Source organism: Chrysemys picta, chromosome 1 (genome assembly GCF_011386835.1).
Source record: "Chrysemys picta bellii isolate R12L10 chromosome 1, ASM1138683v2, whole genome shotgun sequence".
NCBI lineage: Eukaryota > Metazoa > Chordata > Testudines > Emydidae > Chrysemys > Chrysemys picta.
Window position 1 is genome coordinate 203,093,141 of NC_088791.1, and position 144,179 is coordinate 203,237,319.

At 41.9% G+C, this 144,179-nt stretch overlaps 3 protein-coding genes across 11 annotated transcripts; 2 read left to right on the forward strand and 1 right to left on the reverse strand.

Annotated features, from left to right (window-relative positions):
* The first annotated feature begins 12,614 nt into the window (after positions 1–12,614).
* Positions 12,615–70,582, forward strand: MED14 (mediator complex subunit 14). Of its 5 annotated transcripts, none has more exons than XM_005301753.4 (31): positions 12,615–12,937; positions 14,999–15,025; positions 19,698–19,803; positions 21,186–21,359; positions 22,313–22,442; positions 24,181–24,309; positions 24,683–24,790; positions 25,690–25,822; positions 26,453–26,603; positions 28,805–28,916; positions 29,788–29,913; positions 30,591–30,669; positions 32,451–32,610; positions 33,246–33,440; positions 37,964–38,098; positions 39,277–39,353; positions 46,347–46,507; positions 46,595–46,741; positions 46,843–46,934; positions 47,908–48,060; positions 52,331–52,600; positions 55,638–55,781; positions 56,431–56,542; positions 57,323–57,454; positions 59,397–59,579; positions 61,027–61,262; positions 62,695–62,874; positions 63,116–63,223; positions 63,718–63,843; positions 64,863–65,052; positions 69,968–70,582. In XM_005301753.4, the coding sequence occupies exons 1-31, from the start codon at positions 12,762–12,764 to the stop codon at positions 70,039–70,041; spliced, it is 4,326 nt and encodes a 1,441-aa protein (XP_005301810.2). In that variant the 5' UTR covers positions 12,615–12,761; the 3' UTR covers positions 70,042–70,582. The 5 variants fall into 5 exon arrangements, with proteins under 5 accessions (XP_005301810.2, XP_065434931.1, XP_065434939.1 ...); XM_065578859.1 differs by having other exon boundaries at positions 56,446–56,542; XM_065578867.1 differs by lacking the exon at positions 63,718–63,843.
* Positions 70,583–77,378: 6,796 nt separating this feature from the next.
* On the forward strand, positions 77,379–98,007 carry C1HXorf38 (chromosome 1 CXorf38 homolog). 5 transcript variants are annotated; one of them, XM_042859179.2, is made up of 8 exons: positions 77,382–77,656; positions 83,596–83,730; positions 86,373–86,495; positions 86,627–86,776; positions 90,919–91,101; positions 95,606–95,777; positions 96,272–96,356; positions 97,664–98,007. In XM_042859179.2, the coding sequence occupies exons 1-7, from the start codon at positions 77,441–77,443 to the stop codon at positions 96,319–96,321; spliced, it is 1,029 nt and encodes a 342-aa protein (XP_042715113.2). In that variant the 5' UTR covers positions 77,382–77,440; the 3' UTR covers positions 96,322–96,356; positions 97,664–98,007. The 5 variants fall into 5 exon arrangements, with proteins under 5 accessions (XP_042715114.2, XP_005301808.2, XP_042715113.2 ...); XM_065578907.1 differs by having other exon boundaries at positions 77,383–77,656; positions 96,272–98,007; XM_005301752.5 differs by having other exon boundaries at positions 77,608–78,035; positions 96,272–98,007.
* A 15,122-nt stretch (positions 98,008–113,129) lies between these two features.
* Positions 113,130–127,261, reverse strand: ATP6AP2 (ATPase H+ transporting accessory protein 2). The gene is made up of 9 exons (XM_008170891.4): positions 126,991–127,261; positions 125,002–125,132; positions 122,929–123,057; positions 120,481–120,576; positions 120,146–120,283; positions 119,780–119,833; positions 116,129–116,278; positions 114,951–115,067; positions 113,130–114,217 (listed from the first exon to the last, which is right to left on the reverse strand). The coding sequence occupies exons 1-9, from the start codon at positions 127,040–127,042 to the stop codon at positions 114,032–114,034; spliced, it is 1,053 nt and encodes a 350-aa protein (XP_008169113.2). The 5' UTR covers positions 127,043–127,261; the 3' UTR covers positions 113,130–114,031.
* Between the last annotated feature and the right edge of the window lie 16,918 nt (positions 127,262–144,179).

Genomic DNA, 144,179 nt, shown 5'->3' on the forward strand with positions numbered 1-144,179 from the left:
TCTTAAATGAAACCATCTTTTTCCAGAGTCCCTCCATACGTCTTCCTGCAGCAAAATGCTGTGTTAACTGAAACTGTGAGAAATCTATTTATGCCAAGCCTGTGCACCTTCAGGCTCTCTATATTACTGTTGCCACATAACCCAAGGTCTTCACTCCTGCATATCTTTATACAAAAATACTGTAGGTCAAGAGATGTGCAAAATAATATTAGCTGTTCATACATTTATCCCACACTGGAGACATATTTCCACTGTGATTGTATAAGTGCTATGTGTGTATACAGTGCCTAGCACAATGGGGTCCCAGTCTTGATTCAGGCCTATAGGTATTTCCATAATACAAATAATAATAAGTTGGGCGCTTCTCTGACAGACAAGTTTTGTCTGGGGGAAAAAATGAAGGCACAGTTCAGGATGATGTCTCAGCCCTTATTTAGAATCTCATTACTTGTCTTGGGTTTTGTTTCAATCTTAATTGTTTTATTACTATAGTCTGGGCCTGATTCTGATATTACACAGGTGTAGATCCACAGTAACTGAATTATCTAGATTTATGCTGGTGTAATAGACCAAAATCAAGGCCCTCTGTGTTTAAGTTCCCGTTGTTTTGTTTTTAATTTCTATCTCAGTGGTATCAGCCTCTTCAGCCTGAGGGCCAAACACATTATTTCAAAAGTCTCAAGGAACTGAAATCAATACTTTGTGGCAGATTCTCTTCCCTGTTCTGCTTCCTCGGAGCAAAAACAACCTACAATCCCTTGTTGGAGATTCCCTCAGAGTACTCGGGTCCAGAGTGCAGAGATAGCGTGTCTTATTCCTATGCCTCCTGGCCTGCAGTCCCTGACTGGTGCCAGAGGAGTGTTGAGATGGGGAGCGGCATGTCAGACACAGGGAGTGGGAGTGGCTATTCCCAGCTGGTGTATGATCCCTGCCAGCAGCGCAAGTTAGAGCAGATCCCTCTAACTTGTGGCAGGGCTGGGGGCAGAGAACTAAGGAGCCATAGCTGGCTGCTGGTTCTCAGCTTCTCTTATTTCCCCCCGGGTAGCCAGGTGTCCAGTTTTCGACCAAAAGGTGAGGGAGGCGGGGGGTCATCACCTGTGGCCAGCCCCTACTCATTCAGGGCCGCCTCCTACCTGTGTTGGGCAGCTGCAGCTCCCAGTCCTGGCTCTGCAGGCGAGTCCCTCCCAACCTGGGCAGGGGGGAGGGAAGAGCAGCAAGCAACAGGGGGAGGGTGGAAGTGGACTGAATGGGGGTGGGGCTATGGGGAAGAGGCAGGGCAGGGGAGGTTCCAGCACTCCTGCTGGAATATCTGGTTTTTAAATATTACAAAGTTGGCAACCCTACCCTCCTATAGGCCATCCTGGGGGAGCTGTGTGGGGGAGGGACCCTATCAATTGACAGGTGTTCCCCTAGGCTCAGGCAGAGCCAGTGAAATTCCTATCCTGATTCCCTTCCCATTTTTTTCACTTGTTATCCCCTGGAATTAGTTGATCCCTTTATTTTTTTTCTGGTCCTTCCACTCTGTAGAGGGGGCTGCCCTTTTGGTTGAACAGATGGATCCCATTTGGAGATCCATCATAAACATGGGGACCAAATAGGTCTGCTCTTCCTGTATCTCTCACAGCTTGGCAGGGAAACAAGCAATGGACAGTGGTTCTCAACCTATTTACTAGTGTGGGTCGCATATGCTGCTCTCTGTGTGTCATGTAGGCTGCATCCACACTATATATACTATATGCATCCACCATACAGTATCTGTATGGCCCTGAGGATGTCACATGGGCTGCAGCTGTGTGCTGATTGGGCCACAGATTGAGAACCACTGATCCAGAGCTGCTGTTTCCTCCTTCCCCTGTGATGCAGCACTTGGCCCCTGGGGGAGCTGCTGAGCAGCTGCAGCAGGGAAGGGAAAACAGCTGGTCAGAGCAGTCCTTGCTCAGGCAGAATTGCTCTTGGGGCTGGGAGGGAAGCAGTCGGAAGTAACTGGGGAGATTATGTTCCCTTCCTCCTCTCTGTAGTGATAGAGCTTATTCAAATATTTCATTTTAAAAATCATCAGTGCAGTTTAGGGACCACACTTTAAATTCATTATCAAATACAAATGACCAATTATTAATCTCAACATTGGCAATATTGCTAAATTTAAAATTGATTCAGTGGCACAAATGACTGAATTTTAAAAAGAGTTTTAACAGATGAGTCTAACTCCCAGCTGAAGCAGCCCAAGAAAGTGTTCAGTAACCCAGGAAGCCAGATAATTTGTCTGGTTCAATTCAAAGTCTTTATTAGCTATGAAGGCCAGGTGTGTGTTTGTCATTATTGGGCCACTGTAAGTAGCTTTCTAGACTAAACCACAGCCATTAAGATGGACCCCATAAAATGCATAGAGGAAGCTGAAATAGTGTTTGGCAAAAAATCCCTGCTTAAAGGAGAGCCAATACAGATCCTACACCAAGACGAGGCCATGCATTACGAACTAGCACAGTGGTTTTCGACCTTTTTTCATTTGCAGACCCCTAATAAATTTCTAATGGAGGTGCAGATCCCTTTAGAAATCTTAGACATAGTCTGCAAACCTCCACAGCTCCACAGACCACAGGTTGAAAATCACTGTTCTATGGTAACGACAACCTTTTGTGGACCCTTTAGACATAGTCTGCACACCTCAGGTTGAAAACCACTGCACTAGTACAGCACGCAGGAGGGCAGGGATCCCAAGGTGAAGAAAGAAACGGATAGGATGGAGTTGGCTGGTGTATTACTGAATCACTGAAGTGGTGTGCTTCTATGGTGCCTATTGTGAAAGAAAAATGACATGCCTGGGTTGAGGCTGAATGAAAAGAAGAGAAAAACATATTGCTCCCTGTGTGGAAGATATATGCTCCCAGAGAGCGGCGGTACAACATTCTCCTCACAGTTGTGGTGCTTACAGATCATTCAGTGCTTAAGGAGTTTGCCAAAGTTCTGCTTTGTTCTGTGTCTGGTTTCAACTGGCTGTGCATAACTACAAGAGTTTCACAGTGCCCCACCAAGACTCTCTGATCTGGAAGCTCAGCTGTAAAGACACAGTCCCCTATTCTACATCTTCCCTTTTAAGCCAAACTTTAATAACAGTAATACTTAAAACCCAACATTAATATAACACACAATTACAAATACTTTTAACCAACATAATAACCGAATGTACTTACAACGTTCGATTACTTTTTAAGGTTCCCTACACAGTGGCATAGGGCTCCCCTGGTACTTCCACCCTACTGCTATCAGGAGGCAGCAAGCCCACTTGTTCTGGTTGTTCCATGGTCTGGGGCTCCACTGCCTCAACCTGCTGTGGTTTGTGCTTGTTGGAGACCCTCTTGGTGAAAATGGCAGAGTCATTGCCACTTATCTCCCTCCTTTCTGGGACTTGTAAAAGGTGTCATCTCTTTCTCCAGTTTTTGGGGTGACAATCTCGCATCACCGCAGGGCAATCACTGCTGTTTGTGACCAGTGTTTCCCATCACACAGTTGCACAGCATCATTTTCATGAAATGGTGGGAGCTCCTGGGATCCCAAACTATATAATTTTTGCCTTATCCATCTGCAAATCCCCCGTGACTGACATTAATTTCTAACAGTGCAGGCATTCTCGTTTTTGAGTTTTCTATGGAACAAACTAGTAGCAAGTGACAACACAGGCTTCCTTGCTGGCATTCTGTAATTTAACAGTGCTAAGCACTTTATTATTTTCACACCATTTTTCACCAACTCATTGGATCGGGGAAAACGGGAACTAGCGGCTATATGTCTAAACCCATACTTCACTGCAAACTGATTAAACTCATGCCCACTAAACTGTGACCCATTGTCAGATAATTGATATACTGGACTCTTAAAGAGGATCGCACAAGGGGGTTGCACTTATTTAATTTGGTTTTTAAACCAGTTTTGTTAAATTCATACAACTTTTGTGTGTAGGCAAAGCCTACAGGCTAATTATAAATAAAAATGGGAAGTAGAGCTGAGTCATCCATTACAAAAAAGATATGGGCTGGAGTACTGCTGAATTGCATGATGATTTCTAAAAATACCAGATTGAAGTGAATTAAGTATGAGTGAGTTCATAGGTGTTATACTGCATTCTGAAGGCTGCTTAAAATTAGCTGTGAATGCTCTTTTGCTTGTCCTAAATATGCTAAAAAAGATACCATTTTTTGCACGTGTTTCAGTCTTGCTTTGAGCAGCTACACCTGTAGAACTAAACTGAAAGTCTAGCACCATATGCAGTAGAGTGAGGGAGATAGCTTTTCTATTGCTGTTTTTCAATCATGCGTTCAAGCCCGAAGGAAGAAGACTCCTAAGAGATGTATGAAGAGGAAGCTCAATCATTTTCCCATATGATATATACAGTATATGTTACAACATTGTAGTACCAATGTTTTATTTATTTTTGAGGAGACATTTGCACTATAAAACTTTATTTTTAGATGTGCACGATTTTCTGTAACACAATTCCCCACACACAATAATTGCCCTTTGGACTAAAAATTATCCTTGTTCTCAGCCTAAAGGAAAATGTTAAAATTTAGTGAAATTCCATGAATGGTTTTTTGCACTATCCAATTGTGAAACAGCTACATCAAATCCTAATCAGTTAGGGTTTCTTTACAGCCAGACAGACTAGGAACATATTTCTTTTAAATGAAAGCTTAAATTCCACAGAATGTGGTGGGCCAACAACTGGCCACATTCAGCCTAAAGGCTGCAGTTTTTGCCAAACAGAATAAGAAAATAAAACCACCAGTGGGCCAGATTCTAACTGCTCTTTCATGAGTGTGCCATGGGTGGAGAAGAAGGACCAGGAACAGGGCCGGCTCCAGGCGCCAGCAAAACAAGCAGGTGCTTGGGGCGGCACATTTCTAGGGGCGGCATTCTGGCGCCGGCCATCATAGGCACCGACTCCAGGGCATGGGGAAAAAGTGCCCCTGCCGCCCCAGCTCGCCTCCACCCGCTCCCCTGAGCGCCCCACTGTCGCTCCGCTTCTCCCCCCTCCCTCCCAGGCTTGCCGCATGCTAAACAGCTGTTTCGCGCAGCAAGGCTGGGAGGGAGGAGAAGCCACGTGGGGGAACGCTCGGGGGAGGCGGCGGTGGTGGAGTGGAGGTGAGCTGGAGCGGGGAGCGGTTCCTCTACCCCCCCGTTACTTCCTGCGCCCCCCACCCTAGCTCACCTCTGCTCCGCCTGCTCCCCTGAATGCGCCGCTGCTCTGCTTCTCCCCCCTCCCTCGCCTGAGAGGGAGGGGGGAGAAGTGGAGCGGCAGCACGCCCGGGGGAGCAGGTGGAGCAGAGGTGAGCTACAGTGGGAGGTCGCGGGGGCCCCCGCAGGAAGCAATGGGGGGGGGAATGCGGCATACCCGGGGGAGAAGGTGGGGCTGGGGATTTTGGGGAAGGGGTGGAGTTGGGGTGGAGCCAGGGGCAGGAGGCCATGAAAAAAAGGGGGGGCAGCCAAAAATTTTTTTGCTTGGGGCGGCAAAAATCCTAGAGCCGGCCCTGACCAGGAAGCACTCCCTCTGCCTCCTGCACAAGGGGCAGAGAATCTTGGTGCAAGGAGAAAGGTCTTAGTGCCTCCAGTAGAACTAGAGCAGTGGTTCTCAACCAGAGGTAAGTGTACCCCTGGGGGTACTCAGAGGTCTTCCAGGCGATACATCAACTATTCTAGATACTTGCCTAGTTTTACAACAGGGTACATGAAAGCACTAGTGAAGTCAGTACTAACTAAAATTTCATAAAGACAATGACTTGTTTATGCTCTATATACCATACACTGAAATGTAAGTACAATATTTGTATTCCAATTGATTTATTTTATAATTATATCAAAATGAGAAAGTAAGCAATTTTTCAGCAATAGTGTGCTGTGACACTTTTGTATTTTTGTATTCTGATTGTGTAAGCAAGTAGTTTTTAAATGAGGTGAAACTTGGGGGCACGGAAGACAAATCAGACTCCTGAAAGGGGTACAGTAGCCTGGGATGGTTGAGAGCCACTGAACTAGACAGCCTAAAAGAGAGGTGATGCCATGATCTCATTTTGCCTCAGCTGCTGTTTCAAGGCTGGCTGGGTGGAGTTGCTCTTTCTCTGTGCTTGCCTTTCCCTAGTGAACCTGGTGGCATTCTGCTTGCCTCTCTTCTCCATATGCAAAGTGCTACCAGATACTGCCACTTGTGCACTGCCCCTCATCTCCAATATATCTGCAGTGGCTACTAATACCAGTCTTCCCCTTTACTGTAGCTCTTCTTTTTTTACCAGGCCTGTCATTAATGAGTCCAAGGAGCTTACCAACAAACTTTCACCTAAGTTTTCAGCCATTCAGTTAAACATGAAGCCATATGTTAGATATCTGAGACCTACCCTACTCTAGAATCACTTGTTGTATGTTGTTTATAACCTACTTTTACATGAAGGCATGGTGTAGGTAATTTACACCTACCTGTCATGAATGTTGTTTGAGATTGTGAATTTACCCCTTCAAAAATTTTGCCAGTCCTGGAAATTGTCCAAGAAAGGTACTCTCAGAGAGTAGCTCGAATTGGAAACTCAGACAATTACCTGAGTAACGTTGGTGTGGGCTGAGAATGGTGATTCAGGCTTAATTCTGAATGTCCTTGCTTTTGACTGGTGTAGGCCACAGTCTTTATTTATTTTAGGGCTGTCAATTAATCACAGTTAACTCATGCGATTAACTCAAAAAAATTAATCGGTTTTAATCGCACTGTTAAACAGTAGAATACCAATTGAAATTTATTAAATATTTTATTTTATTTTTATTAAATATTTTGGATGTTTTTCTACATTTCTCTTTGTTGTGAAAGTGCAATTCACAAATGTAGATTTTTGTTTGTTTGTTACATACCTGCATTCAAAACCAAAACAATGTAAAACTTCAGCGCCTATAAGTCCACTCAGTCCTATTTCTTGTTCAGCCAATCGCTAAGACAAACAAGTTTGTTTGCATTTACAGAGATAATGCTGCCCTCTTCTTATTTACAATGTCACCAGAAAGTGAGAACAGGCATTTGCATGGCACTTTTGTAGCCGGCGTTGTAAGGTATTTACTTGCCAGATATGCTAAACATTTGTATGCCTCTTCATACTTCAGCCACCATTCCAGAGGACATGCTTCCATGCTGATGACGCTCGTTAAAAAAATAATGTTAATTAAATTTGTGAATGAACTCCTTGGGAGAGAGAATTGTATATCTCCCGCTCTGTTTTACCTGCATTCTACCATATATTTCATGTTATAGCAGTCTCGGATGATGACCCAGCACATGTTGTTCATTTTAAGGACACTTTCGCTGCAGATGTGACAAAACACAAAGAAGGTACCAATGTGAGATTTCTAAAGTGCTTTCCAAAATCTGAGAGGGATGAGGTGTGGAGCATGCTTTCAGAAGTCTTAAAAGAGCAACACTCTGATGCAGAAACTACAGAACCTGAACCACCAAAAAAGAAAATCAACCTTCTGCTGGTGGCATCTGACTCAGATAATGAAAATGAGCATGCATTGGTCCGCATTGCTTTAGATAGTTATCGAGCAGAACCCATCATCAGTGTGGACGCATGTCTACTGGAATGGTGGTTGAAACATGAAGGGACATATGAATCTTTAGTGCATCTGGCACGTAAATATCTTGCGATGCCAGCTACAACAGTGCCATCAGAACACCTGTTCTCACTTTCATTATCTCCTGCAAATGTAAACAAACTTGTTTGTCTGAGTGATTGGCGGAACAAGAAGTAGGACTGAGTGGACTTGCAGGCTCTAAAATTGTAAATTATTTTATTTTTGGATTCAGGTTTTTTGTACATAATTCTACATTTGTAAGTTCAACTTTCATGATAAAGAGATCGCATTACAGTATTTGTATTAGGTGAATTGAAAAATACCATTTCTTTTGTTTTTTTTACAGTGCAAATACTTGTAATAAAAATAAATATAAAGTGAGCACTGTACACTTTGTATTCTGTGTTGTAATTTAAATCAATATATTTGAAAATGTAGAAAACATCCAAAAATATTTAAATAAATGGTATTATATTATTAACAGTGCAATTAATCACAATAATTTTTTTTAATCGCTTGACAGCCCTAATTTATTTCAATATATTTGTGGATTTACAAAGGGTATTCAATTAAGAGTGGGAACCAGAATTTAGTTGTCTTAGAAGAGTGGGCCTCACTGCGAGCTTGCACAGTGGATGTATTAACCAGCAGCAGTTAACTATGATCAAGCAGTCTGTTTGTAACTTAACCAAGATCTCTGGACAGAACACTTCACAGCGGCAATCCTTCTCCCACTGGGCATGACTAATCAGGCCTACTTTCCCTAACATTTTCTCCATCTTCTGAGGACCTTCTATAGATAGTCATTTCTCCATAAATACTTTCATGTTGAAATATTTGCTCACATTGTATTTTCTTTCTGTATTTTTTTTCCAAATTCTGTGAATAAGAATACTAAGCAGTAGACAGGGAGAACCATGGCTTTACTGATAATATTGTCAGCTTCTTCAGGCAATAACTGAACGGTGCAATTCATTTCTTTACTGCCATGAGCTAGATCAAGGGTTTCTTTTTCTTTGTTAGCCTTTCCAAGATGTGGGGTCAAGAAACGATATAACTGTTTTGCCCCTATTTCAGAATTACTTGTAAAACTGCACATTGCCTTGCTTCACCAGTGAAAAATACAGTGTGTGGTTGGGGCAGTAAATTTAGTTATAATTAACTGGATTACAATAATGATGACAACCACTCTTTTGAGGATAGAAAGGACTATTAGTAACTCTAGTTCCTGTCTCCTACAGACAGACTGATTTAGAATTTACAGTGGATATCTACTTTGTTAGTAAAGTTCAGAGCAATGTGAATATAGTCAGAATCTAAAACTATCCAATTTGCAGTATTTCAAAAGAAGAGACTTTTGTATATTCACAGATAAAATAAAAGACTCTATTTTCTGACTTGGAGAATGTTTCTTTCTTAAGTTGTTCAAGACATATAATTAGAACTGTAATGTACTTTATTAAACTGTACAAGCGATTCTCTGTCACAGTAACACACTGTTTTACAAGGCATCAGTGATTACCACAAAATTTTCAACCTGTTACTGTAAATTCTTCTACAATTTAAAAATGTAAAAACCAAATGTTTTCCAGAGCTGATCATATGAACAAAATATAAAGAAAATGAAACCACTGTTAAAAAAAAGACATTTAAAAAAATAAACGTGGACTTTTAATAAACACAAAAAGTAGTACATATATGCAATAGACAACTAATACTCTCCCTGTTGTATAAAGAATGCTCTTCTGTAGGTATAAAAGTCCTGCATAATTGACAAACCAATGGTCTGTGGTACAGAACACTGAATTTTCAAAGGATAAAGTAATCATTAATAAAAACAAATGCTACAATAAACTAGTAATTTGTTCCATTATATTACTTTGTGATTACAATAGCATCAATAATTTTCAGTTGAACTGCATCATATCCATGTAGATGAAAGTTTGATACTGATAAGATTGTTACAATGGAAAAACCTAAACATTTTGACATTGATATTTGTATAATGCACATTGATGTATGTTAGTTTATAAGTACTGTGTGTTTTAGTTTTATTGAATAAAAGTTTGAAGCTTCATAAACTAGTCCACTTTACTTAGCATTACAGTAACGGATCTTGTATGTGAAAGATGAACTATACAAACATTTCCTGCCTTACTTCTTCTTAAAAGCATGAGATTTATATAAAATGTATTATTTATATAAAACTTTTATTACATATATAATTTATATAGGCGCTCAGATATTACAATGCTAAACACTATAGCAAGCCTGTAAATAAAACAAATGATCAATCAACAAAACCTCTGAAATATATATTTTTGTGTTATTTACATATGACTATTAGACGAGCTCTTCAGTATCAAGTGAAGAAAGTATTTGTGTCATTAAACAGTGCTGTGTGACAGCAGAGATTGACATTATATTTGTTGTACTTGGGAACCAAATGACCAAGCTCTAAAATATACTGTGACAGGATAGTTAGAAAGCACCCATATAAAGAGTGCAGTCCATCTTCCTGGCTCAGATAAAACATATAAAAGATGGCTCCAGGGGAGGACAAATATTTAACCTCCTCAAGAAAAAGAAATTTATCAAGTTGCCTTCCCCTTTGATTCTAAAACCTTGTCAGTCTGCAGTTAAATAGAAATACTTTTGATTCACCAACGTCTAAGTTCCCTATTATGAATATCTGAGTGCCAATCTAAATATCTACAGTATGCTTTATTAGCTGTACTTTTATTTAGCACTCTTCATCTGTAGCTCTCAAAGTGCTACCTACAGAAAGGAGGCCAAGTATCATCATCCCCATTTTACATGTGGGGAAACTGAGGCACAGAAATGAAGTGACTTGTTGGAGATCACAAAGCAGGTTAGTGGGAGAGATGGAAACAGAACCCAGACACTTTGATGCATCCGAAGAAGTGAGGTTTTTACCCACGAAAGCTTATGCCCAAATAAATCTGTTAGTCTTTAAGGTGCCACCGGACTCCTTGTTGTTTTTGTAGATACAGACTAACACGGCTACCCCCTGATACTTGATGCCTAATGTAGTTCCCTATCCACTGAAACATACTTTCTTCTCATTATTAATATAGATGAATTTGTAGAAAACTTTAATAGGCAGAAGACTGGGAACTGCTAAGTGAATGCATGCAAATAAAAGTACAGGAGAAATTTGTTAATTTGAATTTAACTAGCCTGGAAACCCCCCTACTTTCCCCAGTGATCCACTCCCAGCTTCTCAGCAAAGATTTAATAGGAGAGTGTTATAACAGTCAAATTACAAAACACGTCATTTACAAAGTACATTTATGTAGTATTATTCTTACTTACTTACTAAGTTGCAAAATTCAGTAATTCACTATCAGTGTCCCAGTTAGTATAATTTAGTGAGGTCTATTGTATGAAAGAATATAATTTAGATAATGTTTCAGTCTCACATCTTCAATGTATAGCATATCCTGCATTAATACAACATGCATTGTACATGGAATTAGATTGCAGTACACTTTGAAATAAGATAAATATCACAGCTCTATGTCTTATCTTATTTATCTTATCTTCACACTGAGCAGAATTTTTTATTGAACTCTCCACAGTGACACCCAGGTCTTTTTTTCTCAGTGACTGTAGTTAATTTAGATGCCAAACATATGTATGAGTTCATATAATTTCTTCTGCTGTGTATTAGCTTGAATTTGTCAACACAGAATCTTATCTGCCATTTTGCTGCCCATTAACCTACCTTTGATAGGAACTTTAGAAATACTTTAGAAGGTTTTCTCTAGTGTTCACTATCCTAAATAATTTTGTGTCATCTGCAAATATTTCACATTTTTCAGATCATTAAACATATGTTAACTAAATCATCCTGGTTCTAGGATGTAGTCTTAGCTACTCAGATTCTTTAAGTTTAATAGGCTGTGAGGAATTGTGTCAAAGGCACTTTGGGAAAGTCCAAATAAAATTGTCAGCTGGTTCTCCATCTGTTATTCTGTTGATGTACCCAAAGAATTCTATCACATTAGAGAGGCACAATCCTAAAATTAAAAATAATTACCCATCCATGTTCTGGTTTTCCAAAAAATTAATAGTACATTTTGAAAATGAAATCAGTTACTCACTGATTCCTTATTTTCACTAGTTTGCTTCAACACTTGAGGCAGATATTTCCTTTTTTTTTTTTTTTGCCGATCGCTTCTGTCGGTGTGCCGCCTTTGGCTATAATTAAATCCAAATAAGAAATGACTAGGACCGACTCTGGTTAGATTGTGAGATGTAAGGACAGGGCACCATCCTGCGCAACAGTCCACCTTTTCCACATTATCAGTATTAAAAAAACAACAACCGTACATGTGGGTGTCCAACTTGTGACACCTCTCCGGGGTGTGATTTGCAGAAGGTGGAAGCTCGGCGCTGTCTGAAAATCAGGCCCCTTTAAAGTGTCCCATGTTGGGCACCCAACCTGATTATGCACTTTGCAAAAGTCAGGCCCTACGAAGTGCACGGACCCTGCCATTGAGGGTGCAGTTCCACGTGATGCCCCTGATGCGAGCTCACCGGTGACAGCAGCGACAGCTGCCCGCCGCCTCCCGGCCACTTGCCCCGCACGCTCCTAGCAGCGGCGGGTCGAGCTCCCTGCCGCGCGCTGCCCCAGCGCTAGGGCCATTCCCGGGCTGCGTTCCGCCGCCCCGCCCCCTCTCACTAGAGCAGCCCCGCCCCTGCGCCTCGCTCTCCAGACGCGTCCCCAGCCGGGCTCGCGCCTGCCCCAGTATCTGTCCGCACTCAACGATCTCTCGCTGCCGCTTGCTTGGACCCTTGCGCTTTAGCCCCGCCCCCCGCGCTGCCTTGAGGCAGCCGCCGCGCAGCCCTGCGCCCGCGGGGTTGCCGACGGGGCTTGCCGGAAGGGTTCTCTTTCCGGTCCGCCGCAGCGGTTCTCTTCCGGTTCGGTATCCCCCATCATGGCGGCGGCCCCTGCGCCGAGCGGGCTCTGAGCTCCGCGGAGGCTCCTGGCGCCGCCTTCTCTCCCCGTCCCCTGCTGCCGGAGCTCGGCGGCTCGCGCCGGGTAGCGGGGAGCCGCCGCGGGGTCCCTGCGGCTGGTCGGGTCCCGGGGGGAGCCGGGGCCTCGCGCGCTTCCTGCCCGGGCTGCCGCCCCCATGGCGCCGGTACAGCTGGAGAGTAACCAGCTGGTCCCGGCCGGCGGCGGCTCGGCCCCGGCCCCCCCGGCCCCGGGCACCGCCACGGCGGCGGCCAGCCCCGGCTACCGGCTCAGCACCCTCATCGACTTCCTGCTGCACCGGACCTACGCGGAGCTGACGGTGCTGGCGGACCTGTGAGTGCCGCGCTCGGCGCCCCGTTCCCTGCCCCTGGGGAGGGTGCCCAGAGCTGCCCCTGCCCGAAGCCTGCATCCCGGGGGAGCTAGACCTTGTGCGGCTTTGTACCTGTTCCCGGTTCATCCCATCCCCTGCTAAATTGTGGGGCTCCGTCAAATGGCCTAAAAGATGGAGAACAGAGAAAAAGCTTGAACGTAGTTTTTGTTCGGAAAGCATTTACATTTGTCTCTAAATTAATTTTAATGACATTGGAACTTGCAAGTTTTTAAATTAATTACATTAGTAATATGTTACACTATGAGAGATTCTTAAAGTTCTGACGTCTCACACTGAAGTGCTTTAAAATAAAAAAATAGCTTGGATAATGAGAATAAGCTAGTCCATCTTTGTCCTGTTTGCTCTTCTTATTGGTTGCTGCAATGCTTGATGTGAAAACAAACAAGGAGTGAACTTAAATCTGAACAAATTGTTTAATTTAGCATCTAAACTACCTCTCATCGCTTAAATTATTCTGATTAACTTCACAGGGTAGTGTAGGGGGTATAGGGAAAGGAGTAATTTATTGGGCCAATGGGAAAGTACCCGTAGGTCTGTGCAGAACAAGAACTACTGAATCTGATCATGTAAATTGTATTTCCATGGACTAGCTTACTCTTATGACGTGCCCAGCCACTTTAGAATTTCAGCAGGTTTTAGAGATGCACATTTGTGGGTGCACTGATATTTTATAAATCCTATCTACAGGTGATCTGTAAAGAAAACAATCTTGGTTCAGTGTCTAGTGTGTGTTAATTTGAAGTTTAGGGTTTTCACAGTAAAATGCACTGAATGTAAGTGCTACTGACTTCTTGCATTCTCACATTCAGTTAGCTCTATGTATTATCAAAATATTTGCGTTAGGCACACTGTGTACTATAATATGTTACCAAACATTGCAACTTCATGTAATTAATACAAAATAAAACTGTCAGGGTTAACAGTGCTTGAAGAATATGTTGGACAATTGATCCACTATTGAATTATAGACTGTCCAGGATCTCAACCAAATGTGAATGTCCTAGTTTTTCAATGCATGCCACATGTTCTGTGCATTTGGCTAGCAGAGGGGCTCCTTATTTCTATAAAATATCCTTATTTTTGCATGATGATCTCCCTTGCTTAGAATTAACTGTCCAACAGAAAGTACTGATGTGTCCAGATCTGTGACCAAAAATATAGCTTCCAAGTATAGAACAAACAACACTTTCTGCCCGTGAAGTTTACAATCTAAGCATGACAAGACACAACAGACTATTATAAATAGATGGGGGGAGTTCAACAGAGAGAAATTAGTCAGCATGATAGACAGTGGTCTGTGCACACTAGTGGCTTAACTATTGCAAAGCTTTTTCTAGGCATCATGACAAAAAAGAGTTTCGAGGAGGAATTTGGAGGCGGATAATGAGATAGCTTTGTGGATATTTATGGGCAGCGCTTCCCAATCCATCTCCTCCCAATCCATCTTCTATCATTTGGGCCAAAAGTTGTACTTGTCTACTAAGTCTACATGAAATGAGCTAGTTGGTCTTTGTCCTGTTTTCTGGAGGGTTATCAATGAGGTACAGTGATTGGGGGCCTTATAAGTACTTATGGATATCCATATTGGCTAGCTCAGCAGAGAGGCTAAAGTCTTCCATCTTTCAAGATAATTCTTCTAATTCCAGTTTTAGGCACGATGGTAGGGCATAATGGTTTATCTAATGCTGATGCTGTCTATTTTGCACCTGTTGTATGTATAAATAGACAACTCTTATTTCTAGAGCTAGTAAACCAGCACCTTTTTTGAACAGTAAAACTTGTCAAATTTAGTTTCATGAATACGGAGAACTACTACACAACTTCTTGAAACACACTTTCCAAAGTGTGTGATGTATTCATGTTGGAGTAGTGCTAACTCTTAAATGTAATCATTACATAATGATACGATCTCCTCACTGGATGCAAATGAATGTATAGCTAAATATCTAAATGATTGAAATGTAATAATATAACATTAAATAATGCTTTTATGTTTTTAATAGACTACCAAGAAAGACTGACATGGAAAGGTGAGTCACAACAAGAGTGGGCTATTAATGCATGCTTAAATTTAACATTTAACATTGAGGTGAGTGTGGGATCATTGAAATAAAATATTTTTTCTTAATTCAAGACCTGCCTGAATAAAAGAACCTTTAAAAATTATTTCTTTATTGGATTGTCCTTGTGTTACTGTACAGAAGTAATATTTTTGTGACAGCAATAGCAATGTTAATTTGAAACTGCCTAGGATTGTTGGATTCTGTTGCTAATGTGCTTCTGAACAGTTCTTTCCCCAGCAAGAAGTGCAGTTCATCTTAGGGCATTTCCCTTTTGTGTGGGAAGTGGTAGGACATTAAAACTTGGAGGATGGGAGTGCCTGACCTGATATTTAATCTAGTTGGAAAGAGAATAAGAACCTAAACAAATACAGATGTGTTGAGAAGGAATTTCTACCAATACAAGACTAGTAGCTGAAAAATGTACATAGAATAAAACTTCTTATTTGCCCCTCCTATATAATAGGAGATCCACATTTCCCTTAGACAACAGTGAAGAAAGCTTTGATTTTTTGACTTGGGAACCTGTTTTCTAGACTTCAGAAATATATCCCTCTTTTTACTGAGCTCGAAGTACTTAATGTGCTTATTTTGGAGGTTTGAGTAGCTTCTATAGAACCTGCTAGAAAATGTAATGTTGGCTTCTGTGCTATCTGTGTTACTCTTTCTTATTGATCTAGTTTAGTTTAAAGATATAGGCAGATCACACAATCCCAATAATTCTAATGACAATTATACATAAAATGCTATGTATCAAGTCAAGCATGTACTTTGCATAATATGGCATAGATTGCAATTGTCCAAAATTATTTTTTAACAGGGTTTAATCCAGTGGTGAGCAAACTTTTTGGCCTGAGGGCCGCATATGGGTATGGAAATTGTATGGCGGACCTTGAATGCCCAGTGGGGGAGGGGGACTCTATGGGGTGTACCATGGGGGGGCTCTATAAGGGATGTTACCGAGGTGGAGAGAGGGGGGACTCATGGGGTGTGGTGCGGCGGGGGGGGCCTCTACGGGGCAGTACCTGGAACTCCTAGGGGCTCTGCCGGCAGTGACACCAAGGTGGCTGTACCCAGCACCGCCACGGGTGGAGGCACCCTAGCTAAGATGGGTGCAGCCCCTGGGCGTTTTGGAGGTTCTTGAGGGCGAGGCTGTAGGAGGCGAGGAGGGGATTGGGCATGCTGCTGCGTAGGGGCGGGGTTCTGATCCCAGAAACAGCGTGGTGAAGTCATGCCTGCGCAGTGTGGTTCTGTGTGCCAGAAGATGGTACTCATCAAGGGAATTGTGAGTGGGGGGCTGGGGAGCGCTGGGTGGAGTGGGGAAAGCCCCTACCCCTTCTCCCCGGCAGGAGCTCAAGGGCTGGATCTAAATGTCTGACAGGCCAAAAGTGGCCCACAGGCCAGAGTTTGCCCACCCCTGGTTTAATCTTTTTCACTACCAGATCCTGGTTTGGGGGAATCAAAAATTGGGATGTTTTCTTGAGACTTCTTTTCTCCTCTTCTCTTGAAGAGATGCTGCATGCCCAATATTCCCTCCTCCTCTCATTTTTAATGTTCCATGTTTCTTACAATTGTTACTCCATTTGCTACAGGCAGTGGCATTCAACCTGTATCTTTAGTCCCTGTGGCTGTTCAGTGGGGGTGGAGTGGCATACATGGTGGTTGTGGCATTTGTGAGTTTAATGGGAACTTGCTTTGTGAGGCTCACGCGGTCAAGCTGGTCAATGGACTGAATCAGCTTGGATCTCTTTCACTAGGTGGGAGAAGGGTAGGAGAAAGGAAAGACAATGTTGAATGGTTACATAGAGGCACAAGCAATCTGTGGTGTCTGAAATAGAATTGTGATATTTGGATCAGTATGTTGTAAGCTACAGTGTGATATTAGGATGTGTTGTTGTCTGACGCCATTTGGTGAAATGGTTCTCTAGCTCTTTAAGGTTGCCTACAATTGCTGTAAGGGATGTTGCTTAATTAATCAACTTACTTTGTTGCTCCTGCATATGAGTTACCATAGCAGCAGTAATGATGCAGAGAAATTTAATAGCATCAGACTCCTGAACCACCTCTTAAAGCTTGCAGGATGCTGTCTTGGTGACAGGCAGCATACGCCCATCGGTGATGGAGGTGTGATACCTAGAAGTTTTAAACTTAACATGGATTTTAATTAGAGCTTAAGTCCCTTACTAGGGTATTCTTCTTGAGGACCTCTCGATAAGCAAAGTGTGTAGGAAATTATGGATCCTGTTATTTGAGGATCTTTTTGAAAGATATGCAATTTTATTATATACAAAGTACACCACTAATATTAGATTCTAACTGCTCCGCATAGATAAGAGTAAATTACTTTCAGTATTACATGCAATAATACAAAATAGCAGTTGGACAGGAAACTACCTTGATAATATGGTGCAGTGGTACTGAGAACTCATTTGTAACGTGGGGAGGGGGGAAACGATGGGTTTGGCTTTTGATAACAGGTAACTTGTGCATTCTCACTGTTCATAATTCCTGTTTCCTTCCTTGCTTGCTAGTGACATATAAAGTAGTGTATATTTTCGATCTAAGTGGATTAATGACTGTTATATCATACATATTTTTAAATGGAACTTGCATTACATCAACTCTGAAGGGTCCTGCTTTCCAATGTAAACAAATAGGAGTTGAATTCTCATTTCTGCTTTACATCAGCCAAGAGCTCCTGCTGGGAAGTATTAAAAGAAAACTCTTGTTCAGATACTTTGAATAGCTATATAAACTTTCAGTTTTCCAAAATAATCTCTCAGTATTTTTAGTCAGTGAATGAGGTGTTGTGTCTCAACAACAGTAGATGTCATTTTAATTTGCAATAAGGGCCCTGTCTACACAGGAGGATTGAAAGAATCTACTTTTTTTAATTAAAAAGCAAACTTATGAAGTTGTTTTAAGGTAAGGTTTTAGTAATTAAAAATAAATATTAAGTTACAGTAATAGCTCTGAAACATTGATTGACTTTTCCTCCTAATGGCAAGACCGTTATTTACTCCTACTTCACTCTTAATCTACTTTCTGGACATTTTTTTTATACTTGCTGAATATCCATTAATACAGAGGAGCAGGCTTTTTAGTGATCTCTTGTGTAGTAATCAGAAAATCTGTTATACTCTTATTTATATTTACGTGTTTTATACAGGCTTTACACTAGCTTTTTGAAGTGCCATCTTTATCAAACAATATGTCTTTTAATACAACCAAATGCAAGCTCATACATCAAAGAACAAAGAGTGTAGGTCACATTTATATGATGGGGGACGATATCCTGGAATGCAGGGCTCTATAAAAGGCTTAAGAATAGTGATGGATAACCAGTTGAATTTGAGCTCACTGTTCAATGCTCTAGCTAATGGGATCTGTGATAAACTGGGGACTATCTACTACTACTAGTAGTAATAGTAGCAGGAGGGTGGTATTACTTATGCATAGGACGTTAGTGAGACCATTATTAGAATATGATGTCCTGTTCTGGTGCTAATGCTTCAAAGAGTATGTCGGAGAAGGTTCAGAAAAGAGCTACAAAAAGGATTTGCAGTCTGGAAAATAACACTATAATGTGATTTAAGGGGCTCAACCTTCTCTAGCATAGACTAAATTGATTATGAGGTGTCTAGATCATGGCTAGAAAAACCTACATGAGCCAGAGATTTCTGATAATAGAAGGCTCTTTAATCTACTAGGAAGGTACAATGAGAACCTGTGGTTGGAAACTGAAGCTAGAAAATTTCAGATTAAGAACAAGATGAACATTTTAAAATGTAACTGTTAGAACAACTTGCCTACGGATGTGGTGGTTTCTCCATCACTTGAAGTCTTACAAGACAGAATATATTTCTAAAACATATGCTTTAGTACCAACAGAATTTTTTGGCTTGATGCAGAAATTACTGGATGAGGTTCTGTGTCCTGTGTTTTGCAGGAGGCCAGACTAGGTTATCATAGTGGTCCCTTCTGACCTTAATTTACGTATCTTTATTGACTACAAATAATAATTTTTTTTGTAAATTGCTTAATGTAGCTTAAACCTTGTTCTTGCAGCAGCATTTACAGCAAAAAATTGTGTAAATTCAAAGTAACTCCTTGGAAGTCAATAGGTTCTGACCAAATTATTAGAGATCAGAAGCTTCCCATACTGTAGATGGTGTCTCAGAGACTGGAATGAAAGTGTGAATTGAGATCCAAGCATGACTTTGTCTTTCTTATCTGGTATAGACAGGCTTCTGCTGTGGTGAAGAGTACACATGGGGCTGTGGATATAGGCTGTGGCATTCAACCAGTAGCAAATAGAGTAATTGTTAAAAATGGTGGGGGGAGGAGGGAGGAAGACTGGATATGTAACACTTCTGCAAGTAAAAAGGAAAAAAAACAAGTGTCTCAGGAAGACATCCTGAATTTTCACTTCTTCAGCACCATGCCCTAATGTATGAAAAGATTAAAGCATGTTGGGGGAAAAAAATTGTACAACTGAAATTGATGCTACATTATGCAAAGTATTAACTTTACTTGATGCATGGCATTTTCTATGTAATTGCTTTTAGCAAACTGCACTGCAACTGAACTGCATCTTTGTGAGATGTTTCAGTACTGACTTACTCTTTTTATTTTTTAACAGAAAAATAGAAATAGTGCAATTTGCAAGCCGCACACGTCAACTGTTTGTTCGATTATTAGCCTTAGTAAAATGGGCTAACAATGCTGGGAAAGTGGAAAAATGTGCGGTAAGTTAGCAACTTAACTTGGTGTAAAATGACCTAATACTTGTCGGTGGGCTTTTTAGTACCCTCTGAATAGATTCTAAAATGCTCACATTAAAAAAGCCAGATTCCATATGCTGATGTACATGAAATTATACATTATTAAATTATATGCTCTTCTCATTCTGTTCAGTAATTGTAAGTTATAATTTGTATAGTAGTAATGCATCACTTCATCTCTTTTTAAGAGACAGTTAAACTGTTGCAGTAAACCCCAAAAACTCATGAATAGGGAAAGCAAAAGGCATGACTGCATATCGTCTTCAATATTATTTTATCAGGAGTGAGAACATTTGGAGGTTAGGAGATGGGGGGAGTGGAGGGCAGGGGCATTGATCTCAGCATTAGTTCTTATTGTTACACTTGCTTGCATTATATAGGCACTGTGAGATAGTCAAGTCCTGCTCTTGGATAAATAAGTTCAAAGACCAGGATGTTGCAAAAAGTCAGTTTATTGGCAGAATATAAGTAAGGATGGTGGTAATCCAGTAACAGTCCGCAAATGAACTGCCACAAATATACCAGAGTATATAGGAGTGGAAACCTCTGCTGTGGAGTACGAACTGAAACCAAATGATTCTCCTTAACATTCCATCCAAAATACTAGACACACAAGGTGGATGAGAGATTTTTTTATGGGACCAATAAGTACATTTCCCAGACCTGAAGAAGAGCTCTGTGTAAGCTCAAAAGCTTGTCTCTCTCACCAATGGAAGTTGGTTCAAGAAAAGATATTACCTCACCCACCTTGTCTCTAAAATATCCTGGGACTGTACAGCAACACTGCCTCCAAAATACTCTTATTCTCATAATTCTGGTGATGGATATCCCGCAGATGAAGCATTTGTGAAATTACTTAAAAAAATAAATAAAAAAACCCAAGGTCTCATTCACATTTTCCACATGCTTGTGAAGAGAAGTAAAGAGAGCTGCCACCCACTAATGGAAGCTCTGTTCTCAGGGAATTTTAAACTGTGCAAAGGCAGGGAGCTAGGACTGTTCCTACTAAGCTCCCTGAACTTGTCTTCCTTCCCCAGGAGTTTCTTAAATTCAGACTTGAACCTCCCTGTAATAGAAGTGAAATGAGGTACTTACTTTTTATTAAAAAGTGGGAATCTGGTATTTTTATCTGTAAATGGTTTGGTGATGGGAGAAATAAAATGTATAAATGTCCTTGAGTAAGTATTTATTTAAGAAACTACCAAAATATTCCTTCCACCTCACCCCAAAGATAGGCTTTCTTGAATTGTATGGGATGGAGGGGGAGAGAAGGGAGAAATATTACTTAGAGATACTTTGGGGAAGGGATTGACTTCAGCAGTCAATTTTTTTTTTCTCTTTTATAGATGATATCAAGTTTTCTAGATCAACAAGCTATCCTATTTGTGGACACTGCTGATCGTCTAGCATCACTAGCTAGAGATGCTTTGGTTCATGCTCGCCTGCCCAGTTTTGCTATCCCATATGCTATTGATGTGTTGACAACTGGGTCATATCCACGTCTCCCAACATGTATAAGGGTAAATGTCTTTACAGTATAGCTGAAAAAGATCCCTCCTAAAATATCTTATCAGGTAACAAACACAAATTAGTGAAACTAACAGTGTCAAACATCTTTCTCCTCCTGTAATTACTGAAGATCAAGTACATATTTCTCTTTAAAGTGCATGCTAATACAGAACCAATTACAAAATGTGCAAAATTCTAACTTGTTTATATTTAGAATATTTCTTATCAGCAAGTTAACTTTTCCCTATCATGGTTGCTAGACTACATCTGCTCTAGGGCCAACATAATAACACACCTTTTTCCTTTTTTATTAATCATTTATTGGTATTTGTACACACTAAACTAAAACCCCAGAAAAATATACAACTAACCTAAAATGTGATTGAAATCGCTGCTCACACTGTCTCTGGTTGTAGCTATGATCTTCTTAATACATGCTATTATAGTATCGCTCCAGAATTAAACAGCTGCCTTTTTTTGTATCTAGAGATCCATGGAAACACCTTCAGCTATCTTTAATACTGCTTTGTAATTTCCTTGTTTAGCTTGTATTCTGGTTAAGCAAGCTTTTCCAAAGTCATGTAAGATCGTCGAACTCTAGATTATTTTTCTTATAAATATAAAAATCTGGCTATCAACCTTAATTTTTGTAGCAATATCATTTAAGAGTACTAAGGCAACTTGATGTACAAGGTCTGGAATAGTCTGAAGTGAGCCGAGTTTAGTGATTTCTTCCTAAATATAAGGTGGTCTGTCTAGAGCACAATCCAGTTCACTGGAAGGCAAATTCAAGAGACTATAGAATGCATGTTTTAAAACTGCCTACTTAAATATAAATACTGCATCCTCTTCTACTTTCAGACTTCCAGTGTTAGTCTTCTGTATCATTTATGAAAGTTAATTTATTTAGTAATGGTTTTCTTCAGTCTGAGAGATATAGACATGTTGATACTTACTTTAACAGGATAAAATAATTCCTCCTGACCCAATAACAAAAAATGAAAAGCAAACCACACTTCATCAGCTAAACCAGATTCTTCGACATCGACTAGTGACTACAGATCTTCCTCCACAGTTGGCGAATCTTACAGTTGGTAAGGACCTGAAGTTAGTTTTAAAGACTCAATTGTTTCAGGCTATTTAAAATAGTGATTTTAGACTTTTAACTAAAACATGACTGGGAAAAAGTTTCTAAGAGTCTAAAAAGATTGAACCCTGCCCCTATGTGACATTAGTGTACATACTTCCCACAGCCTGAAAGAACTGGGAGTTGTATAATCCTATTTAAACCCACCGTAAAATTTCCAAAAAACCTTACTCTGACAACAGAAGAAAAGGTTGCTCTTCTGTTCTGACTGTAGCATTGGTCTTCATGAGCCATTGTTTCTTATATTTCTGCACACAGTTTCGACTGCTCAGGGGACTACTCCTACTCCGTGTCCTCCCTACTGATGTTTGGCAGACAAGATGGCCTCTCCTTTCTGTTTCTCCCCACCCTCATTTCCTGTGGCTCATCTTCCCATTGGTGTTAGCTAATAACCCGATTTTTAGAAACTAGGGTTTTGCGTATAAAATTGTCCATTAGTGCATGTAATGGTAAATATGAAGTCATTGAAACTTCAATAGTGGATCCATTTTTCTCTAGGCAGGGTCACTGACTTTGGGCTTTTAATCTTTGAATTTTCTGGATTTGTCAGTTATTCTGTCTAAATGTGTAGTATTGGGTAAAAATGTCAAAAGTACTTAAGTGTCTCTGTTACTTTTGAAAATTTTACCCATTGTGGTCTTTGTAAAAGAATGGTAATTTTTATATAATCATATGGCATACTTAGTCACATAATTGCAGTGGCCCTTGAGTGGAAGGATTGTCCAGTGGCTATGGTGCTAACCTGAGATGTGGGTTCAATTCCCTGTTCCCTCATGGGCTTACTTTGGACCTTGGACAAGTCAGTCTTCTGTGCCTCGTTTCCCTATCTAAAGGAGAGATAATACTGCTCACAAGGCTGTTCTTGGGATAAATATCTAAGATAGTAGATGGCCTAAATAGCCTTGCTTGTGTCTGTATCAGAATCTCTCACACCTGAGGATGGAACTATGAAAGGTCAAACTTGGTATAGGTAGCCTTCATCAAGGTGCCTTGTTCACAAATTTGTAAATGCTTGAACTGTCACTTGGGTGCACGCACAAGGCACTTTGAACACTTGTGTGCATCAAAGAATAAAAAGATGAGGCTAGACATTTCAGGCTTGGTATACAGTGAAAGGTTATATTGGCATAGCTATGTCAGTCAGGGTGTGAAAAAACCACACCACTGACTCACATAGCTGTGTCTGCACTGGTCGGAACAACTATGTTATTCAGGGAAGTGGTATTCCTGCACTGAAAAACTTCTTCTGTCAATGTAGGCTGCATCTACAGTAGAGGGCTGTGCTGGTATAGTCTCTTTAAATGCAGATGCACTCTTAGTAATTGGTGAAGTAGGTTCATTAGCCTTTCATCCCTGGAAAGGTTAAACTACCAGTTAAATATGTTTTCATGTGATTCAGTGTCTGCAAGCTGCTCAGGAGATAATCTATACTGAACTGGCAGATGTGTTAGAAGTCCTGACTGAAGTAATACTGTTTAAGGAAATTTACATGGGATGTTCCCACACTGTGCTGGCTGGTATTTCCTCTTTCACAAACATTAATAGTTGACTAACATTTTGTAGAAATGCATGTAGCAGACTAGGGATCATAGAAGATTAATTTTGTTTTATATTGCAAGCCCTCTTGCACTCTAAAGCCTGTTTAGCATGCTGAGCATAAAAAAAAAGTTCATGATTTCTCCTAGCTAATGGCCGTGTGAAATTTCGAGTTGAGGGAGAGTTTGAAGCTACCTTGACAGTGATGGGAGATGACCCTGACGTTCCATGGCGCCTCCTCAAACTGGAAATTCTGGTTGAGGACAAAGAGACTGGAGGTAACATCAGAAGTCTTTTATTTTTATATTCTTAATATTGATCTGGGGTTCTGCTCTCAAAATGGTAATGTTTTATTAATCAGCATTAAAACTAATTGTACAGCCTATATTTGCACGCCACCAACTTGATATGGATAAATCATACCTAATGTCCTGTTTTTCACCACCTTGCTCTGTGTACTTTGTACCTTTAGGGGTACAGTCTCAATGGCATTTCTCCAAATATACTGAGAGATCTGTTACTTTTTAGTAGAACCCAAGTTGCTAAATACTTTTTAATACCTTTTGGTAGCTATTCAGTGTGGTAGTCTTTTTCTTAAAATGATTTGATGTCTAGATCTCTAATGTGAACTATTTTTTTAATTCATGGAAGATGGTCGAGCTTTGGTTCATAGCATGCAGATCAGCTTCATTCATCAGTTGGTCCAGTCTCGACTCTTTGCTGATGAGAAACCGCTTCAGGACATGTACAGCTGCCTACGTATCCTTCCAAAGATTGCTTTTTAATAGAATGACATAATAGCCTCACACTCTAGTGGTTAGCGCTTAAAAGAGAAAATAAATGCTGTTAAGCTCAAGGATAATGCCCATTAGCGTAGTGGAAATGGTCTTTGAAGTTATTTTCATGGTCCAGCAGGAAAGATTCTTTGCAAGAAGCAGTATCCGATACTTACCTGGATTGCATCATTCACTTGATTGTTCAAGTCACCTGGAAGCAAACCGGATGAGTAGCTTTTTGTACTAAACTGTTTACCCCTACAACACTTGGGTAGCTGCATGTGGCAAATGATATAGAATAACATGCTGACTTTCAAGGTGCAGTAGCCAACAATCTTTATTGACTAATAGAATGGCAGTATTTGTAGACTTTTGTTGCACCTGTGGGCAGTCAAGTGGAAAATAATTTATGCACAAGTCATTAAATTGACTTTGTGCACACAAGCGATCAATTAATATTTGGGTAATGTGAAATGCTTTTCAATGAAACAAGTGATTCTATGCAAAAATAAAAACATTCTTAAGATAAGCTTGTAGTGTAACAGAATGTGGTTTTTTTTTTCTACCAACTTCATTATGAACTGCATTTCTTGTAATATTTTCCTTTCACCAAAAGGCAGTCTGATTTCAAATATCTGAAGCAGTTAGAAAAGAGTACCCTAGAAGTTTAAGACAGGATGCTGTGCAAGAAGTTAGATAAAGACAGCTTTGAAAAATACTTGACACTGTACAAAATAAACTACCACCAAGTATTTACCTGTTTTGGGGAAGCAATGGGTATGTATAAAGGACCATAGAAAAGATTTATGATGTTCTGTTGTCTTACTGTGAATCGGTATAGCATACAGAGGCTGTTTGTATTTGCTTAACTCCATTCCTTAGACTCTTTCTGCTTATCGCTTCAACTAGAAGTTTTGCATTCACAAACACTAATGCTGATTCGGGAACGTTGGGGTGACCTTGTGCAAGTGGAACGATACCATGCAGGGAAGTGTCTCTCACTCTCTGTTTGGAAGTAAGTTAAATAATTTCCAAGGACTTATTTATGCTGACAGACATGCAAGAAGACTCTTAAATGTTGGTGTATTTGTAATTAATAAACTTAGGCCAGAATTTTCAAACCTGAATTTTGAAAGCTAGGTCTCCTCAACTACCATATTTAATCACCTAAATATGTGGTCTGAATTTCAGAAATGTTGAGCACCTTCACATCATGTTGACTTAGGTGGGGATGGTGGGTGGTGAGTACCTCAGAAAATTGAACCATGTTTATTTAGGTGCCATATATTAGCTAGCATAACTATTGATGCTGTTTTGATTCATATATCTAATATGCTTTGAGCTGACATTTTATTTGATATCCTGCAAATAGTGAGCCTCGTAAACTAATTATGTGCTCCAGTTTAAATATTTCATTTTGTCACTGTATTTTTCTAATCACTTTTAATGTAGCACAACTGGCTTAATGTTTTCTGTGCGGTGCTTTCACAATCAGATATTGACTACTGAAGAAACGTCTTCCTACTCACTATGATTACACTAGCTGTAATATCACCACATGGTTTGGAGTGCTTCAGCAAGAATAACTTTTGGACTATTGTTTTAAAATATAAAGTTATTTAATACTTCATTTTTTTATTTTAAGCCAACAGGTGGTTGGGAGAAAAACCGGGACTGCATCTCTTCACAAGGTCACGATTAAAATTGATGAGAGTGATGTCTCAAAACCCTTACAAATTTCCCATGAACCTCCCCTGCCAGCTTGTGACTCCAAATTAATGGAAAGAGCCATGAAGGTAAGGCTCTCCAGCTGCAGCAGGCATTTAGTTTTTTAAATCAAGCATTTATAATTATATTGAGTTGATACATAGTCTCACTACCAGATTCTATTTGAAGAGTTCAGACTCTAGTTCAGCATCAAATTCTGTTGTTTTAGGTTAGGTGCCATTTCTTTTGTGACCTCCACAAATTGCTGATCTAGAGGATATTTCAAAGATAACTATAAAATTTCAGAATGCCTCACTTACTTCATCACAAAGGGGTAGTGGGAAACTATGGCAAAGAGTTTAAAAAGTATCTAGTGATTTTGGGTGGCCAGCTTGAGACATCTTGAAAGGCCTAATTTTCAGGAGTTCCCACATACTCGCCGTCTGAAAATAGGCCTCTTCAGAGTGTCTGAAGTTGGCCACCCAAAACTACTAGTCATGTTTGAAAACCTTGGCCTATAGGTATAAGTATTATACTAAAAGATTAATATATATTCAATTTGTAGAAATGTAAAACTTAATTCTGCACGGTAACTGTAGATAATCTCACTGGTCTGTTTTATTGACTTTTTAATCTACTAATGCCCCAATCTTAAACTAAGAAAATAAGTGGGGATAGTCAGTGTGATCTGAAATAAAGAACTATAACCTCCATTCCTATTTGGGTGCAATTTTTATTTGGTAACTTCCATTGACATGATACTAGTTAAGTTTGGCAAAACAAACCTCTGTTGCCCTGAATTTTTAAATAATTAAGTCTCTTGTAATTTCCTTGTCAAGTCAGATTGTGACATGCTGATACCAGTATTTACCATAAAAAGTAAGCAATAGAAATAGTTAACTAAGGTTAGTGTTATGATTCTCCATCATGAACTTTCTTATAGTGGGAAATCTTTACAGCACAAAACAAACCTTAACTCTGCCCCTCTAGTAACACTAGAAGTAACACTAGCCCCTGATCTTCCATTCTTTGTTCTCTTCATACCTAAGACTTGATCCTGTCAACCCTTTCATTGTAAGGATGAAGGACTCTGCACCCCCCAGCGTTTTAAGAAGCTTGGACAATAGTACAGTAGTTGGCTGATAGCCACTGATATAGTAACGGTACCATGACCTTCCTCCCACTTTCCGGCTTACTTCATAACGGATGTAAGGAGTTTACAGTGAAATTATACAGGCCCCAAGTCAGAAAAGCACATGCTTAACTTTCAACATGTGTGTAAGTCCCACTGACGTCCGTGGAACTCAAACATGTGTTTGAGCACCCTTCCTAAAGCAGGACTGCAGTTTGTAGAGGTATGTGTGGAGCCATTCTCAGTGTATGACTTATCACACGTTGGCTCACTTCATCTCACTGTTATAACTCGGTGATCTGAGCCTAGAGAACTTGTATGCATAGTTGCACACTCCCTCTGTATTTACTGTTAATTGCATAATAATCACATTGGGTAGATTGACAGTAGGACATCATAGTAATAAGGGCCTAAACAAAAATAAATAAATAAAAATAGATGACTATGGAGTCTTAATGGAGAACGATGACTTGAAGTAAGCTGTTTGTCTAAGCAAGCTATTGTACAATATTTGTTGTGGTTTTTGTATGGTTATAGAAGAAACTGGAGTCATCCAATATGTGATTATGAGGAAGGAGTTCCACTGCTATTGGTCACTGAGTTGAAACCCTTTGTTATGGATGGGTAAGATTTGTTTCTGAGAGCTTGTCTTACATGCTATAGTATTAGCAAAAGTGTGAATTTAAACTACTATGGTTATATTGATGTAACCCTGAGTGTGGACACTTTTATTCTCGTATAAAGAGGGCATTTTTCAGGTTAGCTTCTGTCTCTTTGGAAATGGTTTAAGCTAAGCCAAAAAAAAGCCACTCTTACACCGAAATAAAGTGTTTCCACATGGGCAGTTATACCAGTATAACTTGTGAATCTTTTCTCTGCAGACAAGCCGTAAGTTCTTCTAGTTGTCTCTCCCCCAATTATCCTTCCAGTGTTAAGTTGCTGCACTAGGGGCAGAGCTAAGGTTATTTTGATGTTGTCCAGACATTTCAATTGTGGGTACAAATTTATGGTATATTAAGGTTCACTGAGAATTGTACAGTGAACCAATCTAAAATGTTCACTTATAAAGTTAGGAAGTCTTATTCAAATGTATTGCATGTTCCTCTCATAGTACCTTGATTTTATTTTAAACTGGCTCTTGTAATTTTGTTTCTACAGATTGACCACTTATCAATAGAAAAACTCTTAATAGACAGCGTGCATGCGAGATCTCATCAGAAACTTCAGGAGCTGAAAGCCATCCTTAAGAGCTACAATGTTAATGACAATTGTATGTGTGTTTGTTATGACTTTTACATTTAATCTTATTTCTTTTATTGTGCATGTAAATGGTTTTGTCATCTTTGTCCCCCTCATTTCTGAGTTCCTTGTTTCTCTGTGCTTCTTGCAGCTTAATGACAAGTTTTAAAAAAGTAAAATGTATTCACAAGCTGCAAGATATGGTTTCAAGTCATCATACATTGATAACTGCTTCGGAAAGTATACGTACTTAATGTGTTCCCAGCAGATAATATCTAATTTTACATATAGTACAGAAGCTAAAGTTTGTAGTGCATTATGTTTTGGTTGGGGGGGCTGAAGTCTTCTGAAACTTGTTATAGTCAAAAAGAAATACAAGTCCTTTCACTGACTTCAGTAGCCTTTGGATTGAGCACTTAGGCCTGATCCAACTCCTATTGAAACTGATAGTAGTTGGATAGGGTCTTCAGTGTTCTTGGTGCTTCCTGTTATTAGTAGGTGTTAGGGATTTGACCATTCTCCCTTAACTATAAATTGCTTTTCTGGCTGCTATTCCAACATTAACCTTGTTTCAACATAGGGGCCTTTATCTTGTAATGCCTTACTTGCATGAGAAATGTGGTAATGTGCAAATAGTCCTGCTGAATTTGATGGGACTGCTTACAAGTGAGGATTACTGATGTGCATATGGATTGGCAGGATTAGGACCCTAGTTTTGGTTCACTGTGATGGGCCATTGTTTAATTTCGGTATGCATCCGAAGAAGTGGGCTGTAGTCCACGAAAGCTTATGCTCTAATAAATTTGTTAGTCTCTAAGGTGCCACAAGTACTCCTGTTCTTTTTGTTTAATTAAGTGGATCAGAATGTCATGTGCAATGTAGTAATTTTATTTTTTATTTAGCATTCATTGAGACGGCTCTTCCAACTCTTGTTGTTCCAATTTTGGAGCCATGTGGTCGATCAGAATGTCTTCACATTTTTGTAGATCTTCATTCTGGAATGTTCCAACTAATGCTTTATGGAATCGGTAAGTAGGTGAAATAGGCCATACTTAATACTTTATAAAGGCTCTAATCTTGATTCCTTTATGTGAGTGATTCCACTGACTCCATGGAACTGTGTAGATGAATAAGGCTTACATGAGTGAATGTTGCAGTCTTGGTCTAAAATTAGTTATATACATTTACAAATCCTTAATGTGACTGGATTTGCAATTAATTTAAGATATTCTGAATACTTTATTGTAGAAGGATTAACACTAAATAGATAGGCTTTGTTTAAATAGCATGTTTTGTATGATTCATCATGATTGGGTGGTGCTTTTATTGGATGGAGTGATTTAATGCACCTTTTATTTAGAGCTCTATGTAAACACCTGGTGTGATCAGACAGGTTTTAAGATTCTGCTCCTGTATGTGTGTATTCAGCACAGTATGCCTAACAGGTTCGGTGACTTAAGTTTCAGATTGTATGAGAAAAGAGAAAATAGATTAGTTTTTCTGAACAGTATAACAATTTTTTTGTGCTGGGGTAGTATTTCAAAAGAGTTACTGCTCACTTTTAAGTATATATACAAAAGTGTGGGTATGTGTATCAAATTAGACAGAAATACAAGAAGTTGCTTCTTACTCAAAGATCCGAATTTCACTATTTACAAAGTAGATGTTAGACTTTTTGCTTACTTAAATAATTACATTTTTATAGACCAGTTGACACTGGATGACATAGAGAAGTCGGTCAATGATGACATGAAACGCATTATCCCTTGGCTTCAACAGCTCAAGTAAGTGATCTTGGAATTATTCATTTGACTTACATATTATGAATTATAACATACAAGAATAAGTTCCTTAGCATTGTGGGAGACATATCCTTTCCCTATCCTAAGTAAGTTAGGGTGCTGGCTATCTCCTCTTTCCTCTGCTGGAGTAGACTCCATAGCCCTTTCCTAGCCTGCCTTTATCCCACTCTATATGAAAATCTCTCCCCATGTGTGTTTGCACAGGGAGCTCCTTTGTAAGTGGCCTTCGCAACACCATGTGCGTGAAATCTTGTCCCAACTGAAGTCCATGCCAACTCCTGTTGACTTCATTAGGGTCAAAATTTCACCGTGCATGCACACATGCACAGCTTCCCCAAACCCTATTTCCCTCCTCCCACGTTCTTACACAGTTGAATGTTACTAGTTCTGTTGCAAAAAAACCCTCCCCTTTGTAGCAGCAGAGGAAGGAACAGGAATTGCCCATTGTCAGCATAATGCATTCCACTTCTTATCCAGTTATTTTAGCACTTCAGTTTTGATCAGTTTATACCATTAAGGTATGTTCTAACTTATAGATTTAGATGTCCTCTGAAGCCCTAAGATTGAGGCACCTAATAATTTTAAGCAAATAATATATTAACTCAATAAAATATACGCCGTTATGTCCCTATTGCCTCCCAAACCTGACTGTAATACAAATACAATTTAAAGCCATGTGAAAACAAAATCCCGTCTTCTGTCATCCTGACGCCCCCCGCCCTGCAGCTCCCCAAACTCCCAGCATACTTTTGTAAGAGTCATACTCTATTGGCATCCTGGGAAATTATCAACATTCCTGTGTTATAAATTGTGGTCTGTAACTGAAGGCCAAAATAGCGTTGCAAACCTTGAGGCAGCTATTCTCTATTCTAGAACAGCCATTAGGACATGGCAGGCTTGCTTTTGGGCATTATTGTCCTGACTTGCAGAGGTTCCAAGCACCCAAAACTCCAGCTGGAGACCACAGAAACTGGATGCTCAGTACATCTGAAAATCAAACTATATATCTCTGGCTCATTCTCAGACCTAGCTGTCACTTGTAGTCTTGCCTGTGTGATGAGAATCCAGTTGTAAATATCTCAAATATTCTGACTCCGATTCAGCTTTATATTAGGATAAATGTGCTGTAATATCTTCTATATAGGTCATCCCTTCTTCATCCCTGAAATTTCAGGTTCATATAGTTATGCTAGAAAATAGCAGAAACCCAGAAAGTAACAGAATAGTGCAGTGTCAGTGTCTTTTTCAAAAACTGTGACATGGCTTGCCAGAACACTGAAGTAAGAAGAATTTTTCTCCAGTAAATTTTTTTAATGGGTCACGGTAAAGTTGGAAGGGGCCACATTGTGAACTCACTAAAACCTGCAAGGTTTTCTAAGGTATTCTCTAATTCTGTAATCCTGCAGAAATATTTCCAGCAACGTCTTTTAAAATCTCACTGAATAGAGTTCTTAAATGAAAGAACACATCCCTGTAGTCTCTGAAATCCAAGTGTTGCAACAGTAAGAATCTAAAAGTGAAATAGACTATAAATAAATGAAATTGAATTATCATTACCCAAGCTGATGGAGACAAAATATAAACATAAATGGTGACAAGTAAATCTAATTTTTAAAATTCTAGGGTCTAGGGTAATTAACTTTACATCAACTTCACTCTGTATATAACTTTTAATTTGATAGTGACCCTGTATGACTTATTGTTTTGTAGCATTTTAATACATAAAAACTCAAAGCACTAATGTTTTTCTTTTTTAATGCAAGGTTTTGGCTTGGACAGCAGCGATGCAAACAGTCTATAAAACATCTGCCTACAGTAACCAGTGAAACATTGCAGCTAGCTAATTATGCTAGCCATCCTGTTGGCAACCTTTCCAAGCACAAACTGTTTATCAAACTCACTCGCCTTCCACAGTACTACATTGTAAGTAATTTGAAAACACTTTTCTGAACTTTGGTGCTTGGAGACAAAAGCATAACAAGCACTTTATTAAAAAAAAAAAAAAAAAAAAAAAAAGTAAATACAGCATGATAGACTGGCTACCAGTGATGATTGCTTTAAACGTCTAGTCCCCATTTCTCTAGCTCCCAGGGTCTGTCTATTAATATGGTTTGTATGAACATAATCTGTTTTTGTTACTCCATGAGCCTTCTAGCTTTCTTTTTATTTCCTAGCAGGCTGGTCTCCCTTCTCTTCCTGAGTTCTTTTCCCTACTATAATACAGTGTTTTTAGAAAGAGATAAAATAGTTTTTGGAAGAGGGGAAAAAAAAAAAACGAATGTAATTTTAATTAATGGAGATATCCCATCTCCTAGAACTGGAAGGGACCTTGAAAGGTCATAGAGTCCAGCCCCCTGCCTTCACTAGCAGGACCAATTTTGATTTTGCCCCAGATCCCTAAGTGGCCCCTTCAAGGATTGAACTCTCAACCCTGGGTTTAGCAGGCCAATGCTTAAACCACTGAGCTATCCCTCCTCCCCCCCGTAGTTTAATTATTATTTTTTTTAAATTATTTTGTCAAGCTTCTTCTCAAAATGAATGTTTTGTTTTAAACATAGGTGGTAGAGATGTTTGAAGTTCCTGGCAACCCCACAGAACTGGAGTACAAGAATCATTTTCTCTCTGTGAGCTGTCCTGAAGGAGATGACAGCCCTGCTACTGCACTTTTACTACAGCAATTCAAACCAAACATCGAGGAGTTGGTACTAGACACAAAAAGTGGGAAACAAGCAAAAGGCGGTGCCAAGCGCAAGGTTTGTACTTCCATATGGAAACGGACATTAAACCTGTGTTTGCCCTAAGATTATGAATAGTGTCTGGTTGTAGGTGAATTATAAGTACCTGGAAGATTAATTTGTCCCAGCTCAAAGCTAGATGCAGCTTGTGGGGATAACTGGCAGCTTTAGTAATGGCATATTTGAAATGTTGTGTAGCTTACCTCTGTAACGCTGTCTTAGTGGGTCATAACTGAGAGTGTCAAATTCAGGACAAACCCCTGAGAAATAGGGCAAACACAACCCAAAACTGGTGGTTATTCTTTTATAAGATATACCAAACCAGCCACAAAAATAAATTCCTATTTCACCACACTGGCTAACAAGAAAACATAAAGGGAGTCTCCTTAGGCATTCCAGTTCTTAATCATAGAATATCAGGGTTGGAAGGGACCTCAGGAGGTCATCTAGTCCAACCCGCTGCTCAAAGCAGGATCCATCCCCAAACAGATTTTTACCCCAGTTCCCTAAATGGCCCCCTCAAGGATTGAACTCACAACCCTGGGGTTAGTAGGCCAATGCTCAAACCACTGAGCTATCCCTCCCTCTTATATCACCACCATTCAGAGATGAGTGGTTCTTTACAACTGGTCTAATCAAATAGGTTCTTCTGATCCCAAAGGACTAGCCATGCATCCAGGTCAATATATAACTTAGATCTTACCCCAAAATCATGCTGATGCCAGTCCTTTAGTATCTAAAATCTAAAGGTTTATTCATAGAAAGAAAGAAAGGTGAGAGTTAAAATTGGATAAAGGAATCAATTACGTACAGTAATGGCAAAGTTCTTGGTTCAGGCTTGTAGTAGTGATGGAATAAATTGCTGGCTTAAGTCAAGTCTCTGGAGTACATCCACAGCTTAGATGGTTCATTCAGTCCTTTGTTCAGAGCTTCAGTTTGTAGCAAAGTTCCTCCAGAGGTAAGAAGCAGGATTGAAGACCAAATGGAGGTGTTTCCAGGGCCTTTTATAGCTTTTGACATGTGAAAGACATCCCATTGTTCTTACTGTGGAAAATCACAGCAACAAGATGGAGTTTGGAGTCACATGGGCAAGTCACATGTCCATGCATTTTGCCTAGTCACAGCAGGAAATTTCATTTAAGTGTAGATGGGTGTCTCCTATGGTCCATTGTTAGTTAAATGTTCTTTTGATGGGTTACTCAATTTGAATAGTCCCTCCAAGATGTGTTGGCTAATTACTTTGTGGGCGTTACCCTAGGAGCAAATGTTTGAAATCCAAGTATAGAGCCAATACTTATAACTTCACATACAAAAATGATACATGCATACAGATAGCATAATCAGAACCAGCAAATCAGAACCTTTTCATAGACCCCTCACTCGACAACCATTGTACAAGATTTGTTACAAATATATAACTGGTTGCAACAATGATCTATATGGTCATATTTTAATCAGATAACGTCACAACATCTCTTCTACATGGGGAAATGAAGCAGAATTGCTATTGTGTAATAAGCTATTCTGCAATAGCTAGTCCAGAAAAGTTATTGCGCTTTAAACACACACCCTGCCTTATTCCATAATAAGTTCCATTTGTAGATGAGACCTTAGTCAAATACCCATTCACTGTGTATGGTCTTCCCTTGTTTTAGCAGCTATACAAACAAATTAGGGGTCTTGAGTCATTCTGACTTTATTACACCTCTACCCGGATATAACGCTGTCCTCGGGAGCCAAAAAATCTTACCGCGTTATAGGTGAAACTGCGTTATATCGAACTTGCTTTGATCCGCCGGAGCACACAGCCCTGCCCCCCCCCGGAGCACTGCTTTACCGCGTTATATCCGAACTCGCGTTATATCGGGGTAGAGGTGTACTACTAGTTTTGACAACCTGGGCTTACATATTTATTTTAAATCAAGTATATTTTAGATAAAGGCAACATTAATTTGTTAATATTAGAATAGTAATAGTAACTTAATTAAACTTGACTCTGATACTCAAATAGTTGATGTGTTTTTAATCACTAGAGTCTAGTAACCCTGAAATTTTGCTTTTAAATGTATACAATTTTAACTATTTACCTTTTTAAGTATATATACTTGTTCATAAGCTGATTTTTTTAAATAAAAAAAGGGAAGCACCAGAGAAGGGGGTCGGCTTCTGAACGGGTATAGAGAGGGAGAGGTGGGATACAGCCCCTCCCCCCAACAGAGGGAGCAAGGAGAGGCAGCACAGCCAGAAGGGAAGAGGCGGGGCCAGAGTCTCTCTCTGCTTCTGGCCACGCTGCTCTCCCCCCAGCCTCCGAAGCAGCTGCAGCTCTGGGGGCTGGCAGGCTGCAGCCGTGCCACTCTGTCCCATGCCCCAGAGCACGCTGCGGCCGTGCCAGCCCGCCGAAGCACACTGTGGCCGCGCCGCCCGGCCTGGCCCGCTGGAGCATGCTGCGGCCAAGCCAGAGACATCCTCCGCTGGCCCTCCCCAGAGAAGGTGGGAAGGGATGGGATGGGGAGAGTGTGGGGGTCCCGGGCTAGAGGTGGGGTCATGTGGGGAGTGGTCAAAGGGGTTACTCCCCTGACTCCCAGCTTCTTCCCCCCTCCCCCCCCCCCAAAAAAAAATATTTCCCCACCAGTTGCTGTCCCGGCTCATCAGGGTAAGCAGCTGGCGCGGTGGGACACTTTGTTTGCTTAGGTTTACCTCCGTGCCTGCGGACGCTCAAGGTAAACAAACCATCTTGGCCCACCTGCGGCTTACCCTGATCGCTCGGGAGCCAAAGTTTACTGACCCCTGAATTATAGGGTCAGCTAATGAATGGGTTATAAAAATTTTCTATTTATACTTATCCATCTTGGGGGGGGGGGGCGGCGGTCGGCTTATAAATGAACCTGCTTATGATTGAGTATATACGGTAGTCTTTGCCTATGCTGCCTGGTGTCATCATGGATTGAATATATGTAGAAGGTTTTTTAGGGAGGTATTTTACAAGAAGTTGTGAATAGATGGAAAGAACTTTGAGTTCATGTGATGGAGTGTTATAGTGTAAATTTTCTAATTAAAAATGTGATGAATGTATGAAAGGTAATAAACTTAAAGGGCTCTTGGTATGGAAACTTTAATCCTACAATGAGAGCTGCATGGCAAAGTCCTGCTGAAGTCATTACTGAGACCCCTGCAAAGAGCCTGTCTGTGTTGTGCTCACTGCAGGGTCACGATCTAGAAAATTAATTTTTAGCTTCCGGTCCTATGGGTATGTCTACACTGCAGTTAGACACCTGTGGCTGGCCTGTGCCAGCTGACTTGGGCTCAGGCTGTAGGGCTGTTTAATTGTGGTATAGATGTTTGGGCTGCAGCTGGAGCTCTGGGACCCTCCCACCTCAGAGTCCTAGAGCCCGGGCTCCAGCCTGAGCATCTACACTTCAATTAAATAGCCTCTTAGCTTGAGCCCGCTCAAGGACCAGCTGCAGGTGCCTAATTGTAGTGTAGACATACCCTAAGTGTGGAGTGTTCTTGGATCTAATGTTTAAAGATGTGTAAAGTGTATGTTTTAACTGTGACTTTGTATTTCATTAAAAAATAAACAGAATGATTGTGATAATTCTTGGTTATTTCAGTTGTGTTTAAGTAACTCTTGTTTGTGCGGAGGGTTTTTTATTTTTTTCTTAACTAGGCCCTTGTCTACGCTACATAATTTTGGGAGTTCTGGAGCCTTTCTAGTTTCCAAAATATCAGATATGTTTATGCATTATCGGTGTCCTGTTTTACAAAAGTATGCCATTTTATATATTTGAAAGTGCTTGTTTATAGGATTGTTCTTTACATTTTTGCTCCAGTTCCCTAGTGTCATCTGCTGATGTAGTTTACAAACTACTTCAGATATAATGCAATGAAGAGGCTGACTGGACAGTGAGAAGGGATGGGGAAAGAATGAGGCATCATCAATCAAATGCTGTGATTGTTGAGCAAAAGCTAGTGTATTTCAAATATATTTCAATGATACAGTGACTATGTAAAAGGTGTATTTCAAATATATTTCAATGATACAGTGACTATGTAAAAGGTGTATTTCAAATATATTTCAATGATACAGTGACTATGTAAAAGGTGTAAGGAGGTTTCTTGAAGTCTTGTGGCTTAAGTGAATATTCAGAGGAAATTTAAAGGATTGTAAGGTAATGTAGATTGCAACTCCCAAACCCCCTAATTTGAGGAGTTGGTCTAGTCACTATGTGGAAAGGTACTTCAGGAGACCCATAATATTTTGGGGGGAGTGCTGTGTGTGGACTCAGTAAACTAGTTTACACAACGAAGGTTTGCAAGTGTGTTAAACACTAAATTGTTTTGTGAGAAAATTATAGAATGCTTTTAAATAAACCCGATTGAGTCCTCTAACCCTTAAGAGTAACCATATGTGCCCAGAGAGTATTTCATTTCAAACATAACAGCTGATCAAGCTTTTCCTTTGCATTATGACCTTTTTGAAGGGTGACTGTTTTTATTCCAAATGGGCTAGTAGATATCGTCTTTCTCTGTTTGAATTCTAGTTGTCTGGTGATCCGTGTTCTGTAGAATCTAAGAAACCAAAACGATCTGGAGAAATGAGTGCCTTCAATAAAGTCCTAGCTCATCTTGTAGCAATGTGTGATACAAATATGCCATTTATAGGACTTCGTATGGAGGTAAGTATTATGAGATTAACATTTTCCTAGAATTTCTTTGTATAAACTGATTTATCTATATTTGGGGGTGTGGCGGGGTGACAACTCACTGGCCCGGCGCCTCCTGCTGGTTGTTCAGGGAATTAGCTCTTTTCCAGCTCTGGAGCGCCCTCTGCTGGCTGATGTCCCAGCTGCCGCTGGCCCCCTGTGTCCCTCCCGGACCCCAGTGCCTTTTACATCAGGGTTTTGCCCCCTAGTGACAACCCACAATCTGGGTCTCCCCACCCAGGGGAACCCCCAACCCCATCCCCAGTGTGCCTCAGTGGCTACTGCCAGTCATCATCGAGCCCCTGCTCCCTGGGGCAGACTGCGGTCTATAAACCACTCATCATTGGTAAGGGGGGTTGGACCTGCTGCCTCTGCCTATATCTGGGCTGCCCCTCTGCAGCCCCAGTACCTTTGTTGGCCCTTAACTCGGCCTGGAGCCTGGGGCTTTGCTAGGCCAGAGCTCCCCAGCTCCCTCTGCCCTTCCCCAGCACTGCTCCACCCTAGATACCCTTCTCAGCTTCCCAGGCAGCCAGGTCCTTCTCTCTCAAGTAAGCTAGAGAGAGTCTGTTCGTCCTTCTGGCCCACTGCCCTCTTATAAGGGCCAGCTGGGCCCTGATTGCACTGGCTACAGCTGTGGCTGCTTTCCCAATCAGCCCAACTTTTCTCCTGCCACAGCCCTCTCCCAGGACTGTTTTAAGCCCTTCAGGGCAGGAGAGGTGTAACCACCCTGCTTCAGGGGGCATGTGCTAACATGTCTTCAGACATGCCTGCATACTGTTCCTTCTCTAGTCCTCTCTGCCTTCCATTCTAAATGCGCAGCTGGCCAATGTCAGGAATCTGTTTGCATGGGCCAACTGAGTGCTTTAGAGCTCGGTCCTCCTACTCCAGTTGCAGCTGTGACTCCCTGCCACCGCTGATGCTTGGGAGAGGGAAGGGCGGGGTAGGGGACAGGATAAAGTGAAGAGAGAGAAGGGGAGATGGTGGGATGTCAAGGGGAGACAAGAGTGTAGTGTGGCCCCCCATGTTCTCAATTTTACATGCTCAAAATGTGAAACTGTCACTTGTAGCAAGACGCAAACTTTGAAAGAGTGTACACCTCCCCCCCTTGAGTTTGTTTGTTATAACTTAATGAAATCTTCCTTTTTCTTTAGTTGTCTAATATGGAGATTCCACACCAAGGAGTACAGGTAGAAGGAGATGGCTTCAGCCATGCTATACGTTTATTAAAGTAAGATATTGTTATACACTTCATTTTATCAAGTACATGAACAGTATTAGGAAAAAGGAGCATTTGAAGAGTTTGACACCTTGCAACACTAAACTTTGAAAAGCATTTTTGTTTTAAACAATGGCTTATTTTACATCCCCAGTCATTTAAGGTAATGTGGCCTGCGGTGGGGAGGGGAAGAGTAGGAAAATAATGTATTGCCCTTTATTGTTGGAACAGCCAGTCCTGGTGTCTGTTCATAGGTGAGAATTGACCAGCTAAGGGGCATGGTCTCTGTCTCTTCCAAACATGACAAATGCACAGCAACTATAAGTAAGGCTGAGATTCTGTCATGCATATTTTTAGTAAAAGTCATGAGAAATAAAGAAAACTTCACAGAAGCCCGTGACCTATCCCTGACTTTTAAAGCAAAATGGGGAGCTGCGGGCTCCCCACACCACCCAAGGGACCCCGGCTCAGAACTGTTGGGTTCCTCCACCTCCGGTGGCTCTCAGCTTGGGGCACCTCTGCCCTCCGCAGCGGCCCAGAGCTCCAGGGCACCCCTGCGGCGGCCCAGAGCTCGTGGTGCGGCCCCGCAATTGCCAGCCACCAGAGGTGGCAGAGGGACCCTGTAGCTCCCTGCCGCTGCAGGCTCAAGTCATGGAGGTCTCTGGAAGTCAAGGATTCCGTGACCTCTGTGACAAAATTGTAGCCTTCCTTGTTCCAGCCAAAGATGGCTTTCTAACCTAGCATCTCCTGCTACCGTCCTTGGCAGGAATTGCCATTCTGCTACTAGCCTGTGTCCCAGGTTCCCTGTGTATTTCTTAGCAATCAGGAGGTTAGAACCTTGGCTTGGAGGTTTCACAGTACCTCTCTCCAGGAATGTGAATTATACTAATGCCTCCAGCCCATAGTTCTTCTTCTTTGAGTGATTGCTCATGTGTATTCCACAATAGGTGTGCGTGCTCACCATGTGCACTGGTGCTTTAAGTCCCTCCTCCCCCCCCCCTCCCCAGTATCCGTAGGGGAGCGCCCCAGCGACCCCTGGAGCGGCACCTCTGTGGCGTGGTATAAGGGGCACTGCGCGCTCTCCCCACCCTTAGTTCCTTCTTGCCGCCAGCAAAGGTGCTTCGGAACTGCTCTGCTCCAGCTTGTCTGCAGCTTTCCTCCAGAACTCTTGTTTGTTCAGTGTAATAGTACCTGTAGTTGAAGTAGTTAGTGTAACTTAGTTTAGTTTAGTGCGCCCAGGCCGGGGCGTGCCCGGGTTGTAAGTCATGCAACACTTATAGGTGACCAGTGCCAGTGAGTGATTCGCACATGGACTGTTTACGCTGTCTGGGCGAAACCCATCTCTGTGATTGCTGCAAAATTTGCAGGTCTTTCAAGCCTCGGACCAAGAGAGAAAGAGACATTCGGCTCCGGGCTATCCTGATGGAGTCGGTGTTGACCCCGACTCTGGCGTGCCGCTCTGAGTTTGCACTGGGCACCGCGGTGTTGGTGCACGGCGACCCCTCAGTGCCATCTACCAGTCGGCACCGCTCCCCGTACGCAGGGCACACAAAGGTGGCTAAGAAGAGGCCTTCTCCGCCGTGACCTCGGAGCAAGACTGGGGGAGAGGATAGACCTATGTTGGGTAGTCCTTGGTCCCCATCGGCCTCCGGCTCAGGTTGAGCAGAGTAGTCAGGCCCATTCGGAGGTCCTGAATGTCTGGATGCCCTCCATGCCGGAGGACCTGCAAGCGGCCTGGGACGTTATGTTCATGCTGGTACCAGGGGCACTGCCAACGCTGGCTCCGCGGTCCAGAGGCAAGCCACTGCTAGGATCTCCACAGTCGCCCCTGGCTTGGTACCATTCGCGGTCGAGGGAATGTTCCCGACACAGTTTGCCGCTCAGCGACCGTCCCATGCGTAGTTCACGCTGGTCACCGTCGACCCCCACCAGGTGGCTGGGTTCCGACTGACAGGGGCTCCAGGCAGCGCTCCGCCTTGTGGAGCGTGCCCCGTCGAGACCGAGACAGACGACACCGAAGGTCTTCGTCTCCGAGGGGCTACCGTAGTCCGTTGTGACACGAACGTCGATGCCATTTCCGTTAGTCATCTCGCTCCAGGACCCGGCCACGGCACCACTCCCGCAGTTCTGGGCTTCGATCTCCGGCGGCTCGCCAGCACGGATCAGCCCACCACAGCCGATGGCGGAGCAGCTGCTACCGGCGGTACCATTCCTCCACGTTGGAATCGTGGTCTCGTGGTCGGCACCGTTGCCAACGCTCCTCCCAGTCCAGGGACAGCGGCAGATCGTACGCCAGCCCGGCCTCCCTTTGTAGTCATCGATCAATGGGACAGGCCAGTCAGGCTGAACAGCGTGCTCTGCCGATGCGGCAGCAGATGCAGTGGCACCGGGCTCTGTGGCCGGCACAGTGGTACCAATGGGCCCCGTGACCCCCGACGCAGCCCCCAGTGGAGGCTCGCTTGGTGGCCGAAGCCTTGGACCGGCCATCAGCCTCCTTGTCCCAGTCTCCAAGAAAGGAGTCGGTGGGACGTGCATCTTTGGTGCTATTCCTGGAGGGCCACCAAGTGGTGGGTCCTCCAGTACCGGCGGACATGCAAAGTACTGCGCCTGCCTCCTCACCCTCTCCTGATGAGGCGATTACAGCCCCTCTTCCCTCTGTCCTGCAGGAGGACTCTAAAGCCCACCAGGAACTATTAAAAAGGATGACATCAAGCCTCAACCTTCAGGCCGAGGAGGTGGAGGAGCCCTCGGACACCCTCTTCAACGTCCTATCCGCCTCGTTGCCGGGCAGGGTGGCTCTCCCACTCGATGAAGGGGTGGCAAAAATTTCAAACACTTGTGGCAAACGCCAGCTTCCTTGCCCCCCATCTCTAAGAGGCCTGAACGGAAGTACTTTGTGCCCGCCAAGGCGCATGAATATTTGTACACCCACCCTGCCCCCTACTTCCCTGGTGGTTGAGTCGGTCAACCACAGGGAGCAGCAGGGCCAACCAGCCCCTCCTCCGAAAAATAAAGACTCAAGGAGGCTGGACTCATTTGGGAGAAAGGTTTATTCATCCTCAGGCTTCCAGTTAAGGGTGGCGAACCATCAGGCTCTCCTGGGTTGGTATGTGTTCAATTTGTGGGGCTCTCTTCCCAAATTTGAGAACTCCCTCCAGGAGCGTGACAGGAAGGAGTTCAAAGCTCTGGTGGAGGAGGGCACAGCGGCTGCCAGGGAAACCCTGCAGGCAGCATCAGATGTGGCAGATACGGCTGCATGGTCCATGGCCTCCGCGGTGTCCAGGAGGAGGGTGTTGTGGCTCCTGCTGTCTGGAGTGTCTAGTGAGGCGCAGAACTCTTTGCAGGACCTCCCGTTCGATGGCAAGGCTCCGTTTGCAGAACAGATGGACGTGAAGCTGCACGGCCTGAAAGATTCCCGCACTACGCTTAAGACACTTGGCCTCTATGTCCTGGCTCCAGCTATAACTAAGTTTAAGATGCAGCAGGATCCCACCCAGGCCACCCACTCTAAATACGAGCCCACTTATAAAAAGTCGCGGGACTATAAGAAACGCCCGCAGAGGCAGTCCCAGTCTGCTCCCCAACCAGGGTCCTCCAAGGGCAAACCGGCAGGGAAACGGCAGTTTTGACGGAATGCCCGGGGGTGACCTACCAGTTCACATCAGGGATCCACACGCAGTAAAGCTACTCTTCTCCAACCGGTTGTGTGCTTTTCTCCCGGAGTGGTCACGGCTGACCTCGGACCGGTGGGTCCTCAACACCCTCCAGTTGGCAAAGTGGTCTCGGTTTTCCCGATCGGCGGCTGAGCGGGGCGTTTCCCCCATGGCTGCCCTGATCCATCTAATTTTAGATTATCTCCTTCACCTTAGATCTCATTTTAGACTATCTCCTCCAGGTGTCACCATTTCGGCCTTCCACCCACCGGTGCAGGGGCACACAGTATTCTCTCATGCTTTGACTGCCCGATTCCTTAAGGGATTGGATCATCTCTTCCTGTACGTTAGGCCCCCAGTCCCGGGGTGGGACCTGAGCTTGGTGCTGGCCCAGTTGACGGGTCCCCGCTTTGAGCCGTTAGCTACGTGCTCCTGGTTGCACCTCTCGTGGAAGATAGCCTTCCTGGTGGCGATCGTGTCTGCTAGACGGGTCTCGGAACTCAGGGCCCTGACCTCCAAGCCCCCGTACACACTGTTCCATAAGGATATGGTCCAGCTCCGCCCACATCCTTTGTTCCTCCCAAAGGTGGTCTCCACCTACCATATGGGTCAGGATATATTCCTGACGGTCCTCTGCCCCAAACCCCATGCGTCCAGTGAGGAGTGCCACCTCCACACGCTGGATGTGAGATGGGCTCTGGCCTTTTACCCTGAAGCGGACTAAGCCGTTCAGGAAGTCTTCGCAGCTGTTCATTTCCTCGGCCGAATGCATGAGGGGTCTGCTGATCTCCACTCAGCGGCTCTCCAAATGGACTGCCTTGTGCATCTGTACCTGTTATGACCTGGCGGGAATCCCTCCCCCGTCAATTGTGAGGGCACACTCAACTAGGGCGAAAGCCTCATTGGGTGCCTTTTTAGCCCATGTCCCAATCAGGACATTTGCAGGGCTGCCACATGGTCTTCAGTTCACACGTTCACCTCGCATTATGCGATCGTCTCCCAGACCAGGGAAGACTCCAGGTTTGGCAGGGCTGTGCTCTGTCCCGAGAGTTTGTGAACTCCTACCAACCTCCAACAAATATAGCTTGGAATCACCTATTGTGGAATACACATGAGCAATCACTTGAAGAAAAGACAGTTACCTTTTCCGTAACTGGCGTTCTTCGAGATGTGTTGCTCATGTCTATTCCACATCCCGTCCTCCCTCCCTCCCCTCTGTCGGAGTTGTCTGGCAAGAAGGAACTGAGGCGCCACTCTAGGGGTGACTAGGGGCACTCCCCTACGGGTACTGCTAGGTGAAAAACTTCTGGCACCAGTGCACGTAGTGAGCACGTACACCTATTGTGGAATAGACATGAGCAACACATCTTGAAGAACACCAGTTACGGAAAAGGTAACTGTTTTTTCTTACCAGCTTCCTTCTGCCAGGTGAAGGCTTTAATATAGCAGTATATGGTTCTCTTGAACTGTACTTCCTTCTTCATTTATTTTTGTAGATTTGAACAATGTGCCCTTTCTTGTATCTTGGGACACCAAAATTAACATAATTTTACCTTTTTCAATAAGTGAAAGAAAGGGGATGTTCTGTAGAAGCCAGCAATTTTTATTTCCCCACATCTCAAATCACTTGTCCTCAAGCAAAAGCTTGAATGCTTTAACAAGAGTCCCTGGCATTGCGCCCTGAAGATCAATAGACTTGGGCTCTAATGGACCAGTGGAGGGAAACTCATTCCTAACCTGAGGGCTTTTCAGTGAGAATACTAATCAGTAGCCCCAGATCCTAATATCTAGAGACAGTTAGTTCAGGCAGCTCCAGGTGACCTCTGTAGTGATCGCTCATGAGGAGAGTTCTCTGATGTAGTCATGGCTTAAGCCATGAACGTAGGAATTGCCATGCTGGATCAGACCAGTGGTGGATGTGGTTCAGTGTTCTGTCTCCCACAGTGGCCAATATCAGCTGTTTTGGAGGAAGGTGCAAGGAATCCTGAAGAGAGAAACTGCTAGTAGAGGAAGTTTCTTCCTAAGCCCCTTCATTTATTGGCTAGCTTATACCCTTAAGCAAGAGGATTTATATCTATCCTAAAAAAAACCTCTTGTATAATATTATGTGACCTTTTCATATTTCTGTAATGAAAATAAACTATACTGATAAAGCACCTTTATACTGATATAACTGTCTACCCTAAAGTTGTGCTGCTTTAAATATTGATTTAGAAACAGCTATAGTTAAAGCAGTACACAACTGTGCATACAAACCCTTATACTCCATATTCCATATTTCAAAGTGATGCATGAAGTCTAAGCAAGTCTGAAAGAAGGTCTGTAGAGGGACTGTGAACTTGTAACAAGTTGAGGGTGTTGGAAAGAAGATGCAAGTTACATCAACTTAGAGTCCCTCTAGGAGAGGGGTTCCCAAACTTTTTGCCAGCATGATGCCATTTTAATGAAGTCTTTTTAGCTTGGGAGCGCAAAGAGCATGGAGGACATCATTTTGAAGAGCAAAATGGTGTCCCCTTCACAGGGTGACCTTGCATACACCATGTGTGTGGGATAATGCCACGTGGAGAACGCCATTTTACTCTAAAATGATTTCCTCTGCACAGTGTGACCTAGTAGTATTGTGCATGTGAGGTCATGCTGTGCAGAGGATGCCATTTTGGAGAACAAAATGGCATCCTCCATGCATTGTGACCTCGCACGCACCTAGGGTTGCCAACTTTCTAATTGCACAAAACTGAACACCCTAGCCCTGTCCCTTATCAGGCCCCGCCCCCTATCTTGCCCCTTCCTTGAGGTTCCGCCCCCCCACACTACATTCCCCCTCCCTCGGTGGCTCACTCTCCCCCACCCTCACTCACTTTCACTGGGCTGCAGTTGGGGTGTGGGCTATGGGGTGGGACCAGAAATGAGGGGTTCAGGGTATGTGTGGGGGGCTCAGGGCTGGGGCAAGGGGTTGGGGTGCAGGCTTACCTTGGGCAGCTCCCAGTCAGCGGCGCAGCAGGGCTAAGGCAGGCTCCCTGCCTGTCCTGGCTCCACACTGCACTCCGGAAGCAGCCAGCAGGTCCAGCTCCTAAGCGGGGGGAGAGTGGGGGGTCCAGGAGGCTCTGCGCGCTGCTCTCGCCCACAGGCACTGCCCCCGCAGCTACCATTGGCCGCGGTTCCTAGCCAATGGGAGTGCAGAGCCGGTGCTCGAGGCTTCATTTCTCCAGTCCCAGCTCTCTTCCATTCATTGTTTTGCAGAACATCTTTTCTTTCAAGTAAAGAAAGTTATTTAAATGTCTTTCTGGAACATATTTTAACATGTATTATGCACTTGTGGAACTGTAATGTGCACTCTTTTCTTCATGGACAGAATTCCTCCATGTAAAGGTACAAGTGAGGAAACCCAGAAGGCTCTGGACCGATCTCTCCTTGATTGCACTTTCCGATTGCAAGGTAGAAATAACCGCACATGGGTGGCTGAGCTGATATTTGCGAACTGTCCACTTAACAGCACATCTTCCAGGGAGCAAGGTTAGTTTTGCAGAAATATTTTGCAGATTTAACTCCTTTCTCTTTACCATGTTCTCTGTCAAATGTTAATGATTATTGACATTGCAGGACCAACACGTCATGTCTACCTGACTTACGAAAACCAATTGTCTGAACCAGTTGGAGGTCGAAAAGTTGTTGAGATGTTCCTCAATGATTGGAACAGTATTGCTCGACTATATGAATGTGTGCTGGAGTTTGCACGATCTTTGCCAGGTACAAAAATATTCTCCTGTCCTTTCTTTTACACTTTTGGTGCGTCTTATGTAAATATGTAAGCTTGCTCACTTACCTTTTTATTTTTTCCTCTTCAAAAGAAATACCCAACCACCTAAATGTCTTCTCAGAGGTTCGTGTCTACAACTACCGTAAGCTTATCCTTTGTTATGGAACTACCAAGGGAAGCTCAGTAAGTAACTCTCTTAATACACTTCTAAAGCTACACTTGAAAACAGAAACTATGCAAGTTCAGAGCTTTTGGAATTTAAGCAAAAAGCCCTCCACCTTATTAAAATAACAGTAAAAAATTCATATTAACAAAAGCAAGGAAGCTATAAATAATAGATGTTAGACCATCATTAACTTGCTGGATGCTTAGAGATATTTGCATAATTGGTATGTTGTTAAATGCCAGGAGGATAGTTATGGATGGAATGCGGTCTTAAAAAAAAGCTCTGACAAAACTGCTGAAATTTAACATTTTTTCCACTTTTAATCTAAAAAGGAGTCTCATGAAACATTTCCCCACTTTACTGTGGATTGTTTCAATGCCACATGGAACTATCATGGCTCTCTTTAACCTGGGTTTTTTAGGAGCATTTTTTGTACATGTAGAACATGTTTTGTAATGGTTAGTTACTTTCCATAAATGGCATGAATAGCGCACTGGATTTTGCATGACATTGGCACTACACATTGGCCTGACCCATCATAGCATCTCAGTGTGTTGTAGTTGAGATGCATCCAGCCTCACCAATACATCTGTTTTGTAGATATTGAAGTAATCAAGGACTCAAGTCCAGTTCCCTTATCTCATCCCTTTTTGGTCAAATGAGGCTTCTGGTTTCTGAGTAACACATTAAGGAAATAGCCTAATTTCTTTCTATAGTTTCCTTTCCCCACCTCTTTTGCTATCTATCCTCATGGGGATTTCCTAGATAAATTTCTTAACAACAACAACAACAACAACAACAAAAGCAGACCCCCTTCCCTCCCCCCCACTTCTGTAGAAAGTTAGCATAGCTTTCTACATGGCATTTTTGCTTCAGTTACTTTCATATTTATGTATGTTTAATTTTCAGTTTCTGGTTCACAACTTGCAATCTGATCTGGTTGTTTTATTCAGTTTCTAAGACTTCTTGTGTTCTTACTTGGTGTTATAGATCAGTATTCAGTGGAATTCCATACATCAAAAATTCCACATTTCATTGGGAACTGTTGGCCCAAATTCAGGTTGCAGTAACTGTCACAATACCATCCTACACCAGCTCCAGGAGATGTTCAATAAAACACCAAATGTGGTCCAGTTATTACAGGTAACTATTTTATTTCTCTTCATGAAAAGATAGAATTTAGAGAAGTGTAAGATAATTAAGGCCCAGATTCTGATGGTTGAGATTTTTTTTTTTCCTTCAAGGGTATCAGATTCTTGCCCTTAATAAATTACTGATGATTCTTTTTGATTGAGGAAGAGCAGGTAATGGTTGGGGCTCATTATCCTCCATGACTTGATTTTAATTCTGAGGCCGTGTCTACACTGTAAACTTGGGTCAATGCAAGTTACACCGGCATGAAGCCATCACAGTTAGCATATCGCTTGTGCATGTGCATTCTTGGCTCCTTGCATCCATGCTGTGCATACTCACTAAGAGTGCTTGTGTCGATGCACAGTGTGGTGCCCCATGGGTAGGTATCCCAGTGTGCAACCTGCCACCATCCAGCACACACTCTTTTGGGTAGTTTTGGCAATGCCTGGTGGAGCAGAAACGAGTTATGCAGGGTGATTGAGAGCAAAAGGTCAACTTCCCAGTGTGCATCTGTTTCTATCCCATAATGTCATTTATAGCCCATAATTTTCACATATTTAAAAAAAAAATCCTATGAATCCATGCAGTGCTCCTCGCTGTCTGCCTTCTCTGACAGAAGCACGGAGCTTGTACATCTCTGCACTATTGCCATAAGTGTTGCAAGCCCAGGACACTCAATCTGGTCGTTGTGGAGTCACAAGAAGAACTGAATCAGTGGGGAATGTGACAATTTCTTTGACAGATTGCTGTGGGATATAGTGAGAACCAACTCAGCGTTGGTGGTGCTGTTCATGGTGCAGCTGCAAATGGTGGAGTGCTGCTTTTGGGCCCGAGAAATGAGTGTTGACTCGTGGGATCACACTGTAATACAGGTTTGGGATGACGAGCAGCGGCTGCAGAACTTTCAGATGTGCAAGGCCACATTCCTGGCTCTGTGTTCTGAGCTCATCCACCCCTCCAGTGCAGAGACACCAAAATGAGAGCGGCACGGACAGTGGAGAAGGGAGTGGTGATGGCATTGTGGTAATGTGCAATGCCAGATTGCTACTGGTCAGTGGGAAATCATTTTGAAGTTGGAAAACCTGCTGTGGGGGCTGTTGTCATGCAAGTGTGCAGGACTATTAATAGTCTCCTGCTGTGCAGGACGGTGACTCTCTGCAATCTGCAGGACATAATGAATGGATTTGCAGCAATGGAGTTCCTGAACTATGGTGGAGCAATAGACATCACACATCCCTATTTTGGCATCGGACCACCTTGCCACAGAGTACGTCAACAGAAGGGGCTATTTTTTTTATGGTTATGCAAGCACTGATGGGTCACTGGAGACACTTCACCAACATCAGTGTTGGCTGGTCAGGGAAGGTGCATGACGCTTCCATTTTTAAGAACACAGGGCCGTTCAGAAAGCTGCAAGCAGGGACTTTTCTTTCTCAATGGGTGGTTTACTGTTGATGATAAAATGCCAATAGTGATCCTGGGAGGCCCAATTTACCCCTTGCTCCCCTGGCTCATGAAGCCGTACGTTCCCCCTGGACAGCACAAGGAAAGATTCAGCTCTGGCTCAGCTGATGCAGAATGATAGTTGAATGCACTTTTGGTAGATTGAAGGGACGGATGCTGGTGGTGTTTCTTCACAACGTTGGATCTCAGTGAGAAAAGCATCCTATTGGTTATAGCTGCCTGCTGTGTCCTGTGTAATAACTGCGAAGCAAAAGGGGAATGTTTCTGCCGGGATTGCGGGTAGAGGTGGAGTGGCTGTCTGCTGAGTTTGAACAGCCAGACACAAGGGCTGTTAGAGCTAAGGCGGAGTTATACTGTTCAGAGAGGGTTTTAAAGTGAACTTTAACAGTGAGCCACAATAATGTATTGTGGTATACTGTGGTCTACCTGGCCTGCTGTTTTGGGGCTTGTTAGGAATTGTGTGATGTGTGGTGCACATCTATGAATATAACACTGTCAATGCACCTATTAATTTTGCAGTGCTAGTACATTTATGATTATTACACTGTTTGTCACTGATCCTGTGACTTGTCACACTGTACAATAACAAATAAGTGGGTGATTTCATAACTGCTAGGCACTCTGCAACATATGTTGGGAACTAATAATAAAGTTGAATTATTTTCCAAATAGTTTTATTCAGTAAGAAAACTAGTGCAAAAAATATTCTGTGCAATTTAAAAGTAAATACATTAAGAACTTAATAATGGAATAAAACTTAACAAAGGGAAAGAACATGCATGTCCATTTTGTCTATGCATATGGCAACTGTGGATCTCATAGATTACTTAACTTGTGGTTGTCCTGAATGTCACTTGGGATGGAGTGATTAGGGGTAGGGATGCAGTCCCTGATGCCACATGAGAATGTTGAGGGGGGTATAGGGAGGTGCTGTAATGGGGTTCTTTATGTACTGCAAAAGGAAGTGAGCCTGTGATTGTTAAACCTGTAGGTCCACAAGAATCTGCAGCATCTGTGTTTGCTACTGGAGAAGCCCCACTATGTCCTGGTGCATCTCCCTCTTCCTTTCCTGCTGGGAGTCCTGGGTCTTTTGCCTTTCCTTTTACAGGCTGTTTGTTCATGGTCTGATGTAGCACTGGCTTGCAGGATCTCACTGAACATGTCATCCAAAGTCATCCTCTTTCTCCTCTTTATCTGGCTTAGGTGTTCCACGAGTCTAGAGGGTGAACCCCCCCCTCAAGGCCAGAATGGCAGCAGCTGTAGTTAAAACACGCAGCGGTACCATTGTCAGTATAGTCACAACGGAAAGTGAAAGTTAAGATTCAGAATAAGGAAGGAATTGCTTGGTTGCATGAAATTGAGTATAGGGCAAAGGCACCATTTTCCACAGGCGGCAGTGATTTTGGCTGATATCTGACTCCTGAGGGAAACAAGCACAGCTGCTGCTGGTGTCTGAAGTCACTGGGGCTTGTATGTGCTAGCCTGTGTACTGCAACGGTGCTTGCTGAAGTTATTGCAGAATGGGGTGAGAGAATGCCTTACAGTGGAGAAAGAAATAAAGCTGCCATCCCTAGAAACCTTTGGGAGAGGATTGCAGAGTACCTCCATGAAAGTTTTTCATCAGGATCACTCAGGAAGATTCAAGGAACATCCCTGTATACATAAACAAACTGCTCTGCATGGCCCCTTTGCCTAACTCCACAAGGGAGTGAAAAGCAGATAGCACTACCTTCTATAGTTGTGCTGCTACCTCTTCTACTATGAGTAAATTAATGAAAAGTTGACAGCTGTGTCCTGCTGAGTTGGGATTGCCAAGACCATAATGGGAGATATATTTACAGACTTACCCAAGTATCCTTTCCCTTCATTGGGCTCACCCATGCTTGACTGCTGGGACTGACTGGAGTGTGGTGGAATCTCAAACAGGTCTTGGCTCATGGTATAACTGACCTCCCCGGTTTCATGACCTGCTTCTTCTTCGTCCTTCCTGTTCACAGCAGGGGTCTGTGTCTCGGGCTCTTCAGAGGTATCCATGGTGGAGTGTGGGGTGGTGATGGAATATCTGCCAAGTATGGCTTTGTAAAAGCATCAGGTCTGTGGCTCAGCACTGGATCGACTGTTGGCCTTCCTGGCCTTCTGTTATGCCTGACGCAGTTCCTTCATTTTCATGCGGCCCTGGTGCTGGTCCTTGTTTACCCCTTTTCCTGCATCCCCCGTACAATCTGCTTGTAGATGTCCATGTTTCTGCTGCTGGTCTGTAGCTGTGCCTGCACAGTCTCTTCTCCCCACAGGCCTAGGAAATGCAATATCTCCTGTCGACTCCAAGCTGGAGCGTGGCTGGAATGTGTAGCTGGCATGGTGATCTAGGCAGTTGCACAGAACTGGAGAGCTGCCAAGATGGACAATCAGGCAACGGCATTTCAAAAATTCTCAGGGCTTTAAGGGGGGGCCTCTGTGACCCCTGGGCAGTGGAGTTCACAACAGTGACCAGAGTGGTCAGTGTCAGGAATTGTGGGACAGCTGCTGGAGGACTGTTAAGATCAACATAAATAACACAGTATCTACATTCTCACTGTGTTGATCTCAGTACATTGACTGTGACTTGGGGAGGTGGTATTACTGTGTCGCTGTAACAGGGCAGTTATGTCAGTGGGAGACAAATTTAAGTTAGACACATGCACAGCTCGGTCAATGCCAGGTGGCTTACCTTGACCTAACTTTGTAGTGTAGACTAGGCCTGGTTCCCTTAAAGATAGACTCTGTTTGTGATTGATTGTGGAAGCTAATTGATGTCTCAACATCTGTTCTCTTGCAGGTATTGTTTGATACTCAGGCTCCATTAGTTGCCATCAACAAACTTCCAACTGTGCCAATGCTGGGTCTGACTCAACGCATCAACATTGCTTATCAGTGTTTCTCAATCCTGCCACAGTCACCCACGCACATCAGGCTGGCTTTTAGGAATATGTACTGCATTGACATCTACTGCCGGAGCCGTGGGGTGGTGGCAATACGTGATGGAGCATATAGTCTTTTTGACAATAGTAAAATAGTTGAAGGTTTTTACCCTGCACCAGGACTAAAGGTAATTGATCTTGTGTTTTCTGGCATCTTATGGAATCATCACTCATGGTTCCATTGTGTAGGTTGAGATGAGCTTTTCATTTAAAGCCAATTTTATGTATGAAGAATACTCTGCATCTCCTCAAAATTACAGCACTTACTCTTTTTGAGGACAGAATTTTCTGGTTTACAAGTAAACTGGTTAATTAGTATAAATGTATTTTAACTCAAAATGTGGCCAACAAGAAACTTAGCTTTCAATGTGAGACGTGTTTTTTTTTCCTTCTGAATGATTTTAGTAATGAAATAATGCAGACACTTCAGGCTTCTTTCATAGTTTAAACCACACTGAAATCTTGTGCCAAAGCTACATTTAAAGACTTTTTTTAGGATTAATGGTAATTTTTCCCCATTCTTCATAATTGAACACTTCTTCAGCAGGGGCTGATGGATAATTTTCTATTTCAGAAAAGCCTATGTAGAACTGCCCTCTTTGAAAAGGCTGTAGTCTCTCATTGTTCTCAGTAGGACTGAAACCAGGGGCTGCTCTTAAAGATGATGGCTGACTTGGCTCTCACCAATAGGAAACAATAGGAGGCAGTGGCCCTTTTGAAAGAGGACACCTATGCTTCAGTCCTACCTAGAAATGGGAATGGCAGCCATTTTTAAAGAGGCCAATTTCTGAATTTTTCTGAAAGATTTTTTTTTTATGCACCAGCCTCTCGTCAGAAACTTTCAGTTATGAAAATTAATGGCAAAGAATCAACACTAGTGCTAAATATTTTTCTTCAGCATTTACCCTTGCTCCAGATCTACACAGACAGTTGGAGAGGAAATAGGGGTCTATAGTGGGGAAGGGGACAGGAAGGAGGGGGAAGACTGGTGTGCTTGTGTATAGGGGAATGTAGGAGGTGCAGGAGAGAGAGGGGGGAAAACGGGTGTGCAGGAGGGAATGAGGAATTGGGGATGTGTGTAGGGTATACTGGGAGATGCAAGGGGGAATCAGGAGTATAAATTCCCAGTACTTTCTATTGCTCTGGCAATACAAAGCAGCTCAAAATGTAGTTTAACTGGTCAGTATGCTCTGCTCCAGAATAGCATAAAGCAGCGAGAGCAGACAAGTGAATATGGCAATTTAACGTTTTTAATGTTAAGGCTGATGCTTCATATCATTAGAAAGCTCTCATGGTACCATTCTCTTTGGGTTTATTTTTATACTGACCATGTAATTTTTGGGGGGGAAGGGAAAGGGAAATTCTTAGACAAGCTATGTTAAGATGGAGTTATGGTTGAAAGTACATATCAGTAAATAGTAAAATACACCACAGGGATTTTGCCATTTTAAAATAAACCCAAACATGGTAAAGTATTGAATAGTTTGCATAGAGTTATGGTTGTGTGAGTGCCATGTAGTGAGATAAGTGTGGGGTAGAAAAGGGGTTGGGGGGAGAAAAAAATTGGACTGTAAAAATCAGTTTAGTATAATCCAGGACCAATAACACTAAAATACCTTAATCGTATGATTATTGCTTAGTGACACTGTAGGGCAGAGTTTAAGATTTCTGTAGGCTAACAAGTTTGGATTTATTTTTGATCAAATTAAGTAAGGTTCTGTGGCACTCAGTGGTATTATAGAGTCTTTCTTTAAAGAAGAGAAGAATCTCTTGAAATGACACTGTCTGATTGTCTGATTTGATCATAATTCCGCCAAGTAAGTTGTATCTTCCAGAAGTGTGGTGAGATTTTTTTGTTGCTGTTTTTTGTTTGTTTTTGTTTTTTTTAAAGAAACTTCCAGTGACTAGCTGTGCTCTTACCCTTTTTTTATACACCTCTATCTCGAGATAATGCTGTCCTCGGGAGCGAAAAAATCTTACCGCATTATAGGTGAAACCGCGTTATATCGAACTTGCTTTAATCCACCGGAGTGCGCAGCCCCGCTCCCCCGGAGCACTGCTTTAATGCGTTATATCCAAATTCGTGTTATATCGGGTCGCGTTATATCAGGGTAGAGGTGTACCTGTTTTTTATAAGCCATAGATTCTGGGAATTAGTGCTGTGCATAAATGTCCTTTAATTGCACTAGAAACCGCTCTTAAGCTAAATATTTGATATCCTTACTAGTCAAATTCGTTGTCTTTCCTGTGCCCATTGACTGAAAAACAAAAATTTCAAAGCCTTTTAGGAAATTGGCTGTTGGTCAGGGGACACTGGGAAAGCAGATGCCTTTCCAGTTTACTTGACTTTCTTCTTGAGGATACCTTCTAAGTAAAGGGTTCATTTCTATTTGAGGAGGTGAAAAAGGGAATTGTTGTAAAGATGATTTTTACACTTGCAAACTTATAAGTACAACTACATCTCAACTGACAGTCCTATCTAAATACAGAATCTTTATAAAATTATTTTTCAGTGACTAGTATGTGATGATTCCTATACATTTACTTCAAATTATTATGTCCTTATTTTATTTCTTGGTTAATGGTTACCTTCAAGTTTTAAACCTTTTGAGAGCTATATGGCTTCACAAATGTTATAGATCTTCCTGAGTTTGATTTAACCAACATTGAGTCAGCTTTTTGTATTTGAGAGCCAGAGACTTAGATTTCCATCCAACATTGAGTCAGCTTTTTGTATTTGAGAGCCAGTGACTTAGATTTCCATCTTTTGATAAGTTCTACTGGCTTGTGCCAAACTTAACAGGAAGGGGGTTGTTTTGCCAAAACTTTTATGTGAATAAACTTGTACTGATCTAGAAAACTAGAGTTGCTTAAAACATTTACTACCTTTTTAATAGGAGATTGGTATGAAAGGCTACTGAATTTTGCAGGTGAACTTGCCAGAGTGGCAAACAGCAACAGTTTCTTAGTAACCAAATTGCTCTTTGACTTCCTGATCTTGTGAATTGTACTTCAAGTAATGGAATTTATATTTTAATCTAGGGATAACAGAATAAGTTATAAATAGCACACATACACTACTGCTATTGATACTTAGATCAATTATAAGTATAGAATTGCTATTAGAGGCATGTAATAAATTATAATAATCAAATATATCCACAGACATTCCTGAACATGTTTGTTGACAGCAATCAGGATGCACGAAGACGATCTGTAAATGAGGATGATAATCCGCCTTCTCCTATTGGGGGGGACATGATGGATTCATTGATATCACAACTTCAACCCCAACAATCACAGCAACAGGTAAAATGTAGGCAAAATAATAAAACCACAAGTTACACTGTATCTCTATTGTTCTCTGCAATTCTATCTACCTTTTTAGAAAAATGTATGTGTTGTGTTTTCCTCGAGAGGGGTGGCAATAGCAGATGAGAGGTGAGTATAAACTATACTGCTTTGGAATAGCCGTTGGAAGATTTATTCATGTTTTTAAAATGTATGTTTACGTTGAGATAGCATCATAGATAGCACATAGCATGTAGACTGCCATTCAGGAGAACCGTTCAACATGTCTTATTTAAAACAGAAAAGGAGCATGTAATTGAGGGGAGACAATGTGGTCCTAAAATACAAGATTTTTTTTGGTAACCTGAGGGCCTGTATTGGATTTTTGGTCTTTGGAGGGTGGAAGTGAAGAAGAGGGTTAGATGTGTAAAGGTAGTGTTTATGTGGTTTGAAGGAAGGGCGTGAAGACTTCTTCAAAAACTGTGGAACAAAGCAGCAAGCCCTGAATAAGGAGGTGTGAAGACTTGGATGCTATGGTGTTAAGTTGCTTAGACAGATCTGATATCAAACTACCATCAGTTTTTTGCTGAATCTATTAACATTAGTACTTAGTAGATTCAGCGTGAAATCACTGAAGACTTCCATTTTACTGTGTTGACACTTTCAGCCATTTGCAAAACAGGCAGGAGCATCAGGAGCTTACCCTCTTACTTCACCACCCACATCCTATCACAACACAGTGACCCCATCTCCTTCCATGATGCATACACAGTCACCAGGTAAGATGGCTCTCAATTCTGTGTTGGCAATAGATGTTATGGAATGTACGCTTTTTTATATTCTAAAGAATAGTATGATTTACGGCATACTTCTCTCATAAAGTGACCTTCTGTTACTTATGAGGCATGCACAGAGTGGTTGGTCTTAGCTATGCTGCATGTGAGCTCTGCATGAACGTCAGCCATGGTTCCGTAATTGGCATTTACTGTGCTTGCATAACATGTAATTATTTTTGCAGGCTCCTAAATTGGTCAAATCAAACATCTTCACTTAGAGGTCCTTTTCTGAAAAGGCTATTTCCGCTTTCTACTCCCAGACGTTTACACTTGGATGGAGACCAAAACTAAGTGTAAACTTCAAAAAGTTATGAGCACCTGAAAACAGAGCTTAAATTGGAAATAGTTATGCAATCTCAACTGTAGTTATGTTGATGCGCCTGCTGTAACAAGGAAAAACATTATACCTATTACCTAAGAATATCATGTATTGTACATGTAGAATGTACCATAAAATTTCTAGTTCACATTTGCCTTTTGAAGAAGGATTGGTTACTGTATAAATTAGTATCCTGTCTGCTCAGTAAGAGTTCATGGTTGCTGGTTCATGTCCAAGATGCAGCTTCTGGGGGTAAAGGTAACTCCAACAAGTCTAGTATGACATGTCTCTAAAAAAGAGAGACCACTTTTTTCTGATTTTCTTTGCTATTGGTTTACTCAAGCTTTTGAAAGAAAAGTAGGAAACGTAATGAACTGCTGTTTGTGTCTGGATGTCTTTATTAGGAAATCTGCATGCTGCAAGCTCCCCTAGTGGTGCTTTGAGAGCTCCATCACCAGCATCATTTGGTCCAACTCCTTCACCTTCCTCTCTTGGAATAACAATGGGACAAACAGCTAATTTTACCAGCCCACATGGTGAGCTCTTGTACTAGTAATCTCTATATTGACATGAAGAGTAAACTGTTTCTTAAAATTAAGCTCTGTCTGTGCAGACTTAGGGACAAGGTAGGTGAGGTAATATCTTTTATTGGACCAACTTCTGTTGGTGGAAGAGATCAGCTTTTGAGCTACACACAAAGCTCTTCTTCAGGTCTGGAGATTTACATTGTTTGGAATAATGAGTGTTCAGCAATTGTCTTGAAATAGAAGTTTGTACAGATGTGGATTTTCTTGGTAATTATAGCCATACAGATGCTTTCAACAACTTTGAGGTGTTGCTAGACTATTGAAAGTTAAGTACAGTAACTCCTCGCTTAACGTTGTAGTGATGGTCTTGAAAAATGCGACTTTAAGCGAAACAATGTTAAGCGAATTCAGTTTCCCAATAAGAATTAATGTAAAGGGGGAGGGAGGTTTTAGGTTCCAGGGAATTTTTTTACTGTACTCAGCAATGATGATTGTGAAGCTTGGTTGAGGTGGTGTAGTCAGAGCGTGAAAGAGGCTGGATCGTCCAGTTGCTCCTCTTGCTGTTCTTTCCAAAGTGCCGGGGGGGTGCTCCAACCCCTCTCCCTGAGCATGTTACGTCCTCTCCTCTCCCCCCCAGCCTCCTGAATGCCGCGAAACCCCTCCCACCCGCAACAGTTAGCTGTTTTGGGGCGTTTTGGAGGGTCGGGGGGAAGGCTGTGCATGGAGTCCTCACTCCTCCCCCCTCTCCCCCAGAGCCTCTTGAATGCTGGGAATCAGCTGATTGCTGCAGGCGGGAGGCGCGGGGAGGGAGGGGGGAGTTGCTGATCTGTGGGGCTGCCGGCAGGCGGGAGGCGCTGCAGGGGTGGAGGGGAGCTGATGGGGAGGCTGCTGGCCCACCCTGGTTCCAGGCCCCCAAGGCCAAACAATGTTATAAGCAAACTTTGTGCGACTTTAAATGAATATGTTCTCTAATAGATCAGTAACATAACAACAAAACAATGTTAACCAGGAAGATGTTAAGTGAGCAGTTACTGTACCAATCACTCACTGCCCCCTACTAATGTGGGAAAAATTGACCTAGATTATCATGCAGTATCACGAAGAGGCCATGGTTTCAGCTGAATTTAATTACTTTACCCTGTATCTTTAAATGTAACACAACTTCTGTTAATTACCTTCACATGCAGCTTGAATCAAAAAAGGGAAGTAATTGAGAACAGGCTAAAGAGATTCAGTAACTTAAAACTTGAAAATTGTTGACTAAGTCTTCTTGTTTTACAGTGCACAAAAAAGTGCAACTGATCCTTCCCCCCCCTACTTCAGTTATTGAATTACTTGGAAAACTCTATTCAAATTACTCCCTCTATAATTACAGTACATTAGATTCTGCTCTCTCTAGCACCACGACTATTTAAATCACCAAAAATTAAGAGTGGATTTTATTTTTCAGCATATCAGTCAAGTAATTGAGAAACAGTCTGTTGTAGACACTACAGTCTGATTTGTTCTTAGGAGCATACATGAATGGATTTTATTATGGAACTTTACTGCAGTGAAGTGAAGTTACTGAGGCATTTTCCTGAGTAAACTACACCCTTTGTCTTTCACTATGTCCAGCTTTCATACAGCTAGTGAGAGATAGAGACCTGCTGTAGTCAGTGGGACTCTGTATGGAAGGATCCCTTTGCAGAATCTAGTCCATAACTAATAGAATTTAAAGGCAAAGTAATAAATGTGTAAACTTCTATTTTAAATTTAATTCTTTAAAATGCTTACATCTTACATACAGCTACAGATGGAGTATGAGATAAAAGGAAGTGGATGCTGTGTGTCATATTGGTATTTTACACTGAGTTTTTGAATACTTTGTTTGAACTCACTGTGTGTGATCCATATTTTCTGCGACTTAAGAAAAGCTTTAATTAAAAAAATAACCTTGAGAATTTCACAGGTACCATAGACCCTAGTTCACCCTACACAATGATGTCGCCCAGTCAGCGTGCAGGGAATTGGCCGGGATCTCCTCAAGTGTCTGGTCCCTCACCGGCTGCACGCATGCCTGGAATGTCACCAGCCAATCCTTCTCTCCATTCTCCAGTCCCAGATGCCTCTCATTCCCCACGAGCTGGAACAAGTTAGTTATATTTAACAGTATTATAATTGTGAAGCACTTAAAGTTAATATTTCTAGTTCCATCTCTTTTGTAGCATTTCTTATTTTTAATCTGCTACCCTTTTGTAGTAAAATAATACTCTGCTACATATATGCATTTATTCTGGCCCATTGTGAGTCTTAAATAATTAATAAAAAATGGAAAGCAAGTCAAATCATGGTTAACACTGGATCTATTTTTATCTGGTTCTGAAGGTTTTTTGTTTATTTACTGAGCTGTTGAAATTGAATATTTGTGTTTAAGCCTTTGATACCTCCAAGGTGAGGAGAAGTCCAGATGAATAGCAGCAGTGTGAAGAAGATCTGAAAGTACATATGAGTACAATAGTAAAATGTCACACTTCAGCACTGTAAAATGGTCTTGGCAAGACTGATTTTAACTGAACTTCTTGATCACTTCTGCCAACTGATTGAGTACAAAGTTGCCATTTGCTGGCCCTAACCTCTGATGCTTGGGAGAGAAAAAAAGGGCCAATATACTAGTTGCTAACATTACTGAGATTCTCTGCATGGGTTGAGTGTAATGGTCGTAACTACTTGACTTTGTGGCTATAGCTGGGCCTATGTTATATGGCAACTAGTGCTGTAAATCCCCTTGAGGAGGAGCTACCTGGGAAGATTGGAGTATTGTGTCCAGCTTGGTCCCCTCACTACAGAAGGGATGTGGACAAATTGGAGAGAGTCCAGTGGAGGGCAACAAAAATGATTAGGGGGCTGGGGCACATAATTTACGAGGAGAGGCTGAGAGAACTGGGGTTATTTAGTCTGCAGAAGAGAAGAATGAGGGTGGAGTTGTTAGCAGCCTTCAACTACCTGAAGGGGGATTCCAAAGAGGATGGACTCGGCTGTTCTCAGTGGTGGCAGATGACAGAACAAGAAGCAATGGTCTCAAGTTGCAGTGGGGGAGGTTTAGGTTGGAAGTTAGGAAACACTGTTTCACTAGGAGAGTGGTGAAGCACTGGAATGGGTACGTAGGGCGGTGATGGAATCTCCATCCTTAGAGGTTTTTAAGGCCCGGCTTGACAAACCCCTGGCTCGGATGATTTAGCTGGTGTTGGTCCTGCTTTGAGAAGGGGATTGAACTAGATGACCTCTTCCAACCTTAATATTCTATGATTCTATAAGATAAAGCAAAGACTAGTCATTAAATATATGAAGTTGGCAGGATGAAACTTCTGCTTTCATGGTAATGCTATTAGTCTTGTTGTTACCTCTTCCTCCAAGCCCATCCCCATTTACTTCTGGGTTTTGTCCATTAGTTCCATCCTGTCTGACACCGTGCGCGCGCTCTGGGGCGAGGACTGTCATCTTTGTTACTTTTTTGTACAGTGTCTTCCAAAAATTTGAAAACATAACGTGCAGTCAAACTGTACACTTTCAATAAGTGAGAATTTTTCTATTTCCATCAGGTTCCCAAACAATGCCAACTAATATGCCTCCACCTCGTAAACTACCTCAGCGCTCCTGGGCTGCATCTATCCCCACGATCCTCACTCACAGTGCCTTGAATATTCTACTGCTGCCCTCTCCTACTCCTGGGCTTGTACCAGGCCTAGCCGGCAGCTATCTTTGCTCCCCTCTAGAGCGATTTCTTGGATCAGTTATTATGAGGCGACACCTTCAGAGGATCATCCAGCAAGAAACGGTACTTAAATGATTAATTTGTAACTCCCTAGCTATTGACTTTCAAGTGTAATTTCTAAATAGTAGTTTGTTATATGCTTGCATTGTAGGTCTGCTTCATAATAAATCACAAACTATTCTGTCTGAATTGTAATTGCTTTCAGCATCTCAGAAAAAGAGAAAGTAAGAACAGATATCCAGAATGTTGCCACTAATAAATGTTTCCAACTTTCTAGTTGGAACACCATACACCTTCAATATCTATTTTGAAGAACTGTGTAAAATAGATCTAGAATGAAGTCCAGTGATTAGAGTAGGGGTTGAAGAGTCAGAATTCCTTTGTGTTCTATTCCTGGCTCTCTCACTGACTCAAGCATGAACTTAAGAAAAAGTACTGAATCTCCCTGCCTCAGTTCTTTTCATCAGTATGATGGGCATAATACTTGCCTAACCCTCACATCTGGGATGTGAGGGCTTAATTAATGCTAGTAAATCTCTATATAAATATAGAGGATCTCAAACTTACATTTTAACTTTCTTGCTTATGCTATTCATGCTGTTGGCAAAGTGAAACAATAGTGTATCAGTCTATTAATACAGTTTTTAACACAATTTAATCCCCTCCAAATTTAGGCTGACCATATTCTGAAGTCCTTAACTTCAGGGAAACCCACACTTCTAGGTGTGGAGTCTCCTACTTATCTGACTACAGTAAATATCTGGTCCCTCTGTGTAGGCACTTACGTGTCCCCATCACAGTAGTATCTGAGTTCTTGATAAATTACCTTTCCTAGCTGTATGCAAAATATTGTGTGATTTCTCCTCCCTTCCCTTGCCCTCTCCCTCCTCCCCCTTAAAGGGAAAAATTGTGCAGCCATATAACGTGATAGCTGTTCTTTTAAAAAATGAATAAATAAAAGATGATGAGTGGGGCCCAGATCCTCTGATACCCAGTCCCCACTAGGTGCAGCAGTGTGGGGTGGGGAGCCATGGTGTCAGATTATGGACCCCTGATTTTGGGGGTGGTTATACTCTAAGTGGTGCATGGAGCAGGCTTGGGGCTGCTCTGAACTTTTCCAGCTGGCTGTACATTCCAAGGAGTCACACCCAGCTGGAAATGACCAGAACTCAGCATGCTCCAGCCATACCCTCACCCCTACGGATGGGGAGGAAGTGCTGAAGATTCCCTCCATGCTGAAGTAATCAACAGCTGTGGAGAGGAGGTCAGTTTCTACTCCTTTATGCTTGCAGACCAGTATAAAAGGAGCAAAGTCGTGGCTGGGATCTAGCACTGTTGTTCCTGAAGGTGATGTTTTTATATGGCCAAAACTTAAGTGGTGCTCTTGTTAAAAGAGAGAGCCTTCAAAATTGGGGGGGGAGGGGTCTGAGGAGTGAGTTTGTTCTTTTATTGTTCCATGAAGTACTAATTAGATGCATTGTTTCTGTTTGTACAGCTACAGCTAATAAACTCCAACGAACCTGGTGTAATAATGTTTAAGACGGATGCACTGAAGTGCAGGGTTGCCCTTAATCCGAAAACCAACCAGACTTTGCAGCTAAAAGTAACACCTGAAAATGCAGGACAATGGAAGCCAGAGGAACTACAAGTTTTGGAGAAATTCTTTGAAACAAGAGTATGTACTTAAACAACTAACATTCAGTGTCTTGTTTTGTATGTCACCTTAATATTGGCCTATTCTGCAGCTTTTATTCATGAGTAATTCTCTTGATATCAGTGGAACTAGTGATGAGAGTAAGGGCTGTGGGATAAGAGTAGCAATTAACAGCTATGCACAGTTGTGATGCTATGTAAATAGCAAATTGGACCATTTTTGATCTAGATGGACAGTACTAACTGGTATTGTATTACTGTAGGTTGCAGGACCACCATTTAAAGCAAACACGCTAATAGCCTTTACAAAACTACTAGGAGCTCCTACGCATATCCTCAGGGACTGTGTACACATCATGAAACTGGAGTTGGTAAGTTACTTTTTAAAAAAATTTTATTGACAACATTTAGTCTGTTGAACTCCAAAGTCTGCACTTGAAATAATAAAAATCTGTTTGTGGTGACTGCAGAATGAATTCCACCCTGTAGTGTAAATGAAGATACAGAATCTAATATTAAATACATAAATTCAATAAAGATGTGTTCACTGTACTTCTTACTAAGAGGTCAACAAAAACTTGTCCTCTCCTTAGACTTGAAGCATTTGATGAAAATCACACAACTGGGTGTTTGTATAGTATCTTTTCATTGCTATCTCAGTGTAGATTCACAGAACCATTCTCATAGCAAGAGGAGATTAGTTAACTCTTAATTATATGTATATTAAATGTGAAATCCTCTGAAAGCTTGAAGAGTCTAGCTCAAGTGTCATTTAACAGTACCAACATGCTACAATAGTCAAACACATATGTTACCTTAATATGCCTTGCTTTATCATGTTTTCTGTGGCATGTTTTTAAAACAGTTCCCTGATCAAGCAAGCCAATTGAAATGGAATGTGCAGTTTTGTTTAACGATTCCTCCCAGTGCCCCACCAATTGCACCTCCAGGAACACCTGCTGTTGTGCTGAAATCCAAAATGTTGTTTTTCGTAAGTATGATAGCTGTCTTTATTAAAAGCTGCAGCGTGGACAGGGTCTGAAAGAAGAGCAGTGTTACTAACCAGCTAGTAGAAGGGTCAGTTCCGTAAACTTGGTTTCTGTCTGCACATGGCATGGTTACTCTTGGCTAGTAACCATGGTAGCTAAAAATGTTGCTATTGCAAGAGGCCTAGGGTTGCATACTGTTTTTCTATAATGCGTTCAGCACACTTTTTTTCCTTTCTGTGGCTATAAACCCCATAACTATTCCTGCGTACCTTGTTTGGCTAGTCTTCCTTCTTGCTCTTTGGAGATGCTGTGATAAAGTATCATAAAATTAATTGCTTCATGCACTGTTGGTGCCATTCTGTATGTGTCCCCTCTGGTCTTTCTGTTCTTTGCTGAAACACTATGGGATTGTTGCTTGCATTTTCCCAGAATGTTGTGATACAAATGCGGTCTGATGGCAGGAAAGCCACTGTGTGGACACAAACTGAACTGTGTTAATCGTCAGGTTTAGATGATGGTGCCTTTAACCAGTTACAAAATCAGTTGTACTGGCAGTGCGAATGTGTCCTTAGGAGTTTATCTCAACTATAGTGTCTTGAGACTGGATGTAGATTATTCCTAATTATTGAGCTGTTATCTATGAAATGAGATGTGTATAAAATATAGGCCTAGAAATGTTTAGAAGTTTTGCTGCAATGAGCAGTTCTGTTTTGGACAGTGGGCTCATATAAAATGTGAAGAATTTATTGTGTATGAAGACAATGTAGAAAGCTATGGCCACAATTAGTTTTACCTCAGCACCTTTTCTTAGGTATAGAATCTTGTGACACCTAGTTTTTGTATGTTACTGTACTGAAGGTGTTCCCCACATAGAGATAATGTAAAAGGAAATGAAATAAAAAAGGACCTGACTACAGGCTAGAGCTTCAAGTAGCAAGGCAACTATCCTAACATTATGTGTTTGTCTGAAATATGCGGTTTCATCTTAATGCACTCTTTATCGTTTTTGTTTTACTCACAGCTTCAGTTAACACAGAAAACTACAGTCCCACAGGAAGCCGTTAGCATTATTGTCCCAATCATTTATGATATGGCTTCGGGCACAACGCAACAGGCAGACATTCCCAGGCAGCAGAACTCTTCCGTTGCTGCTCCCATGTTGGTTAGCAGTATTCTAAAGAGGTTTGCAGAACTGAATTCTCCACGACCAGGTACTGTACATATCCAGTAGACAGAACTCAAGAAGTATTCAGACTTAAAAATAAGTGGGATTTAGTTTTAGTGATTTGTAATGCATGTCTTTGTGGAGAGAGGATCGATCAGCCTTTCTTAAGGTGATCTGCAGGTCCTGATAGGGTTAATTTATGTGTTATTGATTACTATTGAGACCATACCAGTCATTTGTGCCAGAGGGTTGTATTAATGGCACAAGCTAGTTTACTGTTTGTCTAGGAGGTAGAATGCATGTATTTTGCCATGGCTTATGCTACTGCAGTCACAGCAACATAGTGTTCATGAGTGGACTCAGTGTAAATAACAATTGCAATGCTGTGGTAAAACATCTGATTTCATGATTTACCATAGATTAATAAACCATTTCAGTAGAATAGCATAAAGATATATTAAAGCACTGATCAAACACTGTCCCTGTATCATGAAGAATGAAAAATGATCTGAGTGATTGTTTGCTGAATGTACGCTCTACCAGTGTTGTAATGGGTGCAGTGAAAACTTTCACTTTCTACCAAATGTGCTGTGAAGCTCTTGCATGTAAGTTGTTCGTAAGAATGAGAATTGTTTCAATTTTGCTGCGACGTTTTTATTTAACCACTTTAAAAAAAAAAAGTGTGTTTTTAAAACATACCCCGATAAGGTTTAAATGATGAACTCAAAGGCTGAATTCTGCTTCTGTTCTAAGTACACCTCTACCCCGATATAACGCGACCCCATATAACACGAGTTCGGATATAACACGGTAAAGCAGTGCTCCGGGGGGGCGGGGCTGCGCACTCTGGTGGATCAAAGCAAATTCGATATAACGCGGTTTCACCTATAACGCGGTAAGATTTTTTTGGCTCCCAAGGACAGCGTTATATCGGGGTAGAGGTGTATTTATATATCTTAATCTAATTCACAATACTTTTGTTGTGCTTGATGTTTTATTTGGAATGACAGAATTTTAGAATGTTACCATTGTAAATTGGTAGGGATGTACCTATTTATGAAAATCATGCCACATTCACATTAATATTGCATTTTCTGTTATATTAAACTTACTAGCAACGTAGATGAGTGGTGGGGGGAAAACAAACAAGGCTTGGGCAAGGCTTCCCAGACCTCATAGGGTCCTCTACTTTAATTTCTTCTGTGGCTGGACTCTTATCCTGTGTTAGACCCTTTCTGAGAACTAGCAGGATGAGGAAGAGGGAAATTGAACTCACAGAAATAACTTGAACTTGCACTTTCATTTTTCCAAGGGTCATGTGTGAGAGATCTCAGTCCTACACCACCTCCCCATTTGTAGATTTAAAGATAAATAGGTTTGGGCACTGTATTACTGAGCATGATGTTACATATAACAGGATATGTTGGTTCCACTTGACTAACTAAACATAATTGTTTGTTTAAAATTTAATAGGTGATAATCTTGATGTTTTGGAATAACATCTTACACAGTGATAAATATTTTTTTACAAGGAGTTTTACCCATTGTATTTCTGTACACAATAGATTGGAATGCTCAGCTGGGTAAATAGCACTCCTTCAAAAAACAGAGTTCATTGAATGTATCAGAAGAGCAAATTCTCTCTTGTTAAGTACTAGTGGGGAAAAATATAGATATTTCTCTGAGCCTAACTGTAGCATCTCAGTTCCTGAAGTTATGATTAAATGAAATCCACAGTAAAATATTGTAGGAATGCCACAGCATAGGGAACAATCTTCAAAGCTACTTGGTATGTCCAAAATTGAGATATCTGTTCTTTGGTAAATTGATCAAGATAGGAAGGTGGAGCTCACCAGTTTTTGTAGCTGTGACCATAGATCTTGATGAAATGAGATGGAATACAGCCCAAGGAACAGAATGGGGACAAGAAAAAAGTGTATCTGAAAGGAGCTCATGTCTTCGAGTAGGATCCTAGCCAGTCAAGGAAATATGTGGAGTAGGGTAGGGGACATCCCTGTGTACTTGAGCCCCATTTTTACTAGGATATAGTGTCTGTATTGATGTGGTTTAAACAAAACAAAAAAAGGGTGGGGGGGTCTCTCTGATGGAAACTTTTGAAATGCTTGGTGCAATTTGCTGCCATTGTAAAGGTTTAAGACCTTTGGAAAGATGTATAGCTGGGTGGAGAGGGTTCTCCTTTTGTCACTTTTTGGAGGGGTAGGAAAAGGTTATACCTGTTCCCAGTGAAGGAGAGGGATAGCTAGCTGGGGACAGATCTCTTTTTTACAGGTGTGAATAGGGGTTTCCTTGCTGGGACATCACTTTTGACAAATGCTATTGCAGCTCCACCCACTAGTTGGAAGGATCCGGAGACCCAGAAACTTCCCAGCAAGGCACTAGCTCCTTCTGCTGGTCTCACTTCAAATTCCCCTGCTTGGTGAATTTTCACCACACCAGCCAGAGTGGAACGGGGACTCCCCATGTCAGGGAAAAGAGGGAGAGCTTCCTGTCTGGTTTAGCCAAGGATGGAGAATTGCACTCCCTGTATTCTAACACCTACTTCCGATCCATTGTCAGAAAACTATAGTTGTTGCAAGAATGTATCCATAAATATGGTTTAGGAAAATGCCTCAAATTGTTTAATTTCAACAAAGACAAATACCTATTGTCTGAATGATTGTGACTATAGCTGATAAATGTTCCATCTTTGTGGTTACAAAAACATACCCACTGTAGGAATGTGATTTGCAGCAATAAAAATGACAGGAAATGGAAAGATTGACTTACCTGTGTTATGCTCACAACTGAAGTATTTGAGGAAGGATGAGACAAATGAGATGAACTGATTAAAAATCCATGAAGTAACACTTATGGTACTATTTACACTTACTGTATACTATAATCAGTGTTGCCTCATTTTGGCTGTATCTTTTACCTTGCTCTCTCTTTTTGTGAGAGAGTGTTTTGTACTCAACTTCATTTTCCTTTTAATAAAATACTAGTAACTGAAAAGTGACTTTTTTGGCAGAGTTTTATTTTCAGGTACCTATTGTTAAACACTGCCTAAATCTTTGTTTCCCTGAAACATTAACTCCTAGTGAATACACAGTGAATCTCTTCCAGGAAAGACTTCCACCACCACCTCCCCAAAAGGAAATCAAATACCAGTTGTTCAATAAAAGATTAACTTTGTATTGAAAAAAGGCAGAGAATCCCAAGAGAAACCGTATTTTGTTGACCAATGTGGTTAAGCTTGTGCCTCGGTCCTGCAAGCTGTTCTGCGCAGGTGGAACCTGTGGGGATGCCAGGGTTTGCCTATGTGGAGGAGCTTGTAGGACCAAGGCTTTCAAACACTTCAGTTTTTTTTGTTACACTTCACCTGAGGTAACCTTTTCTAAATATCTGTTTTTCACTGAGGTACTTCATTTTATTTAGCCATTTTTTGCAGCTGGGTGTACGGTGCAAGGAGATAATGACATGTCCAAAGTCATGCTGTGACTGTTTGGTTCAGCAGTTGGGATTAATGGCTCCCAGTGCACTTTGCTCTAATCACTTAGATCACGCCATCGTCCCTCAGCAGCAGAACATAACAGATCTTAATTGACACTGCTTAAAAAGCCCAAAGTTAAGTGGAGAGGAAGAATGTATCCCAAAGAACCTGACTAGGCAAAAACTTGTTGTTTTAAACTCTTTATTTTTTAAATTGTACCATACCCTTTGCTGTACATTTCCTGATGGAAAGGAATTAGAGAACTGTGTGGCCTGAGATCTGGAGTCTTGCTGGAATAAAAATGAAAATTTCTTGACCTTGGCTTGTGGTGGTTATATATTTTTATATTTTTGTCAAATTCTTCTAAAAGAACTGTTGGGGTCATTGAAACTGATCTGCGTAAGAGGTTTCAAATAGGGACATTTTGGGGAACTTGTTGCTGGACTTGTTGAAACTGTTCATGAGCAGGGGTTGATTTTGAAGAATTTCCCATTTCAAAAAAATGTTGAGAAATTTTGAACTTGTCCATGTCCCACTTTGACATTTTTGAAACAACAGTTTCATGTTTTGTGTTAAATTTTGAAGTGAAAAGTCATTTCAAGTTAACTTAAGTGAAAAGTTTAAAAAATATATATATATATATATATATTTTGCATTTCGATTTTGCCTTTTTATCCTGATTTTTAGGATGGGAATTTTTTTGACATTTTAAATTCTTGTGGGACAGGAAACCATTTCCCACCCAGCACTAGTTTTAAACTTCTTGATTTTTTTTTAAGCTGTTTAGTTGCTGCTCGTAATCAGCTACTATATGTAAACTTCTGTCAATTTCTTGGAAGTTTTTATGAAACCAAATCTGATAAGGTGCAGCACTCGTAAGCTTTTTATGAACAGGTTACAGAAGAACTAGAAATTCCTTGTATGATAAATCATCCCATGGATTCATGAGACTCAAAAGGTATTAAAGCCTTAATACTAGTTGCCACTAGTTTCTGGCAGATTTATGGCTGGCCAGACACTGTGCTGAGAAATTCAAGCTGAAATTACTTTACCTGACATATTCATGAATTCTATCTCTGTTGGAGTGAATGGGTTTGGAAACTTGAACCAGAGATACAAAAACAACATTCCTGAAATGACATATTCATGCAGGCTAAGTCCCTGAGGTCAGTGGAATTTGCAAGTCTTAATTAGCACTGTCTTTAAGGCTCTTTCCCTTCTAAGGCTAAAACCATAGTCTAAACAATCCTTTAACACTAGTAAACCTGCCAGTGTGGGTAAATCCTAGTTGTTTAGACTATGTTAAAGTATTACATAGTATTTAAAAATCAGAAAGCACTATGTGAGCCCCAGTGTGGAGCAAGCTTGAGTAGCATACTTTGCTTGTTACAAATTAAATTGAATTAACCCCTGATTGTTTAATTCATTTTTTTTCTCTGTCATGCTAACTTGTATTTTTTTCCTTTTCCAGGTGAATGCACAATATTTGGAGCTGTTCGTGATTTAATGGTTAATCTTGCCCTAACCCCTGGTGGGCGCCCATAGACACTTTTAAAACAAGGCTGAAAAACAAGAGACTCGGCAGCAAAAATATCAATCTCTGAAGTAAAGCCTTCAATTCAAAAAAGGAGAAAAGGACATTTTGACATGTCACGTTTTTTTAAAGAGCTAAATATATTAAACTGGGAAACTTTCAGGGATGCACTTTCATCAAATGATCATCAACCCATAACTTTTATATAGTGCTCTTGTATAGTGTGTTTTAAGGGATACATTTCAGACTAGGTAATAGATTAAAGTGTCAGCTTGCCGCTAATAGATTTAATATTCTGTTTTATACTAAGATTATGGAAAATGCCAAACTTGTTCGTTTTTGTTTTTTTCTTACGTTTTGGTGTAATAGAATTGGGTTTGTTTTTTTTTTAAGACAGATCTGTCATTTTGAATACTGTAAAACTGTGACAAACTTTATATTGAAACTGTATTTTAATATTATTGCTTTGAATCTTTAAACAAATTATTTGGGCTTGTTGTAAACATGACCCCAAAAAAGCAATATTTAATAAACTAGATAAAAAACCTTAAACTAAGATTGTATGATTTCCATGAACTTCTCCCCCTCTCTCTATTTTATCACTTTAGGAAGTGAATCGTAAAATGTTTGACTAAAATTTGATATACATGTTATTGTCTTAGATGTGACACATTTTATAATTAAAAATACTATCAGTTTTTTTTCAGCCACTTCAGATCATTTGCCTTATCTCCTACATGGCTGTTTGCGTTTTTGGCCCCATCCTTTCTCTGCCCCCAACCCTGTGGAAGAAATAATTTTGCTCCCCAACAATGACTTCTTCACTCTGCCAATAATTCTGATTATTTTTAAACCTTAAGGAAACTGTACTTAAATAGTGTGTCAATTCTAGTTTATAAACACTATTTAAAATATAAATTTAGTTTGTTTTTATCAAAGTGAAAAGAAACCAAATATACATAGCAAAGGCCACGTGATATAGTGCGACTAGGCATTTTTTCTCAGTGCTCCTGCATTTTTGTTCTGCCTTTCATTTTAAAGACTCCACCCACCCACCCATACTGCAGTTACTATTGAAATCCTTAATTTTGCATAGAATGTTGGAATAGGGGTCAGATGGTGGAGGGAGAGAAGTAGAAGAATTACAAGGCAATCTTGTTTTCAAATTGTGTTCAGTGAAGTTGGACAAACTGATTCAGGAGAGCTGAAGTTGACTAAGAAAAGTGAAGAAATAACTTCATATTTAACTTCTCAACTTGGACACTACATTGGGAAATTGGCAAGTAAAAGGAAGGTATGAAAAAGTTTGTCAGTCTTAATCAAGATTCTCAAATAGGTCTATTGACTACTCATTCATCAAGAATCAATTCCAAACTAATTTTAAAATTCCTCCATGGGTTTACTCTTGCCTGCTTTATGGACTTTCTGTTTCTACTCCTCTCTCTTTAGCAGCTGCTTCCTGGGCTTTCTACATGCATCTGTCCTTTTTGGTGGAAGAGCCATCTCCTCTGAAGTTCCTGCTATCTGGAACATCCTTCACATTGGTCTCTGCTTCAAATTTCAGCTATTTTTTTTCTTCTGTGTATATTGGTCCCTTTCTCTTGTATTTATCTATTATGTAAAAGATGGTTAAACTCTCTACACTTGAAACTTTTAACCTAGTTTATTCATTCAACACCTGTCTTCACATTCAGGTTGAAATTAGAAACTAGATGGGGGATGCACTAAAGATGTCTGCAGTAGAACAGAACTGGAGCTGAAAAAGTACTACATCAGATACTAGACTGGGTTACTATTCATGGTGTGATAATTCCCATATTCACTAGCTGCCTGCCCTAAGGAACCAGCTTCTGGAGAAGGGGGGTGTGATCACTGTTTTACTAATGTTCAGGGACACGAGTGCTGTAAGACAGAGGGCTTTGGACGGGTTGAGCACTTTAGAAAGACACTTACACCCACTTGCCACACTGAATTATTCCCAGAACATTATTGTTATGGAAAGTTTTGGCGGTCCATTTGAGTAATTGAGAATACTGCCTTAGAGCACAGCACTTTCTGGTACTTTCTGACTCTGTTTCAGACAAAGCTGCCTACTGACACAAGAATGAGATTGACAATGGAAACATAGGAAATACCTTAATTCAGCCCCCTAACTTCTGAGTGCTTTGCTTGGCAATCTTAACAGTGGGTTTCACAGATATTTGCTGACAGCAGAGGAATCATGAGATTCAGGTATCCATTCCGTGTTCTGGAGGGGAATGTGCTCTAGTGGGCAGACTCTGCTCATTTACCCCAGGCTTGACTCCTGGCCCATCCTCTCCAATGTGTTTTTCTCCTCTCTATGCCCCACCACTGGCCACTCGTCCAAGTCCCCAGTCTCTACTCCTTAGGCTTCTGATCCTGGTCCAATCTCCTTGCCAGTAAATCCTAGTCTTGCTCCTCCGAATGTCTCGTCCCAGTCTCCTTGCCTAGCCTGTGCCAGTTCACTCTCCAATCCCCCAGTCTCTCTCTCCCTTCTCCACTCATGCTCCCTGTCCCTTCTGGTTCCCAGTCTCCTCCTCCAGCTTCTCATCTAATCTGTGTCCTCACTTCTCCTGGATCCGTGTACCAGTCTCTGCCCAGCCAGCCAATCTCTGCCCACTTCTCCCCCCATATTCCAGCTTGTCACCTCTCTCTCCTTGCTCCATTAGTTACCAGTAGTCCTGTCAGCCTCAAGTCCCAGTCTCTATTGCCCAGACGTCTTGTCCCAATCTACTCCCCCACCGCCCCTCCCTCACAACACCCTAAGTCTGAATCTTGTTGTCTGCATTTGAATCAGGAAGCTTCATCCTCCATGATGCTTTGGTGCCAGCAGGAGGTCATTGTGAGCACAGGAGGGACGGGCTCTCTGCTCTCAGTTCTGATACCCTACCCCAACCTTAAGCAGCAATGATAGTGAAAGTGTGGCTTTGCTCCAGTAGCTTGGGGCTGGAGCAAGCCTAGCTGCTCTATGGAGATGTTGCAGGTGTAAGAGTTGTGAGGAGATGGAGCGTGCTCATAGAGTTTCTGTTAAGCTCCAGCAAGTCTCCATTGAGCACATGCAAACTGCTGTTCTTCTTTGAGCAGTGTCCCTGTGGGCGCTCCACTTTAGGTGAATCTGTGCCCGTGCACTTGTAATTGCTACTAAAATTCTCCAGTGCCTTCTTGGGTCACCCATGGATGCCACCACGTATGCCATTGGCACCACAGTGGCCTTACTGGAACCCATGAGCAGCGTACTGCCAATGCTACCCTAAGCCTCCCAGTCCACTCAGGGAGAGGTCAAGGCATTTTTCATCACCCTCTGTACCTGGGCCCTCTGGATCTCTGGAAAAGGTAGTCGAGGAACTGGAGGAGACTTCAGATTAGGAAGTCATGCCGCCAGATGCCAATTTTACATCCTCCTCTCCGGATGAAGCTATCATGCCCCCACCACCCATGACAGGGATTGACTTTAAACAGTTCCAGGAAAACTTTGAGGATTGCAGATTCCCTGGAGATACTGTTGGAAGAAGTTGTGGAGGACCAACATAAGTTGTTGGACATCCTCCAGACTTCAACCTCCTCCAAGATTGCCCTCCCAATAAACGAGGCTCTTGTGGACCCAGCTAAGACCATCTAGCAGATCCCAGCAACAATTCCGCCTGCCTGCAAAAGAGCAGATAAAAAATACTATGTCCCTTCCAAGGGGATGGAATTTCTATTTTTACACCCCACATCAAACTCTCTGATGGTAGAGGGTGTGAACAAGTGGGGCAGATAACACCATTCCAGATCCACCCAATATGACAGGGACTGGAAAAGGTTGGACTTTTTTGGATATAAAGCTTACTCTTAAGCAGCCCTACAGTTTAGGGGCGCAAACTATGAAGCATTAATGGCCAAATACAGTCACTCAGATTACTCAATGTCGGTCTTTATTGAACACATACCTGAGGACAAAAAGGAACAATTTAAAGCATTTATATCCATGGATCAACTCCTAGTTCACACAACTTTACAAACTTCATTGGACTCTGCAGACATGGTGGCACATTCCAGTGCCATTCTCATAGTAATGCAACAAGCTTCCTGGCTCCCCCTCTCTGGTTTTCCAAAAGAGGTACAACCATCTGTGTCCTGTTGGAAGGCCCGAAGCTGTTTGCAGCCAAACCACAAGTCCCTTCACACTTCGAAGGACTCCTGAGTCTCTCTCTCTCTCTCTCTCTCTCACTCACACACACACACACACACACACACACACACACACACACACACACACACACACACACACACACACACACACACACACGCAAGTATTACTTGATGCAAAGATCTAGATCTGCGACCTACACCCCCCCCCCCCCTCAGAGGCAATGTGACCCGCAGAGGCAGAGACCTGCAAGACGGAGATCACTCCCTTCCCAGCCCTTGACATCCCAATAACTTACCTCTAAACAACAATATTGAGGGTTTGGTCAAGGACCAGAGACACCTGCCACTTTTTCTATTGCTGGACCCATCCAACACAATCCATCCATTCATTTCTCCACCTCTGGATTGAAGGTGGCCTTTCTCATCACTATCACATCCGCCCGATGAGTAGAAGAACAGGGCCCTCATGCCACACCCCCTACACAATATTTTTCAAAAACAAAGTTACCCTAAGACCAGATCCGAATTCTTACTTAAAGTAGTTTCCTCATTCCATTTGAATCAACCCATCCATCTCCCTATCATTCTTCCCCAAACCTCACGGGAATAAACAAGAAGCAATGCTTCACATCCTGGACATCCGAAGAGCGCTAGCATTTTACATTGAGAGACCAAAGTCTTTCAAAAAGTCACTAAAGTTATTTCTTTCCATCACAGAATGATCTAAGGGGGATGCCATATCCAAACAGAGGCTGTCTAAATGGATCTCCAGATGCTTTTACCTTTGCTATCGCCATCAACAGCTACAGCCCCCACCAGGGACCCGAGCTCACTCTGCTTTGATAGCCTTCCTCAACAATGTACCAATTATGAACATTTTCAAAGCAGCAATCTGGGCATCAGCCCATATGTTCACACAGCATTATGCCATAGAGCAGCACTTGTCGTCAGATTCTGTACTGGTAATTGTGGTTTTATCATCTGCCACGACTGCAACTCTGAAGCCCCTTTCTTCCATAGAGGGGCACTGCTCTACAGTCACCTAAAGTGGAGCACCCACAGGGACACTCCTTGAAGAAGAGAAGGTTACTCACCTTGTGCAGTAACTGAGGTTCTTTGAGAGAGTTGTCCATGTGGGTGCTCCACTACCTTCCTTCTTCCCCTCTACTTGAGAGTTTTTTTGCACCATAGACTGTAATAGAGAGGAAACCGAGGGAGAGTTGATTGCACAGTGCTATGTAACTATGTGAGATGGCACAAGATGGGGACAGTGCATGTGTGACCCAACCAGGCACTGTTGTTAAAAATCTGATTACAAGTGCAGGGGTGCAAATTCACCTAAAGTGAAGTACCCACGGGGACAACCATCTCGAAGAACCTCAATTACTGCACAGGGTGAGACACCTTCTGCCCTCTCCCCTCCCCAAGTCTCATAACATGGTGAAATTTGGGGGTGTTTTCACAGGGATGATAAAAGGCACATCCCTAACTCAAAGGTTCATCCCCTGCCAAATTTCAAGTCCCTGCTCCAAAGCTTGGGAACACAAGTTTTTCAAAGAAAAGATTGCCAGCATTTTTTTAAATAGCCAATACATCATTCCCAACCCTCCTTTTTTTGACATTGCTGAAGCGTTTTGGCTGACATTTTTAAAAATTGAGGCAGACACCTAGCATGGAAAATTTCAGTCCAAATACTTATAACATTGCCAGACTTTAACTAACTTTAAAACAGTATCTTATAGTGGAAACTACATTGAGATCATTCTTCTGCTGTTGCACAAATACTAAGGAAGACCGTTATGCAAAGTGTGGATAATTATTTTCAAAAGCAGATGAGTGAAACTTCTTAATGCTCTGTTTACTTTTATTTCCCTCATACTACGTGAGTGGCGTAGATTCCACCTGACGGATGGTAGGATACATGTATTTTGATTAAAAAAAAAAAATGTATCAGAGTGATCTCTCTTCTTGGCTGTAGTATTGACATGCTGCATTCTGATTGGCTTAGAACATTTTTAGTTTCTAGCATATGTAATGAATCTGTCAGAAATTAGCTCATCTATCAAAGCAGAAAATGTTTAACTACACTGCATGGTGATGGATAAACTTGGCTTCTGACAGGGTGAGGGGTTTTTGCAATATGTTGGTGAATGGTCTGTCAGCCATTCAGCAATCTGAGTGGCTACTAGGAATTCCACTGTAATTACATTTCAGTAGGATATTTTAAAATCATCACTGGGATCTGTGCATAGAACCTTTTTGAGGTATACTACGCTAACAGACTTCTGTAGTTGGACAAAATGAATTTGGCTGGACTTACATAAAGTTAAAAGATTCTGTTCCTTCATAAATGTCTAAGCCTGAGCTGTAAGATGTACTGCTTTACTTATGCTTTTCCCAACTTCTAGTGGCCTTAAGTGTTCAGGGTTCTGCTAAGGGTTTTCTGTCATGGGGTTGTAACTTTGCAATGTTTTGGGAATGTGGCACCTTATGCTTGGGCTGTGTTCTTTATTGTCCTAGTCTTTCCTTCAAAGTAGCGATATCATTAAATCCACCTTTAACATACATGTGTCATAATCCAAATTGCCATCCCTTGCTGTGCTATCAGCAGTAAATAAGTGGTTCATTGACATGGTCTTCCCCATCCTCACTCCTCTCTTAACAATGCAGGGGTAATCTGGGTGTAGAGTATATCAGAGGATGGGAGATGGGATTTGTATTTGGAGCTGACCTGGAACGGCCTATTCTTGTAAACCTCACCCTTACCCAACTAATCATGGCTCCTGCAAGTACAACCTCTGAAGCTTATCTTGTCATTTCAGTATGGGAAGTGCAAGGGTTGTTTCAGATCCCGGAATTATGCGGTTACAGGAGAACCTGGACGGTGGTGGTGGTAAAGACAAGTCCTGAGCCTTCCTCCTTCCAGGCAGGTAGGGGCTTGACAACACTCAGGACTAGGGTTCCAACCCCAGGTGCTGAAAAACCAGGTGAAACACCTGTATTTAAAATAAAACGCATGATTGTTTCCACACTTAAGCCTGGCCCTGCTAGTTCGCCTCGCTGCAGGGGACGGTAAGGACGGGCCGCGCTCAGGGACCTTGCAATGCCCACCAGCTCCTCTCTCCTTGGGGCGCGCCTGGCTCTCAGCGGCCGCTGCTGGACGCCGGACGCCGCTTGGCCTCCCGCCGGGCTGAGCTGCAGGGCGGAGCCGGGGCGGGGCCAGCCCGGCCTCCACCTCCCCGGCCGGCGGCGCGGGCCATGGCGCTGGCGGAGCTGGCCGCGCGGCTGAACTGCGCCGAGTACAAGAACTGGGTGAAGGCCGGGCACTGCCTGGTGCTGCTGCGGGACGCGCTGCAGCGCTTCGCCGGGGAGCAGCTCCGCGCCTTCCACCGCCAGCTGCTCGCCCGCAGCCCCGCCCGCCTGGCGCCCCCGGGCCGCCTCTGCCGCGGCCGCTGCCTTCCCCGGGGCAGGCAGGTGAGAGCCGGAGCCCGCAGCGCGCTCAGCGGGAGGGGAGGTGGCTCTTGATGGGCTGCAGGCAGCGCCCAAGTGCTGGGGGTCCATCGGGGGGAGCGGGTCCCTTACAGCCCGTCCCCGCCGTTCAGGGGCGCGAGGCTCAGCCTGTGCACGTTGTTAGCCCAGTGTGTAGCCACTGCCCCAGCCCCCTGCTAGGGTTGGATGTGGTCCTGGAGACTTCGTCACATGACTGTCTGCCATTAAAGATTAGTCTTGAATTCCTGGAGACTCCAGGACACTCCTGCAAGGTTGGCAAGCCTGTGCCGCGTGGAGAGCACCACCCTTGCACTGCCGGCAGGAAGTCAGCATGGCCAGCTCTGGTGATGTCATTGTGTGTCTGGTGAGAACAGTCTTCTTAAAGCTCCAGTTTCTGCAGTGTGGTGATGATGAGAGATTCTGGACTGTCATTTGACCTAAGTTTTTAGCCCTCTTGGTTGCAGAGAAAACCTTGAAAACATGATCTGAGAGCAGCCTGAAGGCTCGAGAACAGCAGGCAACACCCCCCTCCCAGCATGTTACTTTTTAAAATTCTAATGATTTTTAGAGGGCTGATTCGTGAATTTTGAACACTTGGCATCAGCAGTGTTATGCATGGCACTGCTGCTTAAATCAGCACCAACAAATAGAGGAACTGGGCTGATTTTGGGAGGAGGTGTTGGAGTTTAGGAGCAGAGCACAGAGTTGTGAGCACTGTGTTGTTAGACCATTATCCTTTTCTCCTTGTCTAGTTCACTCATTTTTTGAGTACCTTAGTTCTTAAAGTTGGGGGGGGGGGGGAGGCTGCTTCTCTTCCAGACCTACATGAGAGACTTCGCAGTGCTACCTGCACAACTTCATTTACTTAATCACCGACTACAGTCCCAGGAAGGCTGCAGGATTGGGCCCTCCCTCCTTCCTTCACATCGGGGTTCCTCATGGTTAGCCCAGAAAAGAAGTTCTAGGTGGGATGTTAGACAAGAAATTCAGAGATGGAGAATTTCTTTGCTTTCTAATTCAAGTTTTATGGTCCATTATTATCCCAGCCATTCAATTTCTGAGTCCAATATTGGCTCAGAAGAGAGTGCTATGGGACTGACTGGGTCTCTACCCTGCTCCTTCTGCGGCTTACTGTGCTCTCATCTACTAGGCACTTAACTGCCTGAAGTCTTGTTGACCCTTGTATTTGCTCTCAAACTCCTGTCTCTTTGCATGGCATACATAGCCATTATACAGAGCTAGATATCTTTTTGTTGTTTTTTGAAGATCAGTTCTGATTAGGGCTGTTGATTAATTACAATCAATTTGCGATTAACTCAAAAAAATTAATCGCTATTTAAAAAATTTATCACGATTAATCACAGTTTTAATGGCACTGTTAAACAATAGAATACCAATTGAAATTTATTAAATATTTTTGGATGTTTTTCTACATTTTCAAATATATTGGTTTCAGTTACAACACAGAATACAAAGTGTACAGTGTTCAATTTACATTTTTTATTACAAATATTTTCACTGTAAAAATGATAAAAGAAATAGTATTTTTCAATTCGCAACATACAAGTACTGTAGTGCAATCTCTATTGTGAAAGTGCAATTTATAAATGTAGGGTTTGTTTGTTTTTTTTGTTACATAACTGCACTCAAAAACAAAACAATGTAAAACTTCAGCACCTATAAGTCCACTCAATCCTACTTCTTGTTCAGCCAATCACTAAGAAAACAAGTTTGTTTACATTTACGGGAGATAATGCTGCCCGCTTCTTATTTACGTCACTTGAAAGTGAGAACATGTGTTCGCATGGCACTTTTGTAGCCAGCATTGCAAGGTATTTACATGCCAGATATGCTAAACACTCATATGCCTCTTCATGCTTTGGCCATCGTTCCAGAGGACATGCTTCCATGCTGATGATGGTCGTTAAAAAAATAATGCGTTAATTACATTTATGACTCAAGTCCTTAGGGGAGAATTGTATGTCTCCTGCTCTGTTTTACCCACATTCTGCCATATATTTCATGTTATAGCAGTCTCGGATGATGACCCAGCATGTGTTCATTTTAAGGACACTTTCACTGCAGATTTGACAAACGCAGGAAAGTACCAATGTGAGATTTCTAAAGATAGCTATAGCACTTGACCCAAGGTTTAAGAATCTGAAGTGCCTTCCAAAATCTGAGAGGGATGAGGTGTGGAGCATGCTTTCAGAAGTCTTAAAAGAGCAACACTCCGATGCGGAAACTACAGAACTAAACCACCAAAAAGAAAATCAGCCTTCTGCTGGTGGCATGAGAGTCAGATGATAAAAATGAACATGTTAGTCCACACTGCTTTGGATTCTTATCGAGCAGAACCCATCATTAGCATGGACACACGTCGTCTGGAATGGAGGTTGAAGCATGAAGGGGCATGTGAGTGTCTAGCATATCTGGCAAGTAAATATGTTGTGAAGCCGGCTACAAAAGTGCAACTTGAACCCTCATTCTCACTTTCAGGTAACTTTGTAAACAAGAAGCAGGCAGCATTATCTCCTGCAAATGTAAACAAACTTGTTTGTCTGAACGATTGGCTGAACAAGAAGTAGGACTGAGCGGACATGTAGGCTCTAAACCAGGGGTCGGCAGCCGTTCAGAAGTGGTGTGCCAAGTCTTCATTTATTCACTGTAATTTAAGGTTTCGCGTGCCAGTAATACGTTTTACATTTACAGGGGCAAGCGGATGGAATCTCAGACTGGCAGTGGGCTGAGTGAGGCCGGCAGCCGGGACCCCAGGCCGGCAGCAGGCTGAGTGGCTCAGCCTGCTGCCGGTCTGGGGTTCCAGCCCCTGCCAGCCGGGGTCCTGACTGCTGGCCCCACTCAGCCCGCTGCTGGCCCGGGGTTCTGTCCAGCCAGGCCAGCAGCGGGCTGAGCAGGATCGGCGGCAGGGACCCCAGGCGGGCAGCAGCATGCAACGGTAAATCAGCTTGCATGCCGCCTTTGGCGCGTGTGCCATAGGTTGCCGACCCCCTGCTCTAAACTTTTATATTGTTTTGTTTTTGAATTGCAGGTTTTTTTGTACATAATTCTACATTTGTAAGTTCAACTTTCATGATAAAGAGATTTCACTACAGTACTTGTATTAGATGAATTGAAAAATACTATTTCTTTTATTTTTACTATGCAAATATTTGTAATCAAAAGTAAAAAAGTGAGCATTGTACACTTCGTATTCTGTGGTGTAATTCAAACCAATATATTTGAAAATGTAGAAAACATCCAAAAATATTTAACTAAATGGTATTCTATTATTGTTTAACAGTCCGATCAATCACGATTAATTTTTTTAATCGCTTGACAGCCCTAGTTGTGATAAGACTTTTGTTTTTATTTTCCACCAAAGAGAAAGAAGGGTGAATACAATAGAACTTCAGAGTTATGAACTGACCAGTCAATTACACACCTCATTTGGAAGTGGAAGTACACAATCAGGCAGTAGCAGAGATGACCCCCTCCCCTCCAAAAGCGAATACAGTACAGTACTGTGCTAAATGTAAACTATTAAAAAAAATTAAGAGAAAGGAGCATTTTTCTTTTGCATTGTAAAGTTTCAAAACTGTATTAAGTCAATGTTCAGTTGTAAACTTTTGAAGAACAACCATAATGTTTTGTTCAGAGTTACAGAACATGTCAGAGTTACGAACAACCTCCATTTCCGAGGTGTCTGTAACTCTGAGGTCTACTGTAGTAAGTGTTAGTGCACATGAAAGTGAAGGTTTAATAATACTGGCTAGGGTTGGGCATAGTGGAAGCTTCTCACATGGCTTCTTTAGTACTCTTCTGAGGAAAAACTGATGCTTGTGCCAATCTATGTAGGGTAGTTTAATGTTGTGAAGAAAGCTTCCCCTAAGCACCATAATGAGATTCCTCATCTACTTTTCACTCATGTTAATTTATTGTAACAGTAACGTAGAAATATGAACATTGTGTTAGATACCACTTGTGGATATTGTAATTATCTAAAAACAAGCATTATCAACCCAGGAAATTCAGAGTTATGCTTAGATATAAAAGAAGTCCAAACAAATTAACGGTTCAAATACGAATCAAAATACTCAAAAACCAGTGGGAGAACACTTTAACCTGTCTGGTCATTCAGTGACAGACCTGCGGGTGGCTATATTACAACAGAAAAACTTCAAAAACAGACTCCAACGAGAGACTGCTGAGCTAGAATTGATATGCAAACTAGACACAATCAACTCCGGTTTGAATAAGGACTGGGAATGGCTGAGCCATTACAAACATTGAATCTATCTCCCCTTGTAAGTATTCTCACACTTCTTAACTGTCTGTACTGGGCTAGCTTGATTATCACTTCAAAAGTTTTTTTTTTCTCTTAATTAATTGGCCTCTCAGAGTTGGTAAGACAACTCCCACCTGTTTATGCTCTCTGTATGTGTGTATATATATCTCCTCAATATATGTTCCATTCTATATGCATCCGAAGAAGTGGGCTGTAGTCCACGAAAGCTTATGCTCTAATAAATTTGTTAGTCTCTAAGGTGCCACAAGTACTCCTGTTCTTCTTTTTTCAAACAAATTAAGGTATAGAAATGCAGTAAGGACACCCAAACTAGCTTGACTACTCTATAGTAACACCATGAAGAAATTAAATAAATAAAATGTCTTTTAAAAATCTGTTTAGTCTAATCTGGGACTACATTCTCAAATGCCTTAATCATGATCCTATTGTTGTTATGATGGTGTCCGCATACTCCATTATTAAGCTCATAGGGCCAAAAAGGACTAAGACAGGATGAATATTTTAAAGTACCTATTTTAATTAATAGAAACTAATGAATGAGTTTACTTGTACATTCTCAGAAAATTCATTCTGTGCTCAGAGTAAATTCCATAGTCTTGTAGAGGATATACAGTGTTTTTTTCATACATAACAAAGAGGTTGAATTTCTGCGTTAAGTGCAAAATTAAATTCAACTTCAACTGTGGAAGCATGACCTGTGACTCCATAATATCCAGTAATAATAATCACTATTATTACATACCAGAAACAATGTATTGAGAGCTGGCAGTTCACTGATCCTCTCTGTTAGAGTACATTTAAAAAACAAACAAACTCTGTAACATAATTCAAGATAACAAACATTCACTTTAGTGTTCTTCAGTGCCACCCACAATTATTTATTTGTGCAGCCCTATAAGAGTGCTGGGTACTATATTAGACCTACAAATAAAACAAAGTTTCTGCCCTGGGGAGTTTACAGTCTAATTCACAGACACATTTAATCCCTCTGCCCCACAAAGTTAATGACAAAGGTGGAAGAGGGTTTGTATGTGCGTGCACATGGAGAAAGAACAATCAGAAAAGTTAAATTGGAATAAACCGTTATACGCTTTAGCTGTTAGGACATCCTTCCCAAATGAAAATTCCCTAAGGATTCAACCATGTTCAGATATGTCTTTTATTAACCCTAATGTAAATTGTAAGGAAAAAATGCATAACTTCAAATTCTGCTGCTAAAGCATTCTTCTCTTTCACCATGGGGTTTGTCACGCAACCCTCATTTGAGACATCTGGTTAGCATTGGCCTCAACCCTGGATAGGAGAAGCTTCAGACTCATTTCTAGTTGAGTCCTGACTCTCGTTGAACCCAGGTCTCTAGAAGTGAGAGGCTACTGCCCTAACCTACTGTATTTATTATACCGAAATTCTCAATTACATCTCTGCGTAACAGTTCAGCGCTCTGCATATGAGAATCTGTGCATTTGATCAAATTTCTGAATGAACATTCCTTGAATCCTTTTTCTAGCCTCTGCTGCAATGTAGTAATAACCCTGTGCACTTTTTAAAGTGTAATTTAAAGGGTGCAAGTACTAAGGTAAATTACATTGGTTTCTTTCCTATTTTTTTTTCTTTTTAGTTTCAGTCCAGCTGTTCACTGTGCACAGAGTGGAAAAAGGAGATTTTGAATCATCACACCAACAGGAATGGAGAAGTTCACTGGGGAAACTGCAAACCTTGGCTTTGGCCTTCTAGCTCATGGGAACTTGCAAAGGTAACGTAATTAAATTCATTGTTTAGAAGAATCACACTTGGGGTCAGCTCATGTCCTCACTTTCATTCATGTGTGGTTCCATAATGAATTCAGTTTGGCTGGATAGGAGTCAGGGCAGGATTTGGACCTATGGTGCAATCCTGGCCCTGTAGAAGACAGTGGCAAAACTCCCATTGTCTTCAGTGGGGGCAGGATTTCATCCCTGGAGAACAAACTGTTGCACATGTATTGTCCTTTTTTCTTGCTAATAGTAGACAAAAGGAAAGGTTTCAGGGGCTAACCTTGTGCTTTTCCATGATCTGAGCATCCAAGTCACTACCCTTTTGGGCTTAACCAACTTGATTTCATTTTTATTTCATCCTGGATTTGAAAACACATTGACTAGGCTTAAATCCAAGCCAGTGTATAGCAATATTTCTTAGTTCAGCCCAAAGAAATATAATGAAAAGGTTTTAGGAATAGTATTTGGTAATATTTATTGTGTTGTAAAGTTCAATGGTACCATGCAAAATTGTTGGCATTTCTGCTCTGCTTCCTGATTTGCTGAACATCCTCTAAAATAATCACTGACTGAAACATGGTCTGTAAAGTACTCAGTAATGTATCTATATTCTCAATGGAATAAATACTTGTAGTCTCACAGATCTCTTTAAAGAAATCCCTTAAAAGTGAAGCTCGTGCATCAAAAGATGAAGTTCAGTTTAAACTATTTAATTAAAAAAGGAAACCCCTTAAAAGTAGCAAAATAACACACAAACTTTTATACTAACTAGGCTACTTCATCTGTCTGAACCAATGTGTTGGTGGTAGTGGTCTGTGCAGGCAGGCAGTTAACCCAGGGTAAAGTCCCCATATAATCCCAGTGCTTCATTCTAGAGGATATTGTAGCTGGGTAGTGTTCCGGGAATAGGGGTGGTATGATGTGCTGGTACACGTGAACAACAATGCATCTGAAGTGAAAAGTAATATTCCCCCTCCCCACCAAAAAAAAACTTCCTGGTTTTGTCTGCTATTGCAGATACGTGTATTTAAAATATCGTTTTCCCTTCACTCACTAATCTCCCACCCGAATGGCTGAACTTGCACAGCTCTGTGCTCAACTTGATGGGATACATTTGTTTGTCTGTAAGGCGATATCTGATGTGGCACTGAAAAGTTCAATTGCAAAATGTCAAGGAATGTTCTAGGCATTGGTGGGGAGAATATCAATTTTTTTGGTGAAAATCACAAAAGCAAAAAGGTGAAATAGGGGACACATGATGCCCTGGCATCTGGTTAGCAGACCTAGCAACTTTAATCAGATCTGTTCTGGTCTATTGCTGTGGTTCTCAACCTTTCCAGACTACTGTACCTCTTTCAGGAGTCTGATTTGTCTTGTGTACCCCAAGTTTCACCTCACTTAAAAACTACAACTTCAACCTCATTAACATTCTTGTACGCATCAGTAAATGACATACACAATGTATTCGACATGCATTTTATCTGCACATCACGCTATCGTAAAATACAGTATATAGAGCAGTATAAACAAGTCATTGTATGAAATTTTAGTTTGTACTGACTTCATTCGTGCTTTTTATGTAGCCTGTTGTAAAACTAGGCAAATATCTAGAGTAGTTTATGTACCCACTGGAAGATCTCTGCGTACCCCCAGGAGTACACCTACCCCTGGTTGAGAACCATAGATCAAATAACTGGTTGATGGCAGCCATTAACTCCTTCCATTGTAACAATACCCCCGCATCTCAGTTCTGCCAGCCTCTCAATACAGTTTAAGATGTTGACATCCTGAATGACTTGCCTCCTACTCCATGGGGGTGTGGGGGGCAGGGGCAATGGATTCTTCCTAAAAGTGGTGGAGCTATGAGGCCCTGCCCCCTCCATGGCCCCTGGCCAAGCTGGAGCCGAGTTGGGGAGCCCGGGCCCCTCCATCTGCCTGGGGTGGGGACACAGGCTTGGGACTGCTCTCGAGCCCCACCAACCCCAGGCAGGTGGAGGGGTGGGTCCCCACAGCTGCCCAGGCTCCCTGGACCGGGCTCCAGCTTCTGATCTGGCCTGGGGGTGGGGCCTTGGGGGGGAAGAGGAGGGACAGGGATCCAGACCCATGGTGAAAAGTGGAAGACTGACCCTGGTGGGGGCGGGGGATTTGGATGCATAAATGGTGGGAGGGAACACAGAGCCCCTGGGATGAAGGAGGGAGTTGGAGGTGTGGGGTGTCCCTGAAATAGAGGGGGATAGGAGGGTGGCACAAAAGAAGCTCATGCGGGGAATGGAGGGAAGAGCTGAGCCAACACAAGCTTTAAAGTGTGCAACTCCCTAGTGATGCAGGGAAGTCATGAGTGTGTATAACTATACGATATGTTATAGTGTTCATTTAGCATTGTGACTTCATTGCAGAATCAAATAATCAAGTGGGGAAAGATTTAAGGGTTGTGAAGGAAATAACCATTTGCTTGAACACATTGTTAATTGGCAAATGTAGCAAGTGACGTTGTAGAGATTGTGTTCTAGTGTATTGCATTTACTTTAGGCAATATCATTTTGAAACATAAACAGTGCTTATAGGCAGATAAGGAAATCACACATTTGTGTACTTCCTGAAACCAAAAATGACATTGGTATCGTGCACTTTTGTTATGTAGGCGTATATGCCTCGTGGGCAGATGGATATTTCTGGACCAGACAAGTGTGATGCAGCTGCTCTTCTAAACCTTTTCAACTTTTGTGATCACTTCAGTGGTATTGACCAGAAGAAAGTCAGAGAGGTAAAATCTACCAGACTATTTCCAAGAACTATTTTTAATTAATATATATTCTGTAAAATACTGTAGCTTGTGTGGTGGGATGGGTATGGCCGTCATATGACAGTGCTCTTTTTCTTCATTCTCCTGTTTAGGTGATTAAGTGCCGCAATGAATTAATGCATTCTTCAGAAATGAAAGTTTCTTCTTTATGGTTGGAAGAGTTTGAAAAGAAGATTCAGAATTTATTAAAGGAACTCCAGAATGTTCCAGAAGTTATGACAGCTAGTACAAGGATAGAAAAGGTAAAAGAAATAATTCTGATCTGTAGTTTTTTGTTATAAATTATAGGTATAATCCAGTACATTAGAAATCTGCAAGGACTTTTAAAAGTCTTTGGAATTTCACTGGGGGTTTATATTTTTCTACTCTGTTTATTTAAATGTCCAGTCTCATTGTACATTACAAAAAGAGTCAAATATCTTCCGTCAATGGGACTGTTCATCATAGGAAGCACTACTCTCCAGTGTTTGCAGGTTCTGGGTCAATGGTAACTCACCACTGTAAATCAAATATTTGCGAGGCTGAGCAGGAAACAGCCCTTTTCTACCAGATGTTTTGGCCCTGATCCTACCGTCCATCCAAGTTCTGTTTGGCACAAGACCTGATTGGTGTGGCAGAGGTAGCTGTATGCCACCTTTGAGCTTCCCCAGTCCCTGGACTGCTGGGCCATTTGTTCCTCCAATGCAACCATCCATGCTCCTTCCTCCAATGTACCCTCCCTCTATGAGGTAGCTACGCTAACCTGCGTGTCTCTTCATATTCATATACAGATCAGAGATTTATCTCGCCCTCCCCTCTGTACTGAAGTGACAGCATCTTCCTAACTTGCCCTCTGAATGCAATCCTCTATCTACTACTGTAAGCAACAGAGCTGAATCTGCCCCATCCATCTATCTTGTACCCAGTCTAGAAGTAGTTATTTATCTAATTCTCCTCCTGATGTTGGGTGAGACCATGCTACTCGCAGCGCAGATATCCCTCTCGCCTCTGTCTTCTACATAAGTACCAGCTACATGCCCCAGAGTGTATCATTCTTCTACACATGCTCTTGTCCTACCTGTTTATATCTAGAGATCATAGGGGAGTTGGGATGTTCATCCAACTTATTACTTCTTCCAATATTAAATATTACAGCTGCTTTTCAGGAGTTTAAGAGGTTATATAGATCTGTGTTTACTTTTATATGTGGCTGCTGCACAATGTGGTGGGATGAGGGGATAAAATGAAAGGTTTTCTGCGCCACGCCACCTATTTGCCAACAGGTTTAAGTGGCAGTTGGGAAGGTGGTTTTAAGGGAATATTCATTTGAGGAATTGGTCTGTGCAGAAAAGAACTGAAATTGATCATGTTGCCTGATAAGTGGAAATGTTGGTAGGATTTTCTGGGCTTACGTCACTGTTACTATTGCTTATTTTCTGTTACTAATCGACAGAATAGAGTGGTTTTATTAAAATAGACTTTTGAGCCTGTGACCGATGGACAATTTTCTGCAATATCCTGAATGAACTTTATAGAATTAAGCTACACCTTACTGAATTAGGTTTACTACTTTTGGGTCCACTGTATGTGCTGTTGTGGCATTATATGCACCTGCTCTGGCAGGACGGGAATGCTAATGAAACTGCTCCCTTATCAGACCTTTGATGCTACCCCTTGGAGAGGTTGCAATATACTAGTTCAAACTGGATTCTCCAGGGACCAACAGGCAAAGAAAGGATTTTTTGATAAATAGCCTGGTTTTAAACTGGCTCAGGTTCTGCTTCCTGATCCAGCAAATGGACAAGATCCCTCTCCACAGAGGGCCCCAATTCTTAGGGTAGGGCTGGAAAGACTGGGCCTGCTGAGGCCACGTAAGACTGCATACTAGTTCTGAGCTGAGGCGATGATGAACTTGTATCCAACAAGAAATCCTGTGGTAAAGTGTTGAAGGACTGCTCCTGAAGCCTATGGTGCAGCTGGGGTGATCTCTGGTAAACTTATTCGCATGCATGTAGCTTCTTTTATTGTTTTTAATATGTTCTCTCGGTAGTGCTTTTACCTTCAGAATAAAGAAGGCTTGCATAAAAAGAGCTGTGAGGTAACATACAACTGTTGACCATCACTCTTATCAGTCTCTGAAGAGAAAGCAAATAACTGTGCTTGGGCAGCTTGTCTCTGCTGGGAATAACACAGTGAAGATAGGGAACTGTGCAGCCTAGAAATATTCCATTCTGACCGGGGTGAGACATCGATCTCTGCCCAAGAAAGGCAACGGCTGGAACTGTAAGCCTGAAATGTGGGTGCTGTTGCTGGACCACACAGGGACTACAAGTGAGTTGCCCTCAACTGTGACAAAGCCCATTAAACAAGCTCTTGCAGCAGCACTAGAGAGAACAAAATTATTTTTCTTTCATTCTTCCCTATAAGGGCTGTATGTAAACTCCAAAACTGTCACCACAGCAAGCTGATAACTTCTGACACTCAGTAGGCAGTACCCCTAAATGTCCAAGAGATACAGCCTTTGTCTGTCCTATGTCTTTGGACCAAGGCTACAGACTGAGAATGGTTCTGAGCTGTTTAATTACACAATACAGTGTAGTTTTCATAGATGCTTCCTTTATACACATTATCACCAATCTCTACCAAAAGACTGACTTTTGTGTAAAAAAAGGGTAGAGAGAAAAGGGAATGAATGTGGTTAAAGGGCACGGTATAACGACCATCACACCAAGGGGGTTCAGCCTCTCATAGTGTGAACAATACCACAATGGACACATTATTTCAGGCATCTCTTCCTCTCCCATTCTCCATCACATGGACCACCTCACCATCTTTTTTCTGTTGCATAACACCCCTGAGGCAGCCACAGCAATTTCTTACATGAGAAATAACAGCAGGTGTATGGAAGTACATATTTATGTTTCTGTCTTTGGAATGATAAATGCTTTGTACTTTTCAAAAAGAGTTACTCACATTCTCTCCTTTTCAGGGTGGCTTCATTTAACTCAAAGCAATTTAAATAATTGATTTTAATTTTGTTTTGCATTGCATTTATACTTTTTAGTTACTTTCCTAACGAAAGGTTGAGCCTCACTGGTTGGGAACCATTAAAACATATTGATCTGCAACTAAATACAGCCTTTGTACTAAACGTGGTACATCTTTTTTGCTAATCAAGAACATATGCTATATTTATACACATTTATTTAAGCAACTTAAAGAGCTTAACATACATTTATTCAGATTCTTAACACTTAGATTTTTTTTATTAGAAAATGGTGAATGGTGCATTTCTTATTTACTACATTGATTTTTTTTTTTCTGTCAAGCTCTATTTAGATATAAATTCAATTAAAAAAGCATTTTTTTTTGTTAAATAAAACTATTTTAATTGTGCTGGATACATGAGAAAAGTTTATCAAAATATGTTTGCATTTAAAATGAACTGATTTATTAAACAAAAGAAGTATTATCTGTAGTTAGTGAATTGAACTGATTTTCTGATCACCATGTCCTTCAAGATTTTAGAACTAGTAGAGTCCATCCTCTCACATCTAGCTTTTATTCATAGATTGAAAAAGGAAAACAAGCTTTTATGCTTTTTCAACTCCGATCTCATCCCAAGTTTTCCTAACTTTAAATGAACTAATCATTGAACTTAACTAGATGAATAAACTGAAATGAAAAAAATATTCTCTGCACCTTTTATTTTTTTAAAAATAAATCTGTATTTAATGTAAATTTAAAAAATCTGATTTAAATAATCTGTTTTTCTAAAATCATATTTCTAAAAATTTTTATCCAGCCTGTTTCTTTTACTCCTCCCTTTGTTCTCTTCCCCCCCGCCCCCCCATGCTGCTTCTCCTGGTGGAATATGAGAGCCAGCACCATGTGATCAGCCAGCTCTGTATAGACAGCTGTTTAAGAACACCTAAATTTAATCGCTTATGCATGTTGGAACAAATTAGCTGAAATCCTGAAATAACCATTTTATATGTACCCCATATATTCTAAATTATGGAGTTGGTGTTCCATATGTCAGTTTCATGTGCTTAGAGCACTAGACCTTTAACCTGGTGCCCACTGCAATCAAGACATGACACCACAAGTGCTTGCTTTGTGGGGTTGGAGGTAAAAGTTAGCCTAAAATTCACTTTGTACAGTTATAGAAATGAGGAGCTAGAAGTATTCAGGAGCAATGCTGATAAAGATTATAGAAAAGTATTTACAGATTCATTTAATCTGAACTCATTGCATAGTTAGAGTCCTTTATCACACTACTGAACCACAAAATGAAGGGCTGCTCTATTACAGTAGCATTAACTGGAGCTCTCTCTATGGTACTAGAAAGAGTGCCTTTTTAAATTTAATCACCTATTTCATTTTCCTCTTATAAACCAAACAGCTTCTGTCATCGGATTGGGCTGTTTATATACCAGGGGAAGAAGATCAGCCAGATGGATTGGAAGGAGAAACAGAAGTTTGCATGAGTGGGAGCCAAATAAGTGAAATAGAGATGGAATTAATAAAGGAAAGACTTAAAGAGATCTATCTTCTGGTAGAAGAGCAGGAGATGCTGTCTGAAGAGGTACTTTTAAAATTAAAAAAACATAAAAGAAGACTTAACGTATTAGTCAGATATTTAAAGGAAAGAAGTTATGGCTCATTCTGGGTAATGAACAGGATTCCTCTTTTGCGTTTAAACCAATATTTACTGGAAAAGGGCTAGCCAAGTGAAGGCAGGCTTACAGTTTACCATATAGTAAACTTGAAATCCCTCCAGGAGCATAAGAGATGTTCCAAAAACCTCCCACTTTAGTACTACATCTAGGCAGTTTGACGCTGGGATACGGAATGGAATGTGACTGCCTGCTGAGAGCACCTTTCCAGGAACTCCTAACCTTCAGCATTGAAGACTGGCTAGTTGAGGTACAGAAGCTGCTTGAAAATGTGAATACTGTATACAACATACATTGAATTTCCCTGATTTAACATGGCAATAATCTGTGCACAAGATCTCTGATATGCATGTGTCCATATAGTCTGCTTTTCAAGATGTTCTCGTCCTCTTTTGATATAGTTATGTAACTCCCTTTAGCATTAATAGCAGTTACATATTTGCACCTTGAATAGAACAGTTCCCTTAAGCAAACAAGATATCTTTGCTGAATTTTCCCCTGCACATGTTCTATATCTTCTTTAAATTTTTGTCCTAAAATTGATGGTGTTATGTGTTTGAGTTATCAGAATTTCTAAAGGTGCATTTAAAAAAAAAAAACGTTTGAAGGTTTTTAGCATAAACTTTTAATTGTCTTAAAACCTGCGTCTGCATATATAGCTGAAGGAAACACTGTTGGGAATTTTAATTTTAAAAAAGTTTTATTTAAAACAACATTTTTACAAAACCTAAAATTGCTTTTTTTTTTATTCTGATGAAAATGAGTTTTTTAAAATAGAAACATCTCCCTCCCATGTTTGCAAACATGAACATTGTATTAGCTAACAGAAACAAAATGAAACTGACTAGTCAGTTTTCCTTGTTGTAAATATGTAAAAAATCAGAGAGCAAACACCACAAAAGGAGAAAAGTAAACTAGGTTCAAATTATTTTGCTTTTAATACTTTAACCTTTTGTTAGTAGCAGAGGTAAGGGAAGACTTTTTGTATTTAAAAAAAAAAAAAAAAAAAAAGTCTTACCTTGACAGTAATCTATGAATTTTTAAATCTCTCCTCTATTTAAGTTACAAGAAAATGTTAAAAATGTAACCTTGCTCTCAACATAAGGCTTTGCACGAGCATGCTGAAAGCTGTGACAAATTCTGTAGATCCTCTCCAGGGACTGGCAGAAAGAGGGTTAACACACTGTAGTCAAGACTACAGGAGCTTGCTGTTACCCTAGTGATTGCCAGAATAACTGGACTGGGCCAGCTGTTATGTATTAATTTCCCAGGATACTAATAAGAGGGAGGTACTCCCAGGTGCTGTTGAGTGCCATGCACCAGGAGCAAAACCTTCCTTCCAGGCAAAGAGAAGAGGAACATGCTATCTAAAAACCCTTTCTTGTTTTAAAACAAGACTGAAACCATGGCTGCACAAAGCCTTTTTGAGCTCCAAGTAAGCCTTAACTGGGGGAAGGATTGTTTACTTTTTACAAGGCTCTGAACCCAGGCTGAAAGGAAGATTTTTTTTTTCTCAGTTTAAATTCTATGAGAAGGTATTAACATAAACAAGTAAAATAATTCCCAAGCCCTGGACAAACCTGGTTGAACCCATCTGGTGGTCTGTGAGACCTTGTGAGACTGTCTCAAATTTCATCTGACTTGTCACAATAGAAGATAAAAGCTATAAACAGGTTTGATTATTCTAGGGATAGAACCACACTTGTTGGGTGTCTTTTTAATTTTTTTCTAAGCACCTCTACATTATTCTTGCATCTTCAAGTAACCTGGAAAGAACCTAAAGTGAAACCTTGAGCAAAAAGCATTCTTAAAGGAAGTGAAACTTTGGCCCTGAAACCTGGACTCTGTCCAATGCATATGTAATTTCTAGCATCTCTTTTTTTCAGTGTCTTCTGTGAAGGGTATGTTGTCTGGATCTCCTTTTTCTGTTGTAAGAAATACCCCCCTTTTCAACAGTCTCAGTTGTTATTTACACAGCAATTCCTCCCCCTCATTCTGGGAAATGTGATCAATCTGTACATGGCTCATTCTCTTCCTCCACTGTAAATTAGGAAGTAAAACAAATGTTTAACAAACTTGGCATTTCTTTATCCTCAGTTGTCCATTCTCATTGACATCTTTATTGAACAAACTCAATTTTACCTTTTGCAAGTGTTTTTGAAGAACTGTGTTGTTGCTAGTGAAAATATTCTCTGCAGTTGAGTATTTCTCTTGGAAAAATGCCCTCAAGTTGGCTTTCCTTTATGCTTCAGTAAAAAACAAAATTGTTTACTAAAGTATGTAGCATGCATAATTCTCTTATAAATTGAATGCTTCTCAGCCCCAGAAGCACGCATGATATGCTTAGCATCCATAAGAAAACATTTTAAAAAGAGGGAAAGACTTTTGCCCTTTGCTGATCATCTCCATGTCCCACATTTCATATTTATTCCCCACTTCTGCTGTGCTCCCAAAGCGGAGTTGAGAATATCCCTTCAATACTGGTGCCATAGTTTCAGATTCATCTCTTTTGGGTCTAGGTGTTTTCCAACTCTCATTTTCCTGTTCACTTTGAGAGAGATCCTTTCATGGTCACCTTCTTCCCCTCCTCCTCCAGTCACCAAATATTTGATTTGCGCAGGTTGAAATTGACACTATTGGTGGTCCACAGACATAGTCTGAGAACCTTTGTCCTAGTCTACATTTTCCTCCCATCATCAGCTGCTTCTAACTTTTTAAAATTTAATTCTCTTTCTGTACACCAGATGTAAAAATCCTCATCTTAACCCAACGAGAATTTTTTTTTAAAGAACCCCACCTTTTCAAATAAAAAATCCTAAACAATAGTTAAATTAAAAAAAAAATCCTTCAACATTATGTCAGATATTTTAAACGTGCACGCCGTGCAAAGATGTGGCCACCACAGTGGCTGTACTTTGGCTTCCTTGCATGTGTGTAGTATATGCTGCCTGCTGGTCTCTGGCAGAGTTGGGAATTGCTTTTCCCAGGCCCTTCTTGCTGCATGTTTGAGTTTCCCGGAGCTGCAGTTGCTTGTACCATCTGAAAAGATCTCTTCTGGGATGAGCTGCCTCCTGTAGTCTCCATCTGTGAGCAGGGAAGACTTGATTACCAAAGACTGCAAGTGGATTTTCCTCTCACATCATCATACGATGAAGGAGGGGAACCTGCCAAAAATTGGGAATGTTTTTTTTTTTTTTCCCCAATTGAAATTGTAAATAGGCCAATATCTTACAAATAAATTTTACTTAACTCATTTCACCCTCACTTTTAAAAAATAGAGAGTTTAGATAGCCTTAAGTCTGTGCATTGAATTTTTTTTGCCTGTGGGGAGAGGAGAAATGAACTGGGAATATACATTCAAATACATGTAGCATGTGCTAGAACACACAGAGATGAGTCAGGATGAATTAAGGTTACTGTAACAACCATACGCTATAATTTTCTTGCTCTTCGTTAGTGTCACTCCACTTTAACAGAATATTAATCTACGATTATAGTTTAAAGTCTGAGACAATAAAATCATAGAATCAGAGAACTGGAAGGGACCTCGAGAGGTCATCTAGTCCAGTCCCCTTCACTCAAGGCAGGACTGAGTATTATCTAAATGTAAAATGTTCGGTGCATGTGCCATAACAGGTTTGGTAAGATGCACAGTGGATTTGTTTTGCTGTGAAGCGGTTCGGACTTCATTGACAGAGGCAGGTTTACAGTCCAATCTTGCATCAACGATTACCTGCCTTTGTCAAATTATCTGCTTACATGATAAAAATCCTTTGTCCACAGGGATGGTCCAAACAAGCCCTTTACGTGGACCAGTATCTTAAAGATGATCTATCTGAGTTTAAATTCTTCTCTGCTGAGAATTGTTAGGCAACCTGCCCACAGCTTCACGTGTTTCCCACATTCTCTGTCCTCGTTTTGCTGAAGCTACACTCCCACTCACCAGCTTTTGCTCTAAAAAAAGCTTAAAACAAATTAGCTCTTAAAATACATAGAGACAAGATGGGTGAGGTAATATCTTCTATTGGTGAGAGAGACAAGCTTTCCAGCTTACACGGAGTTCTTCAGGTCAGCTCTGTATAAGCTCAAAAACTTGTCTCTCCCCAACAGAAGTTGGTCCAATAAAAGATATTACCTCACCCACCTTGTCTTTCTAATGTCCTTGGACTGACACAGCTACAACACTGTATATTTAAAACAAATAAGAGTCTAATAGCAGGATTCTTTCTATATTTCTGGCCAGAAAATGCAGAAATCCTAAACAAGCCAACAAAAAAGCCTTTTTATAATTAGAGGAGGTGGAAATTATATGCTAGAGAGCAAATATCAAGGAAGTGTGATAGTTGAAGAAGCTTATATTGTAATGTTTTGGTTCCATCAAGATGTGGTTTTGTGTTTTTGCTGCTGCTGTAGAACTTAAATAGGATACAGATGACAAAGAACTTCTTAAAGGACAGCGGTGATCTCCAGATAAGTCTTCAGGCAGATATGCAGAGGCTAGAAGGCCTTGAAAAAGAGGGGTACAACCAAAGAAGATCTATGAAAGAGACCACGAAAGAATATCCCAATCAGGAGGAAGATGAAGGCAAGTTTACTCATTTAGGAAAGGTACTTTTCCTCTCTCTTAAGCTGTTGTGGATGTTACAAGCAAAAATTTGTAAAGGAGTTTGAGGAAAAGAGGACTGTCATGTAGAATAATTCTCTTTATCAGGATGTGTTGCTTTGACACGCTCGCTTTAGTGGGGCATCTCCCGGGGAACTAATTAAGCCATGATAATGAATGGCAGTGATTACTGCACAATGTTAGTGAAACTGTTGTTTAATAGGGACACATTTTGTCAGGGCCATCAATTGTAGTATTTCAGCAGGTGTGGAATTGTTAAGATTCAGTCGTCTTTACAGAAATGATCAAATACAGGTTAAAAGAAGGACCAAAGAGATAATCTGCGTGAGGATTTGTTCCACAGGTTGGGAACCACCAGGTTAAAAAGCATAAAAAATACTGAACTAAGAAACAAGTGCAACACTCGATTAGAGGAAGATTCACTTATGCTTTTTTTTTGTTTTGTTTAAATATAGGTTGTTCGTTAAAGAAAATGAAGTGTATTCCCAAAGAACAACTTTTGTGAAAGTGTCAGTGACTGCGTTTTGAAGAGAAGTTCCTGTAAGTGATTGACTTGTCAACACGTAGTCTGTCCTTCACTGAGTGAGGGTATGCCCAGCCTCTTTAGTGGCTTGGAAAACAAACTTAAAGGGTGAATTGTCATGAGATGCCTTTCTAAAATTTCAAAACTTCCTGTTGCGGTTTGATGATTTTGTTTCTTGGAAGAATGTCATGCACTCCTCCCTCCCCTCCAACCCCCGCCTCCTTTTTCAATTTCAAGAATGTGGAGAAACCTAGCTAGAGCCAGGAAATAAACTGTAGGCTTGAAGGAATTGATCTTGCAAGGGTATGGAAGACTGAGAGAAGGCAGTACTGAGCCACTGGGGCTTTGTTGTTGTTGATCCATTAAGGCAGTTAAGCTGAACAGAATGGATGTTGGGCGGCAAAAATACAGTCCCTAGCATATATCATGAGGCCTTGAGCAGCTGGCTGTAAGAGATATAGTTTCATTTGTTTCTGTGTCTGGGCCTCATAACGCCCTCTGTTCTCAGTTTAACATTGGCTCCTCAGTCACTTTGGTGTAAAGCAGCAATACTTAAGGGTGGCAGCAAAACCGTCTTAAAATAATTAAAGTGACCACTGTACAACGCTATACAACAGATTTACACCGTTCCCTGACCATGTCCTGTCTTTACTCACGGCACGGTCGTTTTTCCCATTCATGAGCGCTCATTGCAGTCTGGACATAGAGGTTTGCTTACATGATTCAAAACTGCATACATCTCTCAGTACCACGTGCAGACCACTGCACAGTTCTTGAGAAAGTGCTCATCACCAATGCTTTAACTCATCACCATGTTTCTTTCAGTGGTGCTTTGCATGGTCAAGTCCTATGTAGTTGCTTAACCCTGAAAACAGTGGATTCAGGATTTCTGCTAAATTTGCAGCTGTCAGAATCCTGTAGTACCAATTTTAATGGAGCAAAGTCCTGACTTTTTGTGCTTTTTTTTTATATATTGTAAATAATTTTTGCAAGCACAATAAAACATTCAAAAAAAATTTTTTTAATTATGCCAACAGATGATGCATTTAGTACTGGCAGAGCATAATTTTGTTAGATTATTTGAGATTATTAATTAATAATTTGAGATTATTAATCCCAGTTTTTCCCACTAAGAGCAAAAATATTGCAAGTGAGGGACACTGTCAACTAAAATAATCATACATTTATAATAAAACATTTAAAATCAATGACCTTCCAGAATACTGAAACTGATGTAATTTAAAAAAAAAAAAAAAAACAACAACAGGCATTTAAACCTTTTTCATGTTTTTGCTTTTTTCAATTTTATTTCTTTTCTCTTTAGCATAATGGAGATCAGCAAGGTCAGTTTCAATTTTGTGCAGTCCATATTACAATATTTCAGTTTTAGTGCTACGTTGTTGTTGTTGTTGTTTTCAGACACTATTTTTACTTAAATGTTCCCTGCAACTATTTTCATTAGATTTTATTTTTTAATGGAAACATTTCTATTAGTCTTAAGTTTTATAAAATCTCATTTTTACAAAATGTGAATGTTAAGATACATTTTGCTTTCCAGTACCCTCTAAAGGGTTGGCAGTAACATAAATGTATTTAATCTCTTGAGAGCTACCATTTCTTTTTAATAAAAACTTTGCAATCAATAAAAGGAACAAAATTCATATATTATAATGTGTAATGTTAATATTTGTGTCTCCTCTCCTCAGATTCATTGTTTTTGTTATTTTTATGTATATATTTGTCCCTTTTTCATGGCCTAGAAAATTCTTCTTTCTTTCAAGTTTCTGACTGGGTGACTGCTTTTGGGTGTTGCCGGAATTCACCAGCCTGCCTTTTGTTAGAATAGCGGAACAGGTGTATGGGAAGCCAAGTGAGCAGATGATACTTTTTTGCATTCACTCTTAAGGAGGTGGCCTAGCCTCACCTCCCTGGAGGTTCCCAGAAGCCAGTGATATTCCTTATTACTATAGTCTACACTACAATAGCTAATATTTTGAAAAGCTGACACTGTGTTGAGTATTGGCTACAGCAATTATTAGAGGTGTTCACTTTAGAAAACGGGTCTGATCCTGCCCCCAGTAAAGTCAATGGAAGTTTAGCTATGGAGATAAATAGGAGAAGAATCTAGCTCCCAATTGCCGTCCTAAGTTTGAGTTTGAGAAAAATTGGCACATTTTATTTTTTTACTATAGCAGAGAACAGGGATGACAGAAATAGATTCCTAGGATTTGAGATAGCTGTCTGAGCAATTTAAAGGGTTTTGAGGCTCAGTGCTGAAGTTCTCCATTAGCAAGGTTTTTGATTGACGATATTCCGGGCTTACTTGCTTTCCTGTATGATGTAGTAATAGTTGTCTGTCAGTTCAGCAGTGGTCTAAATACTGTAATAGATTATACAAGTATAGTAATGGACTCCTTTGTTCTGTCAGTTATTCTCACAAATGACTTTGACTCCAGCATTGTAAGTGACTACTAACAGGGAGGGGCTTACCACGTAAATAGAAATATACTGGCACTGAGGCCTTTCAATAGGCAGTAACCTCTTAATGAAATACAGTACTTAAATTGCTTTTTTTATGAAGCATATAACATTTACAAAATACGTTTTGCCAGAGCACTAACCAAGAAATGTATTCATTTCCAGTAACATGACATTCAATGAAGTGAAAAACCATCCTTGTGATGAATTGTATTTTACAAGAAGAAATCCTGATGCATCAAAATCCAGTGGCGAGAATTCAAAAAAGTTCTGATTCTTTTCAGATTCAGTTTATTGCTTAAATTACCAAAAAGCCAAGGAGAGGATATTCCCCATCCCTAAACCTAGGGTCTGATGCAAAGGCATCGAATACCCACCTTTCTTTATGGGGCACGTGTGGGTGTTCAGAGTTTATAGAGTCTAAGATTTCATTTAACAGCAACAAAAAGATTCATCTCTTCATAGTTGTGATGAAAACCATCCATATGTTAATAGAGTAACCTGCTGCAGTATTTTTTAAATCTGCAGAGAGCCTGAAAGAGTGACTCCGATGTATGACCTTCCCACCCCCCATTTAACTCATTGGGGGTGAACACGAAATTGATTACATTTAGATATCAGCATTCACTTTTTCATGTCTGAAGATCTTAGTGAATGGGCAAGAGGTGCGAACTGATGCTGCAGGGAAGGAAGTGAAGGGGGAAGAAAGGAGAGACAGACATAGGAGGAAAAACTGAGAAGGATGAAGAATGAAAAGCAGTGAGGGACATAAACAGCACTGCTCCTGTGGGTGGGTGTATTTTCCTACTGAGTGATGTGGTTGTGACTATAAGATACTAAACAAGTAACTAAGCTAAACTTTTATTGACAGTATTTAGTACATAAGGGCCATATTGTACCCTAGGTTTTGTACAAACCCCCACTCACTGGATGAATTGAGTATGTTTTCATAAATGTATGAAATTATGTTAAAAATAAAACATGGCCCTCTGTGATTGAGTTTGACATCCCTGTGCACTTTGACTGTGCTTATGCAGTGTTCTGGAGTATTACCATGAAAATCAGCAGGAAGTAAGTGATGTGTTGAGCCTGGTGATCGTAGGTAACAAGATAGATATGGCAAGGCTGGTTGCCGTAGAATCCATCATTGTGCCACGAATCTTGAGATTCCTAACCAGTAGGATGGTTCTCCTTATCCTCTGGTCTTGTAGCTGATGATGTATGTCCATGTGTCGTCATCATCAGGAGAGTCCTGATGTTCAGAAAGCTGTCATTAGCCAGCATTTGAGCATAGATGCACCCTAGCTGTGTCATCCCCACTATTCCTCCATCTGTCCCAGAAGAGTTTTCCTGATGGCTCATCTCAAATTGGTCTTAACAGATTCTTTTTCCTTAAGCTGCTTTTCCAAGCCAGGTTCAGAGCCCTGTTTATCAGTGTCTAGTTAAGGCATAACGTGGAGAGCATGCGCTGGAGAGAATCACTCCCTGGGCTGTTGTAAAAATTGATTGATCTCACCGGAGGCTGTCTATAAAAGATAAGGGGGAATGTCTGCAGGAACATTATGTGAGTCTCTTGATTCTGGTAATGAATGAGCCTACAGCAGCAGCCAGTGTCTCTGCTCTCTTTATAATAACAGAGCATTGTTGCACGGAACTTCCACACCATATATCCCCTCATCTGTCATGTGAGAAGCACAACACAGAAATCGATGTAGCCAAGGTAATTTAACAACTGAATCCTTCACAGAATCCACACTGTTCCTCAGCATGACAAATGTAATGATTTTCAGGAGTCATAAAGGGATACCTTGAAACCCTGTGTAGTATCAATGTCCTGTCTAGCCCCACTCATAAGCCTTTCCCCAAATCTTCAGCTGATGGATGCAAATCTGCCATTGCCACGTTAGCTATATACTTAAAGTGAAATCATCAGTGGACGTGCCATGGAGAAACCCGACTACAGAAGTGGTGTGTGGCATTGGAGCAGGTGCCAGGGGGAAACCTGAAGGTAGTGGGTTGGCGAATGCCAGTGAGTCTTCACTTATGCAGATCCAGTGACCATAAACTTGTGCATAGGGGTTATTGCAGGCTATGGTGGGTTCTAGCTGCAGGAGGAGGGATGTTGCTGAAGAAGACGCGAGAGCTAACTCTTGGGGTGAGTGAGCTTGTCTGTCTGGTTTTTCTCCTGGTTTGCTTAAAGTTTACACTGTGGTCTTTTGGGAATTGTGTGGTTGTGGGGGCCGGAGGCCTCCTAGCAGCTACCTGAGTGTGCATGAGCAAGGCTCTCACCTCTGAGCCTTGATCACCCTTTCTCTATGTGTTAATGAGAGGGCAGGGCTGACTAGGAGAGAGGGGCTTAAAAGCCAGCTGCTAAATAACCAAGGAGCAGCAAACAGGGAAGTTTGAGAGGGATTTTATAGGCGGGAGAGAGAAAAACATCATGGTTTGGAAAGGCTATATCACAGTGCCAACACTGCTCCTGGCTCCTCCACCTGCATCTGTGTCCAGCCAGAGAACCCAACCATGGATGCCTCTACCCATTTCCCTGTCATAGAAAGCCAGGCTGGGGAGACCATCCAGTGTGAGAGGTGCCTACTGATAGGCACCACAGGAAGTGTGCTGCCTGCCAGGGGCCTGTATCTGATACATTACAGAAGGATTGTCCAGGGTCATCGAGCCCTATGACTATTACCCCATACTGTTAATCTATGTAGGCACTAATAATACTGTGAGGTAGGACACTGAGCAGATCAGAAGTGACTATAGGACTCTGGGAGTGAGGGTGAAGGAGCTGGGGAACAGGTGGTGGTCTCATCAATCCTTCTGGTCAAGGGTAGGGACCCAGGCAGAGACAGACACATCCTGGAGGTGAATGCCTGGCTGTGAGGGTGGTGTTGCCAGGAGGGCTTTGGCTTCCTTGACCACAGGATGCTGTTCTGAGGGGGACTGCTGAGCAGAGATGGGGCCCACCTGTCAAGGAAAGCTTCAGATCCAGACTGGTCACCTGGTGAGGCGCACTTTAAAATAGGTTTGATGTTGGCAGGAGACAAAAGCCCACAGGTAAGTCCTGAACATGGAGATCAGGGTGAAGGGCTGGAATTTGGGGGGAACATAGGCAATCGTAGCAGGGGACAAAGGAGAGACAAGAGGGGACATAGCGGAGAAATCTAATGAACATCTTAAATGTCTATATTATTAATGCAAGAAGTATGGGGAATAAACAGAAAACTAGAAGTACTAGTGAATAATCACAATTATGACCTAACTAGCATCTATTGGAATATTGGTATACAAGAGTACAACTTATTCAAGAAGGACAGGCAGGGAAAAAAGGAAGGGGGTGTTTTCTTGTATATCAGAGATGTATACACGTACTGAGGTCAAGATAGAAGTGGAAGGCAGATCTGTTGAAAGTCTCTGGGTAAAGATAATTGGTAAAAAAAATCAAGGGTGATGTCATGGTAGGGTCTACTATAAGTCACCTAAGCAGGAAGAAGACATGGATGAGGCTTTTATAAATGACTAACAAAATCATTCAAAGCACAGGACTTGATGGTGATGGGGGATTTCAACTACCCAGACACCTGTTGGGAAAATAATACAGCAGGACACAGATTATCCAATGAGTTCTTGGAATGCACTGGGGACAAGTTTTTATTACAGAAGATAGAGAAAGCAGATAGTGGAGGAGCTATTCTGGATTTGATTATGACAGGGAGGAACTGGTGGAGAATTTGAAGGTGTAAGGCAGTTTGGGTGACAGTGATCATGAAATGATAAAGTTCATGATTCTACAAAATGGCAGGAGGGAAAACAGCAGAATAAAGACAATGGACTTCAAGAAGGAAGACTTCAGCAAACTCAGAGAATTGGTAGGTAGGATCCTGTGGAAGGCAGGTGAGTTGGCAGTTTTTTAGAGACATTAAAGGCACAAGAGCAAACTATCCCAATGCGCAGGCAAGACAGGATCTATGGTAAACGTGGCTTAACCAGGAGATCTTCAGTGACCTGAAACTCAAAAAAATCCAACAAAAAGTGGACACTAGATCAAATTATGAATGATGAATATATATAAAAAAAACAAAAAACCCCAAGAGCACAGAGGGACAAAATTTGAGAGGCTATGGCACAAAATGAAATTAAACTAGCTAGGGATGTAAAGTATAACAATAAAACATTTTACAAATACATGAGGAAGGCCAAGACTGAGCCCATTAATTAATGAGGAGAGAAAGATGATGACAGAAAATGCAGCAATGGCTGAAGTGTTAAATGCCTTTTTTGTTTGTTTTCACCAAAAAGGTTAGCAGTGGTTGGATGACTAACATAGTGAACATCAGTGTAAATGGGGTAGGAGCTGAGGCTAAAGAACAACTTAAGAATTATTTAGACAGGTTAGATGCCTTCAAGTCAGCAGGGTCTGACAAAATACATCCTAGAATACTTAAGGAAGAGATCTCTGAGGCATTAGCGATTATCTTTAAGAACTTGTGGAGGATGGGAGAGAACCCAGAGGCCTAGAAAAGAGCAAATATAGTACTTATCTATAAAAAGGGGAATAAGGACAACCCAGGGAATTCTAGACCAATCATCTTAACTTTGGTACCCAGAAAGATGATAGAGCAAATCATCAATTTTTAAGCCCCTGGAAGATAATGAGGTGATGATAAACTATCAGTATGGATTTGTCAAGAAGAAATCAAATATACTAAACCAACCTAATATCCTTTTATGATAGGGTAACAAGACTTGCAGATGTGGGGGGGAAGCAGTAAATATGATATATCTCAACTTTAGTAATGTTTTTGATGCTGTCTCATGTGACCTTTTCATAAGCAAACTAGAGAAATGTAGCCTAGATGAACCTACTGTAAAGTGGGTGCATAATTGGTTGGAAAACTGAATGCAGAGAGTAGTTATCCATTGTTCACAGTCAAGATGGAAGGGCATATTGAGTGGAGTCCCACAGGGATCTGTCCTGGGTCCAGTTCTATTCAATATCTTCATAAATGATTTAGATAATGGCTTAGAAAGTATGCTTATAAAGTTTGCAGACAATACCAAGCTGGGAGGGGTTGTGCGCGGTTTTGAGGACAGGACTAAAATTCTAAATTATCTTGACAAACTGGAGAAATGGTCTCAATGAAATAGGATGTAATTCAATAAAGACAAATATAAAGTACTACATTTAGGAAGGAATCATCAATTGCACACATACAAAATGAGAAATGACTGCCTAGAAATGAGTACTGCAGAAAAGGATTTGGGGATTATAGTGGATCATGAACTAAATATGAGTCAACAATGTAATACGGTTGCAAAAAAAGTGACCATCATTCTGAGATGTATTAGCATGAATGTTGTAAGCAATTCACAAGAAGTAATTCTTCCACTCTACTTAGCATTGATAAGGTCTCATCTGGAGTACTGTGTCCAGTTCTGGGCACCAAACTTTGGGAAAGATATGGACACATTGAAGAAAGTCCAGAAGAGAGCAGTAAAACATAATTAAAGGTCTAGAAAACTTGACCTACAAGGAAAGATTGAAAAAATAGGGTTTGGTTAGTCTGGAGAAGAGAAGATGGAGGAGGGGGGAGGAGAACATAAGTCTTCAAGGTTGTTATAAAGCGAAGGGTGATAAATTGTTCTCCTTATCCAGTTAGGACAGTACAAGAAGTAATTGGAGCAAGGGAGATTTAGGTTAAACATTAGGAAAAACTTCCTAACTGTCAGGGTGGTTAAGCACTGGAACAAATTATCTAGGGAGGTTGTGAAATCTCTGTCATTGGAGGGTTATAAGCACAGGTTAGACTAAAACCTGTCAGGGATGGTCTAGATCAGTGGTTAGCAATCTTTTCCCCCAATGACCCATTTGGCATCTTACCAAGTGTCCTGAGACCCTTTTCATTTCCAGTACTACTTGGAACGTCCCTTCCTGCATGAGAGCGCCTCTGCCAACATGACCCCTCTCACACGGTGCATGCAAGGTCATGCTGTGTGGAGGACTTCATTATGAGAATAAAATGGCATCCTCCATGCAGCAAAAGTGCCAAAATGCTGTTCCAGAGCATTCTGGCCCTGGCTCAAGGGACAGACCCCCACATAACTCATGGCAGACCAGACCCCCAGACATCTGAGGAACCTCCTTTGGGAATCATTGGTCTAGTCCTGCCTCAGTGCAGGGCACTGGACTAGATAACTTACCAAGGTCCTTTCCAGTCCTACAGTTTGCTTGTTCTTTCTTATTAAAACAATTTATTTAGGAAGTTGTAACATGTTTAGAAACCCTTGCTATGCAAATATCAGAAACAAAACGATCATTACAGCAGTTAGCTTTTGTTTAAAGAGATATACAGGAATATAGTCCTCAGATCTTTCTGTTTAACACAGTGTTACCATATCTCAGAGTGAACATTATTACAATGCCTATGTCATTTTTAGTGATTTATTGATTTCATTCAATTTAATAAATATACAAATATTTAACAGACCAAGTATGTCTCTCAAATGTTAACATTCAAAAAAATTGGACAGGCATGCCTTTTTGTTTTTGCAGGTGAATGTACTTCTGAATAAAAGGTATCTCATTATCTGTCCTCTGTCTATTTTGCTGGATAGATAATTGGTGTGTTAATTTTTCCCTACTCACTACCTCCCATATTTTTTTAACCATTCCTGGGCTATTTTTCTTTTTTCCAAAGAGAGGCTACCAGTAGCCAAGCAGCTGCTAGCAGACGAGAGATTAATTTTTCATTTCCTTTTGTGTCAGTCCTATGTTTCTGTGATTATATGTAGGGGCTGTGGTCATATGCTGGTTTCATTTATTTAATCTCTCCCATCCTCCAAAACCCTGTTTGCGTAGTTAGTGGCACAAAGTCCCTTCACAGGAAAATGACTCACATAATTCTGGTTGTTATAGTTTCTCATTCTCCTATGTCTGCACAGGGACAGCTTGCACTATGGCTGTACCTGACAGGAAATAAGCCCTCCGTTTTCCCTTTCTCTTCCCATCTCTTTTGCTGTCTTTGACTGGGAAGCATGGCACCCTTGCTTCAGTCCTCCTCCTCTACTCCTAATTCTTTCTCTGCACAAAGATGAGAAGGCTAAAAGATCCAGCCTCCACCCCTCCTTCAGGGCCCATTGTCATGAAGATTAACCTAGGGGAGTGGAAGACAGTCATCAAACCCCTGTTGAGAGCAAGAGGTCTCATTTTCAAGACATTTTCCTTAGTTATGGCATGAACCATCTTTCCCCTGCACCTTGACATTCTCCATGTAGTGTGTAGAGTGGGAACATGTGGAAAAAAGGTCTCAACTCCTGTCCCAGGCCAAAGTGGAACTCAGTCTCCCCAGAGGACCCAAATATTACCAGTCCCTGAGGTGGATGCAAATCTCCTCGACCAGGGATGCCACCCCCTGCTTTTAATTCCACTGGCAGAAGACTTGGCTTTTCATTGCACCTGTAAAATCACAGCAGTTACTCGCAGGGTTGCTCAACATTTGTGTTGTGCAGGTGGACCACAGAAAAGGTCTCTTCCTTTGTCTCCCCTCTCCTTGAACCTGTCCACAAAGCTAGTAGTCTTTCAGATTCTGTCAAGGGCTCTTCCTTACTCATGCCTGCAAAAGTGCCAGGATCGCTTCAAGATCTATGGAGGTTGTCACTATATGACCATGGACATGTTTAAGTTGAAGGCTGGAATGATGAGGAATGTGCAAAGTGTAATCTAGGTGATCTCCTGCTTAAAAGGATCACACTGGGGGCGGGGGAGAGAATCTAGAAAAAGCTACTAGGAGCACGAATCCTCTTTCCCAGCTCCAGTGCTTGAGGTCATCCTGTCCTTTCGCTGGGGAGACAAAAAGAAGCCTCTTTGGGCCTCTGGCTCTTTCTTTGCCTCATAATCAGGCTCTCATTTCACAACTTCATTTCTACAGATGCTGTGGAGCTCAGTACCAAGACACACTGCTCTACTCCTTCTATTTCCTTATCTAAGAAGCCCACTTCACTTCCGCTACCAGCTAACCTCCATCCTTTGCAGTGTTGCGCACTAAGCTCTGCAGATACGTGGTCTATCACACCATCTGGCACCTGGATGAAGGAGCTGGTTACCATTGGGCATGTGATTCAGTTTCTCCTGACCCTTTGCTCTTCAGGGACCCTGCTCATTCCATGGCTGCCTTATCCTAAAACTCCCTCTCCATGAACTCTAACTGCTGGGACTTTCTCTACAAAAAAGCTATCATGTTGCTTCCCCCAAAAGAATGGGACATCAGGGTCTATTCTCAATATTTTCCAGTCAGTGGTGCAAAGGAGTTGTCTCCAATGTGTGTGATATGAGGCATATTTAATAGAAAGTATATCACAAAGAACTAAATTGGGAAGAGACCCACATTTCCATCCTACTGGCAATTTGTGTCTATATAGTGATTCTGGCTTTTCTGCCTTGCCACATTAATCTTGAACAAAACAGATGTAATTTACAGGAGAATGATCAGCAACAGGTCTACCAATCTTGGCAGCATATTCATTTTAATTAATTGTCATCTTCTTAATATGAAAAGGCTATTAGTGCCACATGAGCTCAGGATCAGCGCTGTTGTGTAATTTAATATCCTTCCCTCATCCTCCCCAAACCGTGTCACATCAGTTTTATTAAAGTGAATGTTTAAAATTAAATATACACAAGTTAAGAGGGAAGGTACTGTACATCTGGGGTCAGGCTTGGGTTATGAGGGATTACAGGTGTTGGTTGCAAGGGTGAAGAGATACATACATATCACATAACTGGCATAGACCCAGATTGGGGTACAAGAGTTTTTCAAGTGTCAGTGGATAAGTGGGCGCGGGTACACCACCCATGGAATGTATAAGGATTCCAAGTCAGTATGTAGCGAATGAGTACATGGGTGGGGTGCGTCCCTTGGTTCGTCAGGGAAGGAAGTGGGTTATTTCCCCGGTCGGCAGTCTCAGTTACTCAGTGTGGTATTGGCGGTGTCCTGTGATGTGTTCCGTATAAATGTCTCTGGGCCACCCTATGGTGTCGGACACCATGGGCTGTCTCATGAGCCGGGCGTAGCATCAACCCACTCTGCAAGCTCTCAGAACCGGCTCATGTGGGGGTCCCACGAGGCCAGGGCTCCCACAATCAGGGCGTGTATCTGGACCTCATAGCCTTGGACTCTTAGGGTCTCAGCCAGTGGGGTGTACTTTGACTCCTTCTGTGCTCGGGCCTCGTGGAAGGCCAGTGACCTGTTTTCAAAAGGCACCGTGACGTCTACCAGGAGGACCACCTTCTTTTCTACGTTCGTTATGACTATGTCGGGTCGCAGTCGGCTGTCTGTCCCGGGGATGGCGGAGTCGAGGGTGATCTTCCTCAGGGATGGCAGGATGGCTTTCACCAGCCGGTTCTGGATGGCATTGTGGCGGTGCCGCCAGGCTCCGGAGTGCTGCTTGCACCCACACAGGACGTGTGGCAGGGTTTCGTTTGCGTAGCCGCACTTCCTGCAGTGCTTGTCCCGGTTGCCGTGGCAGATGGCTCCGTTGAGGGGAACGCAGTTGAGTCGGGCCCTGTGGACGAACCGCCAGTCAGCGAACCTGGTGAAGCTGCCCCCAGGGAGGAAGTGGTTGGTTACTGGCGTCCCACTTGCTGGACACCTTGAACACCTTGCCCTGGTCTGGCTTCCGCTTGAGGTTCTTGGCATAGTGGCAGCGGATGGCATCTTTCAGGGACCTTTCCAGCATAGCTCTGGCGGTCGGGGTGACGATGGTGTGGTCGGGGTCTTTACGCGTGGCACCAGTATTCCCAGCTTATATTACAATGGTAGTGGATTGCTGCATACAAACAAAACAAGGTGCCTTTTGTGCCAGTGGTTATGTAGGAAATAGTGTAAAAGAAAAACAGATATACGAGTTGCAGTATTTCAGAAGTTAGATTTAGAAGCTGCTGGGAGGCCTGCAGTCAGGAGTGGTGTGAAGATCCTTTCCGTCTCTAGAATGTAAGAGGCTGGTATTGTCTCATCACATAAGCTTGGGTGTTGAGATAAGGTGGTGGTTGGAGTGTAAGCAGGCTTTAAAAGGAGGTGGGAGTAGACATGAATCTTTAAAAATGGGTGGTGGGAAATGTGAGTATTCTGACTCTGCTCCACAACCTGCCATGCAATAAAACAGAGCTAATGCTTTTGAGGCCCTAAAGCATCACAGGAAGGAGGCAAGAGACTAGAACAGAACTGGAGAAGGGAGGCTGCCTCAATGGCAAAAAGTTAGAGATTTAAACTAAGGGGCTCTGACACAAACTTCAGAATCAGTAGGAGCATGTTGATGTACAACGATCAACTTACATGTGAGATGCAGGAGTTAAAAGGAAACTGCTGCGATTGTGAACTCAGTACATACTTACCACCTATTAAAAAGTTTAGAAAAACCTGCATCACTATCTCCACTCAAGTGGCCTGTTATCTCTTGCTGGTGCTGCCCTTTGAGTGACACTTCACTGAAAGGCTCCTATTGGAGTAAGCAGATTAGGAACAAGAGTATCAGATATGGGACAGTTGAAAGTTGGAGTTGCAAGTTCTGTTTAAAAATAAATAAATAAATAAATGGAATGTAGCTGTCAGCCGAGACACTTGGATTTCCAATTCCATCTTATTGCAAAAGCTGCTTCTTTCAGCCCTCCTTTGTTAAAATGACAGCTCTGTCAGTCCTTTGTTAGATTTGACAGTTTTGTGACTTACTCTTTAGGTCTAGATAATCAGTACAGAAATGTATGTTCACTAAAGTTTGTAAAGGGCCAGGATATTTGGAATTTCACTTATCAGATACTATTGCAGAAGTATTGAAATCAATATACTGGACAGCACCATCTCCTCTCCACCCCTTCAAAGACTCCTCACTAGCTGAAAGAAAAATGTACAGGTAGAGAGTGGTGGCTTTTCTTTGATTAGTTGAGAATTAATAATTAGTCTCTCACACATCTTGGGGAAAAAATAAATATTTCTAACAGGCTTTGACTATATGCTCATTTCAGTTTTTCTTAGAGTACCATAAAAATAAGTTAAACATTAAACTGGTGTTTTTCCATTTAAAGGATGTGTGTTTTTAATATCGGACAATAGTCTAGTTAAAGTAGACAAACTATGGGAGGCAAAAATCAATACCGAGGCTATATTGCCTTAGGTCTCAAAACATCAACAGCAGGAAATGGTTCCAAAGAGTCCAACCTCCCCCCTGCAGTGACTTTTGGGGGTTTGTTTTGTAATGGGAATTCTGCTCGCTTAACTGTACAGCAGAGAATGATATAACTACTTGGGGGGTGGGGAATATTACAAATATTCCTTCTCTCTTCTTAGGTATTAGTGACCACTGATAAAAGCTTTTTACAGATTATGGTAGTCTTGCAATGTCATAACTTGAAGCTCTCATTGCACACTTATTTCTACAACAAAAAGCTAGTGTTTCATTTTGAATGAATTCTAGTTTTGCAGGCCAGTCCATTTGGTGATGATGAGATCCCTTTATAACAACATCTTTCCCTTCCCCCAAATTTACTACTCAGCTGTGAAGTACCTGCTCTAATCCTTAGCCTTGGTGATTGGAAAAGGAGAGTCAAGAAGAGCCTGACCCAATGCCCATTGAAATCCATTAGTGGTTCCATTGATGTGTTTATAATCTCAGGCCCTTATTGACTGCTCCTTTTCCAACCACCAGGTTTTCCTTTGGTGGTGACATATTGGTAACCTGACATACAGATAACTGAAGAGGCACAGTTTATCTGTAATTTTATATGTTTCTGCTAGAGCTAACATGACTACCTCTCTCCTAGCAAAGATGCTGCATTTGAGGTGGAATGCAGTGTGATGGGTTCCTTCCACATCGGCCAAAATCAGAAGGCAAGGAAAGTTAATAGCAACACTTATAGTACTATTTTATAGTCAAGATTGCTTAGCAATTTGAAATGTCAAATCTATTTGACACTATCCTACTGATGACAAACTGGAGATGTGGTATAACTGAGATAGTAATATCTAATTCCTGGTTTTATACTTAAATCATGGTAGAACATTTAATAGGTAAACATATAGGTCTAGACAGTATTTGGTCCTGTCATACAGACAGGGGACTGGACTCGATGACCTCTCGAGGTCCCTTCCAGTCCTAGAATCTATGAATATCTTAATCACAACTGAACTCAAGCTCAAACAGGTAATGGTCAATAGTTTAGATAGGGCCTATTTTCATTGTTAGAGGAGCTGTTAGTTGTTCAGAAGAACATGTACTGTCCCTTCTAAGAGACCAGTTATTAAAGAGCAAGTATTTTTTACCCATTTCAATAATTTAATACTAGGTAAACTGTCAATCTAAATTCCATTACATACACTGCTGCTGATGTGCCTGATGGTAGGGCATCCAGTCTCACTAAGCTGCAGCATCTTACCCAACTAAGAATAAAGACAGTCAAGCTTGCACAGTACATGAACATGTGACAGACTAACTGCCCCACCCACTTTCAACTTCCATAAAGATGCTGAATGTAACTTAATTTGGCTATTTTCTATTTTTGGATGGAAAAGTCTCCGCTACTGATGGTGGGAGTTAAACAAGCAAAGTGAATCAATATCCTAGGTTATAAAACAGTGAGACTACACTGCAGCTTCTATATTGCAGACAGCAACTGTCCGTTTCCGAGTGAAATAAAACTGTACTAAGCCATATGAGTTTCAACTCTTTAATTGCAGTATGCTAACAGGAGCTTTCAGCACAAGCCTCTCGGTAATAAGATTCCCTGAGAGTCACTCTGAAGCCTAAACTGGCAGTAGAGGCAGGGTGAGGCAATCAAAACAGCTACAAGCATAGCTGAGGGCTTTTTGGTTAGAATATCACCAGATAGAGCCAGTGATGGTTCATACAGTTGGCTATTGTTCAATTTTTGAATTCTCACCCCTTTTGATTTTAAAACTTACATCCCTGCAGTCCTCAGCTACATTAAGGCATGTATCTATGCCATGCTAAGAGTCCAGTTACCACACTATCTTTATAGCTAATTTGCATGCAAATTTCACTGGTTGTATGAGGAAGACTGCACAGCTGGTGGATTACTTGGCCCAACTCCATAGTTCTTCAAAGCCACCTCTACAACTGAACATAGCCACTCATTCACCACCCGCACATGAACACAGATCTTCCAGGACTATCATTGTGGGTGTGTGTCACTCTGAAAAACCAAAGATCTCTGACTCAGTGTGAAAGGATGGAAACAGCTATGAAGATGATTGGGAGCTTTTTCTTTAGAATATCAGCAAGTTCAATCACTGCACCCTGCAAGAGGCAGATGGAATGTTAGAGGCCAAAGATAATGTGACAATTGATCAGAGGAGGTGGGGCTAACAGGTATGGGGAGGGAGGATAACAGAACTGGTTGTGCCTCCAGCCAGGGGGCAGCTCTGTGCATAGGCTTTGGGGAACATGTACAAACAGCAGCATGGTTCACTACAACACAGAACAAGAGCCCCAAAATACTACCTACATGTGCAGCTTTACTGCTGCTTTATATGATTTCCTGTTAACTAGTATATGCTGCTTTATGTTAGCATGTTTACTGGTGTGATGTTTGGGAAAACAGTACAGAGACACATTGGTGTGAAGGCTTACCACAAATACTGAAATTATCTGGTCAAAGAATTAGACAACTGAACAGTTTCCATACCTACCGGCATATGGGAGCACTATTACCAGTACCACTCTAGGCTTTGACCATACACAATGCCAAGAAAGAAAGCTACCCTCACTGGTCACAGCAACCCTAAGGAAAAGTTAACTAAATACAGATCACAGATGGTGGATTACTTGAGCCACCTGATACACCTGTACAACAGCATAGGCTTTCATCTACTAGTTACCCAGATAAAGGTTTTGTGTAAACAATACAGAAAACTGGGAGCAGCTTTGAATAGTTAGATCACTAATGGCTTGTGAAGCCTTTAGGTATTAACTTTCAAAGCACTTTAAGATCTATGCATGAAAAACACACTAGAAAAGGTAGTCAGTATCATCCCAATTTTTTACAGATGGGGAAAACTGAGGCAGTGATGGAAGCAACTTACCCAAGGTCACCCAGCAGGCCAGTGGTAGAGCCAGGCATAAAAGCCAGCGTTCGTTTGTGCACGGGGTTTTTTTTTTTTCCTTCAAGAGGGCCTAATGTATTTAGATAAATGCAGAAGGCTACGTGTGTTTGGTTCAGCTTAAGTTAACTAAGTTTTGTGCTGAGTATGACTACCCCTTAATGGAACTTTGTAGGAAAAATAAATGAACTCCACAGCAAATGTTACTTGTTCTGTTTATTAAATGGTTGAAGCACATGAGTAATAAAAATGGAGTATGGCTAAGTGCCAGTTATTGGTCCACTTCTACCACCAAAAAACAGGTGTTTGAACAGCTACAATTAATAACATACGTGGAAAGAATTAGAAGCATCATAATGTAAGCTTCTACAGTATATTACATTAAACTTTAAGCACCCAGACTATTTTCTATATTTGTAGTTTCCTAACTGTATAGTCCAACCACACCAGTGTTCTTACCTATTATCTTTCTGCAGTCCTTTTAAATGCAGCAGTGAGCTGATGTTAAGATCTACACCAAGCCTCATTTTGGCTATGGTTCATGGTGGTGGCTGGAATGTAAAAAATCCAAATACTGTTTCAACCAGAATTGTTCTTGTGGAACTATTCCCATAGTGAAGGCTTTACATAAATAGGGCTATAATCTGTTTTTCCCTGAACACTACATGTACCATTAGAAATATTTACATCAACATAAACATTTACATCTGGTTCATAATATACAACGCAGCTTAACAATAGTTTCTAAACCTCCAGTGTAAAAAGTTTAAATCAGAAAGTTGCTATCATTTCAGTGCATTTTTTTCACATATTTAATCACAAGGAATACAAGGTATTATTTCTAAAATTCATTTTGTGTTACCAAAATGGAATGAAGTTATATAGTTTAGTAATAATTAGGGCATGGTTTTAGAGCAGGCGGTAGATTCAGCTTTGTAAATCCACTCTGGTAGTACTACTAGTGTCTAAAGAGAGACAAAAGAAAACACAAGGAACCATTAGAGAAATAAAAGCACCTTTAAAGACGTCCACATTTAACCATGCCAAAATATTATTTTAAACACACTTCAGAAGCGGCCATACTCCGTTCCCTAGACTGAAGTTCAATCCATTCTTATCTTCTGATTTGTCATCCTGTAAATAATGCTGTCATAGCCAGGATCCATGTTCCAGAGGTTGTAGGAGATTACAATCACGGCTAATGCAAGGCCTATCATGAGCCACAGAATTATGTTGAAGACCACAGCATAGTTGAAGTTGTATGAATACCCTAGGTTATATGAGGTGCTCTGCAGTGAAAGAAGGAAAGTATGGTTTAAAGAAGGGAGACATCTGGAGGCCAGCAGTCACAATGCTCCTGAAGTCAGCCCACATACAGAACATATTCTCATTATACTAACATTCAGACTGCCCGTACCAAGATATGGATATTTTGCACAGGCAATTCTGGAGTTACTTGCACTACATACTAATGCACCTACGTGATTGGCATCGTAAATGGAGACTAGGTTATTGCAGTTGCTATGTTTGTTCATTTGATAGCTGCTTTCAACTACCTGAAACGGGGATTCCAAAGAGGATGGATTTACACTGTTCTCAGTGGTACCAGAAGACAGAACAAGGAGTAATGGTCTCAAGTTGCAGTGGGGGAGGTTTAGGTTGGATATTAGGAAAAACTCTTTCACTAGGAGGGTGGCGAAGCACTGGAATGGGTTACCTAGGGAGGTGGTGGAATCTCCTTCCTTAGAGGTTTTTAAGATCAGGCTTGACAAAGCCCTGGCTGGGATGATTTAGTTGGGGATTAGTCCTGCTTTGAGTAGGGGGTTGGACTAGATGACCTTATGAGGTCCCTTCCAACCCTGATATGCTATGATTCATCATGCCTAGTGTCTAAGCCACTAAAAGTTTAAAAGGCTGCTACAGTATCAAGTCAATATTCTAGTTCTACAAAATGGAGCAATGCACATGTTCACATTTTTAATAATTCAGCTGCAGAAAAGGGGTTTAAAGTGCATTCACTACCTCTTCAGTCTGGAGAATGGATCGACTCTTCCTCACAAGGGGAGTATCAAATGTCTTTGCAGTCACCACCTCTACTACGGCATTCCCACCATAGAGATTATACATCTCATCTGCAAACTGAAAGAACAACAATAGCTTAGTTTCAGATATATGCAATAGTTACTAAATCTGATTCTTGTAACCAAAGATGCACCAAGGCAGCAGATCTGAACAATCTGGAGAAATCATGGAAGTCTCCAATGATTTGAGTCTACTAAGAAGAATGCCAACTGTGAGCTAGTTTAGACCATCTCTTTACAGTCCACTGGACAGTTGTCCAGGATCCTAAGAGTTTCTTACTGACCTCTTATGGATACATGTGCTCTGATATGAAAGCTGCTATATCCCATGACACATGCTCTGGCCCATGTATTTCCCTAGTTCTGTACTTAATCTAAGATTCTACTTCAGAGCAATTCTGATCAAATGTGAACATTTGACACACGCTGGACTGCTGTATATGAATGGAATATTGTACAGAAGAGAGCTGTTTAACTTAGTGAATTAATGATCTAGTATTTTGCCTCACTATATTTTGGCATCAAACTTTGGATACTAGCAAGATGGAGTTGTCTTAGATCTTGATGGACATTTGTTTAGATAAAATCCACAACTGGCAGCCTGCTCAGGAAAGGAGTGAAAGAGCAGGTATTTGGGAAATGGTAGAACTGCTCAAGGTGCGAAAAAACACACAGCACCTGATCACATGGTGCTGGGCTAAAGCTAGAGCTATTTGCTTCACATTTTCCGCCAGTTTAAGTGAGAAATGCCTATACTCGCAAAGTATCTGTTTTAAAACCAATTCATCAGGACTTACTGATTTACACATTTGTCAATATCACCCTCTGACCCCTTCACAAACAGCTCTGACCTGCCAAAAAGGCCCTCTAATACCTTTCTTGCTCAGGGGTGACCAAATTACAGAAGTTTGATTTGATAATTGATGGAGGGACTAGAGTTTACCCAACCAAGAGATGGACAGGCCAACAAAAAGGAATAGCAATTCACAGCACAATGCTGTGTGACCAATGAATGTTGGTGTTCAGCTGTCTTGTTAATATAAAACCGGTACTGTTCACATTAGAATTGTTATTCAGACAGACTTTACAGAACAGTATTTATGGCAGATCTCCTTTTACCTTTTGCAGGGAATCAGCAAGAATCTGAGAGGCATCCTTGAATTGCTGAGAATCTTCCCCATACCGTTTCCCAATCTCTTCCAAGCCAGCCAGTTCCAGTGAATATAAATCTGGGGAGTGATCCTTCGCCAGATGCTTATGTCTAGACAGCTTAAGGGGGGGAAGTGAACCACGGGTTAAAAATGGGTTAGTTTAAATACTCAGACCAATGAGATTTAATCACTGATTGAGTCAGCTTCATTTTTGTCTGACATATTCCATGCAGACTTGGAAGTTTGCCAGAACTTGCCATCTTGGATCAGAGAAGTGTCTACAGCTGGCTATATGGTCTTCAAAATGGGAGGCAGGGTAGCAAGTGCCTGAGTAAGCAAGCTTATGCCAGAGATCGTTTTAAAGAGGCACATGCAACAAGAGTTACAGTTCCACTGAAAGGAGTCTCAAACTTAAGGAACACCTTCAATTTATGTCAAAATCCTGATTCTAAGATTGCTGTAATAATAGAGAGCTTGTATAACAGCATGAAGGAAAATGCATAAATTCCATGGATGCCCATGATTTCCTGTGCTACTAAATTGACCTTTGCTGTGAATTTTACAGATGAAGTTTTTTTTTTCTGCTGCCCAGCTATATAAGCAATATTTCTTCAAGATGTGAAATCTCAGGTATTTGACTGTGCCCCCCAATCACCACAGAATCTGAACACCTCACAATCGTTAATGAATGCACCCCCATGACCCTTGCGAGCTAGGGAAGTGCTATTACCCCCATTTTGCATCTGGGAAGAGGAGACAAACTATGTGACCTGCCCAAAGTTACACAATCTGTGGGAGAACGGCAACTTGAACCTGCCTCTATCATCACTGCATTTTTGTAACCTTATGTTTCTGGTCTTTGGTATATTGGCAAGTCCTCATAGACTTTAAGGCCAAAAAGGACCATCACAATCATCTAGCCTGACCTCCTACACACTACAGGCCATAACCTCACGCACCCATTACTATAATAGACCCCTAACCTCTGGCTGAGTTACTGAAGTGCTCAAATCATGATTTAAAGACTTCAAGTTACAGAAAATCCACCATTTATACTAGTTTAAACCTGCAAGTGACCCATGCCCCATAAGAAGGCAACCTCCCCACCCCCCGTGGTGTCTGCCAATCTGACTCAGGGGAAAATTCCTTCCCAATCCCTAATATGGTGATCAGTTAGACCCTGAGCATGTTGAAAAGACCCGCCAGCCAGATACCTGGGAAAAAATTCTCTGTAGCAACTCAGAGCCCTCCCCATCTAGTGTCCCATCACGATCCATTGGAGATATTTGCTGCTAGCGTCACAGATCAGCCAAATGCCATTGTAGGCTGTCTCATCATGCCATCCCCTCCATAAACTTATCAAGCTCAGCCTTGAACCCAGTTAAGTTTGTTGCCCCCACTGCTGCCCTTGGAAGGCTGTTCCAGAACTTCACTCCTCTGATGGTTAGAAACCTTCATCTAATTTCGAGCCTAAACTTACTGATCGCCAGTTTATATCTATTTGTTCTTGTGTCAACATTGGTGCTTATCTTAAATAACTCATCTGCCTCCCTGGTACTTATCCCTCTGATGTATTTATAGAGAGTAATCGTATCTCCCAGAGCCTTCTTTTTGTTAGGCTAAACAAGCCATGCTCTTTGAGTCTCCTCTTGTAAGGTAGGTTCTCCACTCCTCTGATCATCCTAGTAGCCCTGTCTCTAATGGAAATACCTTGCCTGATGCATCCTAGGACTGCGTTAGCCTTTTTCACAGCTGCATCACAGTAGCAGCTCATAGTTAGCCTGTGATCAATCAATACACCCAGGTCTTTCTCCTCCTGTCATTTCCAACTGATACCTCCCCAGTTTCGTGAAATACAACTAACTGGTCTCAAGACCAATCCCTGAGGAACTCCACTAATAGCCTCCCTCCAGCCTGACAGTTCACCTTTCAGTATGACCCTTTGTAGTCTCCCCTTTAACCAGTTCCTTATCCACCTTTCAATTCTCATATTAATCCCCATCTCCTCCAATTTAACTAATAATTTCTCATGTACGATTCTATCAAATGCCTTAATGAGAACCAAGTAGATTAGCTCTATTGCATTTCCTTTTTTTTAAAGGATCAGTTCTCTTCTCAAAGAAGGACATCATGTTAGTCTGGCATGATCTACCTTTTGTAAAACCACCTTGTATTTTATCCCAGTTATTGTTCACCTCTATGTCCTTAACTACTTTCTCTTTCAAAATTTATTCCAAGCCTTTGCATACAACTGAGGTCAAACCAATAGGCCTGTAGTTTTCCAGATCACTTTTTCCTTTCTTAAAAATAGGTACTATATTAGCATTTCTCCAATCGTAGGGTATGACCCCCAAGTTTACAGATTCATTAAAAATCCTTGCTATTGGGTTTGCAATTTCATGTGTCAGTTCCTTTAATATTCTTGACAGAGATTATCCAGATTTAGATTGAGATTTAGTCCCACTAAGATGTTTGAGTTTGACTTCCACCTCAGATATGGTAATTTCTACTTCCATATCCTCACTTCCATTAGCTACCCTCCCACTATCCCTAAGCTTCTCATTAGCTTTATTAAAAACAGAGGCAAAGTATTTGTTTAGATGTTGAGCCATGCCTAGATTACCTTTAATCGCCATCCCATCATCAGTGTTTAGCAGCCCCACTTCCTTCCTTGTTTTATTTATATGGCTATAGAACCTTTTACTATTGGTTTTAATTCCCTTTGCAAGGTCCAACGGTGCGTGGCTTTTGGCAGTTCTCACTTTATCCCTACACTTTCTGACCTCCAAGAAGTAGCTTTCCTTGTTGATCCCTCCCATCTTCCTTTTCATGTAGGCTTGCTGCTTTCTCTTAAATCACCTGTTTGAGATGCTTGCTCATCCAACTTGGTCTGAAATCCTTCCCTACACATTTTTTCCCTTTGCCTGGGATGCTGGCTACAGATAGGTCATCTAATCAAAGCTGCAGAAGCTCTCAAGGTCCCTTCCAGTCCTATGATTCTATAACAACTCTGTACTGAAATTTAACCCATACAGCCAGCTATGGCTTTTGACTACTTGTTGTGGAAACATGCACTAAAGCAGCCATGTCCAACCTCTTCATCTAGAGGGCAGAACAATCATTTCATTTCAAGAAGGTCAGGGAGCTAATATCAGGTACATATTCTCTACCCTGTTCTGCTCCCATTGCATCATTGGGCAGCATATAAAGAAAACAGGAACCACCCACAAATCACCTGCTGGGGATTCCCCAGAGATGTTGGAAGGGAAAGCAGTGGCTCAGAGTGCCCCAGCTCACACCAGGGCTGTTGCAAGGGACAAGAAATGATGCCAACTCCCCCCATTTCAGTGGCAGAGCTGATTCAAACACTTCAGTTTAGAAACAGGATGCATTCTCAGGGAACACATTTTCAATCTCTAAATACATATTTTATTAAGTCACCTTTGAAGGCCACAGTTCAAATCCCTAAGAGCTACAAATGGCTCCTGGGAATTCAGTTTGGACACCACTGCCCTAGAGATCTTCACACATAGGATGTCAGACTTTAACAAAAGTGTCTTTCAAAATTCCCTCAATCATATGTGAGACATATAGAGTGTGTTTGAAAAGTCGTGCTCACCAAGCTGGAGATATCATGCAGGACTTGTAGTTCTGACAGAAAAAGCAGGTCAACCTACGGGAGAGAAAAGAATTTTCTGAACAGAACTGAAGATGAGGCAGCCTAATTTTGTTGCACATCTCAGCAGACTGCAGCTATAAGCAGTAGTTTCCCCCCCCCCCCCCCCGCAGTGCTTGTTACTGGGTCAAACAATGCCCAAAATCAATCACCATTTTCTAGTACTTAAATATTGAAACTTGGGGAGCAACTTCCCCCTTAGACAACAAGGAGATGAAAAACGAATGAGCATATTTCTTAAACTGAACTCATAAAAGTAAATCAGAGGCAGTTTAATAAAAGGAGTATTCATCGGCCACTGTTTCTTACCTCATTGTTTCTGCTGAGAGAGTTGAGGGGAATTGAACTGAGAATGGAGTTATCCTGGAAAAGGCGGTTCCGTAGCTGTCGCAGCGTGACGGAAAGGTCTTCAAATACAGAGTTTGCCTTTCCCACCATATAAACTCTCTGTAAGAACAGTCATTGTGTAATAGGAGGATAGTTCAGTTTTGGATTTTTCAAATTTCATAGATTAATTCCATTACACATGCAGGTGCTTTTGTAATACAAGATGTTCATACAGCCAAGAGGTTTAAGCACATCAGTTCCCAATTGTGTGGTTTAACTCTTATTTCAAATGGTTTAAGAGATGAATCAATACTCACTTCCTCACTGGGAGCCAACTGCAAGACTACAGGGGTTTCCTCAGAGAACAAGGTGTGAATAGCATTTGCAACACTGTCAAGACTGAAAGGAACAGCCTGAAAAACAATAAAGCTCTAATAAGGAATTCTGGCCAAAATGGGGCTAAAGCAACATGTAGATAAGGATGGAAATTCCTTGGGACAAGAACTGTGACCTTCTATTTTCTGCATTGATTACATACTTATGCTCAAACAGAGACATTTATACAACAGCCTGCATCATGCAGCCGGTCTTAATTGATAAAAGTGCAACAGATGTGTCTGTATTCATTGTGGACACGGTATCAGCATTTTAATACTTTCCCCAGAAGTTTAGAAAAGGGGAACAATTTTAGAGTCCCTTGTTAAATACAAAATTAACCTTATTAAATCGTATTAAAAATGAAGATGCAGAAAGGAAAGGAATGCATACTATCCACCCTACAGCAAAGATGTTTTCTATAAAAGAAAATGCCAGCTTCATACGCTCATATTAAATCTACAAGGGGTACTAGGAAATTCAGAGTAAGGGTTCCCAAAGCAACCAGTTCAATGCTAGACAATGTGAAAATATAAACTGTTTAGTTGTGTCAAGATAAAGACATTCCTTGAGGGATGTTGGAGAGGCACATGGCTTATGAAGAGATAAATGACAAATTTAATTAGTATGAGTTTTGTTCTCAAGAACAGCTGAACTTTGCAAAGTTTTAGTCACCCATTCACTTTTGATGACTGAGTAAAATATTAACTACTTGATCATTATGATAAAGGTGAAGTAGTAGGTTTTCTACCTACAAAAAACATTTCAGGACAATTTTGCAAAGGTTGACTGCTCTTTTAGGAGTTTGTAGGGGTATTCAGAGTTGATTCGCTTTAATCTTCAAAAGGAAAAATTTCCCAGAGCGGAAGAAAAATGAGTGAAATTGATTGGGAGGGAAAGTTTAGACAGAGAAATGTGAATGAAAATTGAGAGTTCTTAAAGAAGAGTTTATTAGATGGCCAAAAAGACATGATTCTACAATCAAGAACAAAGACAACTTTGGCTAAAAGCCCATCCTGGTTCAGTGGCACAGTGATGCAATAATTAGAAATTTAAAAGCAATACATAAGTAGAAAAAGGAGGAAATAGATTTAAATTAGAAGTTATTTGGTATAGAAAATGTATGAGGGAAGGTAAAGACATTGCGGAAAAATCTGGCTGGCAAGGTTAAGAACAATAAGAAATTAAAGCTTATTAGGAACAAAATAAATTCTAACAACGGAATAAGCTCATTACTAGACAGATGGTTAAATTGTTAATGATGGTGTAAGTAAAATAAATATTTCTGTTCTGTATTTGAAAGCAGCAGGATGATGTACTCTTATCACATGAGGATGATGAAGTACTTTCCAGTCCATTAATAACTAAGGAGGATATTAAACAATCATCTACTAAGGATAAACAATTTGTAACCACCAAACCTAGATTATATGCACCCAAGAAGCCTGAAAGAGTTCGCTGAAGAGATCTGGTTTGCTAATGTTAATTTTTAATAAATCTTGGAATACTGGGGAAATTACAATTTTCTGGAAGAGGACTAATGTTGTACCAATATTCAAAAAGGGCAAGCGGGATGACGTGGATAACTATGCGCCAGTTACCCTGACATCAATCCTGGGGAAAAGAATGGAAAAACCAATACAGGATTCAATTGATAAAGCATTAAGGACTAGGAATATTTTAATGCAAGTCAACTTGATTTTATAGAAAATAGATCTCAAACAAACCTGATTTCATTCTTTAATGAAATTACAAGTTTGGCTGATAAAGTTAACTACACATTTGTAATATACTTAGACTTTGGTAAAGTTTGACTTACACCACACGACATTCTGAGTACTGATACTGTAAAGTGTCATTTTTTAAAAAGTACATGCGAAATGGGTTAAGTATTTTCACACGGAGAAGACACCATGTATACTAAGGAGTTCTAATCTAGCAGAGAAAAGCATAACATGAACCAATAGCTGGAAGTTGTAGGTGGGCAAATTCAAATTGGATGTCAGGCACAATTTTTTTTTTTAAACAGTGACAGCAATTTAACATTGGAACAAATTACCAGTGGAAGTGGTGGATCCTTCACTTCTTGATGTCATCAAAACAAGACTAGATGCCTTTCTGGAAGATGTGCTTTAGCCACACACAAGTTACTGGACTCAATGCAAGGGTAACTGAGTGAAGTTTACCATCCTGTGATTTCCAGGTCAGACTCGATCTAACGGTCCCTTCTAACCCTAATTCTCTGACTACATGAAAAGTTATGTGAAATAGAAAAAGCATAACTGGTGAAAGGTTAGCTTTTGGGATTTTTTTCAAACACCAAGCAATACTTTCAGTATTAACAGAAGTATGAGTAACAGACACAAATACAAAAAATTGCAGATACTTACATTCTCAACAGGGTAAGAAATTCCATCTTTAGGCATCGCCAGCTTGTCTACTCCCTTCACAGTAACCAGAACAGTAGCTCGAGGACGATGAAATATATCACCCACTGCAAGCCCAGGCCAGGAAAGGTCCTGGTAACAAAATTTAAAAGCAAAAACTTTTGCTTAGCTTGAAATCAAAGGAAAAAAAAAAAAACCCAGATCAAACTATATCAAATGGTTAATGTAGAGAATTTGCAGTGATATCAATGAATCTTTAAACTTAGTAGGGAGTCTAAAAGCTTGAAAGGATCTCCTCCCCTCCCCCCCCCGAAGTTTCTTTGTTAATTCTCTATTAACAGCAGGCCCTCCATAACATTAATGTAAGAAAAAGTGTCATTCACATACTGTACAATGTTGGCTTATTAAACTGCCTATGTGGCTACTGAACCAAGCTTCACAGTCAAGACTGCTACATTCCACAAGATTCACGGAGAGAGTCCATTTTCTAGTGATATTAAAAGCAACTTCCCATGATTTGAAGGAAGTAGCAAGCTTCTCTAGTATGCAGCTAGCTGGAGGAATATTTTTATTCAAATATATGCTTCTTATAGACCAATAATATTTAGCCACAATGGAAAAATACATTGCCGGGATGTTTCTGGTACAACTATAAACAATAAAGGCTAATGATTCTGACATTTAAGTAGAAGTAATTAGGCTCTAAAGCAGTGGAAGGGTTCTACAACACAGACAGATGCTTTGGCAGCTTATTAAGAGCAAGAGCTGAGTCTGTTTTGCATGTAATTGTATATCCGCAGAATTTACATGAACGTTGACCAGGATATTCGCCCCCCCCCCAAAAGTTACTCAATACAGGTGGCAATTTTACAAGACCAAGCTAAATGCATTTTACAATTAACGATGTTTGCTATGACCTATATATTCCTTATAGGGGAAAGAGAAATTGATTGAGATCCCCATTAAGAGAAAAAAAGTTTATTAGTTTTATCTTCCCCTACAGGGAGAGAACTGCAGAAGGATTCGTTTTGGAGACCCCTATTTTAACATTTCAGCCTGTTCAGCAAATGGGGAAGTTCAAATTTTTTAGGTGTTTCAGGTTGCCCGATAACTTAACAGTGCATTAATACAGACAGTGATCCCTTTTTAAAAAATTAAAGTTTGAATGCCAGAGAGTCTGAAGGTGGAACCCTAAAAGTCTCCTCCAGCGCAGTTTCTATTCTCCTAGATTATGATTCATGTCAAGACCACAAATTAAGGCTCCAATCCTACAATGAGCTCCCCACAACTGCAGGAGTCTGCATGTATGGAGTTCATCATGGGATCAAAGCCTTAATCATGATACTGATATCTACTTTCACTTTGTGTGTTTGTTTTTTTGAGTGGAGGAATAGCTAGCTGTAACACAATTTGGAGGGTTCTCCTTCCCCGCACTCTTCCGACATTTTGTTCTTCAGGGCAGGAGGGGAATGGGGGCTGCTAGTTCTGGACAGTCCCAAGGGCCCTCACAGTTAAGCAGGGACCACCTAGCTTAGAAGAAGGAATAGACTGCTGAACAGAACAAGTTTTCCATTTCATATCACAGATACCCCAGGAAAAGCAGCATGGTGAAAATCAAGTTGCCTTGTTGGCCAAAAAGCATTTGATTTTACCTTGTGCCTCAAGCGGACGTTCAGCGCACGTAGTACATAATCAGTCCTGCTTTGTTTAATGGAGAAACCACTAAAACTATTCTTAAGAAGTTCTGCTCTTAGTTTCAAGACCGCAAGTGTAGTTGCCTGTTAACAGGGTATTTTCATAGTCCAAAAGATAGGACAGAAGAGGCCCTGTAGACATTTTATTATTAATCATTTATATTGCAGTTAGCCCTTTAATAACAGTTTCACTGTAGAGGAGGAAGAACACAAGTTAGATTCCCAAGGTTTCTGAATTTCCTCTAAGTGGTCTGTTTTATATAGTTCCTACTTTATTTCCAGCACATTTTATAAAATCTGTGTACCACAACTATAATTCAAAGCTCTCAGAAACAACTAATCTGAATTTTACAGCTTTTTCAAAATGAAAACTGAAACATACTTCTTCAACAGAAAAGCCCATGGATAATGCAGCTATGTCTGGGATCCGCTCCCCTGGTACTGGCCAACTTCCATCTCGGAAAACGACAGATTGGGGTGATCGTAAGACACTAAACTCATCACCGGAGACACCTAAAACAGAAACATTATTGACAGGCAAGTCTGGTAAAGCATGAGTTTCTTAAAACCCTGTGAAGCAGACATGGATTGCAACAACCTCTTCTTGATTCTCAGCCTTCCAGTGCACAGATCTACCAAGTTAAGAGAGAGAGCTGAAGAGAGCCATTAATTTCAATGTATTAGGATGCAATGGATAATTCCAGTACAGAGTTATGTATAGACAAATTGAGGTATTAAACAAAATCAAGGCATGAAAGAGGTTCTATTAGTAAATTAAATTAGTTATACCATTTTGACCTTGGGGGAAGAGAGGTATGCTCCAAAACCTGATTCTGGATCATAAATTCCAGGCAGGTGTTGACAGTAAATATAAGCCATGATATGACATATTCACACCAACTGAACAAAGTGTATCTCAAGAATTTCATGTTGTTGCTCTCAAAACAATGACATGCAGACGAACAGAGGAATAGGTCAACCTACAGTCATTTGCCAAAAATTCAAGCACTTTTTTATTGATGGCAGCTCATCCTGCTGAACAGCTGCAATTTTAATAGAGTAACGACCCTCATTTCTTAAGACTTTTTCTGGATCAATATGGGTGGGGGCAATTTATAGACTAACAATAGTAATATTGGTAGCCTGTCAGCCTTAACACGTTTCTTTACTACTTTACAGGCTACAAGACACTCACGCAATTTACTCTGGACAATTTGGTTTAGAGATGGTATCTGATTTACAGCTGCTTCTTTTTTAAACCCAATTTTCCTTGCTAGGTTGACAGGCACAAATAGTGAAGTTACTTGCTCAAGGTCACAGTGAACAAAATGCATTTGAACTCAGGAAACAACCATTTTTCCAGCTACGCTATAATCATTTGACCAAAAATGACTCATGGGGCTACACATTCTGGGAAGCCTGGAACACAATTTTGAGTTGCAATTCATCAAGCATATTCCTATCCAAAGACAGAAGGGTAATGTAATCATAAGGAGTCACCTTCTGGTTCAGGTGGTAACTCTTTGCAGGACCAGAAAGTTCTGGCATTAACCACAACTGACACTTTGGATCACACCCGAGAACACTGATGTCCAACTTGTGACCTTCATGGGCAGTCGTGTGAAAGGAGAATATCTGTGTCCCACAATTGTTAAACTTTTTGAACCAAGCCCATTGGTCCACCAAAGAGGTAGGGGACCCGCCTCCCCTGCAGCACCTCCGAGGAGAGCAGGGAAGGCTCCCAGCAGCTGCTGCAGAGAACGGATGAGCAGGGATTCCCCAGCCGATGAAGCCGGTGAGGCACTAGGAACTCGGGGATACCGCCACAAACCCCAGCGGCAGCGCCAGCGTGTGGATGCGGCTACCCGGGCAAGCTCCGCGGCACAGCCGCACCCGGCAGCAGAGACCGCCGCGGGGAGCTGCCCCTCGGCCGTGACAGCGACCAGACACCCGCCGCCGGCGCTGCCCAGTGACAGGGCAGCGGAAATAACCGCGGAGGGGAGGTCACGGGCGCGGTCCGGGCTGATCCCACCGGCCCCGTCAGCCAGCGGGAGCCGCGCAGTGACCGAGCTGGGCCGGGCCGGGATCCTGCCGGGCAGCGCCGGCGCCACAGCGTCACGAGACACAAGCAGCAAAGCGGCACGAGCCCCCCCGGCTCCGCCCCGCGCCGGACCGCGGCAGCCCCCGAGCTCGGGAAGCAGCGCCCCGGAACCCGGGCGCCGGAGGCTGCTCAGGGGCAGCGGGCGGCTGTGTAGCCGCTGGTCAGACTCGGTTACCGCAACCGCGCCCCGCTCATCCCGAGAGCCGCCGCCGACCCCCGCGGGAGGCAGGAGCTGGGGCCCCGCGCTCTGCCGACCCCTCCCCCCCTTACCAGCCACGCACGCCGCTGCCAGGGCCCAAAGCATCATCCCGGCCCCCGCCATCCCTGCACAGCCACGGCCCGACAGCTGGGAGACTGGGGAGAGGGACGTCCGGGCCGTACACAGTCAGCCCCACAAACCCCGCCCTCTCGCGTATGCTGATTGGCAGTCCCGCCAGCCACTCACAGAGCGCCCATCTGGTAGGGACTATGTTCTGAGTGACAGGGGAACTGACCACACGTAGTGTGAGAGTTCTCTTCCTCTCCCCGTGCGTCACTGCCCCGGAACTGACCGGCCAGTCCCTAGTCCGGGCAGGAGGCGGGGCTTTTGCTTGAGCGATACCCAGCCTGGCCGCTCACAGGGTGAGGGGTCTTTGCACAGCGGCCTCGTTACCGTCTGGGAGCGGGCAAGGGGCGGGGTCTCTCCAGCAGCAAGTGAAGTCTACTCATAAGTGGCAACTGCTGTGACCACTCACAATGCGGGAGAGCTACCCCCTCCCCCCAGCCCCATGGTGCCCAATCCTAGCCCACGTGACAGCCTGTGCAGGAGGCGGGGCCTGGCATATATCGGATTGACAGTTAAATTGACCACTCACAACGTACGGGATCGCTGCTCCACCCTTTTCCACACGTATATGAGGAGACAGGCCCAGCAGCCTTGGTGGCTCTGTGTGCACACAGCTGAGCTGGCTGCTCTTGGTGCGGCAGCAGTGCTGATACTGGAAACCATGTGTTTGTTATTACTATGTCAAGCCAGGGGGTGTGGCAGTAATCCTAGCTCCAGCACTATTGGCAGAGTATAGCAGCCCCCTCCCCACCTGGCTATGGAGCCTGCTCTGGGAGCAGGGGCTCTCCAGCCCTGGCTGTGTGCCTCAGCGACTCCCTGCTCACCCCAGGGTGATGTGGGTGACAATTGCTTTGCTGCTGCTCTGCCCCCTGCAATGCTGCCCCCAGGAGTAGCTGCTGTGTGGTGCGCTTGGCCTGACTGCAGCAAAGATGGGTGGGAGCCTGCCAGAGGCTCCCAGCCTCCTTCAGAGTGTTGTCAACCTTTGCTGGTGGCTCTGGCTGCTGCCCTCAAAGCTGCTGCTGGTTCTTGTTGGTAACAGGAATGTGCGGTTGGGTACTTGCGCCCTGCTTCTCTGTGTTGTTCATAACAGCTGTAGCAAAGGCTCCCAAAGATAGGGGCCCAGGCTGTGATTTCCCTACCTCTCCTCATCTCCCCTGCCCAAGTCATCAACTAGTTATGTGCAGTGTAGCTAGTTTAGTTGTTTTCCAACTAGATCTAGTTGTTAATTTTTTTCTAATGAGAGAAAAATTCCATTTAGTTGACTAGAAATTTAAATTGAAAAATGAAATATTAATAGTATGGTGACCATACATCTGTTTTGCCTGCTACAGTCCCTTTTTTAAGCCCTGTCCTGGCTATCCCAATTTTTTGGGGCAAAAGTGGGATGCAGAGGAACATGTGGGGATGAGTGGTGATGCCAACCCTGTGCAAGGGCACAAGTGAGCAGCAATGCCAACGCCAGCCCCAGCCTCATCCGGGTGGCAGGCAGGGCTTGGGTGAGCAGCTCGGCCATGGGGCACTTGGACTAGCTCCACCTCGTGTCCCATTTTCCGTTTGGAAAATATGGTCACCCTAATACACGCTTTAAAAGCATATATATGATAAAATACTTGTACCTGAAAAAGCATATAGGTTTGAAAAGTCTGAACAATGATTAGGTTCCTCACACAGCTGTGTTTGTTATGAGAATGTCAGCAAATTCATTTTGGCGCTGTTGGCTGACCTAATGCTTACAAATCATAATTTGAAATTAAAGTCTGAAATTAAGGTCTGCCAGTCCTGCGGCTTCGGCGTACCCGCTGCCAAATTGCTGCCGAAACCGCGGGACCGGCAGACCTCCCACAGGCACGCTGCCGAAGGCTGCCTGACTGCCGCCCTCATACCGACCGGCAGGCCGTCCCCCGTGGCTTGCCGCCCCAGGCTTGCTGCGCTGGTGCCTGGAGCCGCCCCTGTACATGATCATGTAACTAACAATTGTATCCTAGTACATATGCATAAGTGGGTTGAACTAAGGTTGCCCATACAACCTTAATTCTGGCATATCCTAATTTTTGAGTGCTTGACTTTGCAACTGTAATGTTCTTTTAATACAGGTGTGTGTATAAATGAATGATACAGAGTATTTTACCTAGAGAAGAAAGTATGTTCCATGCACTGAGGAGCTTGTAATCTAAATTAGACAACCACAGGACAATGGCTCAAGAAAGGGGTGATAAATGTTGTACTTAAAGTACTGCACAGGATCTTTTCAGGGGGAATAAGACAAAACACCACATTTATTAGTGATACATGTATTTATTAACACTGTATTATATGCATATAATATATTACACTTACACTCACACACACACACACAAACACACTCCGTCTTGTTGTTACCAATTAGTTGCTCCCCTTAACTTCACTGGCCAGGTGAGTTAGATGGGGAAGGGGGTGGAGCCGGGCTTCTGCCGATCCGGATTGATGCTCCCATGTTGACAAGACGAGACCCGGGGTCCTCTGCAAGACACCTCACTTTTATAGCAGCTTTTCTCTTATGCAAATTTATACCAGATTCAAACTCTGTGTTTGTGTCCATTGGTCCTTTGTGCTGCTTTCTTTTGAGTGTTGTCCCAATGCTGCAAAGAGGGTGTTTCCAAAAGAAGGTGCTTGCTTCTAACCCCCGACGAGAGGCTGTGGTATGTCTGCTTGTCTTTAATGAGCCCACTTGACACGTTTTATTGTTCTTGGGTCTGGCTCCCAGCCCCTCTCCAACAGTTGAGGTGTCCGGAGGTGCTGCCTTCCATGCCTTGCTCATCCACACCTCATTCATTCAACAGGGCAATTGATTAAGAGTGGGGGGGGAGAGCTCTTGTTCTACTGCTAGCAAAAAGAATTTTTTTTTCTATCTTATTCTATCCTTAGGGGCTATAATATTATACCAAGGGCAATGCAAAGTTTCTAAATGAGGCTTTGATACAAAGTCCCATGAAAACAGAGGTCACACGTGGGTAGACCCACCACAAGGTTATATGAAGAGGCACAATGTAAAGTCATATGAAAATTATCAGAGATTGATCTACATAATGAGCATAGGGTAGGAAGGATGGCTTAATGAGCTGACTTTTGAGGAGTGCTACAAATCAGCAAGAGGGTGTTTGGGGGATGAGAATAGGTGTTCCAAGTGTAAGGGGCAACATGGAAGGACGCACAAGGGAAAAGAAGGTTGTGATTGGGGGTAGGGGTATGTTAGGCAAAATTAGTACTTTTGCATTTAATCTAAATCAAGGATCCTACACTGCTGTTATGTGAGTGTCGTGGTGGGGGAGATGTTGTCTCAAGGATCAGAATGAGGCTAACTGTCATGTGACTGTTATCACTTTTGTCTCAAGGATCAGAATGAGGCTGTCATGTGACTGTTATCACTTGTCTTTGTCGTATATCTACATAACTTGTGTTGTCAGCTTGCAATTTTATTAGGTGTCTCACAACACTTGATGTTTTTCTTAAAGTCCCAGCTCCTGAAGTCATGTAAATACATAAAAATCTCAGCCTGAAGAACTCTGTGTGGTTCAAAAGCTTGCCTCTCTCAGCAACAGAAGTTGTCCAATAAAAGATATTGCCTCACCCACCTTGTCTCTCTTACAGCCTGGGACCAACATGGCTACAACAACAAGGCAAACAAATCTCAGCTTTCACTTAAAAATAAATAAATAAAAAGGTTTCAGGCCCTTATGGTTGCAGAGCAAAGCTTGAAAATGTGAACCCTGGAGGTTCAAAACCCAACAGGAAAATAAAAAGAACCCCAGAGTTGTTGGTTTTTAAAACACCTCATGACTTTTATTCCAACTTCCTGATTTTTTGGGGCCTGGTTAATGATGTTTTCAGTGGTTAAGATTGACAATTCTGTAACTTGCTATACTTCTGCAGGAAGCAGGAAGGAGAACAAGGGCCTGTAGCTGGCAGTTCTAGCCTCTTTTCTGTTTGTTCTGTTTTGTTGTTTGGGTTTATTTTCCTCCACAAATCACAACAGGAACATGGCTTGTAAAAGAACTTTCTGTCCCACTCGCTGTGTCTTGCTTTTGTGTTCTCATTTGTTCTCATCTGTGTTTGTTTCTTCCATGGGAAAGTAGCAGAAACTCTGCTATGAAATTGAACTTTTGCTAAACCTTTACACCAGTTTGCCCTGCCCAGTGGGAGTCTGGTTCTCAGGGAAGCCCAGTATCGGAGAATAATACCATAAATGTACAGAGTGGGAGAACTCTGACCCTTTTCTCTGGGATCTTGGTTAAGATCCAAGTTGTGCTTCTATGAGAGTGAATTTTTTCTCCTGTATTCAGTCTCTTGTGGCAAAACTGCCACGTCTTAAAATTGTCTGATGAAAAGGACTATACTGTAATTTGCTGCTTAGGGCAGGCCAAAAATGAGGTAACATGGACCTTGTCTCTATGGAGATGGGGTAAGTGGGGGCCAGGAGCAGGGGGGAGGGGACACCCTGACATTAGCCCTCACTCCCCCCCCCCCCCCCCCCGCACAACAAGCAGGAGGTCCTGGGAGCAGCTCCAAGGCAGAGGGCAGGAGCAGCACATGGCAGTGGGGGGGAGGGACAGCCGAACTGCCAGCAATTTATAGCCTGCTGGGCGGCTGCCGCACAGGGAAATTAGAGGAACAGGGAGCTGATAGGGGTGCTGCCGGTCCACTCTGGTTTCAAGCCCCCACCAGCTAGCTGCAATGGGCTGCTCTTTTTGCAAGCAGTGGACAAAGCAGACAGCTGCCAAACAACGTTATAAGGGAGCAGTGCGCAACTTTAAACGAGCATCTTCTCTAATTGATCAGCAATATAACAACGAAACAACATTAACTGGGACGACTTTAAGTGAGGAGTTACTGTAATGTGGTGCTTAAAATGCCGCAGTTGTCTGGAGCCCTGTCTCCACTAGCATTGTCATCAGTGAAGATAAAATGATGGTAGTGCAGTGATGGCTCATAAGAAAAAGCTTAGGGCTTGTCTACACTGAAAGTGCTGCAGCAGTGCAGCTGCACCGCTGTAGCGCTTAATGAAGATGCTACCTCCTGGCATAGGTACTCCACATCCCTGAGAGGCAGTAGCTATGACAACAGAAGCCCTCCCCTTGACATAGCACTTGCTATACTGGGAGTTAGGTAGGTATAGCTGTATTGATCAGGGGTGTGGATTTCCCACACCCCAGAGTGACATATTTACACGAACCAAAGTTTGTAGTGTAGACCACAGTTTAGTGTATGAGGCTCAGGAGTTTAAGTGACTTGCTAAAAGCCACTAGCCAATTGATGACAAGCATGTTAGCAAGTGGTGCAGCTGTACTGCTACTAACTGTGGTGCAACTGTAAGTATAGATAGGCCTCAACTGTATTTAGCATTATAGGCTCAATCACAGTTTCTGAAATGGTGCTGAACATAGTGGGGTCCCATCTATACTTGCACTTATCTGTTTTCAGCCCTGCATCAGCTTTCCCTGTTGTGAGAAGTGGCTGGATTTCCTAAAGTAGACTGAGCTTTTATGAATTTTTAGCACAGCTTGTGACAGAATCTAGGGGCCTTATTCTGCTGCCACAGTGGTGAAAGTATTGGACCGTAGAAGGAGTCCCGACTCCTAATTCCCTACTCTAAACACTGGACAACACTTCACCTATTTAACAAACCCTATTAACTATTCCACACAGGAAATAATGATTTCCTGATGCCAGACCCTAATTGTAAACACCAGTCCAAAAGTCCATTTACAGCACATAGAGAATTTATCTAGAATCTGCAGAAAGAATAAATATGGAATTTTAAAATGAAACAGGAAACACTCAGTGTGGATTTCTGTGATGCCTCCTCTGTAGTTCCTGACATTTTTGATGCACTAATGGAATGTGTGCTTCAACCAGTGAGGGCTGACAACTCCTTTCCTACTGTGTCAAGAGACTGGGCAAGTTCCAGAGCCTTGCTCTATTATTAGCTTTCAGACTGCTGACATACAGAGAGACTCATCAGAAGGACTATCATTTGGAGGCACATGTGCCTGCTTTAGGGATTTACAGTATTTACAATGTGACAGAGAGGTCCAGTATGAAAAGTTGTCAGCCCTGCCATTGAACTGCCTGTGTTTCTAGGGATCCTGTCCTTATTTGCAGCTTCTTTATGTGAGCAGAAACAGTCTCATTTCTGTCGGCAAACCTGAGCTCCTAGACTGAGCTAATCAAAGACAGCTCAAATAACTGCCAAAGGCCTCAGATAAATGTATTACTGGGCTAGCACCAGACTACTTCAGAGCTTAGTGCTTTGGAGACCAGTGTGTTAGGTTAACTCAGGTGCTCTCCTATCTAAACAGCAGGCAGATGCTTTCAGCACCTTTGAAGGAAGGGAGGGAGGTACACTGTGCTTTTACTCCGTCCCCAGCCAGCCTATAAGTGGCTTTCGAATCTTGGAGACTACTACTAGGTATGTGATTTAAAAAAAAAAAAAAAAAAGATATAAATATACCAGTACAACCCCAAGTGTGGGCAGTTATACTGGTTGTTCGTAGATCCCACACAGGAGTAAGCTCTACTGTTATAACTGTGTCCACACCTGAGGAGTTGTACTTCCTTTAACTATGCTGGTATAGTTAAAGGCATGCAAGTTGAGTGTGTAGAAGGTGGTGATAATAATGAATTAAATTAAAAAAAAAACATACATTTTCCTGTGTCTCTGCTGTAACGGGGATACGAGAGGTGGTGAAATAAAAGGGAGAAACCCCCAATTACAGTAGGCAGGTCTTTTTCACCTGCACCCAGGGTCTGTCACCTGTGAAGTGTCTATCTGGTCCACTCCTCCCATCTATGTACATGTGTATGCAGGGAAAGAAGAAGAGAGAAACAAAGCTCTTTGAAAACACAAACAGTTTATTTGGGAATAGCAACAAAGATAGAAAAGGGGAAAACTATTAACCATAAAAAGATAACAAACAGTTGTAGTTGCCCCATGGGTAACCCGGGCCCCAAATACCCCTCCCGTGATAACAAAGTAAAATAAAGGAAACCAAAATACCCCAATACTCTACTCTGTCAGAGGCTTCTGGGCAGATGATGAGAAAATGCTGTTTCTTTCGTAGCTGGTATTCGGAGGGCCCTGAACCTCAAATCGCCTGATGACCGATTTCGGACTGAGGCGAGAATGCAGGATCGGACTGGATCTGGACCCAGGTAAGTTGGTGACTCTGGATATGCAGGGTACCGGACAGATAAGTTCGATTAGCTGGTATATGGCTGCCCTCCTTGACAATGCTGGTCTCTTGGTCTGTTGCTGTGCAAAGGAACCGCACTCGACTGCCTCTCAGGTGGACAGCGACAGCTAACAGTCGCGGAATCCTTTTTACAAGCACCAGAGCGCCAAAGTTCCACAGCGACTCAGGCTGGAACTGGATTCACACGAGAGTCAGTCCGCTTTTTCCGCCCTTAGCGCAAAGCGCGTGAAAATGTCCAAGAGGACATAACTTAACCCCAATATTGAACAATTGTCATAACTATTAATACAAACAGTACTAAAACATCATAGAACACACAAGATTTCATCCAACATTGCTTGGAAAGTAATTCAGATTTCTATGTGATGCATGCTAATCTTAGCTGAATTAAAATATAATGAACAAAACATTCTTGATGAGTTTAGCAAATAAGCCCTGAGGAATGGGCAAAGCAAATGTGGCTTGTGTAGGGTGTCACAAGGCAGAGAGACAAGAAACAGTTCCACATTCCTTGATTAGACATGTTAAATTGGTTTCACTATGTACAGAGCACTCTTCTAGCGCCATCTTATGGTCTGAAATAGAGCTGCATTCTCTGCAGATTGACATACCCCTCTGCAGTCCCCCCCCCCAAAGGTTAAATTAAACCAAAACAATCCAGAGCAGCATTTCACTTTATTAGTTATCCTTCCCTGTCAGGTTCCAGTTCTGTCCCAGTACAGCTTTTTCTATTGTGTACAGTAAACATTGGCCTAGAGCTGCCTAGATGATGATTGAAGCTGAGATAGAGCTAAGGCCGATGGAAATGTGCAGGTAATTTTGGAGAAATCTGCAGGGTTTCCCCTCCCTCCAACCTACAGAATTTCTGTGGGGAGTTATAAATTTGTTTCCTATCCTACCTGACTCAGCTCTTACATTTTAATAAGAGGTAAAAGCTTATTCACAACAGTTTATTATTTTATTATAATCTGCCTACATTGATGCTAGACTAAATTTTATAGAAAATCTGCCAAATCTCACAAGATGGTGCATGTTTTGAACGCAATCACAGCAACTGCAAGAGTGAGAGACTTAGGGCTTGTCAACACTTGAAGTGCTACAGCAGCACAGCTTCAGGGCTGAGCGACACAGCTGTAGTGCTTCAGTATAAACACTACCTACACCAGCGGGAGGAGTTCTCCTGTCATAGGGTGATCAGATGTCCCAATTTTATAGGGACAGTCCCAATTTTTGGGTCTTTTCTTATATAGGCTCCTATTACCCCCCACCCCCGTCCTGATTTTTCACATTTGCCATCTGGTCATCCTGCCTGTCAGTGTAGGTAATCCACTTCCCCAAGAGGCTGTAGCTACCCTGTTTCCCCGAAAATAAGACAGTGTCTTATATTAATTTTTGCTCCCAAAGATGCGCTAGGTCTTATTTTCAGGGGATGTCTTATTTTTCAGAAATGAAAAATGCCTTATTATCGGTGGATGCCTTATTATCGGGGAGGTCTTATTATCGGGGGGATGCCTTATATTACAACGAGAGGCAAAACTGTAAGTAGGCCTTATTTTCGGAGGATGTCTTATTTTCGGGGAAACAGGGTAGGTAGATGGAAGAATTCTTCTGTTGATTTATCACTGTCTACACCAAGGATTAGGTCAGTTTAATACATCACTCAGGAGTGTGGATTTCACACCCTGAGTGATGTAGCTGGGTCAACCTAACACTTAAGTGTAGACCAGGCTAAGGCCAAAATTTTTAAATTTGGGTGCTTAAAATCAGGCTCCAACATCCATATTTAGGCACCTAAATAAAAGTAGTCTGATTTTTCAAAGCTGTTGAGCACGTCCTATTCCCATGTTCTTCGATGGAGATTGTGTGTATTAAATACTTCTGTAAATCAGCCCACTTGTATTTACATATGATCACATTCTGCACTGGGTGTTGCCTGTTACTGATACCTGTTGTGGGCTGGGAAAACATGCTGAAGTCAAACCAAACTGGTTTGAGAAAGGCAAGGTAAGAAGTTAATCAGTTTAGGTTACCGAATTGTGTTTTTTTGGGGGGGGGAAGACAATTAAAATGTGTTTCCTGTAGTAAATCACACCATCCCACCCTGGAACAGTCACCTCTTATGTGAGAAGTGCTAGAATTTAAGACTTTACAGACGTCTCTTACCCTTGCAGTTGCAGTGATTACCTTCAAAACACGAACCATACATAGGGTGACCAGATAGCAACTGTGAAAAAACGGGACAGGGGTAATAGGTGCTTATATAAGAAAAAATCCCCCAAAATGGGACTGTCCCTTTAAAAACATCTGGCCATCTGGTCACCCTAACCATACATAAACCACCTGAAACAATAGCTCTGTATGAACTGCTCCCATGCATCTCACAAACCTTTGGAAGCGTAAACAGGAATTCAGCTGCAAGCCACTAAAAAGTCTTTCTACCATATAAGGATTTCATCCTACTTAACCAATAGTCTATAACTAAGTTTTGGGGCCAGCTGAGTGCACTTTTCCTAGGGACCCACTAAACATAGTTTTATTAGCTGGCTTTCATTTTGTGCTTTCCTTCTGTACTGGATGTGAAGATTGTTAAATTTAGGATAACTGTGTTGAGGCACTTTGAAGTGAAAGAAACTGAATTCTAATCTCGGAGGAGACTGAATCAGAAGCGGGGGAAGAGATGAGTGTCTAGTCAAGAGCATCCGAAAAGAGCAATGTTTATCCCTGAACAATGCCATAAAGGCGATGACATGGGTCAGTGTGGGTATGGAAAGAGCCACATGACCTTAAGTGGGGTAGACCTTGATAGTTTTAAAAAGGTCTACAGTTAAGTGGTTTAAACAATTCTAAAGTTTAAGGATTTAGACATGAAGCTTATTGCTGTCTTTAAAAATACATATGAAACTTCAAACAAAAACATGTATCTGTATAAAGGCTTAACAGAAACTAAGGATCATGCACAAACAGTTGTTTTGAAGTAAACAACCCAATTATTTACTGAAACTACTTGCAAAGGTAAAGAAAAAGTTGCTGGTAATCTGCAACACCTGGAAAAAAGCTACTTTTATAACCAATCTACTTCATCTGTTGGGTAATTGACATTTTGGATTGATTAATAATAATGGTGCTATTATTGAAGATATAGAACAAGACATCTAAAACAAGTGAGCATCATCAAAATAACGTACTTTTCAGAAGACCCTTGTCCACAGGCACTGTACGTTCATTGCTGTGTATAACTAACTGTGTAACGGAGCATCTTTTTAGGACAATTGCTTAGTACAATGTCTTTTTCTTTGTCTTGGAATCACTTTACTGCATGTTCTCATAAAAATCATTAGCTCCTTATGTCCATTCAAAACACAGATAAAGCCCAAAGAACTGCCAAGCTATTAGAAACAAGATAAAAATGTCAGGTGCAGTGTGAAATCAGCACTGAGAGACTGTGGTGCCATTGACACCTGTCTTGAAGAAATAAATGAGGTCAAAACAATGGGTCTGAAGGATGCCACAGCATTTCTGTTCCCAAAGATGTTTTATAATTAGCTACAGTAGTTGAGACCCTTCTCAAGCTTTTGCAGAAGAAACTTCTAGCTGAAGCCCAGAAGCATATTGTGGTGGCATTTTCAGGAAAAGGCTGCCTAGAAACTAAAATGTGAGAATGCATGGTTAGCCCTATACCTCTGATATGGCTTTGCACTGCCGTGCAGGAGTCCTGGGTTTAGCCTTAGTACCAGTTTCTCTCTCCCTAATATGGTGGCTGGGATTAGGAATGCTATAGAGACAACAGATCCAGATCTGTGTACATTGGTGCCCTCTCATGAAGAGGCATGATGGGCTCTGAGTGGAGTCCCACCATCCTTAGCTATAGAAAATTGGTGTTGTTCAGAAAAGACTGGAGGCTGCAGCATTTCATTGAAGCTACTTAGATAGCTGACAAGTGAAGTAATAGGCCAGCATTGTTTAGAACATAAGAACATAAGAAAGGCCGTACCGGGTCAGACCAAAGGTCCATCTAGCCCAGTATCCTGTCTACCGACAGTGGCCAATGCCTAACAGGTAATGATCAAGTGATCTCTCTCCTGCCATCCATCTCCACCCTCTGACAGACAGAGGCTAGGGACACCATTCCTTACCCATCCTGGCTAATAGCCATTAATGGACTTAACCACCATGAATTTATTCTGGATATATGAAAATTAGAAATGGGCTTGAACCCAAATCTTGGCTAAGAATATCTATGAACTTCAGCTCTTTGGATCCAAAGTCTGTGTGTGGCTCATGATGAAATGAGGCTTCTTTCTTCTTATTGTTAGCCGTGCCCATATTCTCTCAGCAAGGGACCACAGTTCTGTGAGGCTTACACAGGTTTTTATGAAAACTTTAATACCCATGAACGTTAACTCCCTTATTGTTTCCCTGCTTTGCACCCTGTATCCATCGAAGCTTCCCCTCTCCAAAAAAAAAAAAAAAAAAACCAACAATGCTAAGGCCTGGATCCACAAAGGGATGTAGGTGCTTAGAAAATGACAGGAATAGCACTGTAATCCACAAAGCCTGAGTTAGACCCCTAGGTTCCTCTACAGTGAATGGTGGTGGGTGGAGGGGGAGTGTTAGAATGAGATCCACAAAAGCCAGAACTCTAGGTGGGGAGCTGCCTAGGCTAGCCAATAGAAGATGCCAATGAGAGGGGTGTGCTAAGCCCATCCCCTCTTACAGAGATAAGTGTCTAAGTCCAGGCTGCGAGGAGGCACCTATCTCTGCTAGAGAGCCACAAACGGTGAAAGATAAGTGCACCTCGGCTGAACTTGCATGCAGGGCCCAGTCTGGTAGGGAAGCTCAGACACCACCTAACTCCACACAGAACAGCCGGGGAGAGGGAAGAAAGCAGCTTTCTTTTTAACCTGGTGGTTAGAGCATTCACCTAGGATATGGGAGACCACTGGTTCAAGTCCCCCCTGTGTCCTATGGGAAGGGATTTGAATGGGGATCTGCCACCTCTCAGGTGAGTGCCATAGCAAGGGTGCAACTGGTGCTTCTCAGAGCATAACGGACACTGGCTCCCCTCTGAACAAAACACTGCTCCAGCCTTTGCTCCTATTGGCATATGACAGTAGTAAAGAATCGCAGAGGTCACATTTTTCTTACATTGAACATGGGGCTTTATCTGAATAAGGAAAACAGTATTATGCCTAAAACTGCTCTGTCTCTTTCCCTGATTCACTGCAGAGCTTCTTCCCAGAACAGTCCCTTATAAACAAATGCTACATTCCACTATGATGACATGTCAGTTACACTATTTCAAGCTGTACTGTGTACAGTTGTTACAGAGGGATATTGTAGTATAATAAACAACAGTACTTTTCCCAAATACCAGAGCTCGGGAAAGTCTTACTTCAGAGGTTTAGGTCACTGCAGTGATTTTAAAAGACAGTTATAATCTTATTTTATCTAGAAATTATGTGTTCTGAAAGAGCTATTTTTTGTAAAATTTTTGTAATAAATTAGATAATAACATTTTAGAAAGAGGAAGAAGTATTAAAAAGCACTCCCATTTCACAGACCAGAGCAATAATGTGTCAGGCAGCATCAAAGTATTAAACAATATTGCTTGCATCATTAACACCAAATGACATGGCTTAAGAAACCAATTAATGACGAGGTTAAAACATAAAGTTATCACACAATATAGTTCTTGAAAGTACTAAAAATTCTGTAGGGTGCAGTACACAACTTCCCTGAAGCAAATAATTTTCATATAAAGTTACATGGAAATTTAAAGATTTTTTTTCTATTATTTAATAAAATAATAACACTTCATTTTTGTATCATTTCACATGGTCAAAGCACTGAACAAATAGTGACTGATCTACCCAACACCCCTGTCAGGTAGGAAGGTGGAGTATGTATTATTATTGCCATTTTGCAAATGAGGAAACTAAGACAGAGAAGGTTTGGCCATTGACCATGTCAGATCAAGGAGTAGAAATCAGAAATTCTTGGCTCTCATCCCTGAACCCAGTACATTAGATAATTCTCTCATTAGATCATGCTCTTTCTTAATTAGAGGAATATGTTTGCATATGATACATTCCAGAAACAAGACAAGGAACAGAATGACTCCTGTGTTTGTAAAATAAAGAGGCACTGTCAGCTTCAGAATCATACTATGAAATAACTGTTTTATGTTTCACTTTATAACTAAAGAAATCAGTGCAAAATTAAAATAAAATATGTTCGCTAATTTGTCTTTCATTAGCATTACAACAATTTTTGCTGATACTAAAGAGAATTACTATTTATTTCTACAGTGTTACATATGTGCGTGGGGCTGTACTGCTAAATGCAAGAACATAAGGATCCTGCCCAGGAGATCTTGGTCTAAAGCAGTGTTTTTCAAATGCGGCCACCGGGAGCTTTTCTTGTGGACACAGCCTCTTGGCTGTGATTGGAGGAGGGAAGGCAAAGCAGCGGCCCCTCCTTCTTGCATCTGGATGCACCACCTTGATGTTGGTTGCTGGGGCCACCAGCAGGGGTTGGGCCCTGCCCTCCTCTGGAGACATCCAGGGCACAATGGTGGAGGAGCAGGCAGCCGGTGGGTTTCCCATCTTCCCAGCAACGGTGGGGTCAGGCTTTGGGCTTCAGCCCTGGGTGGCAGGGAGGCAGGCTCTGGCCGCGGGGCTTCAGGCTCCAGCCCTGGGCTCTGGCTGGGGGGTGGGAGACCCCAGGGCTTCAGGTTCCAGTGCCCCACCCCCATCTCTCCTGCCCCTCACTTCCTCTCCTTACCCTCCATCCAGGGCTTAATTTGTCCTCAGGCTTGCCAGAGCTGAGTAAATCTGCTGTGAAAAGTGAAACTTGTATGTTTGTTAATATCACTTTTCACAACAGACTTACTAGCTAACAAGAAATAAATTATGATTTGGACATCTATATGTGCATATTTATTTGGTTTTCCTAAAGCTAATTAAGTATTTTAGGAAAAAGTGTGAGAGTGGCCACCAGCAAAAGTTGGTGGCCGGACTCTGAGGCCACTGAAAAATTTGTCCTGAGAATCCCTGGTCTAAAGTGAAATTGGTATTGTTAGTATTCTGGTCACAGGCAGTTCATATCAATGCATATACATTGCCCTGGGAGCCATGCGATCTTCAAATACAGAATTCTGTTACTCCTGGTTTGGAAGCTACTTTTCTTTCCACCTCTTGAAGGAACAGTGTTTTATGGTGGTGGGAATATGCAGAAAGAGCTATTTAAGCAGTTATACGGCACTTATCATTGTAGTACATAAGCATAAAATGCTGCAATGAGAATGTTAGTAAATAAATCTGTTTAATGTTATATCACTATTAAATATTTTTAAATAAAAAATCCTCACATTTATACCCTGTGGGTCAAATTCAGCCTTGGTACAAGCAGTGGAGTTGCAGCAGGGTTAGATTTGGTCCAGTATTTCACCCGTACTCCCATTTACCGTCCGAGCCCTGACTCAGCACTTGCGTGCATGCTTAACTTTCAGCATATATTGAAATCCATGGAACCATGCTTTAAATTAAGCACATGCTTAAGTGCTTTGCTGAATCAGGGCCCCGGTCAGTAACTATTTCCTTCCCAACCCCTCCAAAATGAAAATAAACAAGACAAAACTCCTGTATTTTCCAATGCCCCTTTCTACTGCTTCCCTTGCATGATTTGACCAATTGCCACACACGCTCACTCCCTTCCCACAGCAAGCGACCATCCCTGATCAATTCCCATCTTAAGTTTTGGGGATGCTCCAAAATAATTTCCTTTGGCAGTAGCAGCAAGTGGGGAAGGGAAATTGTCCCCCAGCTGTAGCTGAAGAGGTCTTTGGTGGAGTGGCTGGCTGATGCACCCTTCCACTGAGAGGTGACTTTGGAGGAACAGATGGGGGGTTCTTTCTCTTCCACTGCAGAGGGTTCCATTGGTTTCTTCCTCCTCCCCTGCAGAGGCCCTGGAAACAGCTGCTTCACATCACCATGGAGGGGTCCAGGCAGCATTTTCTTCTTCCCTTCATCTCACTGTGGGTCATCATGGTGGCAGCTGCCCAAGGGGCCTGCCGTCTGGTTGTTGAGCACTTGAGAGACTCAGAACTCTGTTCAGGTAGCTACTTCTGTGATGGCTGTTCCTTGCATGCTATGTCTATATGCATGCACACCCATTTATGCTCATGAACACATTCCATCCTGTGAGCTTTGGGACCTGGACACTAGTGACAAATGCTCAAAGCAAACAGAAAGGATTATAAGCAAAGTTAAAACCAATGTAGAAAGTAAGGATTTAGATTCCCCTGCTCCCCCAACATTACATTTGGGGTCTTAATTAAGTTGACAGGATTCCTTTAATTTCTGTGTTTCCAAAGACACTTTTTATCACTGATACGTTGTCCTACTTTGGGCCTGATCCAAAGCTCAGTGCAGTCAGTAAAACACTCCCTTTGATTGCAATGGGCTTTGGATAAGGGGCTGAAAGCCCTTATAATCCTTTCCTTCCAAAAACAAAACAAATCCTTATTTTTGTCAGAAATTAAGTACAAAGCAGCAAAAACTCTAAAACATCTGGCACCCTTGGAGCCCCCCCCCCCCCGCCTTGGTCTTCATTGTCCATGAATTTGAGGGTCCAGATGTTCTCAGCTCTGACCAGTACCCCCTTGATGTCACCACTTTCATGTTATTTAAATGTTGTTTTTCTTTTGGGGAATGTGATTGAGCTTTATTTTGTAAATGCTATTGGGATCAGTGGAGCATTGCTGGACAGCCTTCAACAGCCTGGACCAGGCAAGAATTTCTTGTGTGACAGTGTGAGCATCTGGAGGGTTTCTGTGCAGATAAAGCATCTGTGTCGTTGGGAAATCATTCTGGTGTTTTTGCCAAACTGAAAGGAAAACGTCTATGCCTAATTGGATGGCAGCATTTGAATCACAGACTAGAACTTTCCATGCAGCAAACATACACACAAATCTTATAACAGAGTGAATCGCTTCAGAATCTACACAGAAAAATTATGCAGCTAATTCACTAACGCATTCAGAGAGTATTAGAGGCAGCAGCATAGACTCTCAGAGGCAGCTGAACCCCCCCCCATTTTTAAAGCTAACAAACTAATCACAAAGGTAATTGAGGTTTTCCACAGCTCAAAATCAACCCAAGGACCATTTCAATGTGAGGCGAAGGAGGCAGTAGATGAAGGACAGCTATGTTGTGTCACTTTACACAAAACAAGTAAGCCCAGTAAAGTTTTACAAGGTGCTGGTGGACGGCGTGTATGCTAGAATGAACATGCCTAACAAAGAGGCCCTTAAAAAAATGTATTGCTTCCAAAAGAATTCCTGTGTTTGTATGCTTTGGAGAAGATGATCTAAGGGAAATGGGTTGATTTCCTCTAAATAAAATCCTCTGGGTTACAGCATTAATTCAGTAATCTGAAAAAGACAGCAGGTCAGTCTAGCTGGAGAGGCTCTGTGTGCCAGCTGACGTGTGCAGCTGATATAATTATATTCAGACCATCATAATGTGATAGGGGCTTCAGTGAGATAAATGATATCTGCACACCTTCAAAAGCCTCACTGACTGTTGATTATACATCACCTGTAGTTTTCATCCTGATATTTGCTCCTCACGTGGCATAGTGAACTGTGTAGCTCAAACCATGCTCAGTGTCATCCTTGGATTGAGTCGTGTGTGTGTGTGTTTGTGTGAATCAGCAATGGCTTGTCCATAAGCCACCTGTAGAAGCTTTTTGCAAACTTTGTTGCCCTATCCAGCTGCTATTCACAGTGCATTTTCAAGTCTGAGCCTGGTTTGTTGGGATGGGTCACATGGGGGAAATTACAGTGGGCGGCTTTAAAATATGGGTGTTTTCTGGACCATGACATTTGCCTCTACATCAGTATT

What these genes read in the sequence shown, in the direction of transcription:
- MED14 (XM_005301753.4), top strand. Translation starts at nt 12,762, where the DNA reads ATGGCGCCGGTACAGCTGGAGAGTAACCAGCTGGTCCCGGCCGGCGGC. An exon ending in GTTGGCGAATCTTACAGTTG is followed by an intron (nt 22,443 to 24,180) that starts GTAAGGACCTGA and finishes GATTTCTCCTAG; the next exon opens with CTAATGGCCGTGTGAAATTT. An exon ending in ACTAATGCTTTATGGAATCG is followed by an intron (nt 29,914 to 30,590) that starts GTAAGTAGGTGA and finishes ACATTTTTATAG; the next exon opens with ACCAGTTGACACTGGATGAC.
- C1HXorf38 (XM_042859179.2), top strand. Translation starts at nt 77,441, where the DNA reads ATGGCGCTGGCGGAGCTGGCCGCGCGGCTGAACTGCGCCGAGTACAAG. An exon ending in GCTCATGGGAACTTGCAAAG is followed by an intron (nt 83,731 to 86,372) that starts GTAACGTAATTA and finishes TTTGTTATGTAG; the next exon opens with GCGTATATGCCTCGTGGGCA. An exon ending in CTAGTACAAGGATAGAAAAG is followed by an intron (nt 86,777 to 90,918) that starts GTAAAAGAAATA and finishes TAAACCAAACAG; the next exon opens with CTTCTGTCATCGGATTGGGC.
- ATP6AP2 (XM_008170891.4), bottom strand. Translation starts at nt 127,042, where the DNA reads ATGGCGGGGGCCGGGATGATGCTTTGGGCCCTGGCAGCGGCGTGCGTG. An exon ending in GGCAGCGGCGTGCGTGGCTG is followed by an intron (nt 125,133 to 126,990) that starts GTAAGGGGGGGA and finishes TTTCTGTTTTAG; the next exon opens with GTGTCTCCGGTGATGAGTTT. An exon ending in AGTTGGCTCCCAGTGAGGAA is followed by an intron (nt 120,284 to 120,480) that starts GTGAGTATTGAT and finishes CTGTTCTTACAG; the next exon opens with AGAGTTTATATGGTGGGAAA.